The 144,179-nt window shown below is 35.0% G+C and overlaps 1 long non-coding RNA gene and 1 other non-coding gene across 2 annotated transcripts; one reads left to right on the top strand and one right to left on the bottom strand.

The window, feature by feature from the left end:
- Positions 1-40,984: 40,984 nt before the first annotated feature.
- LOC122222742 lies at positions 40,985-113,596 on the bottom strand. The gene is made up of 4 exons (XR_006203840.1): positions 113,550-113,596; positions 93,539-93,697; positions 53,896-53,973; positions 40,985-41,092 (listed from the first exon to the last, which is right to left on the bottom strand). It is a non-coding gene; the product is annotated as an uncharacterized LOC122222742 (long non-coding RNA).
- Positions 69,080-69,243, top strand: LOC122203053. Its single transcript, XR_006195059.1, has one exon. It is a non-coding gene; the product is annotated as a U1 spliceosomal RNA (small nuclear RNA).
- Positions 113,597-144,179: the final 30,583 nt, after the last annotated feature.

Here is a 144,179-nt window from a genome sequence, read left to right as displayed (position 1 = left end):
AAACTGGACACCTAAATGTTGAAATAAGTGACTATTATTTACAGATAAAATTTAACAACATCTACCAGTGTTGGAGCTAAGTAAGGGTGTTAGGAGCTAAGTAAGTGTTAGGAGCTAAGTAAGGGTCTAATAAGTAATTACACATGTATCTTCATTGACTCTGAATTGTGATTCTTTTAAGTTTTTCATATATTTGTAGTAAAATTTCATAAACGGAGTATGTAACATTATCACAAAATACACCAGCCCAGTTTACAAGAACAAAAGTCTTTAAAACTTTTGTCATAAGGAAATCTCAACACATCACTCTTTAAATGAACAATATATGATACTGTTTTTGCTATTTTTGTTATGAAAAAAATGAGACACAAAAAAATTAAGTTAGCTACTCAAGATCTTAATGTCAATGAGTGGCAAAACAGAATCTGAATTTAGGTCACTCTCGCTTTTCATTACTGCACCAGGAAAGTACACTTGATTTCTTAAAATTTGGTAATATTCTTCCACCTGACTGTCAAGTACAGAAACTCTTTCCCTGACTTTCTAGTACATTTTCCTTCCAAGTCATGCAAACAAGAAAGAATAGGAAAGTGAGTAGAACACCAGAGTATTTTGAAAGTTTGGGGGATTAATATACATATAAATTCATATGAGAATCCACATGGGCCAAGTCCTCTTTGACCTTTGTTATAAATGAATGTATAAAAGGTATTCCTTGTTAGAAGTCTAGTTCAGTGTCATCATTAGAAAGCCTCCTGAGCCAGCCACAGAGCTACCCCACTCAGATTTCCTTCCCAGGGAGTGTCTGCCACAGGGGCGCTGTCAGACAACAACCTCTGCTGCAGTCCACCTTGGCATTTAATATGACACACTTTCTGTAGGCAGTTCTAGCCAATGATGGCAAAGCTGAGAAGTTCCAGGATCTAGCTGGTTTTGCCCATCAAAGGACTCTCTCTCTCTCTCTCTCTCTCTCTCTCTCTCTCTAATCATATTTATTTTAAGAGACAGAATGATAGAGCACAAGTAGGAGAGGGACACAAAGAAGGAGAGACAGAATCCCAAGCTCGCTCTGTGTCATCAGTGCAGAGCCCGATGCAGGGCTCAAACTCACGAACCATAAGATCATCACATAAGCCAAGATCAAGAGTCAGACGGACACCTAACCTGCTGAGCCACCCAGGCACCTCCATCATAGGACTCCTTTAATGGATACTCTCTGCTCTAGAGATCCTCCTTAGGATCTCAACTTTTCTAGGGGAGCGCTGGTCTCAGAGACTCTCTCCGTCCAATTTTCCTCTCTGCCTCCTTCCTTTCACAGATGTCAGACCTGCATCATAGTCTGAAGTATTTCCCTTCTCTTTAACCCTTTTATCATTATGTTCAATGCATATTACCTCCCATACATCTTCTGTGCTTGTAGCCCAGTCTTGGCACCTGAACTGTACAGGTACACCTGAACTGATACTTAAGATTACAAGAATTTTACGAGTCGATTTCCCTACCAGAATAGTAACTAAGACACTCTTTTAAATAACAAGGCTAGTATGGCTGTATGCAAACCAATTGCTGGTGACCAGGATTCTTTCTGCTCAACAGGTGGCCACCTGGGATACACAGTCAATGTTGTTCTACCATAGTATCACACAGGAGAGCAATGCTGGTGGCAACAAGGCTGAAAACTATAAATACTTCCAGTCTCCTTGCCAGGAAAGCTAGTATGTTCTGTAGTGCCATCCATACCTGTAAAGAACAACCTGTCCTTTTATTTCCATCTGCTGCGTGTGACAAAATCAAACCTGTTTCCTCACTCAGCACATTTCCAGCCTTTGCTTATATTAACACAGCTTGTCCCCCTTTCAATTTATTAGCTCATTAATGAATTATGAGCCACCAGAGGAAGTATCATACCTCATGCAACATTTGAGATCATTTCAAGATTAGGATTTCTCCTCCAAAAGATTTCTAATGCTGTTTAGAAAAATAATCATGCAAATAAGCATGTGGTTATGTTTTACCTGAACCATTTCCTAGATCTATTATAAACCTTTGTTTTTCCTTTGCTTTTCAACATGGCATATGTGCTTTTTTTTTATACTCTAGTAAAGCAACTTGACAGTTGGTAGCTGTCTGGCTGTTTATTCAACATATGTACCACTTAATGCACAGGTCTCAGTGATGTAGTCCCCAAAGTCAGTCCAACTGGGATAAAAGTCAACAAATAGAGCTTTGCAGGGAGAACATTTACTTGGGGAGAGTTAAATATTTGAAAGGTGTTTAGCAGTTAAGATTTAAGCCTAATGTCATAAGAATTTACAGGGTCAGCAATTCCCCCAGCACCTCACATTCTCTTGATTTCACATAGGAGCTCCATATGTTAGGAAATCACCTTTTTAATTAGATCTCTGTAGCCTCATTCTAAGTTACCACTGTCACAAGTCTTGGATAAAATCCTATTCTCAGGAAACCTTTCAGTAAACAGTTAGCTGTAGGTTCTTACAAAAAGATATGGAGACAGATTCCCCCAGATTGCAAGTGATTTTAAATTAGCTGCTCTGGAAAGTGGTGGGTGTGGTGTTATTTCAACATCCTTATATGTTACCTGAGCCTCTTCCCCAGGGAAAATAAAATGTGCTCAGTCATTTGCGTTTCTGCAAGTCAAATTGGTTAGGGACTTCTGTGGTCTATTCTGTCCTGTCCAGACTAGCAGACAGGATAAAACATAAAACCCAGTTTGGCCATTAGTACTGCTGAAGTGTGAATCCACCTGACAAGTAAGGCTTCCCGAAAATATAGAAATGGTCTTCAGGAAGGGAGAAGAAAGTTAATGGAAAAAGGTATATATGAGGAGGTATTTTGTACGAGATACCAAACTCCCAAAAACCCTACAGGGAAAGCAATATTAATATTTTCACTTTTTTAGGTAAAAAAATAATTGAGACTGAGTGGTAAAGTGACTTTCCCAAGGTGACAAAGATAAGCAACAGCACAGCCCAGATTCAAGTCCCATCATGGATGAAACCAATGTCTTGTTATTGTCCAGAATCATACACCCTCTGTAAACAGTCTAATTTATAATGATGCCTTAAAACTTACAGAAATTGCAGGGCAACTCAATCTGACATGAGGCTCTTTTGGCTCTGGAGTTAGCCTATGCTCCAGAAGTAAATTAAGTGCTAAAGTCACCACTTCTCAAATTTAGTATATCAGACAAAAATGTTATGTCTATTTCAAGTTCCCATGCCCATCTCTCTCCTCACCCAGAATGCTGCCACCAGGGCCCAGGCAATCATTCACTCTGTAAGTGTCAAGCTCAATCTCTTTGTCAGCTGCCACGCAGTAAGGCAGATGAGCTGCATGCCTAGAGTTTTGAATCCTTTCCCTCTACTGTTATTTTTTATATTATTTATGTATTTATTTATTTTTAATTAATTTATTTATTTTTAGAGAAAAAGAGAGCAAGTGTGAGTGGGGGAAGGGCAGAGGGAATGGGAGAGAGAATCTTAATCAGGCGCCACACGGTCAGTACAGAGCCCTATGCAGGGCCCAATCTCACAACCCTGAGATCATGACCTGAGCCAAAATCGAGAGTCAGCCACTTAACAAACTGAGCCACCTAAATGCCCCAACTTTCCTCTACTTTCAGATTTGAATGGGATAGCTCATCTCAGAACATGTAATCTGGATTGTTCTGCATCCAGATTTGTTGGCATGCAAAGGAACTGGATGACACTTGGAAGTGACATAGAGTTAATGGCCTATGGTGAAAATATTGACCAATGGGAAAGAGAAGACAGGAGGGAGCCAAGCAGATAAATGTCATCATCTTTCCCACACCACGTAACATGGATCATTCTCTACAGCACATCTGAGAATATACTGTGTGTCAAGAAAATATACCTGCCTATGAACATCATGGCTCATTGTAAATCTGCTGTCAGACATATAAATACAGAATTTCATTTATTTTTCACATCTTTTCCTTGTCTCATTGCCCTTATTTCTAACTCTCCTAAGTTTGCACATATGAAATAAAACACTGGCACTTAATCCTCATCTCAGCCTCCATATTCTGAGGAATTACTAAATGGAATTGTCAAAAATGTAGACTTCCTATTGCTGACTCTCTCTACCTTAAACATGAAAGTTTTTTGGGTAATAATTTAATTTCAGATGCTATCCTTGTTTCATATTATTTTTATATTTAAAAGAGATTCTGTGTAATAACCCAAGTTGCCCAAGTAGTAAGTTTTTGTTTTCCTCTTCCACCCTAAGAAAACTACAATTGTGTTACGGTCAGTAATATGTTTACAGCCAGGTAATGAACTAACATTGGTCTAAAACAGTCATGACAACAATGTTCCCAAATTTCCAAGCCTCCATTGAGGCAAGAGGTGCCACCTGTTCCAGCTCTGGATAAGATGATTCTGGAAAGCTTTGTTTTAATAATAAAGAAGGATAGAGAGGCCTGGCTTGATGTCTGATTCTTCCCCAACCTGCTTTCTAGAATGTGGAAATGATGGTTGGAGATGCAATACCATCTATCCACTAGCTTCAGTTTATTCACCATAAAGTGACAGGTAAGAAGAAGAAGAGTCAATGTGTCCAAGACAATGGAGTAGACAGAAAATAGTGTTAATCTGGACTTTTTGCAATGTGGAAAAACAAAAAAAAACTCTGTTTAAGCCATTATAGTTAGATTTTAGGAGACCTGTAGCCAAATGCATTATCAACTGATACAGATTCTTAATTTTGTGTATCATGTTGATATGAACTTATCTAACAGGAACAATGACTTCAATCTTATCAAAGTAGAGAAAGAAAGAAAGAAAGAAAGAAAGAAAGAAAGAAAGAAAGAAAGAAAAAGAAAGAAAGAAAAAGAAAGAAAGAAAGAAAGGAAGGAAGGAAGAAGAGAAAAGGAAAAGAAGGGAAAGAAAGCAAAAGAGAAGGAGAGAGAAGAGAAGAGGAGAAAAGAAAGAAAAAAAAGAAAAAAGAAAAGAACTAAAACACAGCAGAAGCAAAATGTGCAGTAAGTTGATATACTATATAACCCGTATATTCGAAACACAATAAGCATAGGATAAAGAGTATATTTCCTATTGAGCAAATAAAGTTTCACATCTTAAAAAAAGCTAAATATTTTTCCCAGCCATACAGTTAAATGGTTAAGTGTTACAAGGTTTTAAAATGTGTAATTTTGGCAGTGTACAGTTTTCTTTTCCAACTATATATTTTGAAAACTGATGACATTTTTAATAAAAGTTTATATGAATCATTATAATGGTATCAAATTGTTTTTGGAAGCCCTGGCTTTATTTCTGTACACTTCCTCAGTCCTTAATTTCCAACTTATATTATAAATTTCCAATAATGAAAAACAAATTTACATTTGTTTCACTAGAGAGCCTTTTTTCCCGAAGAATACCTAGTAATGTCTTAGGAGATGCTCATAATCCAGGGAGCAAAGTTTGAGAAAGCTGTGTCAATACAAGTATATGTATTTACTCAACACTCTTGTGACATACCAAAGTATATTACTTACTACAATAATTTATACACACACACACACACACACATAAACACCCCTAACTATGTATCTAAATATATTTTATATTCATCCAAAAATCTTAAGGTTTGATTCTAAGAAGGGGTCAAATGTCTTCTCTTTTAATGTTCTACATACTCAAGTTTATCCTACATATACAACTTTCGTTTCTTATGTTCCTTATTAGAAGTTTCCAAGAAGAAAGCAAACATAGGAAGAATCTTCTAACATGTTCAAGTTTACATAATGGCTTTCTAGTTGAACTGAGACTGCAATTTCTGCTTTCAGTTTATTCTTACAGTCATTGGACAACCCTTCGGTAGAAAATTCAAGCTAGTTTCTGGGGTCTGGGAGGTGAGGAGGGAGGAAAGAAAGTAGATAATATTTAATTTCAAAGTATAATTCCTTCTAATTTTTTTCAGTTCAGAGGAAACAAAAATATTGTAATGTGAAACTATTGCTTGGAAGAAATCCTCTGTATTTAAGATTAACTAAAAGTTAATGTAATTAGACTGATTAAAAATTAAAATCAGCATTTTAATTAACATAGATTTATTTTATTTATTTTCAGTTTTGCAAGTTTAGAACAACTGTCATATGGGCATAGTGGTGATGGAGTCCTTATTTTAATTATGAGTTTTGCTCCTGCAGAAAGAAAAAAGTAGACTTATCATGCTTTAATAGATAATAAAAGGAGAAGAGTTCAAACCCTAGATAGTACAATGACTTTCCCAAAAACAGATCTTTTCCTTTTAAGCACCAGATCAATAAATGACCTTTTGATCACAGAACAAACTAAAACCTCCTCTATATTTTGCTTGTTACTTTCATTTTTCTCCCCCAAGAAAAGATGAAGCCACTTAAGTAGCAGACCACAAAAGCACTGTGGCACTTTCATCCTAGTTAAGAGTTCAAAAAGTAAATAAAACTTTGTGAAACTTATACTTAAGAACAAAGCTAGCACCCATAGCTCAATATACCTTTGGGGTTAGGAGTTTATTCAGAGCATCAAGAATCAGTATTTCCATCTAGACATACAAGTGATCTAAATAGCATTCATAGGACTTTAAAAGCCTTTTTGAAATAAAAAGTAGAGCAAACTACAAAAGTATAAATTCTAAGTTTTCTACATCATTCCTACTTTGTAGAGCATTTGGTCAGGACGGGGGTTGTCAGCACATCACATATCAATCGGATATGAAAGAATACGCTTGTCCACATGGCCAAGGCACAGGAATAGACTAATGAGAACCAAGCTGCATGTGTTTCCTCTTCAGTTCACTTTCCATCAATTTTCACAGGAATCCATTGGGTGAGGGTGCTTTGTAGGGGTATTTGCTCACACTGCCAGATCCTTATCTTCCCTTTAGTATATGGAAATATGGACTAGTATAAAGTGCTAAGTGCTGGAAAGTACAGAGGAACGAGACAAGAATACATAGGAAGGACTGATGAACATGTTGGTGGCCCAAGTGGATATTTGGTGAAAACTGAACATTAGAGGAGAAAAGAATAATTCTCTGCAAGGTTGACATTTCTATTTCTTTAACAGGTTGATTTGGAGCATGGACAGTGCATAGTAGGATTAAGGAGTTTCAATTGCGACTTTTGCAATATCAAAAAATAATACTTTTGAACCTATTTTAAATATGAGTGAAAAGTACAAAATCTCCCAAAATAAAGAATCATCCACTCAACTGTTTATTTGGTTCATGTCTGTATTTTGAATAAGAGAGGCTACTGAGAATAAGTCAAGAGTTCCATATTTTGATCACCTGTTATTGATTTCCTCTTGGCCCTGAGAAGATTCAATACCTGTTTTGTTCTCACCATCACAGTTAAACTCACCCACACAATTGAGTACTGAAATCTAGTTGGAAAGAAAAAAAAATGCTTAGATATTTATATGGAAAATGTGCCCTGAGGAAAAAGCCACTATAATGTCAGAACTAAAAAATGGCAATTTTGTATTTGAGAATTTCTTACTGAAAATGTTAATTGCAAAATGTGCCAACTAAGATTTGCTCTGTCATTTACCAGCACAAGAGCTCATTTGCTCCTTTGTCTAGTTTAACGCCCCTACTGCAGTCTGAATGAGTGATGTTCTTGAATTACTGCTCTTTCCAAATTCTTTTTCCTCTGCTTTCCTTACTTTACTAGTTCTCAGGTTTCTGTCTCTATTGTTCCCGTTGTCTGGTACTCCTTCTGGAATTGTAGCTTTATAAAATGCGGTAGTGATGGGTTGCATGATTTTTTTCCCCTCCACTTGTATACTGCCAAGGGACTCTTTGAAGACCTTACTTTTACCATCAAGAACTAGGGAGGCAGACCTGGTGGCCTTAAGGGATTTAATTAGAGTTCACCAAGTCAGAATCTCCAAGCTCTCAAAGAACTAATTTAAATACAAGTTCACTCACTTTTTCAACTATTTCTTAGGCCCTTATTAAAATTTCAGGTTATTAAAGGGAACATCCTGTGTTTCGCAATACCCAGAAAATAAACCTGGGTTATGCAGAATCTCAAACCTCCTCCAGGTGCAAATGCAAAATTCTGCCTATTGCTAGGGAAATAATAATGAATTAGCATATAAATTATTGAAACAACCATTGTGGAGTTTTGTTGATCATGATCAATTACATCTATATGGACAGGATCTGTTTTACAGGCAAAAGTCAAATACTGATAGATTAGTGAGAGAAAATATGTAATTAAATGCATTTGTAGTCAGTTGTCTCATTATTGCCTTCTATAAAAATGATAATTATTATGACTCCTCTTTAGGTAATGTTATATTCCTTTTGTTAAGCTGTTAGCCAGACCCTTGTTAAAAGATGATGACAAATTATATCAATTTTCAAAAACTTTCTGGTCAAACCTCTGTCACACATGGACATGATAGAAGAGCCACATGTAACATGATTTCTAATTGATGACACTGAGATTTTATGAGGAAAAAAAGTGCTAGTCTTTTCTTGCCCCTTCCTTTCTGCATTAAGAACTGTGTCTGGGACACCTGGGTGGCTCAGTTGGTTAAGCCTCTGACTTGGGCTCAGGTCATGATCTTGCGGCCCACGGGTTCGAGCCCCACATCGGGCTCAGTGCTGACAGTTCAGAGCCTGGAGCCTGCTTTGGATTCTGTGTCTCCCTCTCTCTTTGCCCCTTCCCGCACTTGTGCTCCATCTATCTGGCTCTCAAAAATAAACATTAAAAAAAAACTGTGTCTTAATTAGATCTTCTAACCAGAAATTGACTTAAAACATGAATTGACCACACAAGGGTGTCAAAATTAAACAACTAACAACATTAAAATCTACAGAGCTTTAACATGAAGAAAGACAGCTACAATGCAAAGGGCCACTAAGCCAGCTGTCACATAAATGGGAGAAATGGGCAAAAAGAAAGCAAACAGGTTGCTTTGACATCATTTAATTGTCAAAGTCCTCATGCAAAGATCAAACAAAAGAGAAAAAATTCCTAGGAGGCAGAGAGATGGAAAGAAAATAAAAGCTTTGTCACTTCACTTTGATTTGGGGTGCAATTTACAAAACACATCAACATTGTTTTGTTGCATTTTAAAAAATTTTTCCACTAGAAAGAATCCTTCTTAGTGAAATAATTGTGAGAATTCTATCATAGCCATTGTTTTCAAGTATTTCTCAGCTCACATCCCTGTAGTATTTTCATATAATTAGTGTAGTAGTTTTCTCAAAGTTAACCTTCACTATGGCTTTAATAAGTGGATTGAAGATCTGGGTCTTTTCACAGAGTTAACTGGTGAGATATAGAAAGAATTTAGGTCACCTGCACACTTTGGATTTTTAATTATTTATATGCTTTTAGTAGGCATAAAATCTTAGGTACTTTTACATCTATTCATTCATACAAATATGAAGTATTTTTTGCCATGTACACTCTAAGTCAAGTTATATTTTAATCCTGATTATTCTCTGGTATCACTGTACAGAAAAAATAGTAAAGTTATCATCTTATGAAAGCACACTAATTCTCAGTTACAACATTATGAGACTAGTTTATTGGTTTAAATTCACATGAACTTCCCAAGATGAGATATTTTTCATAATTTAAAATTTTTAAGTTATGGTTTATAATGATCACCCTGGAGCAGAAAAGGAAAATCTGTTACTTCAGTAGATGTGTTAAAAATTCTTTCCATTTGCTTTCCACCAAAAGATCATGCTTAAGTACTTTCATTTAATATAAAATATTTTTCAGGTTTGCCTTGTTATTTAACGAAATTCAAAATCAGTTTGCAAAGGCAATCACCCCATTCTCCCAACCCTCTAAAAAAACTTGTCATTTCATGACAAACATAGATTTCCTGAGAGATGGAAAACATTCACTGTGAAAATTGCTATATTTATCCTTGAGACATATTTGGTAAAATTCACTAATTTGCCCAGTGCATAATTTCAGTATGTTCATGGAAAAACAAACTGTCTTACCAATGACTTTAAAACAGAATCCCTCTGCTCTCAGAATTCAATGGAAGCAAGTGCTATGTAAATACTAATGATTGAGTGTGATCTTCTCAGGCAGTGGGAAGGAAAATGCTCATTTTGATCACATACACTTATGCGTGCACGCACATACTTGTGTGCATGATTTTTTTGGGAAAGGCCTTTATAAGATTTTCATAAAAAATAATCAAAACAACAATTTATAGGTAAGTAATTAAGACAGAGAGCAAGAAGAAGACAAGATGGGGACTGTTCTTAATCACATAGGTCAAATTCTTTTTGTCTCCCAAATGGTCTCTGAAGATTTTACTTGTACTTAATTTGTATTAATATGATGTTGTAAAATTTACTTCAGTAATGTGCTAAAAGTCAACAGAAGTCTGTCTTTGGTTCGTTCTCATATCATTTTTAGTTGTATACAAGCTAGCTGATGAAGAGGAAACGAATTTCCTAAATTTGAAGGTGAATATAGAGTTTCAGCTGGGAATTTATAATTTAATTATAAATTAAAAGTAATTAGACATTCTATTTGATTTAAAATAAACATACAATCAGATTTTTCTGTTTGATTTTGACTGTTCGTATATGAATGGGTACTGTCTATGTCTCTAAATTTCACAAAGAATTACCAACAAAATCAAACACATAAAATATTCATAATAACCATTTCTTCTACTTACAATTCTAATATCTAAAAAGGCAGGAAAAGGTAGCCAAACTGAGGGATATCATGGCCATAATAGACTAAATAAGCTATTCAATGGCTAAAATATGTTCTATAACTACTTGCACACCAAAATGTTACTAAGCACACTAAGAGTAACTGGCAGAGTCTGAATGTTTATATACCCCCCAAATTCATATGTTGAAATCCTAATCCCCGGTGTGATGATATTGGGAGGTGGACCTTTGGGAGCAGTTAGGTCATGAGGGAAAGCCTCATGGAATTAGTCCTTTGATTAAAGAGATGCCAGAGAGTTCCCTCACCCTTTCTGCCAGAATATAGCGGTCTGTAAGCCAGAAAGTGGCTGTAATCAGACAGTGGATCTTAAGGTAACTGGATCTCGGACTTCCCAGTCTATAGAACTGTGAGAAATAAATGTTTTTGTTTATAAGCCAACGAGTCTATAGCATATTGTTATAGCAGCCAAGCAAACTAAGACAAAAGCCATAACTTAATTTATGTATATTTTGGGGAAATACTTGTCTTTATAAAGAAAATCCCATCCTATATGTGTGCCTCTTTTGACTAGAGTATTTGAATTTACACTATTCATACTAACCTTGATCAACTGAAAATATAATTCTAAAAAATTAGTATGCAAAGTAGAAGACATGAACTTAAAAAAATTTTAAACTCATAATAACGAGTATGAGTGTCACTGGGCAGAGAATCTCTCCCTAGTTTTTTAAGACTCTATTATGATACTCTTTTAAACTGAAAGAGATTCAGGGAAACCCCAGGAAAAGTCCAGAGTCCAAGATTAAAATTACAGAAAGTTTTCAAATAGAGATTGACTAACTGGAAGGTGAAAAATTAAACTAGTACATTCACAGTCCAAGCCACTGCTAGTTACAGTTGACGAAACATTTTGAGCTTTATCATTAAGGAATCATACTCAAAATAGACCTCAGATGTACCTGTTTTCCATGCCTATTCTGTTACTCTCTTCATTTTAATTCTGGGTTATAACATCACCTACTTACACAAATGCACTTGATTTTAGGGGGGAAAAACCCTGGAATTCACAAAAATAGCCAGAAATAAACACTCAGCTAGCCCTCAGGCCTCTTTGCATCCTCTTGCATCCATATGATTTTATACACTCATTTTTTTAAAGTCTTGCTTTAGTGCTTAATGATAGATTCAAATTGATTACACCAAGACCATCACTGTTTTCACCTGATAATATGACAGACAAACTTGAACTAAAGGTAAAAGAATGCCAACTCAGCAATTTCCTTACTGTTTACTTATGCTAGCACTATTAGTATTGCCTTCAATATGAACTTTCTCTATAGGATTCTTTTTAATTCTCCAGTAATCTTTGAAGAGTTGAATTAGGTAAAACCAGAAAAAAATAATACATCAGTCGTCATAACTGGATATCCACGAACTGCAATATGTAGTAAACCTTGGAGCAAATAAACGATGGCTTGTACCGTAAGATAACGTGGAGCATCCTCCCTGCCCTCGCAATACCTCCCATGCAATATGTAATTTGCGACCTTCTTATGTTTTGTCCAAGAATGGGCACCAGAGTTGATCTTGACATCAAATAGGAATAAAGTTTAAGGTTTTTATGCAAACTAGATAGTATTAAAGGTAAATCTTCTAGCATTCCAACATATTGCACTGGTACTCTGTGGTTTATGCATGCCCCCCCAGGAAAAAAAACGTAGGATGGAGCCAGTGACTGTGTAATACTACCAGACCAATATTCGTAAAATTCTACTAACGATGTGTCAGTTCTCTCTAGCATTTGGTTTGGATTATCAGTTCTCTCAAGTATTTGGATTTCCTGTATAACTCTATTTTATTCTAACATTCAGAGTTTTAATATCTCTTCCCTAAGTCCTCACTACTCCTGTATCTCTGGCCCTTTACTGTACCACACAAAGGAGTTTTTTTTTCTTTTTTTATGTTTCTTTTTCAGAGGGACAGAGACAGAGTGCAAGCAGAGACGGGGCAGAGAGAGAGGGAGATACAGAATCTGAAGCAGGCTCCAGGCTCTGAGCTGTCAGCACAGAGCCTGACCCAGGGCCCGTACCCATGAATTACGAGATCACAACCTGAGCCAAAGTCCAACACTTAACCTACTGAGCCACCCAGGCATCCCCAAAGGAGTTTTTTCTAAAACTGTCTTCTTGTCTTACATACCTGACCAAGTTCCCCTTTTTGAAACTTTCTCCAACTATGTAAGTCCAATATAAGTAGACCCATGCTCTGTTATACAAGGACTACAGTGATCTCTGCCACTATTAACCCCATGCTTGTCTCCCTAGTACTTTCATTCTTTTTACTCCCTCTACTGTAGAAATAATATTTTTTAGCTCCTCATTCTCCTCCTTTTTCCTGAATCACACTATCGTTATGGCTTCAGGTGGCTAACATCTATTTATTCTCACCCCTCACCTTAAGATCACCTCCTCAGAGAGTCCTACATCAAACTGAGTCTTATAACAAAGTTCAGCAGCACTCTGACTCCTTTGATACATTCATTGTACTTCTGTTTGCATGTTTAATGCCTTCTCTTTTTTACTGAGCAATCTAATTCATAAAAACAGGTCAGTGTGACAGGAGTTCAAAGGACCTTAAGAAAAGATTTATCATAGAAAGTGAGAAAAGACTTCAATTTGAAAGTTCATTTTAGAGGCTGAATTTTTATCTGTGTAGGCAGCGATAATGGGAAAAGATCTACAAAGAATACAACTCATTCACTGGATGAGCTGGATGTCATTGAAAGAACCAAGTTTATTTTTTCTTACTATTGGTTTTGCAAACTTACTATATGGATCTATTTATCACTGTCCCTGGGATAAAATCTCAGTCAGGGCCCTATATTTTTCAGTCACTCATACATAATTAAAATGTCCAGTTCATTCTAATAATCCCATAACTTCTGGCTAGTCCAATATCCTTTGATAACTTTAAACTATTTTCCAATTTAAACTATTTCCATGGCCTTGGAAACCCAGATTAGAGAAGTTAGGAATAAAGAACTTAGTTTTATATAGATGACGGCATTATAATGTGGCACTGGTACCCCCTGGATGGTGCTGAGTCATTGTTATTTTCTCTCTCAAGGAGGAATTTTGTAGATTCCATAGAAATGCTTCTGCCTGAACTCTCCAACCACAACTCCCTAAGTGCTTACATTGACTGGCCTCTACAACTCCTTCATTTTTGCCTGTATTGAGATAGTTGTACACTTCTATGCTGTCCCATGGAGTGGAATTTCTTATTAGACAACATAAGACTGGATACCTTTTTTGCATTTCATATCTGGTCCCCAAGAAATACTCAACCTTGCTCCCTTCAGACTTTTAAACTGAAGTTCGTGTGAACATAATAACTTGTCTCTGTTAACTCAGGAGGAAGAGAAAGCTTTAACAAATCCTCTTTCTTTTTAGGTATGATAATTTAGTCCCAAGATCCTTAAAATTCCAAAGAAAGTGTGTTAAAGCCTCTGAGTTGTCCTTGTGAAGATATTTTCACTTGACCTGAGGTGGAGGAGTAGGGATAACTGTCCTTCTACCATCCACAAAGGGGATTAGGAAACCAAAGCACAGAAATCCTAAAATTTATTTTCAAAGAAACCTCTCCTCGTCTCAATTTTCTTCTGGTATAGCTTCGATGTGGCTGTTGGGAGAGACCTAGAACTAGCATTACTGTTTCTTAGCATGAGCTTCAGAGATAAAGAAAGACCTCACTTTAGAATGAAAGACTATCTGATTCTCCTTGTAGGTATAGCCTTTGTGGCCTCAAATAAAAATAAAAGAGAGGCACTTATTTAACATCATATTTTGGGGGGGGAAACAAGGTTTATCTGGGAATATCTGGTCACCCTCTATTTGGAGATAACCCAATAACTACCTTGACAGATTCTTAAGATCCATTCATACAAACAAACAAACAACAAACAAAAAAGTGAGGGATAAAGCTGAAAAGGGAGTCTTGGAGATCATTTTAAGAGCTGAAATTTGGACTTCTAAGCCACAGAATTTTACTGAGAGTATTTTTAAAAACACATTATATTCCCCATCACACTTTTGTAATCACTTCCAACATTGAGAATGATAAAATCTGCTGTAGGGACATTTCTATTAGTGACTCTATTATAATGTGATAGAATTGGATGGTCCCACTGGATTTACATAACTCTGCATTTGGTTCAAAAATTATAGAATTTCAGAGTAAAGAAATCATAATGTACAATCTTTGTTATTAATACAATGAAATTAATTTTACATGAAATTCCTATGCCACATAAAAATAAGAATACTGCCAATAAGGACAGCATAGTATCATCTACTATGATTTTTCAGCTGAAGTCAGGTAATCTAGCTAAAGAAAAGTGCAAAGTAAAAAAGAAATCCAAAAAATAATTTAGATAGGTCTATACGGACTATGAAGGAATATGAAGGAAATATCCTTATCACTCGATCTAAGTCTTTATAAAGCATAAGGAGTTGGGAAGTCATATGACTTGATTCTACAAGAACCAGTTAGTAAATCTGAATAGTACTGGCAGAGATATGATAATCAAATCCAGATCTATTAATGACACTGCCATGAGAAGCATATAAATATAAAAATAAAAGGACAAGAATAGAGCCCTGAGGGACCACACATTTTCCAGTAACTGTTTCTGATGAGCTGCTACCCAATATAGTACGCTGTGTCTGCTGACAAAGATAATTACATTTCAAACCAATTTAATGCTGTCTCAGAATTCCAACTCACGTTTCTGAAAGTTCTAACAATATATCACTGTCTACTGTGTCAAAGGTGAGTGATAGATCTAACTTTGAGTGTAGGCATCCATTTTTTCTCAGAAACTCCCACATATCACTGAAGATAAACAGGTGGTTCCTGGTAATTTAATAGGCACCCCAAAATCCACATTGGAATTTTATCAAATATTAATCATAAATAATTGTGTCTTCAGGCAAAATATCAAACATGTTTCTATTCTGTTGTATTTTTTTCTAAAAGAGACAAGAATGAGAAAATCTATATCAGAATCTAGTAGGCACATAGTTGATAATCCTCAAATGTTTATTGGATGAATATATGAACTTATGCATACATATTCATTTACTAGTCAATAAACTAGAGAAGCAAAATGCATGTGAAATATAGTATGCTAATAGGTTATGGTATTCTCATTTCTACCAAAAATTATATTCTGTGTGTAATTCATTAATTATATATATGAGCAGGGCCTTGTGAGCAGCACCAAATAAGTACTTAAAATAAAACAAAAAGCAATAAAATAAAACCAAGTATAACGAAGATTTCTAAAACAGAAAATTTCTGTTTCTCCAAGACTTGTTTTGAATTAACACTTCTAAGGGGGCGCCCACTGGCTCAATCCATAAAGCATGTGACTCTTTACCTTGAGGTTGTGAATTCGGGCTCCATGTTGGGTATAGAGATTATTTAAAAATAAAATCTTTAAAAGAATGCTTTTAAGAATTAAAAAGAAGAAGAAGATTTTATACCTACAGTGGGGGTAAACTGAAGGCCATAAGTTCAGGTGTGTGAATAAAAACTGCTTTCGTTATTTGCTGTCCCAAGGACTTATATTCTCCCAACCCACTGACATGTGGGAAAGTCAGCTTGTTTCATTCCATTTGCTTCCCTCCAAGATGGTCGGAATGCCCACACTCATCAGTCAACACCAAACAGCACAACAACATTCTCAGTCTCAGTCCTCATAGCCCCTTCCGTTTTGCCATTTCTACTATTTTAAGTGCCTTTCTCAGAACCTGGTATCCAATCTGCAGGGAGCTGCCACAAAAATCTGCTCATTTTACACAGTTTATATACCAATTCTTTCTCTCCAAACATCCCTGGGCGTATCTCTAGTTTGAAAGGCATCTCCCTCTTTTTCTCTCTGCAAACCCTCCAGGACACCTAATTTATTCTCAATGAAACTGGGTTTTAGGCAAGATATGCCAGGAAGAAAAATACATTCGTTAAGAACAAGTTGAGCTGCTATCACAAAGTAGTCAATAATACAGAGCCTGAAAAAATTCAGTTTATTACTCTTTCATACAATATCCACAGATAAAAGATCCTAATAGAAGAGTTTCTACTATCTTCAACCCAGGAAGCCCGGCTGTGGGTTTGGGATCAACGTGTAATCAAGTATGTTGTTCAAGTACTCCTCATCAGTGGAAAGACAAAAGGGACTTAGGAGAACATGTGTACATTTCTTTGTAAGGGCCTACTTTGCAATAAGGACTGATTTCACAGGTGTGTGACCAGTGAAGTCACACAGGCCTTGCACTCAGAAGAGAGCCCCATGCTAGGCTCTAATGCTCTGCAGTCACCATATTATTATTTCTTTAATTATTTTATCTTTCAATTTCTTTCGTAAGAAAAGTTCACTGTGACAATGGAGCATATGCGAAGGGCATGGAGCCTTGGCTCGCTATTGATTCTACTTTCCCGTGATGTCCCCACCTCCTTGATTAAGACTTGAACACTCTCTGCCACACCCCACTTAGCAAATGCTGTCCCTCACCCCTAGCAGGTGTTGACTATTACAAAGAAAGTCTGTATCAACATTCATGTACATGTTTGTGTGAATGTAAGTGTTCTTTCTCTAGAGAAAATATCTCAAAGTGGTATTTCTGGCTCATATAGTAGATGTGTGTTTAACTTTCATCAAAACAGCCATTGGTTTTTCAAAGTGGCTGTGCCTTCCTGCATTGCCACCAGCAACATATGGGAGGTACAGTTGCTCTGCATTATCACCATACTTGATATTGCCATTATTTTTTATTTTAACCACTTTAATAGGTACCTAGTAGTATTTAGTTGGGGTTGTAATTTGAAATTTCCTAATGGATAATAATGTTGAATGTATTTATGCACTTATTTTCCACATTTACATCCTCCCTGGTGAAATATTTGTTCAAAATGAAGTCCAATTTTTCAGTTGTTTTCTTTTATGGGTTATGTTTTTAGAATAATTTCTAAAATCTCTTGGCCTAACCTCAAGCGATAAAGACTGCCTCCTATACTTTTTATTAAGAGTTTATAGATTTATGTTTTATATTTAGATATAGGATTCATTTTGCAGTCAAATGCTCTACCCTGAGCTATACCCCTTTCTTATTTTGTATTAATTTTTATATAATGAATGAGGCTTAGGTCTGGGTTTATGTGTTTGCAAATGGGTGACCAGTTGTTCCAACACTGTTCATTAACAAGACCAATCTTCTCTGTTTATTGCTTTGCCCTTTGTCAATAATCAAATGGCCATATTCATGTAGGTCTATTTCTTTACTCTCTATGTGGTTCCATTGATCCTTGTGTCTATTTTTTCACCAATACTACACTGTCTTCATTAGTGTGCATAATGTCTATTGATCAGTTATTTTTTTCTTCAAATAAGTTTGCTTAGTAGCATGTTTTCTGTGGGCCACTGGTGTTAATCAGCGCCATTTGAGAAAAGAGGTTTGATTCTGTTGGGATGGAAAAATGGCGAGAGAAGACAATGCTTATCAGCAAGTACAGGGTGTACCTACGGAACTGACCTCCAAGATTAGGATACAGAGTGTATCTAGAAGTGGGATAGTAAAGACTTTATATCTTTGTCAAAAGTCAACTAATTCTACTTGTGTAGGTTTATTTCTAGATTCTATATTATGTTCCATTGATCTACACATCTATAATTTTATCAGTATTACATTGATTAGATTGTAGTTTCTTGATAAGTCTTAAAAAAGTAGTATAAGTTCTAAACTTAATTTTTGTTTTTGTTTATGCTTTTCTAGTTACTGTGTATCCCCAAGTACATTTTAAAATCAATTTGACAATGTTTACAAAATCTTAATGGGATTTTTTGGAATTGCTTTAATCTATGTATTATTTTGGAGAGAGGTGACATCTTAACAATATTGAGTTTTCCAACCTATAAACACATATTTCTTTCATTTGTGTTTTATGGCTCTCAATATCAAGCCTTACATAAATTTTATGGTTTACATAAGCATAATATTTTGTGGACAATTACAAGTAATGTATTTTAATTTAAATTTCCAATTGTTTATTATTAGTACATAGATTAATACAATTAGTATATAAATTGGTACAATTGATGTTTGTATATTGATCTAGTATCCTACAACTTTGTTAAACTCAGTTAGTATTTTTAATAATTTTTCTGTAGGTTCTTTTAAGTTTTCTAGGTAGGCAATATATTGTCTATAAACAGAAACAGTTTTAGTATTGTTTCTTTTTTTCAACTTGTATGTTTTTGATATATTATTTTTTGTCCTACTGTACTGCCTAGAACTTTCCCTAGTATTTTGAATAGGGGTGGTGGGAACATTTCTGCTTTAATCCAAATTTTAGGTGGAAAGAATTTAGTCTTTAATGATTAAGTATAATTTTACCTGAAAGATTTTGTGAGAATGTCCTTTATCAGGATGAGGATGCCCCTTGTACTCCTGGTTTGCTAAGAGTTTTCAATCATGAATCAATATTGAATTTAGTCAAATGTTTTTCCTACATTTATAAGATCAGGGATATGGTTCATATGCTAACATTACTTATATATATATAGTGCTCCTATTTATATACATATAGTGCTCCTATGAACATTCATGTAGGAGTATTTGTTTATATATCTGTCTTCAATTCATTACAGTTTTCTTTTGAATAGTTAGTATGATATGGCTTTTTCATGCTTTTATATTTAACTATCTGTATTTTTGTAGACAGCATATTGTTGAGTTTTGCCTTGTTTAACCCATAAAAAAACACTTGCTTTAATTTTAATTGAGGTGCTTAAGCCATTTGTACTTAATGTATTATTGATATTCTTTAGATACATCAAATAGATTTATATTCCATGATATCATCTTTTCTTGCACCCTTTTTCCCTTCTGCCTTGCCTTCTTTTGGGTAACTATATATTTCTTAAGATTCCATCTTGTTGGCTTATTAGTCACTTTTTTTAGGGGTTCATTTAGGGTTGATGAAATATATCTCTATCAAATGTTCCTTCAAGTAGTATTACAGCACTTCAAATAATTGAACAGTATAGTTCAATTATCTCCTTCTTGGTCTTTGTGTTACTGTCATATATTTGTTTCTATGTTATAAGCTCTATAATATATTATTATTTTTGCTTTAAGCTGTCAATTATCTTCTCACATGATTAATTTAAATAAAAATAAATTATTTTACATTTAACCTACCTTATTATATTACCATAAATAGTTATATTTAATTATTATATAATTCTAATGCCTTCTAATGCTACTCATCTCAGTATAGACCCATAGTTCCAAACGGACCTTTCTTCTTTCTGCCATATGGATCTTTTTTAAAATTATTTCATTCAAAATTGAAGGCAAAATAAAGATTATTTAAGACATATACAACCTCAAAGAATTCACCATCATATACTGCTATCCATTAAAAATATAACACTGAGGGGCACCTGGGTGGCTCAGTCAGTTGAGCATCTGACTTGGGCTCAGGTCATGATGTCACAGTTTGTGAGTTTGAGCCCCACATCGGGCTCTGGGCAGACAGCTTAGAGCCTGGAGCCTGCTTCGGATTCTGTGTCTCCCTTTCTCTCTGCTCCTCCCCCACTCATGCTCTGTCTCTCTCTCCTTCAAAAATAAATAAAAACATTTTAAAAATATATATAACACTGAAAGTCGGTAAGAGACTATTGAAGAAGCATGAATATAATACATGTGAGAGGCACCTCCTCTACTTATATTTTACTTACTGAAGATTTTTTGCTTTTCCATGTCTAATATCTTGCCAAATGCTGTGATTCATGGTTTGCTTTTGTTCAAAATAGTTTGCACTTTTTGTTAATAAAATGAACTTGAGAAAATATTAAAATATCTATATATGTATATACATATATATGTGTGTATATATATATATATATACACATATATATGGTGCAAGGTACATGTATAAATTTTAATTGTGTAATACTTACAAAGGAAAAAAAGATTGAGATATATTTTAATAATATATTTTATTTAACCCAATATAACCAAAATATCATTTCAAAATATTACCATTAAAAAATAACAAAATATTTCACATTGTTTTGCAGTAAATCTTCAAAATCTAATGTGAATTGCATAATTATAGCTATCTTAATTTGGCCTACTCACATTTCCAGCACTCAGAAGCCACACATGTCTACTGGCTATTGTTTTGGACATCATAGATCTAAACTACCATGATTGGCTTAAAATAACTATGGTCACTTCCCTAAGGGAGGAAATAGGAACCTAGGCAAGATAGAAAATTCTTGATATATATTTTGTAGGCAACTATTAATGTGTATGACACCATACTCATATGTCCTCTTCCTATGACTTCTAAGTTATCATAATAATTATACCATTTTGAATGTATCTTAGATTTACGTTGCCTAAGATTTTTGGTAAGTTAGGGCTATATCTAAGGGGCCAATGAACAAGCTGACCAAGCGTTACATGGTGCAAGTTGCTACCTCTTTCCTTAGTTCTATAATATGAAAAGGCTGAACAAATTAGCCATATACTGCATGTACTGAGTAACTGACCCAAACCTCTCAGCAAAAAGTGCTGACCTAGATCTTCTGCTTATGACCGAATTCTTTATGGCATCCAATTCTCTAAGAAATCTTTCTCCAAGGTCTTTCAAGAAAATAAGTATAAATTACTCAAAACACAAATTCCTCAAGTTCTATGGTTACCCCGTTGCACTACTTGTGTTCAGGTGGTAGAATGGAGAGGAACAATTTATCTGGTTGATGAATCTTCTGTTAACCCAAACAGTATTCTACTCTGTAACCTACTTTTGTGGAAGGAATGAAGGTGTAAAATTTAAAGCAATGTTCCCAGTGGTTTAGCAGATTTTCCAATAAAAGATTTTCCTTTAAAAAAAAATTCCTTCAGGGGCGCCTGGGTGGCGCAGTCGGTTAAGCGTCCGACTTCAGCCAGGTCACGATCTCGCGGTCCGTGAGTTCGAGCCCCGCGTCAGGCTCTGGGCTGATGGCTCGGAGCCTGGAGCCTGTTTCCGATTCTGTGTCTCCCTCTCTCTCTGCCCCTCCCCCATTCATGCTCTGTCTCTCTCTGTCCCAAAAATAAATAAAAAACATTGAAAAAAAATTAAAAAAAAATTCCTTCACAGAATTATCAAGGCTGTGTATTAAAATATGCAAATATTTAAAACAAGGTTGTTCAATATGATAACCCATGTATATAAAATCTCCTTACATTAAGCAGATATTTAGGTAATAAAATTTGAGGTCTGGTATGGAAATAGATGAGATGGCACATAGAGAGTTGTTCTCTAAGACTCTTCATCTTCTAACTTTATTTTTAGAAAAAATAACAGTCCTTTATCCCTTTCAAAATACATACAAAAGATCTACTAGATACATTTCTGTGTGCAATGACTTCCTCTTATATTGCCGTATTTGGAAGACTCTACAGCATAGTGGTTATGTTTTAGACTCTAAAATCAGCCTGAAATGTATCTAAATCCTGGTTCCAACAAATACTAGTTCTATTAAATGGGAATATTTCTTTCTTTACATCAGTTTTCTCATATGTATAATGGATGACATATAGTACAAAGAATGTTGATATTCTATAGAAATAATAGAATTAAATGATATCATACCCATGAAGTATACATCATAGTGTTTGACCCAGAAAAAGATCAACAAATATAATCTCTGCATCTGTTTGCTTGACTGCTTGATATCTTGGCAATGGGTCTTTTTTTTATTGCTTATTTTGTGTGTCTTATATTTCTATTTAAATGTTAAACATTACACATAGAAGAGCAGTAGAGACTGAATTCAATAGAATTTATGGGCAAAAAAAAAAAGTGTGCTTCTTTTCTTATTTTCTTTTGGCTAGACCATTCGTAAGAATAATTGAGTTAATCTAGTCAGTAGTTAAATTGGGTTTGGGATTTGTTATTTTATAGTTTTCTTTGTTACTGGTATACCAGCAACTTCAAATCCTTCCATCAGTGAACTGCTGCTTCCCTGTACTTGGAGGTAGCTTCAAGTGCCAGAAGTTTTTCTCAGTATTCTTGTTCCACCTTAAACTTTCAGAAGACTATGCATTCCTGCATCACAGAGGGAGAGTTCTGTCACTTTCTTTCTCCTCCCTAAGATCCACACCACTACTGTTTGATAGTGGGGTAAGGAGCAAGCACTTTCTCAGTTCTCCTGCTGAAGCCTCAGTTTTAGGCAAATCCTGGGTGTTGGGGCTGCTTTTGCTTTTATTTCTCTTTGGACAGTCTTGTCACCCTTTAAAATTCAGTTCATTTGGTTACATTGTAACTTCAGCTTTCTAACACACTCCCCAAGTCATGACTTTAAGTATCATCTGGGTTTTGTTGTTGTTGCTCTTGTTCTTAGAATGTGAGTGACATTCTCTTATGAATTACTACATCCTAACAGAAACATCTAAACTGAAACATTTTAAGAAGTCATTCTTGATCTTTGACAAGAATGATTAAGTTATTTGTAAAGAGTAATTTGTAAAAGTAATTTGTAACTGATTTGTAAACAGTCACATGGCACTTTATACATGCAGAGGGCTTAGTAAATATTTGAAATCAAGCTCACTTGTGGAGGGTATTTAAATTCAGAAGTTGAGCTTCTGTATTCTCAATTAAACACTTAATTCTATAATTCAATAAAGTAAATTAAACTATCCATAGCAGCCTTACATATTAAAAGTTTATTAAATATACAAATATATATAAGATCTGATATCAAATATGTTTTCAGTGACAGCGTTATATCTTCCTTATCAGTATTTTCACTCAATTACAGCACTGAAAAGAAATTTCAAAGTCTTTATTTGGAAAAAGTTAATGTTTCGGGAAAGTCAATTAAAAATTGTAATAAATTACATAACAGTTAACTTCCAGCATCTTATACTTTTATTAAATAAAGTTAAAAGTCATAATCTAGCCTACATGATTAAAAATAATTAATTGAAACATTTTAGAATCTTTTGCCAACTGGTTATTCATATTCAGAGACCAAGTGAAACTGAGATTGCTTTTACAGTATTCATCACTGGGGTATGTTGGAGTAATTTTTTAAAATGGAAAAATATAAAATAATATTCACATGAGAAATATTTTTATTAACATAAAAAATAATGAATTGTTATGTATTAATCATAATAATTGGATTAAAATATTCTTCATAAGCCTCTCTTAGATTACATTTCAATGTGATGCCTAAAAGATATTTTTAGAAAATGTATATTTGAGGGAAATGCTCAACAAGGAATGCTAAGCATCAAAATCTCAAATTTGTAGCCTTACATGTCGGCTGCTCTGAAAGCATAGAGAAGAATGGTGGTAAGACCACCTCAAAAATCTTTATCAAGGGTTTCTCAACCTCGTCACTATTGACTGGATAATTGATGTGGGAGCTGTCCTGTGCGTTGTAGGTTATTTAGTAGCATTCCTGACCTTTACACACTAGGTGCCAGTAGTACCCATCCAATAGTAAAAAACATTACCAAATGTCCCCTGGGTGTGGGGTGGCAAATACACTCCTAACTGTGAACCATAACTAGTCCCCACCATAACTGATCCCCAGCACCAGTTAAACCTAAACAATATATCCAAAAGTAAATAGAGAACGGAGGCTCTCAGAGTGCTTAAGAGTTCTATATTCAAATGCATATACATGCTGAATGTATGTATTAATATTTTTTAAAAGTCTACAGGATAGTCACTGCGAGGAAATTAACATGAAGTGGCCAGAGGGAGGCTGGGATGATGGCAGAGTAGGAGCACCTTAAGCTCACCTCCTCCAATGAATACTAATAAATAACACTCACATCAGCATAAGTCACCCAGATAATGACCCAAAGATGGCAGAACAAACCACAACCAAAGGTGGAGAAGGGCCACATAGACAAAGGTAGGAAGGCTAGAGAGTCCTGAGAGAGGACTGTGGCCATCTGCAGTTGGGAGTGAGCCAGAGGCATGGTGAAGGGTGAGAAATAGACCATCACACAGGGGACACACACAGGGAAGATGAATCCCCATAACATTTGGCTTTGAAAGTGGGAGGAGCCAAATTTCATGAGTTCTTACAATCAGCAGGACTTAAAGCCTGGAATTTTAAAAATCAGCAGGTTCAGCTCTTGGAGAGTCCAGAGGGTGTTGGAAAGCTGAGTCCATGTCCTTACAGAGAGAGCAGGACAAACAACCAGCAGAGATACAGATAGAAGTAGCAGCATGAAAAATGCCTGAGGCACAGGAGACATGTGCCTCCTAACAGACAGTTATTTATTAATCTCAGAGCTTGACAGAGAGGCAGAGATCTCAGGGAGACCCCTCCAGGAACAAAAGAGGTAATGGTGCCATTTCCCTTCCCAGCCCTCAGTATATTCCTTCAGTGTGGGAACCAGTGGGGGAACTACACTCACTACCTAACTTACTTACACCGAGCTCAACCCTACCCCTTACCACCCCCATGCTTCAGTGGATCTTTCCTTTCCAATCACTCTAGTCATGCTTGCCTCAGTTCAGGTGCTATAAGTCCCCTTCCCCAGAAAACCAGTATATACCCCAACAACACCATGTCTCCCATCCCAGGGCATCAATTCCATCAATGGTGATGAGAGGGGTCATTTTGCAAACAGACCAGCACAACCTTGTTAAAATGCACCCTACCCAGCCAGGGACAAAACACAGCCCACAATTGGCAAAGGGAGTCTCCATAGACAAGTGGTCTGAAGGAAAAAGCAGCTAGGACACAATGGCAGGGTACATACAATACATAGGAAACCCTCACTGAAGTACCAGATCCTGGGGAACACAGGACACATAATGGCAGGGCACTACAGAACCTCTTGTTCATAAGGCCATTATCCTCAAGAGCAAGAGACATAACTGATTTTTCTAACACAGAGAAACAGACACAGAATTAGACAAAATGAGGAGGCAGAAGTATGTTCCAAATGAAAGAATAGAACAAAACCACAGCAAAGATCTAAGCAAAGTGGATGTAAGTAATATTCCTGATAGAGAATTTAAAGTAATGATTAGAAAGCTAATGGACTTGAGAAAAGAGTGGAGGACATCAGTGAGACTCTTAACAAAGAGATAAAAAAAAAAACAACCATAGATGAAGAACATAGTAAGTGAGATTAAAAATATAGTTGATAGAATAATTACCAGGCTAGAGGAAACAGAGGAATAAATTAATGATGTGGAAGGCAGAGTAACTGAAAGTAATCAAGCTGAGCAGGTGAGAGGAAAAAAAGCATGCAAAATCAGAATAGACTTAGGGAACTCAGTGACTCCATAAAGTTAACAGCACAGATAACATAGGGATCCCAGAAGAAGAAAAGAGACATAAGGGGCAGAAATTTTATTTGAAGAAAGAATAGATGAAAATTTCCCTATGGAGAAGGAAACAGATATCCAGATGCAGGAGGCAGAGAGTCCCCCAAAAAAATCATCCCAGGGAGGTCAACACCAAAACACATAGTAATTTTAAAAGGCAAAAAAAAAAAGTAGTAATAAACAAAATGTTTTTAAAGCAGCAAGAGAAAGTAAGACAGTTACTTACAAGGGGAACCCCATAAGGCCATCAGATTTTTCAGCAGAAACTTTGCAGGCCAGAAGGGAGAGTCACGATATATTTAAAGTGCTAAAAGGGAAAAAATCTGCAGCCAAGAATACTCTATCCAGCAAGGCTATCATTCAGAATAGAAAGAGATGAGAGAGAGAGAGAGAGAGAGAGAGTTTCTCTGACAAACAAAAAATACAGGAGTTCAGGACGACTAAACCAAGAAAAATTAAAGAAGACTCATTGAGTGGAAAGGAAAGACCATAAATGACAATACAAAGGTAGGAAACACAGAAGCAATAAAAATAAGTATATCTGTAAAAATCAGTCAAGGGATTCAAAAAATAAAAGAATGTAAAATATGTTACCATATATCTTAAATGTTGGGGGAGAGGAGTAAAGAATGGGTTCAAACTTAAGTGACCATCAACTCCGGCATGGCTATATGCCAAAAATGTTATATACAAATGTAATGGTAATCACAAATCAAAACCAGTGATAGATATGTAAAGAATAAAGAGAAATAAATCCAAGTACATCAAGAAAGAGGACCAACAAACCATGAAAGAGAGGAAGAGAAGAAAGGATTGGAGAAAAGCTACAAAAACAACCACAAAAGAAGTAACAAAATGGCAATAAATACATATCTATCAATAATTACTTTGAATGTAAGTGAACAAAATGCTCCTATCAAAAGACAATGGGTGACAGAGTAGATAAAAAAACATGACCCATCTATATGTTGCCCTCAAGAAACTTATTTCAGATAGACATCTGCAGATTGAAAGAGAGGGGATGGAGAAATATTTATTATGCAAACAAATGACAAAAGATAGCTAGGGTAGCAATCCTTATATTGGACAATAAGACTTTAAAGCAAACACTATAACAAGAGACAAAGAAGGCCACTATATAATAATAAAAGGGGCAATCCAACAAGAAGGCATAACAATTGTAAATATTTGTACATCCAACATGAAAGCACCCAAATACATAAAACAGTTAATAAATATAAAGGTACTAATTGAGAGTAATGTAATAATGCCAGGGGACTTTATACCCCACTTACATCAATAGACAGATGATCCAAAATGATAATCAACAAGGAAACAGACTTTGAAAGATACACTGGGCTAGATGGATTTAACGGGCATATTCAGAACATTCCACCCCAAAACAGGAGAATACATATTCTTCTCAAGTGCACATGAAATATTCTCCAGAATAGATCACATATTAGGCCACAAAACAAGTCTCAACAAGTTCAAAAAGAATGAAGTCATACCATGCGTCTTTCTAAGAACAATGCTATGAAACTAGTAATCAACCATAAGAAAAAATCTGAAAGAGCACAAATACATGGAGGTTAAATAACAAGTTACTAAACAATAAATGGGTCAACCATATCAAAGATGAAATCAAAAAATTACACGGAAATGAATGAAAATGAAAACACAACAGTGCAAAATCTTTGGGATGCAGCAAAATGGGTTTAAGAGGGGATTTTGTAGCAATACAGGGCTACCTTAAGAAGAAGAAAAAATCTCAAATAAACAACCTAACTTTACACCCAAAAAAGCTAGAAAAATGAGAACAAACAAAACCCCAAAACAGCAGAAGGAAGGAAATAATAAAGATTAGAGCAGAAATAAATGACACAAATACTAAAAACACAATAGTACAGATCAATGAAACTAGAGGCTGTTTCTTTGAAGAGACCAACACAATTGGGAAACCTCTAGACAGACTAATCAAGAGAGAAACAGAGAGAGACAGAGAGAGACAGAGAGAGAGAGAAAGCACTGAAGTAAACAAAATCACAAAAGAGGAGAAATAGAAATAACAATCAACACAACAGAAATACAAACAATTAAAAGGGAATATTATGAAAAATTATATGTCAATAAATGGGACAACCAAGAAGAAATGGGTAAATTCCTAGAAACATATAATCTCCCAAAACTGAAACAGGAAAAATTAGAAAATTTGAACACACTGATAACCAGTTATGAAATTGGATTAGTAATCAAAAAACTCCCAAAAAACAAAAGTTCATAACCAGATAGCTTCACAGGTGAAATCTATCAAACATTTACAGAAGAGTTAATACCAATTCTTCTCAAACTATTCCAAAAAATAGAAGAGGAAGAAAAGTTCCAAATTCATCCTATGAACCCAGCATTACCCTGATACCAAAACCAGATTAAGACAGTACAAAAAAAAGAGAACTACAGGCCAAAACATAGATGCAAAATTCCTCAACAAAATACCAGCAAACTGAATCCAACAGTACATTAATCAGTCACCATGATCAAGTGGCATTCATTCCCAGGTTACAAGAGTGGTTCAATATTTGCAATTCAATCAACATGATAATCACATCAATAAGAGAAAGGATAAAAACCATATGATCATTTCAATAGATGTAGTAAAAGCATTTGACAAAGAACAATATTCATTCATGATAAAAAGCCTCAACAAAGTGGGTCTAGATGGAACATATCTCAACATAATAAAATCCTTATATGAAAAACCCCCAGCAAACATCACACTCAATGGGGAAAACCTGAGAGAATTTCCCCTAGGGTCAGGAACAAGACAAGGATGTCTACTCTCACCACTTTTATTCAACATAGTACTGAAAGTCAAAGCCAGAGCAACCAGAAAACAAAAAGAAATAAAAGGTATCCAAATTGGTAAGGAAGAAGTAAAACTTTTACCATATGCAGATGACATGATATATAGAAAATCCAAGACTCCACCAAAAAACTACTAGAACTGATAAATTAAGTTAGTAAAGTTGCAGGGTAAAAAAAAAAACTCAGTGTGCAGAAGTCTGTTGCATTTCTATATATAATAATGAAGAAGCAGAAAGAGAAATTAAGAAAACAATCCCATTTACAATTACACCTAAAATAATAAAATACCCAAAAATGAACTTGATTGAAGAGGTAAAAGACCTTCTGAAAACTATAAGACATTAATGAAAGAAATTAGACACAACACAAAGAAATTGAAAGACATTCCATGTTCATGCAGTGAAAGAACAAATATTATTAAAATGTCTATACTACCAAATCAAGCTACAGATTTAATGCAATCCCTATCAAAATACCAATAGAATTTTTCACAGAATGAGAACAACTCTAAAATTTGTATGGAACCACAAAAGACCCTGAATAGCCAAAGTAATCCTGAAAAAGAAAAGCAAAACTGAAGGCATTACAAGTCTAGTCTTAAAGTTATATTAAAAAGCTGTAGTAATTAGAACAGTATGGTACTGGCACTAAAATATAGACCCATAGATCAATAGAACATAATAGAAAACCCACAACTAAATAGTCAATTAATCTTCAACAAAGAAGGAAAGAATATACAGTGGGAAAAGAACAGTCTCTTCAACAAATGGTGTCAGGAAAACTGGACAGTAATATACATAAAAATGAAACTGGACTACTTTCTTTCACCATAAACCAAACCTAGCTCTAAATGGATTAAAGACCTAACTGTGAGACCTAAAACCATAAAAATCCTAGAAGAGAACACAGGCAGTAATTTCTCTGACATTGGCCATAGAAACATTTTTCTAGATATATTTCCTAAGTCATGTGAAATAAAAGCAAAAATAAACTATGGAGACTAAATCAAAATAAAAAATTTCTGCACAGCAAAGGAAACAATCAATAAAATTAAAAGACAACCTACTAAGGGGTGCCTGAGTCATTCAGTTGGTTAGGCATTTGACTTTGCCTCAGGTCATGATCTCATGGTTCGTGGGTTCAAACCCCACATCCAGCTCTGTGCTGACAGCACAGAGCCTGCAGCCTGCTTCAGATTCTGTGTTTCCCTCTCTCTCTATCCCTCCCTCACTTGCTCTCTGTCTCTTAAAAATGATAGATGTTAAAAAATTTCAAAAAAGACAACCTACTGAATGGGAGAAGACATTTGCCAATGCCATATCCAATAAAGGATTAGTATCCAAAATATATAAAGCACTTATAAAACTCAACATTCAAAAACAAATAACCCAGTTAAAAATGGGCAGAAAACATAACAAGACACTTATTCAAAGAAGATATCAGATGGCCAACAGACATATGAAAAGATGTTCAACATCACTCATCATCAGGGAAATGTAAATCAAAACTACAGTGAGATACAGGGTGCCCGGGGGGTTCAGTCAGTTAAGTGTCAGAGTATTGATCTTGGCTCAGGTCATGATCTCACAGCCCATGAGATAGAGCCCCACATGGGTCTCTGCACTGACAGTGCAAAGACAGCTTGAGATTCTCTCTCTCCCTCTCTCTCTGCCCCTCCACTGTTTACATGCTCTCTCAAAATAAATAAATTAATTTAAAAAAAAACTATAATGAGATATTACCCCACACCTGTCAGAATGGCTGAAACCAAAAACACAAGGAACAACAATTGTTGGCAAGGATGGAGGGAAAAAGGAACCCTCATGCACTTTTGGTGGAAACGCAAACTGGTGCAGCCACTATGGAAAACAGTATGGAGTTTCCTCAAAAAGTTAAAAATAGAACTACCCTATGAGCTAGTAATCACATTAGTGCCTATTTACCCAAAATATACAAAAACACTAATTCAAATAAATACATGAACCTGTTTATTGCAGCATTATTTACAACAGCCAAATTATGGAAGCAGCTCAAGTGTCCATAAACACTTTTTATCAAAAGATAAATAGATAAAGAAGACATGGGATACACACACACACACACACACACACACACACACACACTCTTCACCTCAGTTCAGGTCATGATCTCATGGTTTGTGAGACAGAGGTCCGCACATAGGGCTCTGTGCTGACAGCATGGAGCCTGCTTGGGATTCTCTCTCTCCCTCTCACTTTTCCCCTCCCCTACTCACTCACACATGCTCCTCTCTTCTCTCTCTCTCTCAAATATGTAAACATTTAAAAACTATCAGAGATCTTTGGTTTCCAAGTAATGTCATTTTACTGTTCAGACTTCAGGGAGTGGAAGATAAAAGCAAATGGAAAATAAAAGCTGTAATTTATAAAAAGGATGAAACGGAAAATAAAGGTTGCAATTTATAAAACAACACTGAAAATAGAACATCAAAATGGCCTATAAAATGGTAAGTGAAAAATATTTAAAGAATCAAAAAAAATCAATACATCTTTACCCTGTTTTGCTGTTTGAAATCATCACATATGTTTGGGGAGCAATGGGGTAAAAGTATTATTATTATTATTATTATTATTATTATTATTATTATTATCCACATTTATCTCAGCCTTCTCTTCCCTGCTTCCACTTCCATTCCACACCAGTCTTCACCCTATTCAGTCAAGTTTCCCTCCCCGTCCTCCACCTTCTGAGAAGGGAATGTCTCAGCCAAACAAGTTTCTGAAGCCTTCAGAGGTAGAAATGGACAACTAGGAAGAAGGGAGATAAAGTCTATACACGGGTGAAGTTGATAAAATAATATGAGCATGAGAGAGGGAGAAGGTAGGACAGAAGAGAGAAGAAAACAGTTTTTCAAGTCTGAGTTGGAGAGGATTTGGGTGGGACTTGGAAATGAGGAGTATGAGAACTTTAGGAGAGGAGACAAGACATAAACAAGAATCATTGTAGAGTGTTTTGAATTGGGTCTACTTTAAAGTCTGTTGAAAGAGATAAAGTCAAAACTTCTTTTTTTTTTTAATTACTTCCAGTCACATGTGCTTTATTTCTCTGAGTGTGAAACAATTAAACCTGGGACTTATTAATAAAGGTAAATTTATATTGATAAAATTCCTACATTGAGGCAAATGGAACAGTATCAATTAAAAATGTGAACGTTAAGTCACTGACAAATGGGATCATTACTTGAGAAAAGAATTCCATAAATATGGATAATAGAACAGTTTCCTTGGCACTCCTTCCTTTCCTATGGCTGCATTGACTTAACACAGGTGCTTGTGGAGAATCACCATCTGGGAACAAGTCCAAGTGTGTTCTGTTATAGAGTAGCTATGAGATTAATCGGAAATCACTTCACTATTCTTACAACTGGAAACAGGACATTTAACCAATATACCTCTGATGCCACACTGCCTAGTTCTTTATGGCATTCTGATGGATTGATTCCCTGCTGCGTGGCAGATAAAACTTTGTTAATCTAAATTATTAGCCAGTGTAATGCAAATCTAGTCCTTGACCTGTGGGTCAGAGGAGGATATTAATTACATTTAACCTCTGATATTTGTCGAGTACTTTCTGTATTTATTTGAACCTCAAATCTGCTGAAGAGATGAAATGCTTAAACTTATAATGAATTATGAGTACATTTTCACTGGGCCCCTTAATATGATAATTTTTTAAATAAGGTATCATTTGCACCTGTGCTTTAGGCTAGACTTTTAAAGTATGGGGGTTAATATACTGAATGGGAAATCATTATCATCCAGGACCAAAAATATATATAGAAATAAACAAGAAATAATGATAGGGTAGAAATTGCAATACTGCAGTGTCTTTTAAATACATCATTTTTCCTACATAAGTAACAGAATCACCCATTAATGACAAAACTATCTCAGTCCATGGAGGTGTTCAGATAGTTAATTATCTGTTAACGTCTTCAAGTAAAGTCCTATGCCATGTGATGTTATAATTACAGGGAGCAGATAGAGCATCAAAAGTTCTGTCTGATAGCATTGTCAAATGGCAATGCATATTTGCTAACTCAATTTGTGTTCAGCATGTTTAGATGGTCTCAAAAAATAAAATCCATATATAAAGCACTCTTTCCCAGGGCTTTTATGAACTGAGGTGCATGCACACTCTTGTGTTTAGTTCAAGATGTGGTTCGCAATTATTTGCCCCCAAATGAATTTTTCTCTAACACTGTTCACACCTCCAAAACAACCACCTTTCTTAAGCAGAAAATTTTTAAAGAAATGTAAGCCGTCTTCACACTTTGTCACATTCCTTATTATATTTATTTCATACACTTGTTCAGTTTGGGCTTTTAACCATGTGGGATATGGCTAGTGAATTCTTTTTTCTCCTTTTTTTTTAGGTGTATATGTCAGGGGGTGGGGGTACTTGTTTACTTTCATTGCTGTTTTGTTGTTGTTTTTTTTACTTTTGTGTATTAAAAGGTTTTATTATTTTCCCCAAACATAAGACTCTGCATTATAGAGGGTGCCTGGGTGGCTCAGTCAGTTAAGCATCCAACTCTTGATTTCGACTCAGGTCATGGTCTCATGGTTTGTGAGATGCAGCCCCGCATCAGGCTCCTCACTAACAGTGCAGAGCCTGCTTGGGTTCTCTCTCTCCCTCTCTCTCTGTGCTTCTCCCACTCGTGCTCTGTCTCAAAATAAATAAATAAACTTTTAAAAAGAAAATTTAAGACTCTGAATTATCGAGATCAAAACTACCAGGAAAACTAGTGCTTTCATTTAGAAAAAATTGTTAAAAAAAATCATCTCTCATTATGTTCAATATATTTTTCATAAAACATATGCTCTAAACATGTTTCTGAACTTTCAAAAAATATTTTATACTTATGTTTTTATATATATTTAACATTTACTTGTAACTGAGATTGTTTTTATAAATATGTAATATATATAATATATAACCTCAATCTCCAGCTTCCTCAATGTGTTCTTAAAATGCATTTTTGTAATGCTCAGGATTTTCTGGCCACAAAAGCTGAGATTGAACCCAACATTCCTTTGACTACCCCCCCTCCAGATTTCTGCCTCAGAACTCAATGAATTAATAATTATTTGTGTGACCTTTAAAACAATGAAAAAGTATCTTAATCCAGAGGTTCTCAACAGGGGTAGAATTTGCCAAAATTACCTGAGGAGATTTTTTTTAACTTCATATATCTGTCTCCCTCTGCCCTATCTCCAACTTGAAATTTCTAACAAAACTGATATCTATAAAAAATATTATTTTCCTTTATAGAAAATGCATCCAGACATGATTTTAATGTCGCAATAGATGTCACCTCTGAGGCATTTAACCAAAGAAGACATTACTGATAGTATATTGGTTTCCTCAGAGAATTATTGGACAGTCTGATTAGCAGATTCAGAATTAGGCAAACCCAAAAACAGCTAGGCAAGATACAGGGCAGTGACAAAAACCACACCTCAAAACCAACCTACGAGAATACTGGCGACCAAATACCAAATGCTGCCCTCGCACTCCACTGTGACCAGCTCCGGGCACTCCACAGGAGCACAGCCCTGCTTCTGTTGCTGCTCCTTTAACTTGAATGTTCTTGGCCCGAGGCCATCTACCATGAAAATGGATTCTCACCCTAGCTCTTCGGTTTACTAGTTCTTAATTCAGAATCTGCAGTGATGTATCTACTTGGCCCAGACAAACCAGAAGAGGTTTCTGGGGAAATTGAGTATCTGGCAATTTCATCTTTTGGGGGTTTTTCAAAATACAGTTTAGATGACGGGCTTTGAGCAAAGAAGTATAAGGATTTGACTTTGAGTTCCTGCTAATATAATACTACTTTGGGAATCCCTCTCTTTATTGGCAAAATATATACATTTAAATATGCATAATTATTAATTTGAGTTTCCTAGCAGTTTTTTCTTAAGCTAAAAACTACTATTCTAAAGCACTGTCTCATCATACGCAAACAGATATAAGCTTCATTAAAACAAGGAAGAGAAAACAAACCCAGTAATAGTGAATGAGAAAAACACATATCACTCCAGAATAGTGAGATTCTTCATTTTCCATTTGTTTTACCAATCCATATACACTATTAATCTTAATTTGTCCTTTATTTTTCATATAGAAATATGGTGTTGGCCTAACAATAAGGAAGCCTGGAATTAGTCAGCTATGTGACAACGTACTATGCTCCCTTGGGTGTTCATTTATTCCATGTGTCACTGTCCTATTTTATAAAATAGATACATTAATGCAGGGTCAAAATACCTCTCAGAATTCTTAAAAAACTAATAATAACCTTCCCTTGACTGGCTGCTACTCACTCTAGAGTCCCCTCAGTGCAGTGGCCCTCCAGTACTACTTTACCTAATTGAGCCCTACTAGAAACTCATCCTCTTACCAATCTCATTTTAGTTTGTTTATCACTCTCCAAAAACATCTTGTTTATTTGTTTACTGTTTGTTTTTCTACCAGGAGAATATAAGCTTCCAGGGACAGGGGTAAAATCTGTCTAACTAACCAACGTATCACCGGCATCTAGAACTGAGCCCAGCATACAGCAGACACTAACAAATATCTGTAAACAAACAGATAAATGAGATAAAGGACATGCAAGCATTTTGGAAAAGTTAAAATATCTACTGAAATTAAAATATTTATTAGAACTATTTATCTTTCAAAAGTTACAACAAAAATAGTCTTTTTCACCTACATCAGTTATATCTGTTGTCAATTCCGGTGTCAGCAAATATTTAAAGATTTTACCAAATAATATGGTTCCTCTTCTGATTCTATCAACAGAGATATATTTTTACATATGCATAAAGAATTGCACACAAAAGATTCCATGTGTCTCTTTCAAAATATTTCTCTCCCTGCAAGACGAAACTTTCTGTTATATGGGAAGTTCCCTGTGATGAATAATACAAGATCAGGGGAGGACAGTGGACACCTACTTCTCTCTCCTTGGCGCTACGGTTCACCTAATACACTCTCGTTCTTTCTTCTTTACAGTGATATACCATTGTCACTGGCCTTCTAAATGCTCCTTTAATTTCTTCCTCCTGCTGCACTACATGGTTTTTATGAGGATGAGCAAAGAATTACTAGTCCATTTCGATCGGCAGTAAATCTCCCTTTTGCCCTTGTTGCTTTTTAACTGTACTTTTAGTCTTATTTTCTGAAAATGATTAATTCAAGTGGAAAGGTAGTATATTGCCACATCCTTGGATTTTACTTCTTCTTTCTGACTAACTGCTGCATGCATGCAACTCATGTGCATTGAATTTGGCCAAGGCTTTGATGCTTTCCTTGTAGCGTTAGACCAAACCTGGAGTATAGAGTCCAAGAAACAATCAGGACATATGGGATCTACCCAAATTCTATTATTGCTCTTCTCTGTTAACTTGAATAATTATTTCCCTCTTCGACCAGTTTCATTGCTTTTGGTATGAGAATGGAAGTTAAGAAGAGTTTATATTCCCCTCTGAAATTCATACTGTAAAGTTTGATAAATAATATACCCTGGAAAATTTCCTTAAGACTCAGATTATCTTACCTTCAAAGTGGAGATAAAAATAATTTATGGTATTCCTCACAGACATAAAAGCAGAACTAAAAAATTATTTCCTCATTTTAATACATGGAAAAATGGGTATTTGTAAGAGAGCTTAATTAAGTAAGAGATAGTTTGGTCACCTGAGGTTGAAAAAGCAGTGTGATACACTGACCGCTAGAGTACCAATCTAAGAATCAAATATTTCAAGTGTCATTTCTAGAATTGACAAATGATTGCTTTATGACCTATGAGCAATAACTTGAGGTTTTGGGGTCTCGTTTTGTTATACGTAATTTGAGAGGCTTTCTGGATTTAATAGTCCTGTAGTCACTAGTAAAATCTCCAGTCAGATAGGTTATCACTTTCACACAAGACGTGGGTTTAGAGCCTTCTCTAGGCGATTAACGTGGAAATTATAGCAACTGATCTATCCATAAATGTCTGGTTCCAAAAGAAAAGGAAAAACCTAATTATTTGTAAGGCATTCACAAAGTACAGATGGCATCACATAGATGAGGTCATTCTAGTGTTTCTTTGGGTTGAATACAAAATCGAAACTCAGTTACTCTGAGAGGTATAAAGGTAGATGCAGAAATATGCAGAATGTAAACTACACTCCTGATATGGTAATGCTTGTAATATGGAAAGAGGTAAGGTCTTTTTCTCTTTGATGTAATATTGAGGGAATGCACAAGGCTAGTTGTAGAACAAAATTTTGAAGAACATATCTTTTTAAGCTCTTTACTTTTTGTAATTGACCATATTTTATTCCCCGAATCCTCTACTCTCAAGAAGGTAATAGCTCTTCTGATTTGTCCCAAACAATGACAATACAGTCATGGATCCCTATATGCCAAATGCCTCAGATATCATCAATGTCCCTGTTTATCACTTAAGACAATTATTCTTTTCTTTCCTTTTTTTTTTAAGTTTACATACAAGTTACTTAGCATATAGTGCAATAATGATTTCAGGAGTAGAACCCAGTAATTCTTGCCCTAAATATAACACACAATGCTCATCCCAACAAGTGTCCTCCTTAATGCCCTTGCCAATTTAGCCCATCCTTCCACCCTCAACCTCTCCAGCAATGCTCAGCCTGTTCTCTATATTTAAGAGTCTCTTATGTTTTGCCCCCCTCCCTGTTTTTATATTATTTTTGCTTTCCTTCCCTATGTTTACCTGTTTTGTATATTAAATTTCACATATAAGTGAAGCCATATGATATTTGTCTTTCTTGGACTAATTTTGCTTAGCATAATACATTCTAGATTCATCCACATTGTGGCAAATGTTAAGATTTCATTCTTTTTGATGTCTGAGTAATACTCCATTGTATATATACAACATCTTCTTTATCCATTCATCTGTCGATGCACATTTGGGCTCTTTCCATACTTTGGCTATAAGACAATTCTTCTAATGGATTAATGAATTAGAATCAAGGGGGTTTGGGTGAGAAGGGTGCTTCTCAAAACATCCTATAAGGGTAAATGATACTGTAATGGATGGAAGGCACACCAGGACATTCTTTGAAAAGTGGTGAGAATTGACTGTTGTCCTTGCCTGTGGCATTTTGATTCTTGGATCACTCTTAAGCAAATAGCCAGGAATTCTCCAGGAATAGCCAGGAGTTTTTTCTTGTGCCCTGTCCTAAGAAAAAGTAACTTTAATTCAGCCTGGCTTATACTGCACTGTCATAAATATGCTACACTTCACTCTATCTGGCTAGTGATGATTTACAACTTTTTTGTATCTCTCAGGCCAAAGTCAGCCAGAAAGTTTCACAAGATAATTTCTCCCATATTCTGAATTCTTTAGTCTACTATAGAGCTATCTCAGCACAGCTTTTCAAATAGAAAAATCTTTCCTTTGTTGCTTCAAAAACAGGGACATTAGTAATGTTAACTCTAGGATAAGAGAAATACTAACAGACAGTAACGATAAGCAAAGTAGTAGTTCCCAACATGGAAATAGACAGAAGAACAAGAAAAGTAACAATAACAGTAGAAATGACTAAAGACAAACCTTGCACAATAGAAGATATAAGCAGAGTGGTTTTTTGCACTACAGTTCCTAGGATTCCTTCATGGTGTGGCCTGAAAATAATGGGCTCAGAATGAGCCCATCTTTCCTAGGTTACAGAAGTTCCCTGAGTAGTTCAAGTTTACTTCTGTAGATCATGTTGTGTAAACTATGAGAATTGTGGACAGAATGAAATGAGAAGTAAGTAAAGCAATGATATTATAGGTTCAGGAATGTCTCTTTCACAATCCCTGCTATTTAGAGGATTTGGGAATCAATTTATGTAGTATTTCTTTCTGTTCATATCTCCGAATGTGTAAATTAAAACCAAATGGTGATCTCTGATGCATTTCTAGTGCAGATAAGTTTGGACCATGGTTTACACAAAAAGAACAGCAAAGGAATGCATATCCGGTGCTTAGATGTACTAAGCTTTCACAACACAGAATAGACAAGGTGCTATAATGAATGGGCCATATAGCAAAAGAGTACAATAGCCTTAATCCAGTATGCTGGGAGAAAAATCAGCAGTACTGATTAGCATTTGGACTGCTGGAGGAGAGCTGTAAAATGCAAAACAGGTGAGACCATCTCAACTTGGGAGAAGAGAATTTTAAAAGTCCATTGGCAGAGTTACAGAACCAAGAAGCACAGTATATTTTAGAGATAAGATACAGTTAGCATTTCCAAATAAGTTTCTATTGAGGCTTTATTAAAAAAAAAGAGAGAGAGAAAATAGTATAGTATATAGTATATAAAGGATGGATGCTCAAAATTTATTTTTCTCTTTCTAGATGGAGAAGTAAACTATTAACATTGAAATTTTAATTCTACATGAGGGCTTATATTTTTCCATTGGGTACAGTTAAAAAAAAGTCCCATTAAAAAAGAGGCAAAAAGAAAGAAAAACTGTACAGAAAGAAGAGTAAAAAAGAATATCTTGCTCTTCATTAAAACTTGTCCTTACTGATAAAATCCCAACAGCTATATTCCATTTAGTGGAGTACAGGGAGGGGGCAGAGTCTTTCCAATTCATATAAACTAGAAGGAGAAGTCTAACAAACAAAATATTGACTATCCTTTCAAATAGCTCAATTGGGAAATAATTATTTGTGTCAGACATAATATCACAAGGTCAGTAACCTTTCATCCCACAGTGCAATATTTTACTGTGTTTGCCCAAGAAATCAGTTACAATAGACTCTACCATTTGTCATGTACATCATTTGGATTTTCTGAATGTAGGAATAGTTGACCTTAACCATTCTACAACTACTAGAAGTTGAAGGTCAGGCCATATGTCATTGAAAAGAAAATTTTCTCTGAATTGGCAATAAGCTTTTGACTTTGACCTGTGACATTAATGCCATGAAGTAAAATGTTTTCCATCTTTGCGATTTACATAGAAAACACATGTACTTTGTTCTGTTATACTGTTCTTTTACATCTGCACCAGTCTTGTGCATTTAAAATGAAGTATTCAAGCAGAGAGATTTACTTACTGTTAAAATTAACTTGCTTTTGGAGAATATAGTTCTAGAGCAATTTCTCTTATTTTCTCTATTGCATGTCTGATAGCTAGAGAAACAAATAAAGGTAGCTATCAATGATGAATAATGTCAGAAGCCATAAACATGATGTAGTTGAAAACTGAAAATACTGCTTTTTAAAAAGTCTGCAAATACTTAAGACCCACCCTTCAAAATCTCTTTATATATAAATTATTATCTTTGCTCTGCTTGTGATTTGTTGAAGTGAAAAAAGAGGAAGGATTCTGGTTAAATACCTTACTACATCTAATATATTTAATATCTCATATAATATTGTCACAATTTACAATCTAGATATTATCTGACAATTGTTCTGTAAGAAAAACATAATACACTTACATATCATAAGTCAATCAATTTAAGTTTATATTTTGTTTAGTTCCAAACTATTTTTTAGACCTGTCATTTCATGTCATTTCATTTCATTTCATTTTCTATCATACCATGTGGGTGTGATAGTATGTGTTTCTTAGTGGCAAAAAACAACAGAATATTTCTAAAGGCTGAGCACTTTGAGTAATCAAGGTTCTATTTTTCACCAACCTAGACTTGGAAGTCTCCCATGGAAGAGGATGAACAGAAAGGTAAGAAGAGCATACCTTCTTCCTTATATGTATATATGAATACTTTAAGTACTTCTCCTTTACAAACAGAGATCTGTTTATCACACATGGTTAATGTATATTTCTTGATAGATAGATAGATAGATAGATAGATAGATAGATAGATATGGATAGATACATACATACATAGAGAAAGCCATACCCATATATTTCATATATTTAATGATGACAATAACTTTATCCATTCACTTACTTTTCATTTATTCTCTCCTCTCCAACATGATTATGATCTTCCTCTGGGCAAGAAACATACTGTACTCATCTATGTGTGTTAATGACTAGCACATACTGGGCATCAGGTAAATGCCTATTGGATATTAGTATGGAAGAAAAAATAAAATTTTATGGTTAGTATCCATTAATTAAGTAGTGCTTCCTAAAATTTCAGTTTTCATAAAATTTCCTCCTTCCAGTTGCAAGGAACTTACTATATTTCAGTGTGCCATATTTGGCGACAAGCTTGGCTCCTATACTTATTATGAAATTAATTGTGAGGTGCCTGGGTGACTCAGTCAGTTAGGTGCCCCACTTTTGGTTCTGGCTCAGGACATGATCTCATGGTTCATGGGCCCGAGCCCTACATCAGGCTCTGTGCTAAGCCTGCCTCAGATTCTCTCTCTCTCTCTGACCCTCCCCGACTTATGCACACTCTCTGCCTCTCTCTCTCAAAATAGACATTTAAAGAAACTAATTATGAAAGTTTAGGTAAGATATCTAACCACTTGTGTCTCATTTTCCCACATGTAAAATGGACATACTAATTGTACCTACACCATAGGGTTAGGAGGACTATTTAGGTTAATTTAAGTCACTAAAAGAGTGCCTGGTACATAGGAAGGGCCATGTAAGGATTTGCTCTGATGATAACTAATATTCCCTAGTCTTCTTATCTGAAAATACAAACAAAACCTTTACTTCATGGATTTATTATCACTAAATGAGAGAATACATGTAAAGCAAGTAACAGAATTTCCTGGTAGACTGGGTGTGGAATATAAGATAAAGTAGAGTCAAGAATGATCCTAAGGCTTTTTTCCTAAGCAAAAAGAATGAAGGAGTTGTCATACAGTGAGGTGGGGAAACTTGAAGGAGCACTTGCCGTGGGAGCAATTCAAAAGATTACTATTAAGAATTTTAGGTTGTAAATCCTATTAAATATTTTAATGTATGTTTTAGGCCAGCAGCTTGATATAAAACAGAAAAGAAAGAATACATATCAATAAACCCAAAATGAAATTACGAATTAATCTATGGGGCCTATATTGAGTTAACTGAACCAACTGTATATATCAGTGGTTTCTAATTTATTAGCTATTTGGGACCTTTTCAGAAACTGATGATAGACACATGTACACATATACACAAAATATGCCTATATTTAATTTTTATGCTTCGAAATTTGATTTTATCCACATAGGCCATAAAGACATTGTTGACAAAATTATAATCCTCTCATTCTAATTTTTCATGCAAAATAACACTCACTTGCTGAAAAACAATTTTTGCAAATTGCACAGATAAAATCAAATATAAACTTTATTTCTGCATAAAAGTTAATTTCAATAAACATCTGCGTGTTTTTTTTTTTTTTTTGGTTTATGTGAACAGCTGAAAATGTGTATGGTACATTCAACTTTTTTAAATATTAAATGATTTCAGGGGGTTTTTTTTGTTGTTTTTCTGGTAGCAGGGTTTTAAAACCAAAGTTCACATAAATATACTTTGGCAAATGATATCAGAGTTCTCATACTACATTTTGCAACATCATTTCAGAATTGTGTCAAGAAGTAACTGCTTTTTCAAAGAATCTGGGTTGAATTTTCACAAATATCTTTGCCCTCAAACCCATGAGGTCATCTGTATCAACTTTCATAAAAATGTATTCCAAGCACTGAAACATTGACATAATTATCTATCTCATACTTCCTCTTCCAAAATGGTGAGTTGACCAAAGTATTTCTAATTTTAACATCATTAATCATGACAAATATAAGAACATGACCCAATCTTTTTTCCCATTAGTAAAGTTAAACTTAATGTCCAAGGTACCTAAGCAAAGAATGAATGTGTTACTACGAACCTGTTACAAGTTATAGCAGTGAACAATGGAAAAGGAAATTAAGAATACAAGTAATTTACACTAACATAAAAAGAGCAAAATACCTTGGAAAAATGTAACAAACTCTGGAAAACTACAAGATAATGTTGAGAGGAATTAAAGAAGACCTAAATAAATGGGCAGATATCTCATGTTGCTAGATCAGAAACTTTATGTTTAAGGTGGGAAAAATTTCTCAAAGTGATGTACAGATTTAAAGCAATTTGTACCAAAATCCCACTTAGTTTTTCTACAAAATTGGCAAACTAATGATAAAATTCATAGGGAAATGCCAGGGACTCAGAATATCCAAAATAATCAACACGGTTTTAAAATTATTGCTTTACTGGGTGGCTCAGTTGGTTAAGTGTCTGACTTTGGCTCATGATCTTATGGTTTGTGAGTTCGAGCCCCGCATCAGGCTGTCTACTGTCAGAACAGGGCCTGCTTCAGATCCTCTGTCCCTCTCTCTCTCTGCCCCTCCCCAGCTCTCTCTCTCTCTCTCTCTCTCTCTCTCACTCTCTCAAAAATAAATAAGCATTAAAAACATTTTTTTTAAATATTGTTATATGAAGTTGATTTTTAAATCATATACAAGAAGAAAAGAATTACAAATTTGGTACTTCTGTTATCAACTTTTATATTTATCTACCTACTTAGCATCACTGGTGCCGTGTGTGTGTGTGTGTGTGTGTGTGTGTGTGTGTGTGTGTGTGTGCGCGCGCGCGCGCATTCAGGTTAAGTGCCTAGTTTTCTTTTATTTCAGTTTAAAGGACTCCCTTAGTATTTCTCACAGGACAGGTCTTCTAATGACAAGTATTCTTAGTTTTTGTTTAATCTGAAAATGTTTTAATTTATCTTTCATTTTCTGAAAAATTGTTTTGCTATAGAATTATTTGTTCATAGTCTTTTTCTTTCAATAATGTAAATAGGTCATTCTACTGCCTTCTGGCTTCCATAGTATCTGATAAAAACAAACAAACACTGGGGCACCTGGGTGGCTCAGTTGGTTGAGCGTCCGACTTCGGCTCAGGTCATGATCTCGCGGTCCGTGAGTTCGAGCCCCGCATAGGGCTCTGTGCTGACTGCTCAGAGCCTGGAGCCTGCTTCAGATTCTGTGTCTCCCTCTCTCTCTGACCCTCCCCTGTTCATGCTCTGTCTCTCTCTGTCTCAAAAATAAATAAACGTTAAAAAATTTTTAAAAAAAAAACACAAAAAACAGATGTTACTTTACTGGTATCTTCAAGTGATGAATAATTTTTCTGTTGCTTCTTTCAAGATTGTCTCTTTGTTTTTAGTTTCACCAGTTTATGGTGTCCTTAGCTGTGAATCTATGAGTTTATCCTACTTGGAGCTCTTTGAATTTCTTTTATATATTGGATAAAGTTTTTAATCAAATTTGGGCAATTGTTAGTTCTTATCTCTTCAAGTATTTTTTTTTTTTTTCTGTTCTTTTCACACTTTCCTTTGCTTCTGGAATTTCCATTATGTACATGTTGGTCTTTCTGATGGTGTCCTACATGTTTCTGAGTTTCTGGTCATTTTCCTTCATTATTTTTTTCTTTCTGTTTTAGACTGGTTAATTTATCTCAGTTTACCTACTTTTAAGTTCACTGATTTTTTCTTCTGACAACTCAAATCATATTAGACATTGTACTTTTCAACTTCAGAATTTCTATTCAGTTCCTTTTATAGTTTCTATCCACTTACAGATATTCTCTATCTATTGATACATAATTCTCATATTTTCCTTTCATTTTTAGACATTGTTTCCTGTATTTCTGTTAACATAATTATAGTAAGTGATTTAACAACTTTCTAAAACCTGAGAGCGGGTTTGCTCAGAAACACTTTCTAATGATTACGTTTTTGCTTTCCTATACACAGGTCATATTTTTCAGTTTCTTTGCATATCTTGAACATTTTTTGTTGACAACTAGACATTTTACATAATACACTGTAACAACTCTGGATATTAGATGCCTACCTCCCAGGGTGTTAGTGACTACTCTTGACAAATTCTGAAAATTCTGTATGCTTTGTCATGTGTGGCCATTGAAGCCCCTGCTTTGTTGGCTCAGCAGTTAGCTAATTATTGAACAGAGATTTACTTAAATCTTTCAAACCAATAAATCTCCCAATATTTGTCAAGGAGTTCTTTCTGTGTTTGGGGTATATACTTCAACCCTCTGGCAGGAAAATTAGAACTCTACCTTAGCCTTCAGTTCCTGCTGTGATAGATCCTCTAGATCAACCAAAGATGAGAGATGAGCACTCTCTCAGGTCTTCCCTGGGCTTATGCACAGCCCTGTATACAGTACTGACCTTTGAGACTCCCAAGGATATGGGTAAAGCTCTTTAAGGACATCTCATTCTCCCACATTCTATGTAGGTTTTTTTGATGAGTTATTTGTTAGCCCTACCTGGAATTGCTGCCTCAAATAACTTGATATTAAACAAAAGCTAATGACATATATATATATATATATATATATATATATATATATATATATATATATAACAAAGGCCTAGGGCATAGGGTTGTACACTCAAAGGGAACCCTGACTCAGATCAAATCAACACAAGCCCTGAGGACGAAGTTTGCATGGAACAGCTACACAGGTCAGATAGTGAAAATTCTTTGGGGATAGGATTTTTAGGGAGCTCCAAACCCTTCTTTCACTTTACGTGACTGCTGTTTTCACAGACACTGTAATCGAGAAAGTTTTCAAGGCTACTATGTAGAACTGGGGAAAAAGATATAGAAAGGGGTATCCATAAAACTGTGTTCTTTATGTGATTCATTTGGTTGTCTCATTATTTTATTTTGTTTTAATAAACACTTCTCAAAATGTTGCAAACACTTAGCTATTTTACAGCATAATGAAAAGGTACAATTTTTGCCAGAGTTTTCCTTGCTTTTAAGGAGGAGTGGATTTTCATAGGTCCTTATCTCACCATTCCAGAAGAGGTGCCCATCCCATTCCAAGGGCAAACTATCAGTATGGCTTATTCAAAGATCATACAGAATATCAACCATGTTCCCCTAAGTCATTAGCAACTTGAAAGGAAAACATTTCACTGTTATTCTATCTCAATTTTAGCATATTAATTCTTATTTTACCTTTTTTTTTTTTTTGCTTTCACTTTTTGAAAATTTTTGAAATGGTCTTAACCCCTTTGGGAAATGATGTGGGGAACAAAGACAAGTGAAAAATAAAACTTGCTTCCAACATAAAGACCAGTGACAAGTCCTTGAGACAGGCAGAGTAACCTTCCTCTGGGAGCTCAGCTGCCTCAAGGATGACACTTTTCTAAAGTAAGAGGCAATCTTAGCTTAACATTACCCCCACCCTGTAAATCTACTTTAACGTATAAAAATTCCTTTGGAAACATCCTTTATGTCTACTTCCTCTCCAAGATATTTGTTGGCAGTCATACTCCAAGCTTATGGCCCCCTGATATACATTTGAAGGGCCTCATGACTGAGCTTTTACTAAACGGTAATAAATGGACTTTTCCTAACAGCAGCTAGCTCCTCAACGTCCTAGAAACCTTGTTTCCAAAATACCGTAGAGACTTACGGTATCCCTAACTCCCTTCCAACCTGAAGGTATATAATTAGTCTCTCTTCACAACCCCACTGCAGCTCTTTCCGTCCACAGCTCCTGTCCCAGGACTCTAATAAAACCACCTTTTTGCACCAAAGACGTCTCAAGAATTCTTTCTTAGCGGTAGGCTCTAAACCCCAACACTTCAAACCACATCAAGAAACATGGATGGAAAAATAAGAACAGACAATGATAAAATCCAAAATATAAAACAATTATAGAATTCAAATGTTAAAATATGATAAAGTAGTTTTCAAAGTTTGCAAATTTCTTATAAAGGTTGTATTAGCTGAATTATCCCAGGGTCTATTAATTTAATAATTAAGTATTCTTTTGGCTAATATATGGAAAAGGCAACTATTAACTTGTGGTCTATGGGGGAAAGTTTCAGTATTTTTTAAATAAAGGGTTAAATTGAACTGCAGGTAATAATTCACATTTAGGAACTTTTTAAAAATTCTACCATCATGATTTTATGATTATTTATGTTAAAAATTTTTAAATAGGTGTTAGATGTTCACTTCTTTATTTTCCTTGCTTTTTTTCATTTAAATTATTTTATCATCCTCAGGGCACCTGGGTGGCTCTGTTGGTTAAGCGTCCAACTTCGGCTCAGGTCATGATCTCACAGTCCATGTGCCCCACCGTAAGGCTCTGTGCTGACAGCTCAGAGCCTGGAACCTGCTTCAGATTCTGGGTCTCCCTCTCTCTATGCCCCTCCCCCATGCATGCTCCACCTCTCTCTCTCTTTCTCAAAAATAAATAAACATTGAAAAAATTTTTTAATTATTTATCATCCTCATTGAGGATCTTCATCCTCTTCCTTTTTTGGCAATATTAAATACAAATCAGAAGAATGATTTACATTATATATTCATTTTCTCACAAAGAATAGTTTTTAAATGGTTAAAGGACATTTATTAAATTTTCTAGAAATAAAAATGCTTATCTTCTTTAATCATATTACTATTGTATCATCAGATCATGAAACGGTTTTTATTTTAAAATATAAACACCCTTTGTTTTTTCTAAATTTTATTATCCACTATAAAACGGCAAATAGTTTCCAGAAAAAAAGAAAGTAACAAAGCAAGGGGGGGCTAGTTTAATAATTATGTCTGAGGTTATGAAAACAAGGTACTATAAATATACCATACTAATTAATGCAAGATGTTAATAACAGGGGGAACTAAGCAAGGAGCACATAGTGTAAGGGTTTATGGACACTCTGTACTTACCACTCAATTTTTCTGTAAGCCTCAAATGGCTCAAAAAGTAATCTTTTAATTTTGTAAATGTATTAGTAGATATTTCTGACATAGTTATTACAAAAACAAAAAATCTGTAGCAAGGAAATAATAAATAGTTGACATCTTCAAACACTGGCAAGTTTTTTTGGAGGAAAATAAAACTTTTGCACGCTAAATAGATTATTTTCCAAACTCTAAAAATGCCATCGTACAGAAATGCACTTCAGAAACGTTCTTTTGAGTTCCAGCTAAAAGTGAGTCTTAAATATACTCTTACTGCTGCCTCATACATGTGAGCAATGCATAGTAAAGAACTTAATCAGAGTTATATTTATTTTGTATACTTGTAATTTTACTTTCGTGCTACATGTCAATTTCAAGATGCTGCATGTCAATCACATGACATTACAATAAGGTTTCTACTATATAAACTATATGATTATTTTAAAAATGTAAGCCCCAGGGCGCCTGGGTGGCTCAGCCGGTTAAGCGTCCGACTTCAGCTCAGGTCATGATCTCGCAGTCCGTGAGTTCAAGCCCCGCATTGGGCTCTGTGCTAACCGCACAGAGCCTGGAGCCTGTTTCAGATTCTGTGTCTCCCTCTCTCTCTGACCCTCCCCCGTTCATGCTCTGTCTCTCCCTGTCTCAAAAATAAATAAACATTAAAAAACATTTAAAAAAAAATGGAAGCCCCCTAAAACATTCTATCAGAGTATCATAGTCATTTTGAAACCTTATGAAGGAAGAACCAAGGAAGACAAAAATCGACCTTACAGTTGAATATGGATACAAAATTCCTAAGTAAAACATTAGCACACAGGTAGTTTATCTTAGCAATGAAAACATGGTTTCAACTAATGCAATATACCGCATTATCAGATCAAAAGAAGAAAAACATTATAATTTGGTAATGATACAAAACAGATGACGAAATCCAAAACAACATAGGATGATTGCTACCACTGCTATTATACAGCATTGTTATGATTGTGCCAGCCAATGCACTAAAAGAAGAAAAATAAGATATGTCAACACTTAAAAGGCATAATTTAAACCATTATTATTCACACACAAAATAATGCTAACAGAATGTTCAAAAGGTAAAGTTAAAAAATTAAAATTTATAAATGTCTTACACACACGCATGCACACACACACAGACTTGTAACAGCAAAACCAACCGCAATTGGAACTTTGTAAAATTCTATTCTCAGTAACAAAATAATTAAAGCATTAAAAAAAAAATAACCAGTTGAGGAAAGCTACCATATTCTTCTATGAGAAGATTCAATATTATAAAGCTGGCACCAGTTACTCTATGCCCTTGTATAATGTCCTCCCTTTGACTGTGGACTGGACCTCATTATTCATTCTAATGATCATGATGGGCTGCCACTTCTGAGATTAGATTAGAAAAGACTGGCTTCTATTTTGCTCATTCTCACTCTCAGCATGGCTGGTTCTGAGGGAACTCAGCAGTCACGTTGTAAACTAACTTACAGAGAAGCCCATGTGGCAAGAAACCAAGGTTAGCTTTTGGCCAAGAGCAAAGAGAAAATAAGGTCCTCAGTCCAACAGTCCATGAGGAACTGAATCCTGACACCAGCCCAGAAGCTGATCTGACCCCAGTCTAACCTTGAGAAGACTGCAGCCACAGCTGACACCTTAAATGCAAGTTTGTAAAACACCTTGAGGCAGAGACATCCAGAAAAGCCACACCAGCACTCCTGACCCACAGAAACTCTGAGAAAATATTTCTTTTGATTTAATAGTTAGTATAGTTGTTTTAAGTTGCTAAATTTTGAAGTAATTTATTATATAGCACCAGATAACTAATATAGATTTCAATATAAATAGAGTAAAACTGTTGATGGGATTTAGAAAAACTAATGAGAAATTACCTCTAGAAAATGTTAAAGAATTATCATGATAACTCTGATAAGAAGGGCAGTGGGGAAAGATTGCTTTCCTACCATATATTTTAAAAGTACAACTTTAAAAACAAGATACCTCTTGGTTGAGGAAAAGACAAGAATGGAATGAAAAAAACAAAAGCTATATATGTGTGGACAATGGAAGCATTTAAAATCAGGAGAAATGATAGATAATTCAAACAATATCTGCAGGACAAATGAATTTCCTCTAAGAAAAAAAAAAGGTGACTAAAAAAACCAACATCATTATGTATACCAAAAAGTAATTCAAGGGAGACTGAAGTGCTAAAACATATAAAAGAAAATCATATAACTTTTTAAATGGTGAAGTTCTTTCTGAATAAGACCAAGAGCTAAAAGACATAAAGGAAAAATTGACATATTTAATGACATAGAAATTTAAACCTCCTTTGAGATTAAAGTTACTATTAACAAGCTTAAAACAGGAGGATCAAACTGAGACAAAATATTTGAAAAATATTAGACAGACTATAAATTTATTCCACAAAAGAATAAGAAAGATAACTCCAGAGAATATTGTAAAAAGCAGTACATATGCAGATCTTCCTCGACTTACAATGGGGTTACCTCCAGATAAAGCCATCCTAAATTGAAAATATCCTAAATTGAAAATTCATTTAATTCACCTATTCTACCTAACATCATAGCTTAGTCTCATCTACCCTAAGTGTGCTCAGAACACATCTTAGCCTAGAGCTGGACAAAATCATCTAACACAAAGCCTATTTTATAATAAAGTGTTGCATATCTCAAGTAATTTATTGGATACTATACTGAAAGTGAAAAATGGACTGGCTGTATGGGTACCGAAGGGGTGTAAGTGTATGGGTTTTTCACACTCCTGCTCCAGGGGCTGATTGGGTGCTGCAGCTGGCTGCCACCACCCAGCACCATGGGACAGTATCACAGCATCATGCTGCTTATCACTAGTCTGGGAAAAGATCAAATTTCAAAAAGTAAAGACGGTCTCTAATGAATGTATTGCTTTTGCACCATCACAAAGCTGAAAAATAGTCAGTTGAAACATCATAAACTCAGGGGCCATCTGTACATATTATATGTATGTATGTACATAGGTACATATACGTAGATTGTGTATTTGTATAAACAGTTGACCCTTGCTGTTCACAATTCCCTATTTGAGAATCTCCTGCTCCCTGAAGTTTATTTGGAACCTCAATATCAAACTTCAGTAGGCTTTTACAGTCATTAGTGGACACACATATAGCCGTGAAAAAATTTGAGTCTCCCTGTATGCACGTTCCCAACTCAGGTCAAACAAGGCAATGTTCTGCTTTCTTTTTGCACTCTCGGACAACAATGACCAGAGGATGGAGATAGCAGCGGGCAATGCAGTGGAATCCAAGAAGCTCTGGCTCTGGGACCAGTTGACCAGGATTTGAAACCCAGCTCTGGTACCTGTTAGTGCAGCAGCCCCTGGCGAGTCACATAACACTTTCGAACCTCATTTTCTCTTTCATAAAAATAAAGAGAAAAGAACCTACCATGGTAACTGAGTTGTTTCTTTGAATTTAAGATTAAGATTATAATCTATGAGATTATATAAGTATCTCTGTGTGTGTGTGTGTGTGTGTGTGTGTATTTCCACTAAGAACAATGGCTCAGTATTCACTAATTCAGTGTTTGCAGGGACTTTATAGAACATAACTACCAGGAATAACAAGAATCAGTTGTGCATGTATGTGTGTATATACAATAAACATATAAAAATATTCAACCTCACCAGTAATAACAGAACTGCATGCTAAAATTATACAGAGTTTTACTAGCAGATTAACAAAAAATAATGGTCAGTAATATAATGTTTTGATGAGGATCTGGAATAAGTAGTACTTTTACTAACTCTTGCAGAGAGGGATACAAACTAACACAAATTTCTCAGAGATAATTTGAAAAATATCTTGCAATTAGGAAAACCCATCAATTACTTCAAAATCTATCTCACAGACATAAGGATTAATTTAGGCTATAAATAAAAATTAAGATCATCCACATGACTATCAGCAGGAAAATGTTTTAAAATACTTAGTCCCAGCAGCATCTGGGAGGCTCGGTCAGTTAAGCAAAAGACTCAGGTCATGATCTCAGGGTTGATTTTATCTCAGGTCATGTTTGCAGAGTTCCATGAGATCTAGCCTCACTGTTAGCATGGAGCCTGCTTGACATTCTCTCTCCCTCTTCCTCTGTCACTCCCCCACTTGCACATGCACACACAAACACGCACGCTCTCTCTCAAAATAAGCAAATTAATTTAAAAAACAATAATAAAATAAAATAAGATACTTAGTCCCATCCACATTCAAAAATAGTATGAAAAAGTAGGGGGGGAAATACAAATAAACTGATGTACTGATGTCCATTTTATTTCAAGTGAAAAAACTTGTTTTCAATTTTACATAGATTATATATATGCACACACATATGTAATGTGTACTTCTTTCATGTACATGTGTACACACATACATTTAACATGCAAATATATTTAAAAATATATTTATATAAATATATACAGAAAGACGTGAAAGGATGCCCTCCAAAATGTTTCCAGTAATTACAGACAGGAGGATAATGGAATCTTACTGCATGAGGGTAGGCAATGATGTCAAGGTTTTATTGTTGCTTCTGTGGCTGTTTTTCACTTAATACTATTATTCTTGGATATTTTTATTTCTTTAAAAAGAGCATGCATCCTTGTATTATTTTTAGAATTTAAATTTTATTTGTTACCATTCAAAAATTTCATCCAATTAAACATATCACAAATTTTAGTTTTACTTATAATTCTTAGCCTAGATTTGTAAAAAACTTTTTCTATCAATATCCCCACTGCTTACGTTGTATAAAATTGCCTGGCTACATTTCAGTGGAAGTGAATTAGTTTCCTTGTCTCTATAAGGAAAACACTATAAAGACAGTACAAAATCAACTATGTACTAACTTGTCCAAAATTTTCTAAACAGTCATAATATAATTTATTTCTCTCATAAATACTAAAGAATCTTCTTTGATTTGTTCAGAAATTTTTAGGCATTTGGCAACTCTGTTCAAATTTAAGCAAAGCTTACGAAACTGATATGGTTTACTCAGAGGGTATAAATTATATCATTAGAAACAGCACTGGCTTTATTTTTCCCTATGAAACATCATATCATACATGGCAACAGAAAATATGTTATTTTCCAACCCCCAAAGTAACTATTATGTGTGTCTACAAGATCATTTAATTTATTTTTAATGATTCGAATCTTTTCTTAGGGTCAAAGTCATCTTTTATATCAACTTGCTTTTACAAATTAATGTTTTGAAGGAAACAGTAAAAGTCAAGTTGCTTGGGAGTACATTAAATTATATGCTAGTTAATAGTGTTAGAGAGATGGCTTAAAAATAAATTGCCCATAATACCTTTTAATAAAAGCACTAAATGCACTTTTTTTATTCTATGTTAAAAGCAGATACCTATTTGGCACTGTTTGGAATCCCATTTGCCATGTATATTTTGATTAATATTATGCTGGGTAATCTGCTCTATGTGGTCTAGGTTCAGTAACCTCACTGTAAAATAATGAGCCTTCAAGAATAAAAAATATGCTCACTATAAAGTTGCATATTCTGAGAAGCAGTGAACGTATTCAAATGAAATGAAAAAATGAGGTTTTCACCCAGTAAATTTGCTCGAAGTGAAACTTACATTTCTCAATTTGTATTTAGCTGTCAGTCTGTGCACTAAAAACTGGACGAGCTATCAACCTTTTGCATATGTTTTCTATAAATACCTTTTCTTCTCTGATTCGACTGCCATAGGACTCTGCAGAAGCAGTGGTCTTAAGGGAGCTTACAGCAACTGGGATGCAGCCAATGGCAGTGAGTTCCCACACTAAGTGGCATCTTCAGAAAAGGACCAGCACTCATATTTTATGCAATATGTAACATGATTTACCCAGGGTTGTCAGAAGAGATGAATTTCAGCCAATGCAAGGTAATGAATAGTAATATATGCTGCATATATTTGACTTATAACCCTTGGCATTTCGAAACAAAATTCTTTTGAAGAATTCATTTTATACGTCATAAACTTTTCTACTGTTTTTCCTGTTTGGGCTGTCTTTGTCATCAGACTTCTCAGGAAAGTATTATTCAAAATTGTAAATGAAGCAATATTTTTTGAGAATACTCACCTAAGATTTCCTTTCCAGGCAACACTTGAAATAGGAAAGTTAGAGTGTAAAAAATGGTGGGTTTCATTAAGTCAGAACCTAGAGAAGAGAAAAAATCCAATGGGTTGTTGTTTGTCCATGATAATAAGAAATTTGTTAATAAAGTTTAATGCTCTTTTCTCTCATGAAACAGGATCTTTTAGAAACATAGAAAAATAATTTTGCTACGTTTAATTTTACATATCTGGAATGAAATTAAAAGGCTCAGCTAGCATAGAGATATATTTTTTTTGTTCAAGGCATAACACTATCCATTAAATATAAACATAGCTACTTCCCAGGTTACCTTCTTTTGATCTAATAAACACTATGTTTTAATGGTCATTGTTAAAGAACCTAAGGAACTTTGCTGTTGTCCCTCAGATGATTGTTATGAGATAATTTGGGTAATCCCATATAGCTTTGCATTTTAGTTTACATTTCCTTCCTTGTTTTTCTCCCAACACATAAACACACAAATGTTTTTTAGAGATTCTCACATAATATGTTGATGACAAGTAACTAATTAATGTTTAACATCATATTATAATCATACATAAAACACCTGTTTTCAAATCTTCCATCCACATTTTCGTGTGTATATTTTCAAATAATATCCATAGAGAGATTTCAACATTTGGTTATGTTCACAAAACACAACAGAAGTGAAGGAATGCCCCATCCACGCACATACATACATTATTTTGCTAAATACACATACACTTTCCATGCAATATGGACACTGCCCCTGAAACTGTGCCTGCTTTCTCCCCAGTGATTCCATTCTGAAGTTTCTCCTGGCATATCCTTTGGAGTTCACAAACGAAACTTGAAGCTGGCCCCTGTAACAAGGCCCCAGAGACTTTGCATTTGCAGTAGCTCCTTACATCTCAATAATAGAAAACAAGACTTGGGAATAGATATATCTTCTCAATCTTATGAGGAGTGTGAAGGCTACTACTTGAATTATTCATTGAAGAGGGAATAGGAAGATTATGTGACCACAGCCCACCTTTGCAACTGAACGTTTTAACATCATTATAAAAAAACATGTATTACACATTTGTTATGGTGCTGAGCCAGGCACTGTGTACACGGAATTTATGAGAATTACCCTCCATAAATATTCAGTTAAGACATAACCGAATATCTGTAAGACAGATAATGAACATCTACTTATGTAAATTATATAAATATCTCCATAAATATGCTAACCAGAGGTGAAAATGTATACACTGTATTCAATTAAACAAGGGATTTGGTTTTTGTTTATTTTTTTTAAATCGCCTTTTCTAGACCTGAAAATAACAGAAGGAAGATTTTAATAGAGGAGTCAGAGCAAATAATAAACTTCCATATTCTCCAATCTTAATCAGTGTCCAGGCCCACAAGTTTTATACATGATGAGTATAAATCATTTCTAATTCCACCATTGTTAACATGAAAATGTTTTGACATAGGTCACCAAGCCGACTTTGTAAGCTTCCCTGCCAGAAGATAAATTCAAAAGGAAAATGATGAAGACTGTCCCTGTGTTGACACTCAGGTTGGCTAATGGTTTTGTTCTTCCTATTTAGCTAAGTCATGAAATGCTATTCTTAGAAGGACAGTACAATCCCTCCAGCATATATATTCAAAGATCATTTTCATAATTTAATAAGGCATTTATTTAAACCCTGGTTATTAAGCCAGACTGGTTTTTTTTTTTTTTTATTCACTTACTTTATGTTGGTCACTGCTCTGGGCACCAGAGAAACTGAGATGATCAAGACACAGCCTCAGCTTTCAATGGGCTTCTAATCTACTAATCAGAGCACAGTAATCAGCCACATAAGTGGATAATTATAATAAAATACTCTGCATGCTGTGTTGAGAGAATTCAGAGAACCATCCAACCCAGACTAAAGATTTCCAGATTGTATCCCACAGGACAATCACAAGCTACAGAGATAGAAAAAAAAAAAAGGCAGACTAAAAGGGAATGGTGGGGAGTTGTGGGGATAAGAGGAGCATCAGACAATGATAACCTTGTGAAAAGTCTAAGGCACAAGGGAATTGGGTCTCTTCTAAGAACTGCATGTAGGGGAGGTTAAGGGAATGGGAAAATATGGTTGACAAGACACCGGTCATGACAAGCCTTGTATCTAAAGCAAAGGTTTAAACTTGATCCCAATAATAAGGGAAATTATTAAAGACTTTTAGGTAGGAGAGGTGATCATAAGGCTCTTTTAAAGAAATAACTCTGCTAGCAGTGTCAGAGGACAAACTGGAAAGGACAAAGGATCAGCTAGGAAAACTGGGATGGTAGGATGGGCTTGTGTCAGGAAAAGACTGAGGTTTTCATTTTCCTGTGAAGCTTGGTCTTGTTAAGAGTTATTTCTACAGTGTGGCAGTCAGATTTTGCACAGTAATCTACAAAGCATGTAAATACCCAACATAAGCATTAGCATTTGTCATTTTGACTAGCACAACTGGCAGAGCCTGGGAAAGAGTAAGCTTTTATAACCAAGAAGACTACCCTGTTTCTCAATCCAAATAAAAATATTAACAAAATCTTACGGCCAAAGATAATGAATATGAATGTATTGTCATCCAAAATTCATTTATTTAGATGAATCAATTATCTCAACTCCTGAATATTTCCCTAATCTGTCCCCAGTGGAAAGAGGCAAATTTGCAAGAATGATAGCAGTCAACTTTAGACATACACTATTACCTGAATGACATCACTTATTCTTTGTTTATTAATAATTAGAAATACTAAAATAATTAGAAGTAATCACCTGCACATACTGAATGATGAGTTAGTGTGTAGGGGCTACCTCAGTGGGAGCATTTGAATTTTGGCAAAATGATAAAAAAGAACAAGATCCAAAAGGTATTTGGGGTATTCCCAGGGTCAGATTGTGGGTGGACACTAGTACCCAATTACGCTTCTTGACTGCTTTCTTGAGTCTAGAAGCTACCCGGAGATGGCTGTACCAGAACAATAGTTTAAAATGGCACTAGTAAGGAACTCAGATGGGACATTATCTTTGGCCCATCTGTACAGTATCCTAGTTAGATTATTTGTACTTTGGGTAATAAAACTTCTCTTGTTTATATGAAAGGTTATTGGGAGTATAATCTTTATTTTCAGAAAACCCATAAAACGGGGGAAAAAACAAACACTCAGGATAGGAATAGTTAAACAAAAAGACTAAAACCTAATGTTTTAGCAGAAAACAGCTGAAAAAGAAAATCTTCTGTGGGTAGGTAGGTATATTACTATACTACCCTTGGATTAGAACTTTGTTCACCCCAAGTCAAGTTGAGTAGTCAGACCACTCCCCTCTACTTACTGTATTTTCATCCCTTCTTTGCAATGTCTCATTAGAGAGATGATAATAGATGATGATGATAGATAGATAATAGATCGATCGATTGATGAATAGATAAAGTATTAAAGCCCATCAAATTCAGGTCAATGGGAAATTAGTCAATTGTGAGATAGATCTGAAGAAATTACAGAGATTGTTATAGGATAAAGAAAATTTAGTTAATAGGAAGTTTATGAGACATGGGTAAAAAGAAAGAGAAGGTTCAAAATTCATCAATGAATTCTAGGAAGAGAGGAATTCAAGAAAAAGAAAATATATATAAAATGTTGGACAGGCAATAAGAATTTTTCAGAAAGACATAAACTACAGATACATTAAGGACAATAATCCTCAAGTGGGGTAAATAAAAATAAGCCAATACCTAGACTCACCATAGTCAAATGTATAACACAAAAAAGAAAGATACTATTTTAAAACCTAGTAAAAAAAAAAAAAATTCCCAATCGCAAGTAAATTGAAATCTGGTTAACAACAACAGGGAAAGCCAGAGTCAGTGGAACAGTATATTTAAGTGATAAAACAAAATAAATGAGAATATAATTCTATGATTTCAGAAATTATCTTTCAATAATAAGTGCAAAGAAGAGCATTTTTAGATAAGCAAAACTGGAGGGAGTTTACTACAACCAAACCCTCACTAAAGGAAATATGAAAGAAAGAAAATCAACCTAGAAAAAATAATGAACATATGGGTAAATCTAAAATAATGTTTATGGTATATGTAATAATAATGTCTAATTTAAGAGGCTAAAATTGAAAAAATATCAATATAGTACAAAAATCCTGGATGATAGAATTATATAAGAAGAGAGGGAGGATGATTGAAGTTAAAGCATTCTGAACCTTCATTTAAGAGCTAGACTGCATATAAACGAAATCCCACTGTATGGTATCTACAAGAAATCCTTATAACCATGGCATTGAAAGGTAGAAAGTAAAAGCATGGGGGAAATAATACTCCAGGAAAAACTGATATGACTATTTAATTGCTGACAACACAAACTTTAGGGCAAAATAATTAGCAGAGATAAAGAGAAACTGTATATATAGATAATATGCTATAATTTACCAACAGGATATGAATCCAAATTGGTATGCACCTAAAAACCACTCAAAAAATATGTAATGCAAAAATGAATGAATACAAGGATGACAAATCCTTAATGAGAGATTTTAACCCAACTCTGTCTATATGGCTGAAGTTAAAAAGCATGCAATCTGCAGAATTGGCAAAAGAATGACATAATAAACCCAAGGAAAACAGAAATAAGGAATTAATAAAGATATCACGAAGACAAGAAATTGGGTAATTTATAGCATATTCATATGATATAGTGGTATATATGATAAACTCCTAAGAGAAAAAGGAAGGACTATATTAAATTTGTACTAATCACAACAGGAAAGGAACACATGATCAGGGAGGAGAACACAACAAACCTCAAAGGTGGTAGGTACATAGTTATGTGCTTTAGGTATGCTATTTGGAAAATATTAAATACTATATATGAAAGGTTAAACTAGGGTGTCTCATTCTCTGACTGCCCATGCTAAAAACAAAGTACATTATCTGTAACAATATTATGCACTTATATTTTAACATTGTATTCATTAATTTTATCAGGTCTCATTTCCTCAACTAGAGTATAAGCCTGCTTTACTCTACATTGCCTTGTTCAATTATTGACTCTCGGGCATGAAGGTCCTCAATGAGTAAATGTCATTTGATTTACTTGCCAGATGGTGATATGTGATAATATTAAGGATACAGTTGTCTCAGCTATCTCTATAGCATTTAACTCAACTTTACATTCTGAAATTCTTAATTGTTAATTAACTGTGCTTAGCATTCCTGTTTTGTATATTACTCACTACCTTCTTTCCAAGGTTCTAACTTTAATATGCCTTTTCATATAAACAACTCCATCTCCAGAATGATTGTGTCCTGCATAAAACCACCTAAGCCCTAAGTAATTAATTTACTGTGGGGCTAAGCACATCAGGTTAGTCTATTATCTTCAAAGAGCCATGGATACAAGAGCCCTCAGTTTCACAATTTGTTGAGCTGTAACAGAACTTTTCACTGAGGAAGGAAGGAAGGAAGGAAGGAAGGAAGGAAGGAAGGAAGGAAGGGAAGGAGGAAACTTTACTAAAATAAATGCATATTTAACACCTTCCACAGTTTCCACTTACAATGGCATTTAAACCATTATTTAGAGCAAATATTTTCCTTCCCCTATTAACTCTTTTAAATGTTTCCAAAATGCTTTCTATTATAACTGTGGAAATATTTTTAATAACAGTGATATGAATTTTATCTACTGTTAATTCCAAATAAAAGACAATGTTTATAAATACTTTTTTAATTTTGCCATGTAATAAACAATTATTTCCTCTGGTATTCTTAGAGAATTCAAAACTCTAAGTGATTATCAGTGAAAGATTATTATATAACTGGACTGACAAAACTATTAATACAGTTTTCCCAAGAGACTTTGACAAACATCATCTCTGGATGATTAATTTATTGTCCTATAAATTAATTTATTGTCCTATAATTTGGGGAATGTTTAACTTATTTTCTCAAACATTATAGATTATACTGTTTAAAGTAATTTCTGAATAAGAGAACCTAGTAAATTTATGATTCTTACAATGGCTGTAGTGCCCCTGTGATATCATCAGTAAATCTTTTGATACTTCTAGGTCTATTTCATTATGAACACAAAGAGGATTTTTAAATAAATTTGGCTTGTAATAGATAAATCATATTGTACACCCCAAATAGGATTTTTTTTAAATTTTTTTTTCAACATTTATTTATTTTTGGGACAGAGAGAGACAGAGCATGAACGGGGGAGGGGCAGAGAGAGAGGGAAACACAGAATCGGAAACAGGCTCCAGGCTCTGAGCCATCAGCCCAGAGCCTGACGCGGGGCTCGAACTCACGGACTGAGAGATCGTGACCTGGCTGAAGTCGGACGCCCAACCGACTGCGCCACCCAGGCGCCCCCCAAATAGGATTATTTTGAATGTAACCATGCTAGACTTCTTTGCTAAATTTACCTTGTCTTCTAAACACTGCAATAGAAGAATCATTAGCATTTATTATTACTTGCCTTTATCAATAATATTTTAATGTGTTTGGGACATAATAATAACCATTTAAAAACTGTGTATATATAAGTGTGCCTTCTGGTGTCTGGTGCATCATAGGCAATTAAAAGCAGTAGGCTTATTTTACCTTCTTATTTGATTTCATCAAAAGTGCCATGCCGATGGCTTTATCTTTAAAGTTATACTCTTTCTCTTTCCCAAGATCTCAGGGCTTAGTGCATCTTAAACTTACTATCTGTGCTTTATTTTTTAAAGATTATTTGTTTATTTTTTAGAGAAAGAGAGAGAGCAGGGGAGGGGGAGAGAGACAGGGAGACAGAGAGAATCCCAAGCAGGTTATGCACTGACAGCACGGAGCCTGATGCAGGGCTCCAGCTCATGAACCATGAGATCATGACCTGAGCTGAAATCAAGAGTCAGACAGTCAACTGACTCAGCCACCCAGGGCCCCCATCCATGTTTTAAGTAGGATAAATCTGATATACATGAGAATCAATAGTCTATCTATTTCACAGTATGGGTTTTAACTGTAAATTTTGGTTTTTTAAAATGTTATTTCTATGCTATTAGGCAGAAGGATAACTCTACAGGCTATTAACAGAGTTGTGCTAAGCATAGTATCATTTTGGTCACTACCAAAATTCTACTGGCCAGTTTTCATTACCAAAATGAGTATGTTAATGATGAAACACACACATGTGGATAATTATATGTATATATGAATATATGCATGCATGTTGAAGGAAGTGCTCAGTCCTACAGTTTCATGGATGCTTCCTAATATATGGAGATAGATATTGTGCCCTAGTAACTTTTCACTCTATGTGCTGGTTTCACTCTTCATCAGGGACCAGTGTTAATAGTCTGAAGCTAATGAACAAAAGGGTTCAGTCATAATATGGACTGATTATTTCCATGACGGTCATGATCAAAGACTATAGTCCTCAACCACAGCCAGTCATTTCACAAATGCACGCCACACTATTTTAAAGGAAAAAAGATACAAGATATACGGTCTCAATTTAAATGTTCCTTCCTCAAGGAAAATAACTCTTACTCTCACCCCAAGATTTCTATGCTGTATATCCACAGCTTTCTATTATTCACCTTTCATAGCACCCATAACACATGAAAGGAATTACATGTTTAATCATTAACTTAGTTTGGATTCTTCATAAGCAGTCTGAGATTGGATTCATGGATTATTAGGAGTAAGCTGTCAGATGAAACCTGTATGGGAATGAGGGAGCAGGACAAGGAAGAGGAGCAAGTTAAGCAAAGTTTGAAGTTTAGCTTCAGCCTAATCCCACAGGGGAGTTCTGGAACATGAATTGTCCCACAGAATATATCCAGCCTTGAAGAAACGTTATTACACTTTTAGACACAGTGTCAGTCAGTCATTGCCTACAGGCTGCCTAAAGACAGTAGAAATGCAAAGGCTTAATTCCTAGGCATCTCCAAGCAAGATGGCTCCAGTATCCTAAGAGCAAAACTCTGGAAAAAGTTACAGATATGAGACATTACAGCAAAATTCTACCGTGGCAGTTGGAAGGAAGGCACACCAAAGGAACAAAATGGTTCCCAGGCACTCTAGGCAGGGCACCAATGAGTCTGTGGTAATTGCCTTTCTTCTCTAAAAGTATAAGCTCACTAATGACAGAGGAAGTTTCAGTTTTGTTTAAGGGCTGAATGATACCAAGCGCATACCATACACTTCAGAAATATTTGTAGTAAGAATGCATAAGTAAATGAATCATTGGAATTATTTGGCAGTTAGCAAATCATATTTCCACCTACTTTAAATTCACTACCATCTTAATGAGAAATGGCACCATAGGTGGATTGAAGGCATTGATAATCAGGTATATATGTGACTGTAGAGGAAAGCTCACCAGAATAAAATACACATGATACCTATTACGGTGTCCACACTTGTTACTATGTTTTTCTATACAATCGTTATTTTTTTTTAATCTATCCATTCAGTGTTTAGGTTAGTATATTACTTTTGTACATAAGTCAGAACATAATATGGTAGTTATCTAGCAAAAAGTTAAACAGAAAGGCAAGAAATCTAAGAGTCAAGGAATTTTATTAGCTTGTTATTTTAACACGTTAGCAAGCCAATGAGTTAATGCTGATTAGCTTATGTGATTAACCTATTACTACCACTATCGGTGATGTATGGCACATGTGTTTATATATTTGCAAGATTAATGTAAAATATTTTACACTGTTTTTGCCTAGCTTATGTCATAAACATTTTGGTTTTCTATATGTCCTTCATATTTACAGTAACAAATATACATACACACATACATTCACATATGAATGCATGCATATTCTACAGATTGTATGTTGCCAAAATATTTTATTATGGCATTCTTCTCTTTTGTTCATATTTTTCTGTCATCGTTAAAGCTACAATGAACATATTTGTGTCTATTTGTGCTTCTGTTTGATTGCTTAATTGGGATAAAATTAGGAATGAAAATATTTAAGTCTAAGCAATTTATTTTTTTTAACTTTATTTATTTATTTTGAGAGAGAGCAGGGGAGGGGCAGAGAGAGAGGGAGAGAGACAATCCCAAGCAGTCTCCATGCTGGCAGCTCAGAGTCTGACAAGGGCCTTGATCACACAAGCCGTGAGATCATGACCTGAGCCAAAAATCAAGAGTCAGACGTTCAACCAACTGAGTCACCCAGGTACCCCTAAGTCTAAGCACTTTAATTTCTCTGCCATATTGCTTTTCAGAAAGGCTATACTAAATTGCTAAATTAGCAGTAATGAATTAATATGGTCATTTCTTTTCAGTATAGCCAGTATTGGATGTTTTGGGTTTTGTTCCCTTGTTTTTTAATTTTACTATGTAAAACACTACCCTATGAATGCTTTATTTTGCCTTATTTTGGTAACTAGAGAAGCTAATGCCTTATTTGTCAGTTTTATTGCCTCTTTTACAAACTATCATATTGTTTGCCCATTAATTTATTTAGAATGTCAAATCTTTCTTACAAATTTGAATATAGATTACCATTATCATGTTGAGGAAAATATCTACAACTTATATAAAAATAATATTATTATTTTATTTAGGTTTTATCTTTTTCCCAGAAAATTAATATGCATACATAGTTTTATAACTTCTATTAATTCAAAGAAAAAATGTTATTTTACCACAGAGCTATTATTCTATTCCATTAGATGCTACTTTTTCTTTTGTTTCATGCTCATTTTTAACTATTTAATGAACTTGCCATTTATTTTAAATTAAGAGGGTAAGGTGGAAATAACATTTTTCCACAATTGTTCCAAACACACTTATATAACTGTTTTAATGTGGTTTTTTTTAGAAAATTTATGTTATCACACAATAAGAATTGGTATATAATTATTGATATTTCAGATCTCTACCTTCTATTCCACTTAATGTCTACAACGTTGCACAATTGTAATATTTTATGTATTGATACTAAACAATATGTTTTAATGTTTGATGGGGCAGGTCACTTTTTTATTATTTAATAATCCTACATATTTTCTCCTAACAAACAGTTTCCCAATTTACTTTTATGAAGAATTATGTTACAAATTTTGGTGCAATTATTTAAATTTTATTTTATATTTTATATAATTAAAAATTGCATTTTTGGAAATATGTAGTAGCCCCTTGCAAGAATTGGCTCACTATGTCCAATTATTCAAATTTTCAAATGATAAGATTATGCAGTTTTCATATAAAGTCTCACCATACATTAAAATACAACTTTATCCCTAAATATTTCCTATATTTGTTATCCTGAGGAATCTCTCCCTCTTTAAAATTATATTTCCTAGTTTATTAATTACTGGATTATAGAAATACAAGAAAAATTATATATTTACATTATGTTTAGATATGTATTAGTTTACGATGGATTTACATGGATGTTCTAAGTGTATAATTTCATATATATGTATACATATGTATGTGCATATATATAAATACACTCCTGGTCCATACTTATTTCTCATTTACTTTTCTTTATATTTCCATTCTCAAGGAATTTAAATGTTTTATTAACAACAGAGAAGCATTACTCCTGATTTTAAAGTTAATCTATTCCCTTTAAGACTCTCTAAAAACAGCTATTTCCCCTTTTCTGTTAAAAATATAGACACATGACTCTGAAAACTCTAAAACATTGGTGAAAGACATTGAAGATTACACAAACAAATGGAAATTATATTCCATTTTCACGGAATAAAAAAATTAATCTTATTAAAATGTCCCTACTACCAAAAGTGATCCTCAGATTCAATGCAATCCCTATCAAAATACCAATGACATTTTTACAGAACTGGAAAAGATAATACTAACATTTTTATGGAACCAAATAGCCCAACCAATCTTGAGAAAGAAGAATGAACCTGGAGTTATAACAATCCCAGATATCAAGATAAACTATAAAGCTATAGTAATCAAAACAGTATGGTACTGGACAAAATAGATACATAGATCAAGGGAACAAAATAGAGTCCAGAGATAAACCCACACTTACATCGTCAATTACTCTACAATAAAGGAGGCAAGAATATGCACCTTCTTCAATAAATGGTGGTGGGAAAACTGGATAGCTACATGCAAAAGAAGGAAGCGGAATCATTTTATTATATCATACAAAAAAAAAAACACCTCAAAATGGATTAAAGGCCTAAATGAAACCTAAAGCCATAAAACTCCTAGAAGAAAACATAGGCAATAAATTCTCTGGAGGATTACCATTCATCCATGTCTCCTCAGGCAAGGGAAACAAAACCAAAAATAGTCTTGGGACTACAGCCAAATAAAATGCTCTTGCACAGTGAATAAAACCATCAACAAAACAAAAAGGCAGAATATATAAAGAACTTATATAACTCAACACCAAAAAAAAAAAATCTGATTAAAAATAGGCAGAGGACACGAATAGACATTTTTCCAAAGAAGACATAACAATGGCAAACAAGCACATGAAAAGATGCTCAACATTGCTCATTATCAGGGAAATACAACTCAAAACCACAATAAGATACATGGCAAACAAAAAGAATGAAATCTTGCCATCTGCAACTACATGGATGGTACTTGAGGGTATTATGCTAAGTGAAATTAGTCAGAGAAAGACATATATCATATGACTTCACTCATATGAGGACTTCAAGAGACAAAACAGATGAACATAAGGAAAGGGAAACAAAAATAATATAAAAACAGGGAGGGGGACAAAAGAGAAGAGAGTCATAAATATGGAGAACAAACAGAGGGTTACTGGAGGGGGTGTGGGAGGAGAGATGGGCTAAATGGGTAAGGGGTATTAAGGAATCTACTCCTGAAATCATTGTTGCACTATATGTTAAGTTGGATGTAAATTTAAAAAAATAAAATTAAAAAAAAAAATGACCTTACACCTGTCAGAATGGCTAAAATAAAAAGACAAGAAGCAAAAAGTGTTGGTGAGAATGTAGAGAAAAGAGAAGTCTCACGCACTGTTGATGGGAAGCAAATTGATGCAGCCATGGTGGAAAAGAGTATGGAAGTTTCTCACAAAATTTTAAATGGAAATATCATATGATCCAATAATTGGACTACTGGGTATTTACCCAAAGAAAACAAACACTAATCCAAAAAGATAGATGCACCGCTGTTTGCTGTCGCATTATTTACAACAGCCAAGATATGGAAACTACCCAAGTATGTATCAACAAATGAAGCAAGATGTGGTAGATATATAGATACCCACACAAACACAAACATACACACACACACACACACACACACACACACACACGAATATTACTCAGCTATAAAAAAGAATAATATCTTTCCATTTGCAACAACATGAATGGACCCAGAGTGTATTACGCTAAGTGAAATACGTTGGAGAAAGACAAATACCATACGATTTAACTTATGTGTGGAAACTGAAAAACAAAACAAATGAATATAAAAAAAGCAGAAACAGACCTATACAGAAACAAACAGATGAATGCCAGAGGAGAGGAGGATGTGGGGATGGGCAAAATGGGTGAAGGAGAGTAGAAGATACAGGCTTCCTATTATGTAATAGATAAGTCATAGGGATGAAAAGTACAGCATAGGGAATTTAGTCGATGATATTGTAACAGCATCACACGGTGACAGATTGTAGCTATACTTGCGTTCAGTCTGGCATAAATTTGTCCAATAGATTTGTCCAATCACTCCCTTGCACCCCTGCAACTAATGTAACATTATGTGAACTGCACTTCAATTTAAAAAATGCAAACACCGGTACACTCAGACATACACATACCCACAGTCATGCATAAATGTTGCTATTGATTATAATACTGTTTTTCCATTTAGCAAAGAAGAACTTTTATGTTGTAGAAGGCATTTATTAGGATTTGGTTTCAAATTTTAGTAATTACTGTTTAGACATCTATTAAATTGTTACATATTATTTTCTTATTTACTTGTTGATGTGGTATAATGTTAAATTGGTTTCTGATACTGATATGGATCTCTGGATATCTAAGAGGAAAAAATTTCCTAGTTCTTAATGGAGTAGTATTCTTTAGTACAGCAATAGAATTCAAATTCCTAGCACTTTATATCAGTGTCAATCTATCATTATCAGGGAGATGAGTAAGTTGTTGGTTTTTGTCATAAATGGGATAAGGAAGTATTGATGAAGGGTGAGAAACTAGACACTTTAATAAGTTATTTTAAAGAAAGATAGATGAGAAATGATCACAAGGGTGCCTGGGTGGCTCAGTCAGTTAAGCATCTGACTTCAGCTCAGCTCATGAGCTAACGGTTTGTGAGTTCAAGCCCCGCATCCAGCTCTGTGCTGACAGCTCAGAGCCTGGAGCCTGCTTCGGATTCTGTGTCTCTCTCTCTGCCCCTCCCCCCTCAATTTCTCTCTCTCTCTCTCTCTCTCTCTCTCTCTCTCTCTCTCTCAAAAATAAATAAAACATTAAAAATAGTTTTAAAAAAAGAAAATAAATGATCCCAAAAGGCAAATATCATAGATAAGCATTTTTCCTAGGGCAAGTCCAGTGAAAAACAGCCACATTATAGTTGTGTTAAATTTTAATAGAGGATGAATAAAATCATCAGGGATATGTTCAACTAACCATCTCTGTAACTGCCGACAATGAGCAAGAGACAGTGAGTCCTTTATTTTTATTTTTTTTTGACAGTGAGTCCTTTAAAAGCAGAGTGCTATTTCATTTATTGTTGAAAATAAAGAAAAGGATGCTTTGGGAAGCTGGTATTTTATGATTTTATTTTAATTCTTTTCCTACTTGGGGAACTACTTGAAGTAGCTCATAGTTTCCATAGTAAATTACTTGGTTCTTATCTGCATAAAAATTTAATTACTGATTTATTCTCTAATTATCCTAAAACAGAAAAAACATTCTGGATTGCCCTAAAATGTGTGACATGACTCTGAACCTTCGCGCGTAAAGTGCTCATCATTTTGTTGATGACTTAAATTCCTATCTCACCTTTGAAACGCGTTTTTAACATATGATCTTTCTTGACTCTACCTGCAGGCTTGTTGGCAACGTTCCCCCCCACACACACACTCAGCTGTATCCTTGTTTCTGATCAGTGTAATGGAAGTACACAGAGATGAAGGAAAAAACACAATAGAAATTCGAATCCTAAATCTGTTCCTTACTAACTGTGTGAGACGGAATGACTCACTGAAGGATTTCATTTTCTCATTTGCTAACTGGGTACTACTGCTTGCCTCGCAGGGCTGGTGTGAGTCTTTTATGAAAGAATGTGTGTTAAATCTCAACAAAATTAGTTCATCTTCACTGTATTCTAACACGTTTAATGTTTGTATTTATATTCATCATAAAATTCTTCTCCTGTTAGAATGTTTCGTCCATCTACTTGAGGTCAAGGACTATGTTTTATTCATCCTTGTACCTCATGTTTGACTCAATGAGTCGGGGAAATCAATTACTGTGCTCCAACCTCTGGGAATCAGAAAGACCAGAAAGTGCTTGCCCAGTTAATTCTTAAAGCTCGTTTAGATATTTGTTGAGAATACCTCCTGCAGTGCTTGTACCTTCTGTGTATTACTCCAAATACACAGGCATTAGTCCCTCACTAAGTGCTCATTGAAAATGTTTGCAAGAAAATAAATTGGTTTTGCTGCCTCATTCCAGTTTGCAAAGGATATAAGGGATACTTTCTATGACCTAATTATGAAACGTTTTTATTCCTGTGTGTCTGATGTCTGTTTAGTGTCAACATCAGTCTGGACAGTGGCTCTCAACCCTGTGACTTTGAGAAAGCTCCAGAAGCCTCCATTATGGGCAAATCCATGTGGAGCTGTGATACACAGGTGTAAAGCTATAAACTGACTCATTTCCACTAAAGAAAATGGGCCACTTGAAAGTACACTCCAGGGGCATAAATCCACTCCAGAGAGACCACCCTTGCACAGTCCAGGCTGCAGCTGCTCTGGAAGGTTTCCATTCTAGGCCAGTCCTGTCCTGAGATTTCTAGGAAACATTTATGTCTTGGTCCCTATGCCTATGCCACTTCCAGTCTTCTGTCATTTATCACAGCCTCAAACGAAAAGGCTCTAAGACTTTGAAATCTCTTATAAGAGCTATGCCAGGTTAAAAAGCATTTCACTGAATATTTACATGGCAGGAGGGTTACCATGATCACAAAGGTGGTTTTCCCAGGGTGAGGCTCATCCATTGCACTCTGGATGTGCTGACCTCTGTGATTTCCTCAAACCTGGGAAACTTGCCCGCAGGATTTGTGATAGTAGGGGACTGTAATCACACTGCCCTTTAAAAAAGGGGGGAAAAGGCATTTTCTTGAGGCAAATACAAACATTTCTTGGCCTACATTTCAAAGTTGGGAAGACTGGGTTGAAAGAAAACTAATACTTGGGTATCGTAGGTAATGATTCATGCCAAATCATTAGGAGAAATAAACAATTTCCACACAGTACCAAACAATCGTTCTTTGGATTAAGAGGGGAATACTATGAAGAAGAGGAAAGGTAATAGTGACTCAGGTAATGCTAATATTATCTTGACTTGATACAGCTGTTACTACTATTGTTTCTAATAGATAATTAGAGCATCAAGACATTAAGACACATTCATAATTGTATACCAAATGGAGCTCTGCCTCTGTAATTTTCTGCCTACCTTAGAGTCAATCGGTTATTATTATCAGAAGCATTAAAACTAGTTCTCTGTTTGTTTTGCCCATCACTTGTAGCAACCATACCATATTCTTCTCCCACAAATAACAGTCCTTCTAAATGCCCAGAAGATTTATGGCACTAAGGCCATACAAGTGCTCTTGTACATAAAAGGGCCAGTATATTCTCATATTCTCTGTCTCTATGTCTGTCACACACACACACACACACACACACACACACACACACACACACACACTTTCCTTCACATATACTCATGCTTTTCCTTTTTTTTTCCTTAGGAAAAATAATAGGTATTAACAAGGATTAACTTACATTTTTTTTAAAAAAGGACAATGGAAATCTATTTGCAAGTTTGAAATGCATTTTGATTATACTTAGAATTGTTTACACTATTTCCAAGGGATATCATCCCCAAAGCATATTTCACAAGAGCATGGAATTTTTATCATTCTTTTAAAAATATTCTACCAAATAATTTTCTGTCAAATTATTTTAAATGTTTTATTTATAAATTTTACCTTGTACCATAATTGATTAGTAAGTGCAACATTTAGTGTTCCACCATGTAAAGGAAATAATGATTTTACTTACCAAAATTAATGCTAACCAAATTAATTATGTAGTCCCTAACTGTGCTTTAAAATATTGGTATCAATCCCTGATAGAAAACACAAACACATTTTCTGCTTTTCATAAATTAATCAATTTATGTTAAATAATTGTCAGTAATAGATTTCTTTGTATTTCAAATAAGCATCTAACTACTCAGTACACTAGCTGGGGAAAAGTCAGTTAAAAGATAGTCCTGTGAGGCTAACGTAGAAAACTGAATGAATCAATATATATCATCTTGAAATGGAAAATATGAATTAAATGTTACAAAGTAGGAACTCACAAATTGGCTAGAATGTCTATCACAAGAAGTAATCTATTACAAACTAATCTGGGCCAACCAGATGTTATCTCTATTAGAACTGAATAATCAGAAGAATTTAATCATTTTCCAATGAACAATTATTCAATTAATTGCCTCTCTTGACCTTTCAGTTAAGGTTAGACTCTCATTGATGAAATCTTCATAAAACAATGCCAATAAAAACCATATTTATACAGGGAGCTCTGAAAGAGATCCCAATAGTCAGCGCTGAAACCATTTGAGTAAAAATAAATAAATAACAATAATATTGGGTTTTAACAAAGAATAAGATAATTATCCTTGAGTCTGTATTGATTTTATTTTTTTTATTTTCGTACTTAGAATTTTCATGCAATAGTATTGACTTTTTTCTCTTGATAAACAGTTCAATAAATTTTAACATATGTTATGGATCTGTGTAATAACCACCACAACCAGGACACAGAACAGTTCTATCACACCACAGAATTCTCTTGTGCCATCCTTTTATACTTACTTCCTCCCCTGACCTTATAGCCACAATCACTCATCTGTTCTCTACGGTTGTTTTTCTTTTCAAAATTTCATACAAATGGAATCATACAGTATATATAACCTCCTACAACTGGCTTTTTTTCCCATTCTGCCTAATACCTTGCATGTATCAGCGGTTTGTTCGTTTTTTGTTGTTGCTGATTAGTATCCCATTGTATAGATACGCACAGTTTATTTACCCATGCAACCACTGAAGGACATTTGGGTTCATTCCAGCTGTGTATTTTTTTTTTGTTTTGTTGTGTTTTACAAATATGAATAGAGCTGCTATCAATATTTTTGTACAGATATTTGTGTAAACAGTGGTTTTCTCTTCTCCAGGCTTAAATACCGAGGAGTGGGATTGCTGGGTCATATGGTAAGTGTATGTTTCACTGTATAAAAAATTGCCACAATGTTTTCAGAGTGGCTGGCTATACCATTCTGCATTCCCACTGCTTTGCATGCTTGTCAGCCCTTAGTAAAGTCAGTATTTTTTATTTTTTTTAACTTAGTCATTCTCATAGATGTGTATAGTGGCATTGCATCATGATTTTAACTGGCGTTCCCCTAAAGACTAACAAGGTTGCACATACTCTCTTGTACATTTTGCCAGTTGTATCTCTTTCTGTTTGTTCAAATCCTGTGACCAACTTTTAAAGATTGTTTTCTGACTGTTGAATTTTGAAAGTTCTTCATATATTCTGAATACGTTTCACTTGTGGGTTGTTTAACCTACAAATATTTTTTACTCAATCTATAGTTGGTTTTCATTTCCTTAAAGTGTCTTTCACAGAGTCAGGATTTTTTTAATTCTGATAAAGTGTAATTTATCTTTTCCTTAAAACTTCATCTACCCCCAGCCACCTAAATTTTCTCTTATATCTTCCTCTAAAAGTTTTATAGTTTTGTGTTTTACATTTAGAGCTATGATTCATTTTGAGTGAATTTCTGTGTGTAAAATGTAAGGTTAGGCTGAGTTTCATTTATTTTTCTGTTCCTTTCATCCAGTGTCACATTGTGTTGTAGCTTTATACTAAGTCTTAAAATTGTAGCTTTATATTATGACTTAAAATCAAGTAATGTAATTACTCCAAATCGACTTTTCTTTTACCAGGCTGATATAATAAATATTTGAATAAATAAATGCAGAAGGAGTCCATTTTCCTTACAGTAGTACTGGAAAAAATATAGAAGAAATGAGAAAAATATAAAATCACCAGTAGACCACCACAGTAGTTATCACTGTAAGCAATAGCCACAGATGAATACTAAAATTTTCAGTCAGCAAAAACTTAAGGAGAAACAGGGTAGTTGCATGGCCTCTAGGCATCTTCCCAAAATATTTATGTTACTATAATAGTTTGAACATATATTTTCAAATTCTTTGATACTCCTCCTTGAAGTAGGTGGAGCTTAATTTTCCTCCTCTGGAGTATTAGCTAACTTTAGTAACTCACTTATAACCAGTAGAATACGCAAAGGTAAAAATCATAATTTTACACTGGAGGAACCTGGAAGATAGCACTTCAACCAAGTGACCATGGTTAGCATCACCGTAATAAATCACACTGATATAAGGTACTCTGATACGATGCAATGGAAAGGGCACATCACGTTGTGGTGTACTTTCCAATAATGCATAACCTCAATCTAATCATGAGAAAACATCAGACAATCCCAAATAGCTAAAAAATACTGACCAGTACACTTCAAAAGTGTCAAGGTCATGAAAGGCAAGAAAAGGCTGAGACACTGTCACAGATTGGACAGGACTATAGAGACATCAAAGACTAAATGCAACAATGATATTCTGCACTAAATGCAGGGACAGTAAAAAGAGTAAAAAACACATAAAGTCTATAGTTTGGTTAATATTATTGCCTCAATGTTAATTTCTTAGTTTTGCTAAATACACCATGGTTATGTAATCTGTTAAGATTTGAGAATGATTTGTGAAGGGCATAGTGAATTCTCAGTGCTTCTTTGCAAATCTTCTATAAATGTAAATTATTTCAAAACAGAGTCGAAAAATGTTTCCCTTTTTCACTTATAAATCCCAAAGCATTAACAACCAAAATATTGACATTATTTGTGTATATATCTTCTATTAAAGTAATAATCATAATCATACCGAATTTTTTCACTCACAGAAAACTTACATATTTTTTTTTAATTTTTTCATTAAGTTAGTAACATTGAGTAGTGAATAAGTCCATACTGAGTATATGTTCTGCTGTTAGAGACTGTACTGTATACTTTTGGAAGGTATACCTATTGCGTTTCCAATATTTTCTCAGTGTTGCTTTCCTTTGATAAAAATGCCTTCAGGGGATGTCTCCTCCCTGCTCTCAGTTCACTTGGCTTTGTATGGCACTGTTTTAGGGTAGGCTTTGTATGGCGCTGTTCAAGGCTGGACCTTCAAAGTATTCCATATGCCTGGTGCTAATGGCATCGCATCAGATTTTAACTCGCATTCCCCTAAATGTTAACAAGGTTGCTCATATTCTCATGTATCTTTTTGCCAGTTGTATCTCTTTTTGCTTGTTCAAATCCTCTGACCCATTTTTAAAGATCGTTTTCTGATCATTGAATTTTGAAAGTTCTTCAAAGGATTCTAGGATGAATACTTTGCTTTTGGAGGTGCAATCAGAGATAATCCTGGGACAGTTTTTAAGTGCCTGGAAAATAACTATCTCTCATTGCACTTAACTGTTAGAGTTGATATAATCTTAATCGTGGAACTATTGGAACCCACGAGATGGAGATGAAATCAACACAAAGGAAAGCAGAACCAAGAGATGTGGAGAAAGAGAAAGAGAAATACCTGATCTTAATAACATTATTTAAGCTACTTTATTCAGCTATGACTAATGAATGTGATGGAAAACTGAACTCAGATTTTTCATTTTTATGAGATAATAAATTCCTTAATTCACATTTTATAATTTGGGAGGGGGTGTTAGAATTAGGTTTGCTTCAGAAAAGTCCCTCAAAATTATTGATGTAAATGTTAGATAGATAAACCTGAGGTACTTATTTGTAGTCTGAGATAAAGTAATAATGATTTATTTTGAACTCTATTGATCAATCCCATACCCATTCCATTTAAAGACGAAGTAGAAAATGACAACCCATCTATTCTTTCAGTTGCACACAACTGCAATTCAGTTGCAGATATTCGAAGAGAGCCCAAGACACATATCCTGATAAAGAATAAAGCAATCAAACAATGTGATAAAATTATTAGATAACTGTATGTGTAATATGTGATAACTAGAGAGAATATATTGGATAGCATCCAGAACGAAATAAGCCCCAAAAAGACTTAGGGAGTTCAAAGTCAAGAATCTTAACACTCTCTATGGGATATAAATAAACTTTGCTTATATTTCTAGACCCAAATTAAAGAAGAAGCTATAAAAATAGAGGATTGTATAGAAGACTTTAAGCAAATAAGCCCATGCCTCTGCACTTGTACCTCTACCTATATACTCAGTAGAAATGTCATGGATTAGGAAGAGCGTGTATATCCCACCTGCCTTCTTGTGCAATCTACAACTTTGGTTGCATACAACTTCCCCAATTAATCTAAAACATACTGAGCATATCACTCACAATTGAAAGTGTAAAAGGAACGGGCTGCTTCCATTCTTATTCCATTTTATGACCTAATTAACAGGAAAGCCACCCTTTTGAGAAAAGATCTCCATATTGAGGATATAGCTTTAGCAGGCCTTTAAAAACCCTGTGAAGATTATAGCCATCACATGCAGGTGACATGATTTTAAAACCAAGAACCATTAGATTTTGTTCGCTAAACCATTTTAGCACACCTAAAATTTCCTACTCTTGACCAACTCCTTACCCCCCCCACCCTTATTTATCCAAAAGGTTCATAAATTAAGTTGCATAAAACTCTACATGGAAGATTTACAAGGGCACAATAAGAAAACTGGCAGATGTTCTTCCATTCGCTCTTTGAGCAGGAAGGGCATGTGGAAAAGGCACTGGTTTGAATGACATTTGAAGTAATGGCCTGCCATTCTGCTGGCACTTTTAGTGTTAAGCAAGTGATCTGCAAAGTAAAGTGGATTCACAGTTAGAGTCAGCACCAGTGCACAGGTCGCCCGTAAAAATAGAAGATTCCATTATTCTTCAGGCTCCCTAGAGGGAGCAAGGTCTCCAGCATCATTACCAGGACTAAATCTGACTTTTCTACCTCCCCTAATTTCCTCCTAGTAATTATAGGTCAAGCACTCTTTTGTAAATTATAAAACCTTTGTTCTTATCAAAAATGAATAGCTGAGGAAAAAATTATAAAAAGAGTCCAAGGAAAAAAATTTCAATTAGAAAACCAAGCTAATTTGGTATGACCAAAGACTGTCAGGCATACTGACAGTGCTCTATTATGCAGTCATTTGGGCTCTTTCAAATTAGTTATGTTAATGTCCTGTGAGTGAATGTAACACTTGGATGGGACAAGATTTCTGCAATTAATTTCTGCAGTCAGTGGAGAGACAAGCAAATTTATTTTCCCCCTCTCTGGGAATTGGTAGTGGAGGGTGCGAGGTAGCAAAAGTGCATTTAGGAACAGAGTACAAGCTAAACACAAGCCCTAAATAAAGCAGAAACAATGGGAGCCAATGCCTCCTCATTCATTCAATTGACAATGTTTTGCAGCTTAAACCTGTTTTATTAATTATGTTTGACATTTCCTTAATTAGTTTCATTTACACCAAATCAATCCCTACTGCTGTATGGCATCATTTATCATTTTGAAAAATTTGCATACTGAGTGCTGACTTTTCCTACTTAATTATACATTAAAAGTGTCAAGCGCACTTGCTGCCTGGCATTATCTGCAGCAGAAAGGTTTGTGGCTGGACGGTGATGGTATTAATCATTAAGAGCCCCCAAGTGCTGCTGGGTAATATCTGGGGAGTAGAGTGACTCTCATTTTAACGCTAGAGAGCAGAAGTGCTTTTGGAAAATGACCCAGAGCAAAAACAAAATAAATGACCTAAAACATCCGGTGTACTGTAATGTTTTGCTCTTTCAATAAAAATATGCTTTGGTGGGAAGGTTTATTGTTAACTATTCATTTTCTGTAAATTTAAATACTCTGAGTCCAACAGTCAGTAAATATGTGACCTCTGCTATGACTTGAAAACCAGATATTTTGGTTGAATATATATGGTGGCTTGGTAGGATACATTCCAATATATACCCACTCAAATTGTGCTCCTTTACAAATGAAAGCTAGAAAAATATAGTATATCATTAATACAGTGATTGATGTTGCTCATTTCTTTTCTACTTATAACTTTCAATGAATAAGCAACAATTTTTCATTGAACAAGGAGCACAGTTGAATGTAGAATATGCCTAAAAATCTAATACTCTAAAAGAACTTCATTTGTACAGTCTAACAGATTTCAATATTATGGAATTTTCGGTGACGAAAAAATTATAAGATTACAAATGTTAAGCACAAAGCATGACTGTGAGCCACAGCAACAAAAGAGTTAACAAGAACCTGTTTGTAAATTGTGTATCAACTATGCCTTCCTTCATGTCAGAACCCAAACTTAGTGCATTTAATATTCAAATTCATTTTCAAATGCTTGCCCATTAACATAATATATGCCACTTTGCAAGCCTGGTCAGAGAAATCTGTAACTAAATAATTTTCAAGTTTCCTTCATATCAGATGCATTATATGCAGTGTGAAATTATTTCCCCACTCTATCCCTTTGCTGAACAGCAGAAAACCAACACACAATATAGTAGATATTACTGCAAGTGCATTACATTCTTTAGGAGCTACTATATATGCAGGAAAATTTATAATTGCTAATTTTAAGTGAGCATTTAATTGCATAGCTTGTGTATAATTGTAAGGTTAATATGCAATTGCAATACAGCATTACTTAAAACTCAAAAAAGAAGAATGTATATGGCACAAATGTATTTATGCAAATACTATAAATAACTCATTTATGTTTTCTATTAAATATGCTGTGTTTTTAATGATGCCATCATTACATGTACTTGCTTTGTCTCATACGAAAATAACTCAAGAACGGAAAATATACATCTAATTTGAATATTTAACACCAAAATGATCCATATACGTAGTGACAATTCAGTTAAATTTTTCAAATAATGTTGAAACCAAGAGTACAGATTTTATATATCTAGCATCTCCCAAATTTTAGATCTTTAAATCTATACTTATATTCTTTCTTGCCCTTTCAGGCCATGGTCCTTCATTCCAGTTACAAATTATAAAAGGGCAAATAGCTTTCCTCATCATGAAAGAATAATAAAATATCATAAATAGTAATGATGATAATGATAATAAGAGAGAGCATATTTTAATGCTTATTATGTCCCAGGCACTGTGCTAAATGCTTTATATTTATTATCTTTATCCTCACAATAATCTGATTAGGCAGATATATGATTACCCCACTAAGGCTAACAATTTCAAGTAACCAGTCTAAGGCCACAGATCTAAGTGGCAGAGCTCAGAAAAGATTGCCCCTCCTAAGACCATGTTCCCAGGGACTTTGCTTATGTATGTTCATAATACTCCACAAACTTCTAGAGCCGTGTGTGCTGTGGTGAAAAGGAAATCAGCTTTTTAATGTTTATTTATTTTTGAGAGAGAGAGAGAGAGAGAGAGAGAGAGAAACAGAACATGAGTGGGGGAGGTACAGAGAGAAGGGGAGACACAGAATCCAAAGCAAGCTCAAGTCTCTGAGATGTCAGCACAGAGCCCGACACAGGGCTCAAACTCACAAACTGCAAGACCATGACCAGAGCCGAAGTCAGACGCTTAACCAACTGAGCCACCTAGGCACCCCAGGACATCAGTTTTTTTATTCAGACTGATATGCTTAAATCCCAGTCTCTCACTTAGTAAGTATATGACTTTGGACAATTTACTTACATTTTCCGGGCTCTTTTTTCATCTATAAATTGGGATCAATGTACCTTTTTCATATGGCAGTTGGAAAGACTTTTGTCACACCAAAGAACTTAAGTGTTAAAGGTGATCTTCCTTGTTCCTTTTAGATGTGAACACCTGTTCACACCTGACCCTTCACTAGATTTAAGTTCTTCTTAGTCAGTGTTGTTAACCATGCTTCCCCAAACAACCAGAACAAAGTTGGACACATTGTGAAAACTCATAATGGTCCATAAATGATTCTGTGTGAGAGAACTGTTTTATAATGTTGAGTCCTGCAACTGATCCTCTCTCACTGTCAAATCATCTTCCTCCCCTTTAGCCCTCACTATGTACCTAGAATCTGTTTGTTTGGGGAAAATATTCTCTGCTTTATTTCCTCCACTGACTCTCCACTGCATTCCTAATTCCATAGTCAGGGCCAGGGCACTTCCAAGGCTCATTCACCTGTCAACTTGCTTAGTGGAAACTAGGGTGATGGCAGAGGCTAATACATGTCTATAATCTGGTCAGAGCTAACTGAAAGAGTTAAACTCAGAGGAAAAAATCAAGACTTGACGGTGATTGTTTACAAACAGCATGCTCTATATTATAAAGCTATGCAGTGGTTTTAACCTAACAGCTGATAGCCTGATCCAAAGTCAAAGACAAAATCTACCCAGAGTATTTAATATTTTCCAACATCTGGGGAGATATTTGGTATTGTAAATCTTAAGAAAATAAAAGCTAGAGCACCTGGGTGGCTCAGTCAGCTGGGTGGCTCTTGATTTCGGTTCAGGTCATGATCTGAGGGTTCACTGAGTTCGAGCCCTTCATCAGGCTCTGTGCTGACAGCGCAGAGACTGCTTGGGATTCTCTCTCTCTCTCTGCCCCGCTGGTGTGCTCTCTCTCTCTCAAAATAAATAAATAAACTTAAAACAAAATGTAGATGCAGATTTTTCTTGGCACTGGATCTTATTACATATTTTTAAAAGAAAAAAAAACTTCAATATGTGAATTGAAATTCAAGTAATCACAGTTTGAAATAAACCTATGCACGTATGAGTCACATAAGCATAGAATTAGATTAAAGATACACCCCACACTGCTTACTTGCTTCATTATGTGGAGTAGCTCCAGACACATGTGGCCTTTCAAGAATACACACACACACACACACACACACACACACACACACACACACACACACTATATATATATATATATATATATATATATATATATATATATATATTCTACAGTTCTGAAACTCTCTACTTGTTAAAAAATTAGCAAAACTCATTTACTTGGCTCTTACAGGATTCATTAACCTTTGTCTTCTTTTAAGAAACCAGGAACTATTCTAAAACTGACATTGTCATTAAAAACCAATAGGAAGTTACCATTTTTAAATTAAAGTCATTAGATAAGTTTTCAAGAGTTAAAAAAAGATTAGAAAAAAATTCAAATGAGAAAAATAATTTTGCTTTGGGTGTAAAAAGGCCCCAAGAGGAATTCCTCAAGTTTTGTTGGAAAGTACTCTTTTGTGATCAGAATATCTATGAAATTTCAACCCAGAGTGTTTTTAAGGATTTAACTCTTTCATGCTTCAAAATGAAACAACTCTTTCACAACAATTGTATGATTATCATGTCACACAATAAATAAAAAATACCACACAAGAGGCCAAGGAAAGAGTTCGAAGAACTATATTAATATTTCATGATACATTAAAATTTCATTAATTTGTAATTATATATTGATATAATAATTATACTTCCACTATCATCAAGGAAACAGTAATATTCCTCTAACCTGTTTTTTTCAGAATATAATTCTTTATAAAGTGAAATAAACAACTTACATATTTTCCTATTGTCCAAATGCTTTCATGTTTATTCTAGCACTTTAATCTAGATCCATCTATACCATAGCTTCCCATGGAGAAAAATGGCATGTGTAGATGAGGAACACCTAAAACCTCAGAGTATAGATGGTATTATGGAAATTTTAAAGAACATGAAGTTAATGCTAACCATAGCTTCATAACCACCATTCTCTAACACAGTAAGCTTGGAGATATTGTATGTGACTTTGGAAAATAATTTCTACTATTTCTCTTTTGGATTTAGTTAACCAGAAAAATCACATAAACTCTAGCACCATAATAATAAGTCTAACATTAATTCCCTGTATTCCTTTTACAATACCCTGCCCTACTTCCTAATATCTTCCTTTAATATTCCTATAATAATTCCTTCAAAGAAAACATCCTCTCTCTAGGCAATTCCTGCCTACTCCTATTTATATATCTATCACCAGATTAATTTTCTGGCAATACTACTCATTCCACAACTTCCATCTCAGAAACACTCTAACTTTACACTTTAGCTGCCAATCATTATACATACCCCTCAAGTAAAACTAATCTCCCTTAAATATCTTCTGTTTCCCATATCTCTGAGGTTTTTAATAAACCTTTGCTCTAACTTGGAGTACTCTGCCACTTGCTAACTGCATATCCAAATTTTACTAATTGTATTCTCCTCAAATGAAAGTTCCCTCTACTTCTTCCGGTTACCTACAGAATTGCCAACACTATAGAACAGTATTTTTTTTTTAATTTTTTTTAATGTTTATTTATTTTTGAGACAGAGAGAGACAGAGCATGAATGGGGGAGGGGCAGAGAGAGAGGGAGACATAGGATCAGAAGCAGGCTCCGGGCTCTGAGCCATCAGCCCAGAGCCCGACGAGGGGCTCGAACTCACGAACCGTGAGATCATGACCTGAGCTGAAGTTGGACGCTCAACCGACTGAGCCACCCAGGCACCCCTAGAACAGTATTTCTAATTTACCCAGATATGGCTTGTATCATTTATTGTTTGTATGTGTTCTTTTCCAAACTACATTTTAAGTTTCTTGGAAGTGGATACTATTTTTTTTTCATTGTATACACAGAAAGGTCATGGCCACCAACACTGATATTCACTGTATTCTCATCTATACTATGAGTTCCTTAAGAGATACTAGAATGCTTAGAAAATTTCCTGGTTCACATTCAAGATTTAAGAAATTCTGTTTGAATATTAAATAAAACAAAACTTCTCTTTTGATCTATTATTTTTCACAAGAACAGACAAAATTATTATGCATATACAGAGAAAAATAAATAAAGCAGACTAGTACTATAAAATATTTAATCCTTCAAAGAACTTGCCATTTCAGTAAATCCTTAAGGAATTTCACTTAGAATTCAAGCAACACATTATAAATTAATTTTTATGTAATTAAATATGTAATTTTAATATTCTAAAAGTGGAATGCACCTGCATTCAACCTTTCAAAAATTAAATATCTATAATCACAAGAGAAAACATGGAATGACTTTTTTCAGGGGGGCTGACTTGGAATGTTTATAACTATTGACTGTTTCAATAGTGATACACAAAATCAGACACTTCTGAATAAAATACTTTCAATGGATACAACAGAAATCAAGAGCACAGCATCACAATTGGGAAGCTCTCAAGACACTTAAATGTCAAATTGTGGACGCGAATAGTTTAAATGTTAATAATGGCAGGTTATTCGATTCAGTTCAGTCTATTTCTAAATTGCTGAATCTGCAAAAAGTAGATGCAAGTAGTTGGCAGTGAACCTTGTCCCAAGGGGTAAGACTAACAGGAGACTTGCTGCTATCATTACAGGGATTCGGCAAATAATGTTTTGTTGCACAAATCAGCAGTAGTCCCACATTACCAAAAAAATTAAAATTAAAAATGAGAGTAATGAAACTGTTTTGACAGAGGGTTTTTTTTTCTTTTTGACTGAGTATATAGCATGTTAAAAATCTAACATTATAAAAATGAAAGGATAACCTTTTTTTATTCAAGGGACTTGACATTCTTTCTTCTCTAAATCTGATGTATCAAAAGTGGAAGAATGAGAAGAGAGAGAGAAGAAAAAAGAAAAAGAAGAGTATCGATGAATGTTTACTTACATTTAATTAAAAAGTTATTGGCCTGTGGGACACCTGGGTGGATCAGTCGGTTGAGCATCCGACTTCGGCTCAGGTCGTGATCTTGTGGTTCATGAGTTTGAGCCCCGCTTCAGGCTCTGTGCTGACAGCTCAGAGCTTGGAGCCTGCTCTGGATTGTGTGTCTCCCTCTCTCTACCCCTCCACCACTCACACTCTGTCTCTGTCCCTCTCTCAAAAATAAATAAACATTAAAAATTTTTTTCAAAAAGTTATTGGCATAAGAAATATTAAGGCAAAAGTTACATATTAAAAAATTAAGGTGAAACATTAAAGTTACTTTTCAATTGGGAATTCAAGCTTGTGTTTAAGTGTGCATCATTAGTTTATTTAAAATTCCAAAACCATTACTCCCTCTTAGGCATCTTTTTTTTTAACATTTATTTATTTTTTGAGAGACAGAGAAAGACAGAACATGAGCAGGGGAGGGGCAAAGAGAAGGAGAGACACAGAATCTGAAGCAGACTCCAGTGTCTGGGCTTACACAGGCCTTACACAGCTTGAACTCAGAACCTGGAGATCATGACCTGAGCCTTGAAGCTTAACTGACTGAGCCACCCAGGTGGTCCAGGGATCTTTGCAGACAAAAGAATATCCAACTCAATGGGCTTGAACAAAAAAGGGAAGGTATCAATTTACATAACTTAAAAGTCCCATAACTAAGAGTCAGTGTCCTCAAGACTCACTCTTCTCTATCCCTGGTTAGCTTTGTTCTCTTCGACTTCAAGCAGGTTCTTCTTATGTAGTGACAAAGATGGTCAACAGTGACACTATTGGACTTAACAGTACTCTAAATATCTCAGGCAAAAGTCCTAGAGTTTTGAATGTTACAGTTTGGGTCACATACCTAGTCCTGAACCAATCAAAATGGTGGCAGAAAAATGTAGTGTTCATTACAAGCAGGTCTGAGCAGTGGGCCAGTCTGAAGCCAGGGGCAGGGTCAGCCCATCTGAACCTTACAGAATCACTTCAATCCACCAAGAGAAAGAGATGAGCCCCTTCTGCCAGAAGAAGGGCTACTGAAAACAAAAACCTACTGTACATTCTACTTTCAGGAAGAAAAGTTTATACCAATAATATGAAAATATAAGCTAAAAGATAACTTTATGCCATAAGAGAGAAAAACTAAAAATAAATTACAGAAGATTTGCTACAATGTGTGTTTTAAACAATTAGGTGCATGTATGTAATCAACAATATACATATACATATGTATAAACATATCATAAAATCTCTAAGACTATTACCACTTTTCCAAGTATATTAAATATAGCAATAATAAATATCTATGCTTCCACATTATAGTTTGGCTTGTGTGTCAGTATCATAAATTTACTAAGTTCCGAATCTACTTTAGGAGTATTGATCAAAACAAAGTATAATCTAGTCTGTTATTTGGCATGGTCAAGAAATAAAGCATTAAAAAAAAACATTACCATGAATTCCTTGTATGTGTGGGAAACGGAGTTCTCAACTCGAGTCATTGTCTTCCACCTGTCCCCCTTAAAACAGAAAATAAAGCTCCCATGTGAAAGGCACCCTCCCTGTACCAAGATGTAGAGACATCCCTATGACCAGAGACAGGGATTTAGAGCAAGATGGCTGTATAAACAACCTTTGTTACTTTTTACTCATTTACCGCTACCATGTCCCAAATTCTGTTTAGAATTCCTTATTAATTGAAGCTCCCAAAGTTGAGTTTTCTTTGTCCTGCCAAATCCTCACAGATTCTTTCCCTTTGTCTAAAAAATATAGAAACTACCTGCCTTAGTCATTTATTTAGGTTTCGATTTTAGTATTGGGCCTCCGTGTGCAAGTAATAACACTTCAGTTTTTTTTTCTCCTGTTGATCAGTCTTATATGAATTTAATGTTTAGTTTAGCTGGAAAACCTTGTCGAGTAGAGGAGGAATTTTTCCTTCCCTGCAGTCTCCACAACTAATAAGTGACAGAAGCAGGATTCGAATGCCACTCGTGACTGAAAAGTAAACAGCCTGAAACACCGTACATCACCTCTCAGTGTTTGGGATATTGTAGGTGCTCTGTAAGTAGCAACTGTTCTTATCATCTGAGTTCTCACAAATATTGATTATTGTTATCCTAGAGACATGCAGAAATACTGATGAGTAAGGTATTGTGCATGATAAAACAACTTACTTCATATATATTTAGAGTCATGTTAATAATTGACAATTTAAAAATATTTGAGGGGCACCTGGGTGGCTCAGTCGGTTCAGCGCCGGACTTCATCTCAGGTCAGGATCTCACGACTCATGGGTTTGAGTCCCATGTCGGGCTCTATGCTGACAACTCATCAACTCATTTTATTTTTAATAAAAATATTTGATAACATGGCACAAGCGTTTTTCTTTATTTTTTTAATTAAAACTGGACTTCAGCAATACAGTTTAAGACCACATTTTTTCATGTTTAGTCAGTTTTTTATAGTTTTTCTTTTTTGTTAAGTTTATTTATTTATTTTTGAGAGAGAGTGTGAGCAGTTAGGGGCAGGGAGAGGAGACAGAGCATCCAAAGCAGGCCCTGTGCTGTCAACCCAGAGGCCCATGTTCCAACCCACAAAGATGGGATCATATTCTGAGCAGAAGTCAGATGTTCAAGTGACTGAGCCACTCAGGTGCCCCTAGAGTTTTTCTTTAAGAGACTTTCAGATTTGGTAAAAAAAATTCATTGAGACCTAACTAATTCAGAGACCAAAAAGCACTTACCCTCCCTCTAATGGTTCATTTACTTTAAATGGATGAAATTTGTCGGTAGTACTCCTTGTAATGGAAAAAAAAAAAAAAAAAAGAAAAAGAAAGAGAAAAGTCCTTCTCCTTTTACACTTCTAGAAACTGTCCTTTTAAATCTTTATGAAGAGATCAGTTTCACACAATAGCAGTAGTTCTCTGAGATACTCGTTTCAGACTCTTTTTACCCAGTCATGGCTCTGGGGGCTTGTTGGGGGGGGGGGGAGGTTTGTGTGAGTCAAATTCTGTTACTAGGTTTTCATTTTATTTATATTTCCATTCCACAGTTATGTTTTACTTTTTTCCAGCTTTGTTGCAGTACATTTGACAAATACAATTGTAAGATATTTAAAGTGTACGTATACTGGTGATTTGATATACATATACCGTGGGAAAGGATCCCCCCATCTGCTTGATGATCACATCCACTACCTCACATACTTATTTGTAGGTGTGTGCGAGACCACTTACGTTCTCCTAACAAATTTCAACTATATAATAGTTACCAATGATAGCTGCCATGTTTAATATCAGATTCTCAGAACTTAGTCACTTTCTGGCTAAAAGTTTGTGCCTTTTTACTAAGTTTTAATAAAGGAAAAAAATACCGTTTCTCCCCGGCCTGCATTTTGGTCTAAAATCACCATGGTTCTACGTGACTTAGATCTCATAGAATCGGTGACTGCTTCAAAGCCATCAGTTGATACAGTTGGTCTTGGATGTTTAATTAAAGATCCTAATCAATTATTGCTTTATAACCATATATTATTATGAGTTGTTTTTCTTTTAGAAGTCATAAAAAATGTGCTAGAGTCATCCAAGGTTTTGTAGTTTTAGAATTGAACATTATAGACACAACTGCAATAATAACTCGAGACTTCTGAGCTTTAAATTGATTTTAATAATTGTACATTTTATAAGGTTTCATTTTAGCTGATCAGTTAACCCTTTAGAAAATGATGTATGGGGGCGCCTGGGTGGCGCAGTCGGTTAAGCGTCCGACTTCAGCCAGGTCACGATCTCGCGGCCCGTGAGTTCGAGCCCCGCGTCAGGCTCTGGGCTGATGGCTCGGAGCCTGGAGCCTGTTTCCGATTCTGTGTCTCCATCTCTCTCTGCCCCTCCCCCGTTCATGCTCTGTCTCTCTCTGTCCCAAAAATAAATAAAAAACGTTGAAAAAAAATTTAAAAAAAAAAAAAAAAGAAAATGATGTATGAACCGGAGTATTATTAGACTATTATTTTTTCATACATATATTATTCACTAAGATATTAAATTTAGATTTTAGATGTTAAATTATTTTGATAATGTAAGCTTCAGGTAAAAATTTCAGTTGAACAAATATCCCCTGAATGGAAAATACTCTTGGAAACCCAATCCAGTATATTAAATTTTATATTACTCATATTCTTAGAGTTCAGAATCTACCTAAGATAATCATATGTTGGTCTAAAATAGTCCCTAAAATACTCTTAACCTTCATGAACCCTAAGTTTTCCTTTGCTTATTTTGAGCAACATTTATTTCAACAAGATTCTCTTAAAAGAAAGGAGGCAACAAACTTCTTAATATTTATTCTAATCCAAATAGAACTCCCTCCCTCCCTCTCTCTCTCTCTCTCTCTCTCTCACTCTCTGTGCACATACTGGCAAACACATAAGACTCTCTTCCTACCTTACTTTTTGTCCAGGAGAATCAGTTCTTATTAATACTTTAAGCCTAAAAGAGATAACACATTAAACTTTGTATTTATAAGCTTTTTTTGTTGTTGTTAACTGCTTTTTGGCACTAAAGTTAAAGAAGCTAATGCCAAATTCTCCATTTTACAGCAGCTTGTGCAGATTGCCATTTTTCCTATTTGAATTTAATTTTTATACTGAGAGGAATATGTTGTTAAAAATCAAAACTGATTATTATTAAAAGCTTTTAGTAAAATTATGACTTGGGGAGCGCCCCCTCTCCTGGCACCACCCTGAGGTGACTCACACAGCCCGCTGTGGAAGGCATTAGCGGGCTCCCGCACACAGGCATTCTGTGGCAATCATTCTTTTCAGAGCACAATTTGTGGGTCTCTGTGAAATGCAGCTATTGGTGGTTCTGCCTGTACTCAAATGAAGTGATATTGAATTTCTATTATGCATGTGCCTTGGAAACCTCACAGCTCTCCATAAAGATTTTATTCACACAGCAGATTTGTTGTGACTTAGATAGTTTCAGACAATTTTAGATTTGAATGGACATGGCAGGATCTGACAGTATAAAAGAAATATCAGGAGAAAGAAACATGTAGAACCAAATGATATATTAAGCAACCTACAGAACAAAGCACAGAGAATGCCTGTGATTGTAGTAAACAAAACCAGAAAGTGCGTCTTTGAAGGACCTCTCATGGGGGCTCAGCTTTTTATATTGCAGATATGAGTTGGTGATAGAACTTGTCAACTCCTTTCATCCTACAAATTAAGTTTTGATAAAGCCTTGTTCCTTATATAACCTTCATATTTTTGAAATAAATTGCTCATAATAAGACACATTCTGGTTTTCATATATACTTCCAATGATCTAGGTCACAAATACAAAATGGAAAATAAACACAATTGCAAACAAACATTTGTTCTTCAACTAGAATTTAGAAGAGTTAATTAGAAAAAGAAAAAGAGTAATTTTTTAGTGAAAATATAAAATATGGAATTCAAATAATGGCAAAACAGGGGAGAGAGGAGTTAATATATTTAGGGCAAAAAATGATTTTAATATGAAGTTTCCTTCATTATTGAGAGTGCACTATGCATCAGGCATAATTTAGACACTGCAGAAATAACACTGAATGATGCAGATAATATCCCTTATTTGATGGAGCTTGTTTACTAATGGGAAAATGGTTAGTAAAGAAGTAAATAAATTAAAGAAAGAATAATTCTAGGTAGTAGTAAAGGCAATGAAGAATTTAAATAGACTGGTAGGACAAAATCTTTCTGGAACAGTTGGCAGGGTGTGAGGAGGCGGCTACTTTATCTTTGGTGACTAGGGAAGGCCTCACAAAAGAGGTGACGGGAGTTGAGACATGAATGACAAGAAGAAGTTAGCCATATGAAGGCCTGCGGGCAGAGCATTCTAGATTGACATACAGCAAATGCAAAATCCCTTCTTAGGTTAATGTTCTTATCAGATGGTATTTCTTCAGATTCCACATATTTACATTACTCTAAAAATAATTCACTTCTGGACAGTATGGAAATTCCTCAAGAAATTAAAAATAGAACTACCATATGATCCCTCCATCCTACTTCTGGGTATATATCCAAAGGAAAGGAAATGATTATCTCAAAGAGATGTCTGCACTCCCATGTTCACTGTAACATTATTTCACAATAGCCAAGATATGGAAAAACAACACAAGCATCCATCAATGGATGAATGGATAAAGAAAATGTGATATAGATGGATGGATGGATGAATGGATGGATAGACAGATAGATCTACACACACACACACACACACACACACACACAATGTGATACAAAATGTGGAACACTTGTGTATCACAATGTGATACAACAAATGGAACACAAACACACACAGTGGAATATTATTTAGCCTTACAAAAGAGGGAAATACTGCCATTTGTGGTGACATGGATAAATGTGGCTAAATAAGTCCAAAAAAGACAAATACTTCATGGTATCACTTATATACAGAAATAGATAAATAAATGAAGTTGAACTCACAGAAACAGAGAGAATAGTGGGTGGCAAGTCCTGAGGGATAGGTAAAATGGGGAGAGGCTGATAAAAAGGTACAAGCATTCAGTTATAACATGAGTTAATTCCGAAGGTCTAATGTATAACAAAAATACTACCATTTATAAAATAAATTGCTAAGAGACTAGAACTTAGCGTCCTCGTCAAAAGAAAAAAAAAAGGTAACTATGTGAGGTGATGGATGTGTTAATTTAGTAGATTACGGGAATCTTTTCACAATGTGTGCATAGATCAAATCATCGTGTTGTTGCCTTGAAATACACTTTTATTTGTCAATGATACCTCGGTAAAGTTGGAAAAAACATATGAGCGCACATACAAAGCTTCATTTTGGAATAAAAGTTGGATAGAGCTCATGGGAGAAAGAGATGAGGATGTTGGTTCACAACCTTGTCCAGAGCTTCCCTGGTGAAATCTGAAGCTGGCTCTTGTACTCACAGGGTAGGAGAGACCGAAGAAAGAAACAGGCCACTCCAGACTGGGAGGTGGCAGTTTTAAATTGCAGCACAGGGAACTTCAATACAAGGTTTGTCTTGGGTGGCAGCAAGACAAATGTATACCTACGCCCACCTGCCAAATTTTAAAAGTTTATAAAGAGGCCTTAACTGGGTTCAGTCATGCAAGGACATGTCCTTGGAGCAGCCCCTGAGAGCAAAAAAGGTGAGTAGAACCCACATTTCTAGGAGAGGGAGTGGGGGTGAGGCGCCTCAGAGTACCCAGGTCCTGCTCATGAATCAATCAGTGGTCTTTTCTTTTCGACAAGGTTCCCCAGCAGAAGAACAGAAAGAAAAATACCTAGTAGGCTACATTAGAAAGAGCCAAAACACAACCGTCCCCATAGACATTAAGAACTGGATATACCTAAGTAAAAAATCAAGATAAGCAGCACATTTAATCATATACTTTTGAAACTTTAGTTCTGACCCCAAATCAGTTACCTTTTTTTTTTTTACCATAGTCATTCTCTATTTTTACAAATGACATTAATGCATTTAATTTCTATGAGCACCGTTTTATTTGAATTTTTTACAACCTCAAAAGCACCTTAATGTTTCTATAGAAATCTTCCCAGAACCAGTCTCAGAAATCACTTCCCTCTACTCCCGGGAGCTCTAGCCCAACTTCCCAATGTTCCCTGTATATCCAGGGTCTCTCATGTTCTTTTCTTTTTTTAATGTTTATTTATTTACTTTGGGAGAGAGACAGAGAGAGAACAGGGGAGGGGCAGAGAGAGAGAGTGTGAGAGAGAATCCCAAGCAGGCTCTCTGCCATCAGCACAGAACCCCACACAGGGCTCAAACTCACCAACCGAGAGATCATGACTTGAGCTGAAATTAAGAGTCAGACAATTAATTGACTGAGCCACCCAGACACCCTAGTCTCTCATGTTCTAAGGGAGAACTATATTATGTATCATTCCATACTAAGATGTTAGCAGTTTAGTTATCATATTTGAAAAGAAAATGAGAGGAAAGTATAATACAGACAATACAGAGTAGCATATCTACATATGGTAATTCAATAATCCAGTAACCCTGGTGAAGTTATTTCTAAGTGAAATACCATTTTATTACCCTTCCATCAACACCACTTTTCTGCCTCCATGTAAACCTGCCTTGATATGTAAACTTGGGATGGGCTTTGTTCCAGAAACTTTCAGATAAGCATCATCATTCCATAGGACCTGTGGAATATTCAAGTTTGCACATAAACTCAAATGTGAATTAAATGGATCTACAATATGTACTTGAAGTTTCCCTTGAAAGAGCCTTTACAGCAAGGTATTGTTATAACTTCAATAGTCTGTAAGCTCTTTGAGGGCAAGAACATCTATTCCAATCATGCCTTACATTTCCCACTAACATAGGATTTGGAATTATCAAAGAAAAATTGCACTGGATAAGTTAAATAGGGAAGGCAGATCTTAAAAACAAAAAAACACAACAAGTATTGCAATAGGGGAGAGAGACTGAACTCAATTGTGCTGAAACAAAAGGTGGGAGAGATTCTCAGTAATGCAGTAGCTGGTGGAAAAGTACTGGAAGGTGTTACGGGGGGTGGGGGGTGGTTAATGCAATTAGGCATTGTATCTGTAAATTAGCAATGATCAGTGTTAGGTTCCTACCCTCCTACAGAGACTGGAAGATAGGAATACTATCTTTCTAAATGATTATATGTCAAAGAGATGGCTGCCAGGTCCTTGAGAAAGACATTCCTGAGATGTAAAACTGGCAAGAGGCTGAGAGAAGATTTAAATATCAAAGGGGCAGAAAAAGAATTTATAATTGAAAGTTTTCTAAAGTAAATGGTCCAAAGAAGGGTAAGCCAGGGACTATAGTCCAGAAGAAACCTATATGACATTTATTCAAGCTGAGGGGAAATTTTAAGGCCATCTGTCAAAATGTAGTTTTTGTTCAAGAAAAATTAGCTGAACAAATGAATGAATGAAGCTTCTAAATATTTTAGGAGTCTAGTGGATTTTGAAATCTTTCAACCACAACATACCTGAATATATATGTATAAAAGAAACTCCCCCTTAGATTATTAATTCCAGAAAATCTAAATCTAAAACTTTTACATAATTTTATTTCTGCACATTATAATACTCAACATATAATTTATACTGATGGTAACTAATAATATAAATGCAAACACAGTATCGGAAGCTCGAACTTTTTAGTTTTCTACTAAATGCTTGTATGTATTTAGGCTTCATCTTTTTCTTTGTCTTGCTGTATTAATTTCTTTTTTTGGTTGGGTGTTCAATTATGAGATGTTTTAGGACCAGGATGATTTCAACTCTCATTTGAAATGAATTATTTTCAATGAAAGTTAATGGAAAGGAAGAAACTCACTTTATTAAAGCGATCACTCAAGCCAAGAGTATTTTATTTGCCCTTCTCCACTGAGAACTATGCCCAATTACTTAATTAAATCTGAAATTATCAAATAGAGTACACTCTCCAGGGTTCAGATAGTCAAAAAAAAGGAAATAATTTGCATTTTCTGTTCAAAATTGAAAGATGTTTATTCTGGAATGTTAAGTCCTCCTTACAGTGTCAATTCATTGTTTCTTAGCCTGAGAGTTAACCTGATGGCAGGACAAGGAAAAAGCCCTAAGAACAATTTCCAATCACCTTCCTACCTGATTTCCAAGGAACAGAACACTGTGGGCCTGGACCTTCAAGCTCTACCCTCCCAGTGGTGCATCTGAGAAAAAATTATGGTAATCTCAAAATCCTATTGAGGCTTAAAGACATTTCATCAAGTGAAAAAAAAATTGAGTAAAATGCAGAAGGTTTTTTTTTCTATTTAGGGGAACTCAGGTTTATGTGAATAGATCTCATGTGGGGAGTCTTTTGAAGCTAGGGACTTCAAAGCAGATCACGGACTTCCAGAGGGTTAATCACTTAATGCAAGAGAGGGGAGATGGAATTACCACCATTCAGTCAAACTAAACTTATCTTTTCTTTTGAGAGAGAGCAAACAAATATCCATCTTTTAGTTCCCAACAGTACTCCAGTTGAACACGTGTTTGTGAGCAGGCTTTCCTTGCAAGCTATTTTATATAAATCACAATGAAAAGAGATTCCAAATGTCTGCTAGTGGCATTTGATGCACCACTTCATTCAGAGGACATCATCTTTCCCCAAGCTGCAAATCTTAGGTTTTGAATGTTAAAACATGCTTATTCAATGCAGAACAGACTACCCAAAAAAGAGCAGCAAGATTATATCAAGTTAGGGCAGGAAAAGCTGGACTTTCTGACTATAAAAACAAGAAGCGCCTTCTATGCTGATTAAAGCTCTTTAAAGTTAGTAGAAATCATCTGGAATGTCCGGAAACTAGTAGGAGATAGAAAGGGTGGGTATTATTTCTACCAAACTTGCATATTATGGTCAATAATGTTTGTAACAAAAAAATCAGTGGCACCTGGGTGGCTCAGTCAGTTAAGGGTCCAACTCTTGATTTGGGCTCTTGATAGGTCGTGATCTCAGGGTCATGGGATAGACCCCGTTGTTGAGCTCCACACTGAGTATGGTGCCTGCTTAAGACTCTCTCTCTGCCATTGGTCTTCTCCCCAACTCATTCTCTCTGTCTCTCTCTCTCAAATGAAAAAAAAAAAAAAAATCACATGGCATGATTAGAAATGAACATGTAGAAAATCAAGAAGACGGGGCACCTGGGTAGCCCAGTCATTTAAGCATCTGACTTCGGCTCAGGTCATGATCTCACAGTCTGTGAGTTCGAGCCCTGTGTCAGGCTCTGTGCTGACAGCTCAGAGCCTAGAGTCTGCTTTGGATTCTATGTCTCCCTCTTTCTCTGCCCCTCCCCTGCTCATGTTCTGCCTCTCTCTCTCTCAAAAATAAATAAACATTAAAAACATGTTTTTTTAAAGAAGCCTATAAAAAATAAGGCTACATCTTCCAGCTTCACAGTTCAGTGAAATAATAATGGCAATAGTAATATTAATAATAGGACTTAATCAGAACAACCTCAAACAAGTGCTTGGATAGGAGCTGAGGTAGGCTGTGGGTGGACACCATCTTTATGATTTACAGTGATGACTGTGATGTCTCTGGTCCCTCAGATGATCTTCCTGAAGAATGTACTTAAGTTTAATTATAGTTCATAAAGACTGCCTGATGATGACCAAGAAAAGAAAAGAAAGACAAGTGTACTTAAGATATTTTACTGCTGGAACTGTAATAGAAAGGAAATTGTAATGAAAATAGTAGTTTGTGATAATGTAACATACAATTAATACATATGGATATTATTTTATGTTTATAATTTACTATACGTAACTGTATTATGTATTGCATATAGAATATAAATGAAAATTAAAGAGGAAATGGAGTAGAAATCCTGTATCTGATACTGACTCCATATATGTATTACTAGTTAGGGTAAAGGACAAACTATAGTAATGAAGACCCAGATAATTCAGTGGCTTAAACAGGATAAAAGTTTACTTATCTCTTACCGAATAGACCAGATATGAACATTCCTGGCTGGCTGGCTGGTTCTTCTCCACAAGGTCATTTGAGGGCCAGTTCCTTCTATCTTGTTGTTTCATCATGCCCTAGGTGTTGACCTTATTTGAACACACAAAAAAGAATCACCTACACATCCGAGTTTTAGCCTGTGAAAAGAGAAAAGAGACAATCCAGCATATTCCACCTTGTCTTTTAGGGAAATGACCTAGAAACTGCAAATATGGCCTCTGCTTATACCCCAGTAATCCAAACTCAATCCCATGGCCACTCTTACTGTGTTAGTTTGCTGGAACTGCTATAACCAAGTACCAAAGACTGAGTGCTTAAACAATAGGAATGTATTTCCTCACAAATTTGGAGTTTAGAAGTCAGAGATGCAGGTATCAGCAGTGTTTGTTTCTTCTGAAGCCCCTCTCCATGGCCTGCAGATGGTCACCATTTTCAGTGCCTTCATTTGGTCTTTCCTCTGTGCATTTCTCTATCCTAGTCTCCTTTTCTCATAAGGATACCAGTCATATTGGATTAGGACCCACACTAATGATTTCACGTAAGCTTAATTACTTCTATAACAAACCCAATCTCCATATACAGCCACATTGTGAAATAGTGGGGGTTAGAACTTCAACATACAAATTTTGAGAGGATATGACTCATTCCACAATACATAGCTTCAAGGGAGACAAAGAAATAGAATTTGTTGTTGGTGGCTATTTAGCTAGGTAAAATTTCAGTCCTACTACCAAAAAGAAAGAACACAAAATAGATATTAAGGAAAAGTTATCAGCATTTGTGACATTATTGTAGAATCAATCAGGCCAAAGAGATATAAATTAAAAACTCACCAAGAAAAAAAATGGGAAGGATATGTAACTGATAATGCAACTCAAAAGCAGTTGAACCCCACGAGAGAAATGTCTGAATACAAAGGCCTGGTTAAAATTAACTCAATTTTAAGAATAGTGATTCCATTTCAAGTGGGGAGAGTATAATTTAGGATGAATGTAATATCTGAATAGGATTCGTAAGCATTAAAAGAAACTGATTTCTCAGGATGTCTGACCAGTCTCCTTTGACCACCACAAAAAGAGGACATGACTGGGCAACCCACAAATAGAATTGTATCAATACTATGGCTCTCCTTTTTTTAAAAATTTTAATGTTTATTTATTTTTGAGAGAGACAGAGACAGAATGCCAGTGGGTTAGGGGCAGAGAGAGAGGGAGATACAGAAGCAGAAGCAGGCTCCAGGGTCTGAGCTGTCAGCACTGAGCCCGACACGGGGCTCGAACTCACAAGCTGTGAGATCATGACCCGAGCTGAAGTTGGAAGCTCAACTGACTGAGCCATCCAGGCGCCCCTAAGGCTCTCTTTTTTTATCTTTAAATGTTACATCATACACACAGAAGATTCTCTCTTAATCTAGGAAAAAAGAAAAAGGTTTACTAAATGAAATTAAAGCCCTATAGATGTCAACTTGCTATGTGAGCAAAATATAGGGATTTTTTCCTCACAAGAATTATTGGATGTACACAAGAAGATAGAAGATGATAAATAAGACTCTTGCTAATTTCATATTTCTGGCTAAATTTTGGTGTTTTGTTTTTGTTTCTCACTAAACGCTCAAATGTGCTCAATGATTTCTTTTTTTAAAAAGTCCCTATGAGGGTAAGTCTCAAGTATAATTCAGAAACATACATATAACCTTCCTTTCTTGTTCTCAATTCCCATGGCAGTTCTATACTGTGAAACCATAAACATGTGAGCACAGTTACAAATTGTTAATTTACGAAATTTATTTGAGTGGATATTTGCCAGTTTCTTTCTGCTGTGACTCATGTTTGGGTACATGCCAGGAGCACCCCTTGCCTTTTACTTTACACATACAAGAAGAAAATGGGAGCATAAGGCACTTTTACTAAGAAATATTGTGATTAAAAAATAGTTATACAGCAAAAAACAGTTGCAAACACATAGTATCATTCATTGCTAATGAGTTAAAAGGATACCACAGTGCACATATAAATCACTATACAGTATCTTGCAGTTTATTTAAATTCATTGTGCCTCATTATAACTGAGCTATGCACCTTTAGGTCTGAGTTGATTAGGAATGCGATAGCTCAGAATAGCTTTTAATTCAGAGAAACATGGCCTGACCTTTACCATAATCCTGTGTGAAACACACTATAGTTTAGACATTAATAATGATGCTACCTCTTTTTCATACTGGTGAGATGCTACTTAAAATTTGGTATTATTAGTTAACAGGCTCAGGCCAATACATCAAAACCAAATTACCCTTCTGTGTATAACTACAGTACTTAATTCTGAGTTCTTCATCTCTCATAACTATTACTTCCTCTTTAAAAATGCTAAAAACCAAAATGTAATAGTGTCAAGTCATAGCAATAAGTCACAGAAACAAACTAAAGGCACTCCTCTTCACTCCCCATGGACTGCCACTGTATGCGGTTCAGGCTTTGTGCCTCATGATATACGTTTTAACAGCTAAGGCATTGCTTGTCTTTGACCTTTGTCTCTCAATTTAAGAATGCCATTCCTTTAAATCACCTTCTGGTAAGTCAACTAGTACAAACAATAGAACTTTCTTACCATTCTCATTCAGATACAGTAGAAAATGCAAATCACGTGTTTCAGTATCCATTTTCTTTAAAAAAATCATTTATAGTGTTTATCACTAAAAATACAGTAAATAATAAAGTAATATTTACAGAGTTGAATTGATCTAATAGCTCACCACACATTGTACTGAAAAATAACATTCCTCTGTGCCACTTGTTTTTACCTTGTGCATATTTGCTTCCCACTCCCCAGAGGCAACTTGTGACTCTTACATGTTTCCTCTAGTATTTTTAACTCCTATCCCCCAAATAACATGTTTATATTGCAAAATCTCAATATTTCCATTTTACGTATTACATGTTGACTTGCTATAATAAAGAATAAGATATAGCCCATTTAGAACATCATCCCCCCAAAACTAAGATTTCTCTTTATTGTCAGTCCTGAGGATTTCTTCTGTCACTCCTATGCCCAATCCCCTTACAAAGAATCCTTTTTTTTTTTTTTTTTTTTTGAGTTAGGATCTTCCTTGTATCTGAGAAACAGAAACTCAAAACAAAATATCAAATGTAATGAGATTCTACTTAGCACAGGCGAAAGAACATTCCAGGGTATAGAATGACCCTCAGAGCTCATTGTTTTTCCATGCTTGAATTTCCCAGGACACATGGGAAGAATCAAAGATGGCTACTGGAGCTTTGATTATTATGCATATACTACAGAAAAGAAAGAGGTAGGAGAAGCCTTTCAAACACTTGAAAACACTTCTGCAAGCTGTGCATACCACCTCTACTTCAATCCCATAAACAGAACTTAATCACATGGCCACACCTATCTGCAAAAAAACCCCAGGAACTTAAATCTTTATTTTAGCAGTTCTGTTCCGAAGAAATACAGAGGAACAGCATTATGGGCTACTCAACCATACTAGGTCATCTTTCTAGATTATTTTTTGTTTGTTTGTTTTTCTTTCTAGATTATTTTAATGAAACATATTGAAGGAACTTTCTGAGAAAAGATAGACTAGAGATATATTTTTGAGACCTTGCCTCTTTTAAAATATTTTTATTTTTGTACTCTCATACTAGGCTGAAAGACTGGCTGGGATATAAAACTAAATTATAATTTGTTGTAGAATTTCGAAGGTGTTTCATTGTTTTCTAGATTTCAGAGTTGATATTGAGAAGTCCAAGCCCATTCTGATTCCTAATTCTTGGTCCATGATCCTTTTGCATTCCACTCTGGGAGCTTTTCGGATGGTCTCTTTACTCTAGTATTCTAAAATGTCAAATAGCATGCATTATGTGAGTATCATTCATTAGTTTTACTCAACACTAAGACAGGCTTTCTTTCTTTTTTAATTTTTTTTAACACTTATTTATTTTTGACAGAGAGACAGAGCATGAGCAGGGGAAGGGCATAGAGAGAGGGAGACACAGAATCCGAAGAGACTCCAAGCTGTTAGCACAGAGCCTGATGCGGGGCTCAAACTCACAAACGGTGAGTTCATGACCTGAGCTGAAGTCGGACGCTTAACCGACTGAGCCACCCAGGCTCCCCAAGACAGGCTTTCAACCTGAAAATTAAAGTCAACTCATTCTGGGAAATGCTTTGCCTTATTTCTATGAAAATTTTATCACTTCTTCTTTTTCATTTCTCCTCTGAAACTTGTACCCTGACATCAATCAAAATGATCTATGTTGTGTTGCAGTTAGAAAGCAAACCCAAACATCAGTGGTTTAACACAGCAGTTTATTTCTCCCTGAAATAAACTGGCTTGTTGAGGGCTTAGCTCCATGTTGTCTTTAAAGAGGCTGGGCTGATAGAGTCCCCAACCTCCCAAAGATCTGAGGACGGCAGTAGGGGAGAGGTAACATGGCAAGTTACACACTGATTGTTAAAAAAACAAACAAAAAACACACCCAGAAGTAATTTGCAACATTTCTATTCACATTTTATCAGTCACAGAAAGTCACATGTCCACGCCTAAAAATTATGTATTATGTACTCTTCAGTACCTGTATTCTTTCACTCAGCCATATGTTGGTGAGATTCATCAATAATACTGCATGTAATAAAGTGATTTTCATTATTTCAGGGTTGTACTTGATTATAATGACTATACCACCCTTTATTTACCCATTCAACTATTGTCGGACATTTAAGTTATTTCTAGTCTTGGACTATTAAGAAGAAAGCTAGTATAAACTTCACTGTGCCTGTCTTTTAGTGAAAAACATTGAAAACGTAACAAAAGTTATTAATTTTAATACATTTCAATTTTTAACTTCTTAATAGTTTAATGGTTGGTGCTCTTTGTGCCTACTTAAAAAAATCTTGGATTATCCAAGTTATGAAAGTATTCTCCTAAGTTTTTTCCCCTAAACTTTTATATTTTACTGCTCACATTCAGGTCCATGATCCATCTCAAATCAATTTGGGTATACAGTGTACAGTAGAGGTCAAGATTTTTTTCCATTTGGATAACCGACTGAGAAGTATCATTTATGAAGGCCATTTTTTTAGAAGTGGATTTGCACTGATGCCCTTTTTTGTAAACCAAATAACTACGTATACTCCAGTTTTCTATCTCTTTGACCTTTATTTTCTTTCCAGAATGATTTATTCAACTTTATATTCTCAACCTTATATACCTATATTTTAAATTTCTATTATCCCATTTTATTCCCAAAAGCTCTTTCCTTTTTTCTGATACTCCTTTTACATTGTATACTGTTTTTAAATCAGAGATAACATTATAGTCTCTTATCTATGGATCTTACATTTGTGAGTATTGGTTATATTTTTTTCAACTTCCTGAACTGACTCAGCCTCCTCTGAGTCCGTGTTTTGGTGTCTTTCATGTAGAAGATTTTCTCAAACATCTGGTGGTCACAGGCTACCCTATCCAGTATATATAAAGTCAACTAGAATCTCATGCTAGGTGAGGGGAGCTTACTAGCTGAAGGGTCTCAGTGTATATGGGATTGCTAAATAGAGACTAATATTTTAATAGCTTTTCTCTCCATTCTGCCAGTTTCCACAGAGAAATCTTCTGCTAGGAAATGTAAAACTGGGACTTGACTACAGTACCACCATGCTCAACAGTATCTGCTGTCCCTAAATTCAGAGTTCCTCTGGTTAGTTCTCTAAAAAGAATAAATACTCAGACCCCTACTAAAGTGGAGGAAGAAGTATGCTATCAGTTATTTAGAGTGGGAAATAGAACAAGTCACCTGATTGCTTTGTATTACCAACTTTCAACATTCTTTGTTTCTATCCTACCACCATTGTATTCCATATTCTAATATGCCCACTGTTGTCAAACCCTAGAGTCTTTGGGATAAATAGGATCATTTCTTGATTGATATCCACCACAGAATGTGAACTAAGCTTTCAGATTTTTCTGTTTTGCTTAGTAAGTTGCCACTTGTCCATTTACCTACGTTTAAAAATATCACATTGATCTCCATTATCTGCTATTTTCTGTCCCCCTCTCCTCCACCCATTCTCTTCTGCCTTATAGGTTTATGATTTTTTTTCTGTATTCTTGCCACCATTTTAGTGGTATTTAGGTAGAAAACCACGTTTTCTACATTCTTTGTCTGATTTGGATTCACTGTTGGCTCTCTTTGGTGCAAGATAAATTACATTCTGGAAGCAAAACAAAACAACAAATCAGGTGTTTCTATTAAATTGAAAGTGAAAAATAATTAATCTCCCTGCCTAAAGTTCAACAAACTTGAGTTTATCTATTTTTTTCTTTCACATTTAAAAAGTATCTAAATAGCTTTGTGAACACTAGCTCCCAAATGCCCACACTGACTGTATTCAAAACATATGACTTTATTTTTAAATAAAAAGTTATAAAATGTTAAACAAATTATATTGAAAAAATCATCATTTTTTTAACCTTCCAACAGAACCTCTTTTTAAAGTTTTCTTGAATATGACAGTGCCCTCTACAATTTCTTCTTAAAAAATAGATTGTTTTTATTGCCATTAGAATTGCATAAGCCAGTCTAGCTGCCTAGGCAATTTTCTCCTTTCATCACTACTCCTTGTCTTATCCCTCCTGGGAATGTGCCCCGGAATGCAAATCTGCCTCCACAAATAGACAAGAAAATGTCTTAAGACTGATGTCAAAGAATAGCTGACTTCTCTAACTAGCACTACCATTTCAGATCCATTTTTATTAAGATACAAATATCAAACAGTAAAATAACATAAAGACAGTAGATACGCTATTTATTAAGTACTGGTTTTCAAATGGGGTAAGAGGGAGGCTGGTAGAGGAATCTTGGCTACTTGTAAGAAACAATAGCAACACAACTTTGTTGTTTCAGAAGTGTACCCCACTCCTTTCTCTCCTAATCACCTTGTTATATAAATAAGACATTAGCTCTGAAAAAAAAAGGAACTTTGCCTTGATTGCACACCACTTGAACCAGAACAAAACTCATCTTAGAGTCCCAGTCCAGTGTGCCAGTTTATTTCCATTTGTGAACTACAGACATTTAATATTTTTTTCTCTTTTCCAATTATTCTGACTAGGACTCCCAGCATAATGTTAAAAATAATAACAGTAATTTGAATAACTATGTGGTTCTTGCATCCAATAGAAATGTTCCTTATGCGACCATATTAGTTATGATTCTGGCTTAGAGGTTGAGATGCATATGATTTACATGTTAAAACATTGTCCATTTATGCATTTTGTTAAGAATTATTTTAAACAACAAATGATGAAAATTTTTCAGCACCTTTGGAAAAGAAGAATATAATTCTTCTTTCATATGTTAAATTATAACACAATTTTTTTCAACCATCTTTGCATTCCTGCTAGAGATCTCAGTTGATTGTGTTTTATTATATGTTTAGAAATGTTTAGCTAAATTCCATTTGCTGATATTTAAGGATATTTTATTGACATTTACTAGTCTGTTACATTCCTTTTCAGTTATTTTTGCCAGTTTGTATTATCAGTGTTTTGCTGGCTTTATTAAAGAACATTAAAGGTTCATTTACTTACATCTGGAAGATTTTAAATAGCAAAAGAATTGTATGTTACTTTGAGTTTTGGTAGAAATCATCTGTAAATCATCTTGGAGTGGTATTTAGGTAGGTGGGGGTAGCTCTATGAGAGTGTTCTCTCTGTTCTTATATGATTTGTCTCTATAGGTTTTAAGTCTCGAGATCTGAGTTTTGAAAATTTCAATTTTCTCATAAAATCATCCTGGTAGAGAAATATATTACCATAGACTATAACAAAATAGTTTCTTAAGATTCTCTTAATTTCCTTTATAGCTCTGATTATTTTCTTATCATTATTTTCTTTTCTGATGTTTCTCTTATCATATATTCAATTCATGTGTATATTCATTTACATAAAAAATATTTAATCTAGCTTGTATCATTGCTATTTTAAGTAGCTACGATACAGTGATGAATTTAAAAAAAAAGGAGGAAGAGAGAAAAAGACCCTATTTTCTTGTGTGTCTGTGTGTGTGTGTGTGTGTGTGTGTGTGTGTGTGTGTAATTTGAGTTGGATAAATAACATATGTTCATACTATTTTATATATGGCTTCCAAATTTTCTAAATTGAATTTAAACTTTTTGAAAAGCTATTATACTGCCTGGCAAGAAGGTGTAGAAGAGAGGAGAGGTATAAAGTTAAGACATTTTATTCCTGGCTAAAAAAAAAAAAAAAAAAAAAAAAAAGCCTCTTTCAGTATTAAACAGTTGTTTTTGAGAAAATGTCTAATCTTTTCTGGATTACTTCACTAACCTATCTCTAGTATTTTTCCTAGAATATACCTAACAGGTGGATCCTTTTTCAAAAAAGACATTAAAGTTGTCTCCTAATCCAGATCCTGACTTCTGATCCTTTTTTGGTTTTCCAGAGTTTTGCCAGTTGATCTAGTCCTTAAGTACGGATACTGGCATCTATGAAAACATTCCTGTTTCTGCTTACTGTTGAGGATCCATGCTGTCACCCTGTACTGAAGTCTGCTGACCAAATTGGAAAAGTTCTGCTTTCTCAGCATAATAAATATGTAGGCTTTCTGTAGAAGTTTGGCAGGGGGGTGAGGGGGGCTGGTGAGGTGAAATGTCAGCGATCTATCTGCCTGCTAGGTCGATTCTATGTCATTTCTCTGTTGTGCTCACAGCCCCAATGAGTCTTATCCATGCCACCCATCAGACAGGCCCTTAGTTTGTACCCTCTACTCAATGCTTTTACAACACAGTTCACCTTTATCTTTCAAAAACCTATAGATCCTTTGAAGCATCTGTGATAAGTGTATAACACTCAAAATCTCATTGTTCCCTAAGTTCCCCAATTTACTGAAGACTTCACTACTTGGTAAACTATCTGGATCCTTAGCCCTAGTTCCATCATGAGTCATGGCAAACTCAACATCTGCAGAGGCAATCCATCCATTATTGTAAGTCCACTATGTCACAAATCCTGATCTGCAAAATGTTACTTTCCCCATTCTGATAAACATATCACTGAAAGCTCAAATTACTTAACTCCATAGATTTTTTTTCCTGCTAGAATGTAGCACTCCTTATTCTATTATCTCTCTCACCATCTGTTCCCTCATCTGACAGAACCCCAGAGTTAGTGAAACCCAATATCAGGCACTCTGTAAACAGCTGAATATGGATGGAGAAAAATCACACGAATATGCCACTCAGTGCTACCTGTCAACTCTCCAATTTCATAGAAATGTACCTTCCACTGCCCAAGACAGACATAAGACAACTCCCTTGTTCTCATACTCCCCAAACCCTTACAATTCACTTTATTTGATAAATTTTTCTCATTTACTCTTGAGGAAATAAAGCCATCAAATAAGAATTTCCTAAGCCCACCACAAAATTTACAACTCACCAGCCATATGATGCACTGTTTCTGTCTTCCTGATTCTGCTTTGTATATTTTGCCTAAACAAAGATTTATTTCTGAAAGTATCATTATTATAATCCATATTCATATAGATATTCTCCATTCATTTTTACTATTTTACACAGTTTCATCATACATATATACAACATTGTACTTGTTTCTGTGATAATACAAGTAAGAGGACTGAAAACAAATCAATTTCAAACTTTTCAGATTTCTATATTAATCAGATGCTTTCTTTGATTATATATGTAAGTAAGTGTCATGTAGTTTTCTCTTGTTTTCTATTTCTTTTCTTTGAGTAATAAAATGCTTACATTTTTTAAGTCTTTATGCATTTTAAATTTATAGGAATTTTCTCTTGCTATGCATTCATGCTCATCAAAAAACAATGTTATCATTTTGTTTAACATGTATCTGCCTTCAAGGAGAAAATTCACTTAGGGGTTATAAAATCATCCAATATATTTTTCTCACTAGAAATTCAAGTGACATTCTGGAGTCTTCTATTTCTGGTAAAGATGGTATAATGGGGACTGGATTTACTCTCTCATGTGAAACAACTAAAAATACAGACAAAATATGTGAAGTAATGGTACTTAAAACACTGGAATGCGGGTCAAAAAGGAGAGTGAATGTTAAAAGATGGCAGAAAAGGGAGATGATCTGTACTATTGCCCTTACTGCTTGGAGAAAATTTCTAGGCTGAAACTTCAAGCAGATAAATGACATGTAAGTGGAATCCCTGAAAGGTGTGAGGTGTTGGGGCTGAAAAGATACAATTAATACAGTAATAACAACTGAATTTTTTCCAAATGTGATGAAAATTATAGCATGAATCTAAGATGTTCAGCTAATCCCGAACACATTAAAGACAAAGAAAACTATACAAGACTCATCATAATCAAATTGCTTAAAACCGGTGATAAAGAGTAAATTGTGTAAGCAGCCAGAGCGAAATAACATCTAATATACAGAGTAACAAAGATAAGAATGGCAACCTAAGTCTTGTCAGAAACAAAGAAAGCAAAAAGACAATGGAGCCACATCTTTAAATAGTTTGGGGTGAAGAAGGGGGAAGGGAAGTTTTGGGCTATAATTTTTTAACCAAAACATCGTCCAAATATGAAAGTGAAATAATGACTTTTTCAGATATATAACATTTGAAAGAGCTTTTCATCACCGATCAGCACGGTAAGAAACATTCAAGGTGGGTGTTCAAGCAGAAGCAAAATAATACCAGACTGAAAACTAGGTAACACACACCCTAAAATATAAGGCCGTGACAAACAGTAACTATGTAGATAAATGTAAATAATTTTTATCATTTAAATCTCTTTCAATGATAGTTGACTGAATCAAAAATAAGAATGATACATGTGGGGACTTAACAGCATATGCAGATATAAAATCCATGACAACAGCAACACAAAGGCCAAGGAAGTGTAAATAAAATATATTATTTTAAAATCCTTTTACTATACATGAAATAGTATAATACTACTTGGAGGTAGAATGTGATCAGTTAAAGATATGTACTATTAATATTACCGCAATCACTCAAATATCACAAGCAGTGTTATAATTGTTCTGTTACTTGAGTGACTTTTCAGTACACACAAACACTAAAATATTGGTTCACTAAAATGAACCAAAAGGAGATCAAATAAATCACAAAAGACAATTAATGCGAAAGAAGACAGTAAACAAGGGAATAACAAAGAACAGATGGGACAAAAAGAAAAGAAATAACAAGATAGATTAAAATCTAACCATATCACTAATCCCATTAAATATAAACAACATTAAAAGCCCATTGAAAAGGCAGACATTGTAAGACTGGTGAAAAGACAAAATCTGAGTACATGATACCTACAAGAAATGCACATCAATGTCTTTTCTGTCTTTGCTAACAGTATTTTTTCCTTGTCTTTGCCTTTAAGTGTGTTTTACTATGCTGTGCTTAAGAATTGTTTTCTGTGTGTGTGCATGTGTGTGTTTATGTGTATTTGTCCAGCTTGGTATTTATAGAGATTTTGTATCTTGGGTTTAAATGTTTTAGTCAGCCTTTTGTGTGTGTCTGTATATGTATACGTATATCTACATACATTTGTGTTTATAAAATATAGAATTTTATAAACTATAGAGAACTTATAAAACTATATATTTAACATTTATGAAAAAGATTAAGAAAAGTAAGCTAAAATTAACTATTTTATTTCTAAAAAAAAGATTAACTAAAAATTATTTTTATTTTTAAATAAGATGAAAAACTATTCTTATGCATACCATAAACCACATACCTTATCTTATTAGGTTTGGCATACCTTGTATAGACCTTCTTGGAAAAGTTAAAAATTATTTTTTTAACAAAGTGAAAACTAAAGTTATTTCTAACTACATCATTGATTTGTATTCAGTTTGCATCCTTTATGAGACAGAAATAACACAAAAAGAGAAGATAATAGCCTAAAAAACACAGAAAAATATTCTCCATTAAAATGCTCACTGAAAATTAATATTGAATCATTAATCTACAGCTTACTGATCATACTAATGTATGTTATTTTAAGGTTTCCACTAGGACAAAAATACTGAAAAAGTCTGTTCTGGAGATTGCAATATTCATATTTAACTCATTATCTTCTCATGTAAGCAATGTCTTTTACCATTTCCCAGAAATTTCTAGGACTCTGGAACACTTTTACTCCATGTACCTATGTCACATTTTGTGACACTGTAGTATTGTGTTTTTAATATAATTTAGACTTCAGAACAAGTTTTTGCAATTTTTTGTATAGTGAATTATTCATTCATATAGAATCACATGTTTGCCCTTTCAGGGGCTCTCCATTTCTTCATGCATATTTGTATTTCTATCTTCCAGCATCTTCCTTAACCTAAAAAATGCCCCTTAGTATTTTTCAATGTCTAAAAATTAATTTGCATTTTAAATTTCTCCCTTTTTTATGGGAAAATATCACTTTTGAAGGATAGTTTCACTAGTTTATAAAATTTCAAGTACACAGTTGTCTTCTCTCAACACTTTAAAGATGCCACTCCACTGTTTTCTTGTTTCTTTCATTTCTGTTGAAAAGGCAATCCTAAATTTTATTTTACTGCTGTGACATTTATGCCATTTATTCTCTCTTTTAATATTTTTTTTCTTGTTTTTCTCTTACTTAGGGTTAGGTTCCAGGTTTTGTAAGGTTGATTTTCTTCCTCTAATTTATAACTGTGACCAGAACATAGTCCTTCAGGTCCAAGAACCTAGGTCATTCTGCAATGCCCTTCCTCCTTGGCAATTCCTGATTTTTATTTTTTGTCTCCTTGGAAATTTGAAATTTCCAAAAACTCTTCTCTGCTTGTTAGAAGCTCTCTGCTTACTTCTGATCTTGTGGAACTTACAAATTCCACAAATTCCTGAAGACAGAAGGCTGATGAACATTGGGCACTTGGCTGTATCTGCCATTTACCCAGGACCTTGCTCCCTCAAGTCCTGATTGCTTTGGCAGCCCTGAATCCCAGTGTATTCTCTGTGCACATCTATGAGAGTGTCCAAAACTTTTTTGGATTCTCTTCTTAAAATGGTACTCTTCTTCTTTCACCTGACTCTCATCCATCTCCGGAAAGCTTCTTCACAAGCAATATAATAAACATTATCATTAATCAGTCCTCTCAATCTTTCTTCTCCTCTGGTTTAACTTAACCATCTAGCAATGCATTTTTCATTAGCCATAGTCGAATATATACAATTTTTCTTTATTATTTGTTCATAGACTAAATGCTTTTTTTAAACTTATAGGACTTGCCACTATACTCTCTCTAGAGACCCCAGCTGTTTCAATTCTTCTTAAGTGTTACAAATACATACATATACATTCTCATGTATATACAAATACCCAGGTGCATGCGCATGCTCACACACACACGCGCGCGCGCACACACACACACACACACACATCTGAATCATAATTTTAGTTTCAGTTTTTATGTATCAACTTCATCCATTTATATTAGAGCCAAGTGAATGTAAACTATGGTTGCTCTCTCCATTTCTCTCCATGATATTCTCCCAATTGACTTAGGGCCTTACTGACCTCCTGAAATTGCCCTCACAAAAATAATGAATGACCCTTTCATCACTAGATAAATGATAATCTACTTTTTTTCATATTTTTAGTATCTTTTCAATGCCCACATGGTAAATCTATTCCCTTATGAATTTCCTAACATTCCTGGGTTTCTGAGGCTCTATTGGATCCTGGTTATTTTCAAAACAGTCAAAACCTGGTGCAGTTTTTCTTTTGATAATTCCTACTTCACCTCTTACGATACATAGTTATATAAAGTTAAAGTAAATGTTATATAGATTTAAAATCTATTGAAGATCATTATGTTGTCCTATTTACTTCTACATCTCAATAATTTTGCATATTACAGATATTTAGTAAGTAAATTTCATTAAATTAAAACTATGAATCATTAAAAATTTGAATGTCTTCTATGAACAAAATAGTGACAGAATAAAAATTTCTTTTCACCAACAATTTCCCTTGAATGTAAATCATATTGAAATGGTGAGTAGCATCATCAGAAATGTGTTTTAGAAAAATCAATCAAGGGGTGGTATGCACTTAGACTAAACTTAGAAAGTTAAAACACGTTTAATGTATTCTTACCAGGGCTGAGCTTTTTCTTAAAGATAAGAAATTGCTACTAGAGGGGCTCCTGGGTGGCTCAGTTGGTTAAGCATCCACCTCCGGCTCAGGTCATGATCTCACTGTTTATGAGTTTGAGCCCCGCATCAGGCTCTCTGCTGACAGCTCAGAGCCTGAAGCCTGCTTCAGATTCTGTGTCTATGGATCTCTCTCTGCCCTGCCCCCACTCATGCTTGCTCTCTTATTCTCTCTCTGTCTCTCTGTCTCTCTCTCTCTGAAAATTAAATAAACATTAAAATAATTTTTTTTAAATTGCTACTAGATGTTGGTAGCCAACACTACTTTGCCAAGCATTAACAATACACCTACTTTGATGCCTTTCAGTTCTTGAAACTTGACATATTCAGTACTGAAACTATTGTTTTCCTCTTCCCACAAGTCTGCTTTTCTCTTTCCTGTGTTCCTATATTGGTGAATGGTACAATTCAGATGGTTGCTTTAAATCAATATCCAGTCATATTGGACTGTTTCATTTCTTTACTGCCTACAACCAGCAAAATCTATAGATTTTACTCTTAAAATATTTCTTGACTCCAACTACCTCTCTTTATCCCCATTGCCAACTTCCTTTATAAGCTCTAATCACATTGTACATTGCAGAATTATTACAATACTCTCAAAACTCAAGTCTTGCTTTCTTCTAATTTTTGCTACACTGTACAGAACTAATGCTCTTTATAAAAGGTAAATCTAAACATTTCATGCCTCTGATTAAAATGCTGTAAGTTCTCGGCATTGTTCTTTATATAAACACTAGCATATCTTATATGCTCTTCTTCATCTGCTTCTCTCTCTCCCTCTCCAGCCATATCCCTTGCTACTTCAGGCTTAACTTGTTCAAGTTCCATAAACAAGTCATGGTCTCTCTAATCTCGGAGACTTTACACATGCAATTCTTTTCCCCACTTCCTCGTCTGATTAATTCCCACTCATCCTTCAAGTCTCAGCTTACATGCACTCTTTCAGAAAGCTTTCTCAGATTCCCAAAATGGATATGGTCACTTCTCATGAGCTTCCATAATCAAACTGCCCTTTCACATAACTTATTATAATGTGTTGTAATTTTCCATCCACTTATCAGTTTCCTTTAATAGTATTATTTGGAGAAACACCTATAGTACTATCTTTTAGTATCATTTTCTTAAAATCTAACACAGAAAAGAATATGTGGTAGACAATATATATACATATGTATGTGTATATATATACACATGTATATACACATACATACATACACACACACACACACACACACACACAGATTTCATTATAGAATTGAATGAATCATCTTGAGGCTTTCCAAGCCATATTTATTACTTTTAAAATAATAAATAATCTGAAAGACGCATTTCATAGAGTAAAAGCAAGGAAAAAGTGAAGGAAGTAAGGTCCTTATTTCATAGGGTTTATTAAAATCTAGTTGAAGAACCAAAAATAAATACTACACAGAAAATTATAATTTTGAACCAGAACTATCATAAAACTTTCATGATATAAAATAAATGTGTTGTATTTTTCAGAGTTACCCAATATTTGAGGCATAGCAGAGGTAAAGAATATGTTTGAACTTTGTAGCATTAAGACTCATGAGTTCAAAATAGAATTATGACATATAAGTAACTATCACTTATTTTTGAAGCAGTTGTGCTTTCTTTTCAGATTAACTAATTCTATAATTTGAATGTTTTCTGTGAGTGAAATCTCAAAAAAGAGAATATAGAGTAAGGAAAACATTAACATTATAGACAATATTCTTTTTTTCTAGACAGACAACCTCTGTCCAAGGAGTGTAATCAGAGAATTTGTGAAGTAGATGAGATATGGGTTATGTTTGTCTAAAATTATTTATACAGGCAAGATATGTGAAGACCAAAATTCACATATAAGAAAGCTCTGGACACCTGGATGGCTCAGTCAGTTAAGTGTTAGACTCTGGATTTCGATTCAGGTAATGGTTCGTGAGATCGAGCCCCGGTGTCAGGTTCTGTGCTGACAGCGGGGAACCTACTTGGGATTCTCTCTCCCTCTCTCTCTGTCCCCTAGTCTCTCTCTCAAAATAAATAAATAAATTTTTTTTTTTTTTTAAAAAAGGAAAGTTCAAATACTTCCATGTCTAGAGGGTGCTTCCTTCGGACTGAATCTTAAGATTTATCAATTATTTAGTGTCAGATGGTGGAGAACTGTGGAAGCTAAATTCAAGAGTTTATTATACAATAAGAAAACCCTAAAATCTGCAAATCAGGGAAGGATGGCATGTGATAAAATAAAAATTGGAGACAACAGTCAACAAATGATATAAACAGAATAAATTAAAATTATAAAATAATCCTATTGGAAATCTTTTTGAGCCATGTATTACGTCTTTAGGAATTATGCTTCTTTCCTAGCCTAAATTTCCACTCAATAGCAGTGAGCCAGCACAAGGCACTTCCTTGTTAAGCTTTCCCTAGCTAGTTCTACCTCCAAGCTGGAAGAGCTTCAGTGCCCCTACCATGTGCTCTGATCACTTTGCACTTCCTCTGCCATATGTCAATTCACTGTGAGATAGTAAGACTTACTTCATTGCTTGCCTTTCCCACAAAACCAAAAGCTCTATGAAGACCCTCATGTTTCTTATTCCATTCCCAACATGACTCACACTTACCAGGTGTGTATTACTTCTTTTAAGTTAGTGATTTTGTCTTTGGGCAAGGACAAAAAGCTCTGAGGGTAATCTGGTGTGTGCCTACGGATGGGCTCATAATACTTCATGGAGGAGTTGATAAAGAAAGCTACTCAACCTCACCACAGCTAGAGTATCTGCCTAGAGCTCTAAGAGAGTGGCACTTTGCCTGGTTTCCCTCCTGGAATTTTTCCTCCCCTAGCATACTTGATTTATATTTTAAAACGAGCTGTTCTGTTAATTATTGAGCATTTGCAGAATATTATGCACTTACAAAGTACTTATGCTGTAAATTATTTTCATTCACACAAAGAAAGGTGATATTCATGTTATATCCATTTTTTAAGCAGAAAAACCAAGTAAAAAGATTGCCATCCTATTACACAGCTAGACAGAAAATCAGCCATTTATTTGTATCTTCTTCTGAAACAGAATATTACCATGGAAATCATAGTTATTAATTCTATTCTATTGCTTCTCTATAGCCTCAGAAAGGCGTTTCTGAGGCCATAAAAGTAGGCAAGATATAAAGGTGTCTCTTTCCCGAAAAATAGGCTAAATTGAAAGACCGAAACTTCCCCATTCAGGTAGGCAAGCTAAGGCTTAAATTGATCATAAACATTGAAACAATGATTACACAATACAAACACTAGAGAGAAATATGTGCTATGATACTATAACCTTTCACTTAAATATTTTAAAAAGATTTTTATTCACATTATAAAGTTTATTTTTTTTTTTGAAAGAGAGAGAGAGAGAGAGAGAGAAAATGAACCACCAGGGGAGGGGAAGAGAGAGGAAGAGAGAGAGAATCTCAAGCAAGCTCCATGCTCAGCACAGAGCCTGACTCAGGGCCTGATCTCACAAACTGTGAGATCATGACCGGAGCTGAAATCAAGAATCAGATGCCTAATGGACTGTGCCATCCAGTCACCCTGTTTTGTTCACATTTTATATTTACCATGACACTTTTAGGTAGATTGCTTTATAAAACAAACCCACCACAAAACCTTAAGCAGTCCTGAACCTTGAGTTTATATCCACTTGATCAAAAAAGTTATTTCTAAGTTATTACATAATGTGTTCAGAAAAATAACTACTGTCCTTCTACCATTATTTATTTATTTATATGTATATATTACATGTATATATGCATATATATTATATGTATATTATTTACATTTACTATCAACATAAATTATACAATACTATTATATATTTATACTATAATATACTTATAGTATATGTTAATATATAAAAAATTATAAAACTTTAGTATATATTTTTTATATTATATATATTTTATATATACACACATATACATATAAAACATTGGAGCTTCAAAAATAAAAATTTTTATTGACCCATAAAGTCAGATCTCCAGAACTGTTTTTCATGCATAAATTATTGTTTTTAATCTATATATTTTTAAATGTGTTCAAAAATTTAAGGATGCATATATCTGTCAATATAAGTATTGTTTGTCTCATATTTCAAGCTACTTTTTAACTTCCATTATACAGATTTCCCCTTTCAGATGATTTGAATAATGAGGTTAACGCTCAACAAAAGCAACTTAGATATGTATTTAAGAAATAAACCAATCATCAATAATAATAATTATAATAAATAGGCCACTTATTTTAAAACAAACAAGCAAAATAGAAAAATTTCTTCTTGGTGACTACCAAATCTGTTTTACTTCTAAAGCGTACTGCACTTTTCTGAATTCAGTTCTTTTGAAAGGTGAAATTAAGGTCTACTAACGATATTCCATTGGCAAATTCTTATTACATTGAAGACTTCAATGGATCTACCCTTATTCAAAGAAAATGCAAAAATGAAGTTCAAAAGCTATTGATACATTATCAAAACTATTTTTCTCCCAGTAAATAGTTTAGTATGTGGATTATCCATAACCACTTTCTAACCAAAAACTAAAGCTTTCTTCCAGTTATATCCTTTTCCCTTTGGCCCACTTCACATTAAACATTAGAAAGACTAACAGAAAAACCATACCTAAATAATTGCAAAGTTGGAATTTTTAAAAATTGAGATTTTTTTCAGAATTATCTATTTTCACAAATTTCTAATCCCAGACTATAGCCCACTCTTGCTTATTTCTGAAGTGGCACTATTTCAATTCAAAAATGGAAATCATTATTTAGTGTTTCACTTGAGGTCATGAAAATTATTTTAGGAGTTTTGATAATGCTCCATGTTTTAGCAGAAAAATATCCAATGTACATGGCATATTCTTTACCTACAAAATATTCTGCTATTAGCAAAACAGCTTTTGGTACTTCAACTGAAATGTAGATACTTAAAATTAAGTAACTCCTCCTGTAGTAAATAATGCCAAATACTTTTTTTTTAATTTTTTTTAACGTTTATTTATTTTTGAGACAGAGAGAGACAGAGCATGAACACGGGAGGGGCAGAGAGAGAGGAAGACACAGAATCTGAAACAGGCTCCAGGCTCTGAGCTGTCAGCACAGAGCCCGACGCAGGGCTCGAACTCACGGACCCTGAGATCATGACCTGAGCCGAAGTCGGACGCTTAACCGACCAAGCCACCCAGGCGCCCCAATAATGCCAAATACTTTTAAAAGCCTTTCATGTAAAAAGCACTCACTATGGGAAATTTCTTCCTTATATAAATATAGCTAGAATTTGTCTCAATAACTTCCAATTCTTATTTGTATGACTATCCTCTGAATAAATCAAATGTCCATCCTTCAAGTAAATGATGACAGAAATTATGTCATCTAATCATTGAGCAAATAATTATTCTGTACCTACTTTATACTAAGAACCACTTGTGAACAAAACAGAAATGGTCCCTACTCTTTTGAAGCTTGCTCTTTAATAAAACATTTCTCAATTCCTTCAAGATAATTTTTCTTAGAGCTTGGTTTTCACAATCTTAGCATACTTCTTCAGCTTATCTTTCATGAATTTTAACTTTGTAATATCCTTATTAAAACATATATATGGGGAAAAATGTATGATTTAACCTCTAACTTTATTACATCATAGGGCATTATTTTTTTATATAGTTATGTATTCTAAGATACTATTTTATATTGTATTATACTTTTACACTCAGGTATACATACATTCAACACAGAAGACCAAATCAGTCTTTTCTTCCTCTGGACAGGACTGATTCATCCAGAAAAATGCTTCTGCAAAGACACATGTGTGTGCTTGTTATGACTAGAACTAAGATTAAAATAAATCACTTTGCTTCTCCAAGTTTATCTTAATACCCTCAAAGTAAAACAATTGCTACCTTACCTACCTTAGAAAATTGTAAGGAGCCAATTAAAGTTAAAATTAAAGAACAATTATAATAATAAACTATAGTCTATTATGTAATATAAACCATAGTTTGCTAAACAAGTATAAGTTATATATTTTTGCTATTATTAATCTTATTTCTTTAAGAGTTCCACCTACTCCTGAGATTATTTTATTTTATATAACACTTACTTACAATTGTACTTACAAATTTTTAAAAGAGTATTGAATTTTTAAAAATTAGGTCCTCTAAACTAATCAATGCAATTATTATCTGTGTGGCCTCCCATGCCTAACTTTACATTCATATAAATATATATAATTCATAAATATATTTACATAAGTAACATTTTTTAGATAGGATGTTTTATTTTAATAAGATTATATAGGGTAAAATTACATTAACTTTTTATTTTTTATTTTTTATGTTAAAGAGAAAGCATGGGGGAGGGTAGCAGAGAGAAGGGAGAGAGAGAGAGAGAGAGAGAGAGAGAGAGAGAGAGAGAGAATCTTAAGTAGGCTCCATGCTCAGCAAGGACCCTGATGTGGGGTTCGATCCCACGACCATGGATTCAAGACTTGAGCCAAAATCGAGTCGGATACACAACTGACTGAGGCACCCAGGTGCCCCACATTAACTTTTTAAAAAAACAAACCATAGGGGTGCCTGGGTGGCTCAGTTGGTTGAGCTTCCGACCCTGGCTCAGGTCATGAATCGTGGTTCATGAGTTCAGGCGCCGCATTGGACTCTATGTTGACAGCTCAGAGCCTGGGGCCTGCTTCAGATTCTCTCCCTCTCTCTGACCCTCCCTTGCTCACTTTCTCTCTCTCTCTCTCTCTCTGTCTCTCTCACAAATAAATATCAAAAAACTTTTTAATAAAAAATTCAAAAAATAGAAAAAAAAATTAACTGGCCTAAATGAACTGGCCCTGTTCCTTGTTTTTCTTTGGTATTAGTTAGGATTGAATAATATCTGCTATCAAGTCAGGTGTTATCCTAACTTGTATTTATACAATTGGCTTTTTGAACTCAAGTTCTGTATTTATATATATCCTAATATTTTCCGTTGATTATTTAGTCATCATTAATTTTGAAATCCTAGTTCTGTCCTCAAATATTTGTTATCTTTCTAAGCTTGATCATCCGTTTTTAATAAGCCTGCATTTCCACATCTTCAACCAAGTCATTGGCAGAACTGTAAAATAAGACATCAGCTTTAAGAGAGACTTTCATATGCTTCAAAATTCCTTTATCTAGATTAATACCATCTTACTAATTGTGTGGTAAGCCCATTCTCCCTGTTCAAAAAATATTTTTGTTAATAAAACTACAAGGATGACCAAACAATAACAGTAACAATGTACACATCCTACCCTGGTGTTCCTCTTTAAGAGAAAAGTCTCAGATGGGGTGCCTTGATGACTTGGTCAGTTAAGTGTCTGACTCTTGGTTTCAGCTCAGGTCATGATCTCGCAATTCGTGAGTTCAGGTCCCTCAGTGGGCTCTGCACTGACAATGAAGTACCTGCTTCAGACTCTCTCTCTCTCTCTCTCTCTCTCTATCTTCCCCTCCCCGCCTCTCTCTCTCTCTGTGTGTGTCTCTCTCAAGGTAAAAAAAAATAAATTTAAAATATAAATTTAAAAAAATCAAAAAATAAAGATGTCTAAGAAAAATTTGTGTAAGTAAGTGCTTTCCTGATGGATTGTGATTAAAGAGTCATGATTTTTACATGGCAAAGATATCAGCTATGGGCAGAGAACAAAGGGAGACTAAGAACATCAAGAATCAACTTTCTTTAAAGGAAGTTGCATGTTAAGATTCTGAAGGAAGAGTTGATGATTAGTGCAGGTCATAGACCTGTACAGGAAACCTGTTTAGACAGGATACAAATACATTCTTTTAAAGTACAAATGACTTGGGGCACCCGGGTGACTTAGTCGGGTAAGCATCCGACTTCACTTCAGGTCATGATCTCATGTCTGGTGAGTTCGAGTCCTGCTTCGGACTTGTACTGACAGCTCAGAGCCAGGACCCTGCTTTGAATTCTGTGTCTCTGTCTCTTTCTGCCCCTCCCCAACTCTGCTCTGTCTCTCTCTCTCTCTCAAAAGTAAATAAACATTTAAAAAATTTAAATAAAGTACAAATGAGTTAAAAAGTTATGATGAACTTTCTGTGGTCAGAGGCCTGGGGTAGGCTTCCACTTTCAAGTTCAGTGAACTACTTCATCATTAGGTTCATGCAGAACTCAGTACCCTTATTGCCACTGATGCTGCTGTATTAAAACTATTTGCATCTGTATCTCTCTGCAGAACACATGCATGAATTCAAATATTTAAAGGTGAATACTTCTTGGCATAAAACAATGGAGAACAAAGAGAAAGCATTATCCGTTTACAGGACAAAATGATGTTGTAAAAATACCTTTGGTTTTTGATTAGATAGAATGACAAGTACCACTGTAGTATCAAGAAAATTTAGAATGACCCAAAGTCCATAGCTAGTCAAGTTGTGGTTGTAAAGGGAAGGACAATTAAGAGACAATTCAGCTTTAAGCTGAATAAAGCTGACTGAATATGAAAATGCCTATTTCTATCTCTATGTTTTCTACCATAAAATGTCATATTCCCAGGAAAATGACTACAAACTCTAATTTCCTAAAAGGATTAAAACACCAAACTGGATATGATTCAGGAAAGAGTACTCTAGAAGAGGGAGAAGAAATCTTTTCACTGTAGGATCATGGGATTGCTGTGAGTGAGGTCTTCCCCCTTCACTTTGTTCCACAACTTCTTTATTCCAGATTCCCTTTTTGACTAGATGGGTATCTCCCCAGGCAGCTGGGGGCATAGAGGGAATCATTCCACTCCCTCATGTGAGCAAAGAAAGCAACTTCAGCTTCAACAGTCCCAAAAAGGTATTGGTGTAGTCTGCAATCACCTGGCCAGATAATGGGATTTAGAGGTAATGGGCCCTGGCAATTTTAGGATGACTTAAGTGCAAGGCACCCATATAATTACCAATTGAGAGAAGACTACTGCTAAACTCTTATTATTTTATTTAATATGACAAAGTATATACTATTTAAAGGAATTTGATAGAAAATATTGCTTTGTTTTATATTGCTCATATCTAGATATAAATATATATAGATATAATACTCTGTGGCTTATTAATAAAAAATACTTGAAATCCTATTTGTTGACTTACACATTCTCCAGGTTCCTGGAATCCTAATAAACATAAAAGCATAACCTTAGACCTAAACCCTTGATGTCTGAAAGAATTATAAATATACTCCATAATCAAAGAGTTCTAAAATTTTAAGATCAAATGCAGAAATAGAACACAGAGAATAACGCCAAACTATTTTTTATGTTTCTTCATCAGTAGACAATTCAAAACACATTCATCAAAGACATTAGGATATTTATTCTTTCTTCCTCCCTCTTTTTTTTTCTTCCCCTTCTTCTTACTCCTCTGACCTCCACACTTGGGTATATCCCTATCTCCACTCAGCTTCTGATTCAGGTTTTTGAAGATTATGTTACTTTCTGTTTTTCATTCCTTGCAGTTGCAATGAGGCATTGGTCTTCAAATCCAGCCTTCAGAAGAAAAGGATGAAGGAAGTACTTCTCCTAAGCATATCCTCCTGATGACACATTTATGGGACAAATAAAGCTTTCTACTGCTACAATGGACAACTTCTTATAACTGAGCTCCATGTGCTATTTTACTGATGAACTACACTATTTTTTTTTCCTTCCTAAAGATTGCCAAGTTCTGGAACTTCACTCTGCTTACCGTGTTTTGTTATTTTCTCCATCCTTTTAAAAAGTAATTTCTATTATCCCAGGAATCAAGCAGGAAAGCTGGGAAGGAGGACAGCAGAACCGTCCACAACTGTTAGACTTGCATAAAAGTTATAAACATTATTTGTGTCAATATGATTCATGAATTCTTGATTCAGTTCTTAATCACATTCCTCAGTGCAGTGTAAAGTATATATACTTTACAGACAGAAACAAAGAATAAGTTATATAGTTGTACCTTGAATTGACAATTAACTGATAAATAATGTCAACAAATCCAAGTTCAATTCTATACAAAATAACGTATTTTCTCCCATTAGCAAACAAATGACAATTTCCCAACAATAATCAAGTGTGATAAATAAGGGAACGTTTTTTTTTCTCTGTCACAGGATCACATGGCCATTTTACGCCCTATTTTATGTCTTCTCTATCCCAAATTACACCTAACTCTTAACAGTAAGAGCCAGATGTTGGGAAAGGAAGTCTACTAGATAGAATCTTTTTATGTTGACTAATCCACTGAGCACTGGCAACAGATTTTCATTTGATTTTTAGTAAAAGTATTTTCCAAATGTAGTATCCCCACTTTCCTGCCTTCAGAATATTTATTCAATGAGGAGTGTGATATTTTTGTATTACTGCATAACAGTAATAAAATTTAGCAACTTAAAACAACACCCATTTATTATCTCACAGATTCTGTAGTTCAGAGGTCCCAATTCTGCACAGCTTGGTCCTCTGCTAAGTATGTGACAAGGGAACAAACAAGGTACCAGACAAGCCAATGGCTTCATCTGAGCCTTGGAATTCTCTTCTAAGCTCATGTGACCATTAGCAAAAGTCACTTAGTTTTAGCTGAAAAACTCATGGTGATTTGTGTCTCCAAAGCCGGTATCACAGAGCATTTCTGACTTCATGAACTTTTTTTTTTTTTTTTTTTTTTTTGAGAGAGAGAGAGAGTGCAAGCAGGGAAGGGACAGAGAGAGAGGGGGAAACATAGAATATGAAGCAGGCTCCAGGCTCTGAGCTGTCAGCACAGAGCCCGACTCAAGGCTCGAACCCAGGAGCTGTGAGATCATGACCTGAGCCAAAGTCAGACGCTCAACCTAAGGAGCCACCCAGGCACCCCTTTAAGACCCTTTCTTAAAGGGCTCATCTGATTAGTTCAGGCTTACCCAGAATAACCTCCCTTCTGATTGACTCATAGTCAACTGATTGAAGGAATTAAAATCACATCTGCCAAAATCCCTTCACTTTTGCCATATAATTTAATTTATTCATGGGAGAAACATCATCCTATTCCCAGCTTCCATCCAACACTCAAAGAGACAGGATTATACATGGCATGTGTTTCAGGGGGTAGGAATCTTAGGGGACATCCTAGAATCCTGGCTACCACGTGGAGAAAAGTTAAATCACTTTAATAATTCAGCAGCAGAATGTTAGAGCAATCATTTAGCACTTAAGTATGCCATACAGACAATTCCTGACTGATGATGGTTCAACTTTCAATTTTTTCAACTTTCCAATAATGTAAAAGTGATACACACTCAGTAGAAACCATACTTCAAATTCTGAATTTTAATCTTTTCCTGGGCTAACAATATGCAGTAGGCACTCTCTTACAATGCTGGGCAGCAGCAGTGAGCGACAGCTCCCAGCCAGCCACATGATCACAACCCTTCTGTACTCACACAACTGTTCTTTCACTTCCAGTACAGTATCCAATAAATTACATGAGACAATCAACACTGTTATCAAATTGGGTTTGTGTTATATGATTTTACCCAACCTAGGCTAGTGTAAATGTCCTGAACACATTTAAGGTAAGCTAAGCTAAGCTAAGCTATGATGTCCACTAAGTTAGGTGTATTAAATGCATTTTTTATTTATGATATTTTTATCTTATGATGGGTCTATTGTTATGTAAACTTGTCCTAAGTTGAGGAATGTATATACTAAAACTATTATACAAATGAGTTTTAATTTTATACCTATTTATTCCATACTTTAATTTCAACAAAATTTTTCTTTCTTACCTTTCTCTATCACCCTCCACTGTCACCCAATTCCTTGGTGTCACTTATTTTCTCTTTCTGTGATCTTGAGCTGCTGAGAAGTCTCCTGAGAGGGCAGAACACTGGTGCTTTCACAGTCTGGCACCATGCCTCTACCCTTATTAGTGAGTACAGTTGTGCGTATTAAAGAAATAACTCATTCTAGGGACTACTCTATGTCAGAAGTACCTTCATTTAATGAAATCAGAACATTAATTTGGGATTCCTGGGGGGAAAACAAAGCTTTATTCCTCTTATATTTCTTCATACTAGCCTACAAAAATAATTTGGTATTTTTCCTTTTCTTTTTCTTTTAAGACATATCCTTTTCAGAAATGAATAAAACAAAATTGGGAAGTCTAACACTTGGGGGTCTATTGGCCAAGTCTTGTCCACTCATTTCTTTTATACATCACCTTCAAATTATTACTCTTAAATCCTAGCCCAGAACTCCTCTGACTACAAGTATCAAATAATCCACCTAGTCTACCCCATTCCTGATGTCTATCACATCTGCAAAATCTACAAAGTGAACTTCCTGAGGAGTTAAACCACATTGCTCTGGGTTCTTTGTTTGTTTGTTTGTTTTCCCCATATACACAGATTAAACACAACACAAACAGTAGAGAACTTGATATATATTCACGGACTAGAATTGAAGGATTCTACTCTTTAACCTGGTATTCAGGGCTGTCCATACACAAGCTCACACATATCTTCCAGAACTTTTTAGCTCGTCTTCTTCTTCAATTACTCCATGCCTCAGTCAGGCAGAATATTCACTATATCCTTTATTCCTACAGGGTGGCATCTCTACATTTGTCTTATATCATCCCTAAAGGGTCCACCTCCGTGTAATGTCTCCTGATCTATGGAAACTTTGGTGATTCAACCTACTCCCTATACCACCAGTTGGGAGAAATACTCCCACCATTCAATATTTATACTACTTTTTTTGTATGTTAGTTTTGGGCCTTTTATGTTCTACTGACTTTTGCAGTTACTTATGTTGACATTTTTAATTCTTCAACTAGACTTTAAGATTCTTGGGAGAGGTATTTTTATCTCCCATAAAGTTTGACAGCCACAGTAGACATTAATAAGCACTTTTTTAAAGAATCAAAAATTCTTATAAGCATTACCAAAGTTATTGTAATGCTTAAGAATTAGTAATTTTCTATGTTGATAGTTTCTGTAACTTTAGATAATTACTAAGAAAAATAAGTTATGGATCCATTCAACCTGTGTTGCTGCACCAGAGGATGGGGTTTGGGGCAGTATCATGTCTCTGCCTCTCCCACCCTCTTCATGTGATCTTTTTATCCTTTGTTGTGGTGAAACAGTTCACCTAGTTTTCAGATCTTTTTCAGAAGGAAATTATCCATTTTGACCTGTAGATATAGCATATCTATGGGATGAGGGTGAATTCAGAATCTTCTTACACTGCTGCCTTGCAAATGTCTCCCCAGTGCCCTTGTTACTATTAATACTGCATGCCAAAGGAATCCCAAATGTCCTAACTTCTACAAATTACAATTTCCATTTAGAATTAAAATGCAGGGGCACCTGGGTGGCTCAGTCTGTTAAGCGTCCGACTTCGGCTCAGGTCACGATCTCGCGGTCCGTGAGTTCGAGCCCCGCGTCAGACTCTGGGCTGACGGCTCAGAGCCTGGAGCCTGCTTCCAATTCTGTGTCTCCCTCTCTGTCTGACCCTCCCCCATTCATGCTCTGTCTCTCTCTATCTCAAAAATAAATAAACTTAAAAAAAAAAAAAGAATTAAAATGCATATTGGGGCCCCTGGGTGGCTCAGTCGGTTAAGCATCTGACTCTTGGTTTCAGCTCAGGTCATGATCTCACAGTTCATGAGTTCAAGCCCCGCATCAGGCTCCATGCTGTCAGTGTGGAGCTTGCTTGGGATTCTCTCTCTCTCCCTCTCTCTCTCACCCTCCCACACTTGTACTCTCTATCTCTCTCAAAATAAATAAATAAACTTTAAAAATTATGCCACGGCTCAGAATGGTTTTTAAGAACTGAATTAAAATACATATTTTAAAAGGAAATATTTTAGAAAATTTCATTAATTCACTTATATTTGACGAAGAGGAGGAAAAATAAAGTAGAAAATTAATGGAAACTTCTATTCAGACTAATGATGACTTTCCTTGTTTTGACCTTCCTATGGCAGATATTTAAATTTTGTTTGCTTTCTTTACAGGGAACACTTAGACATTTAGCTTATCTAAGGTGCAATGACCTGAATAATAGAAGCAGAGAAACTGCTAATTTAGAGATTTTAAATGGATAAACCTTGTAAATGGATTATGGAAATTTAAACATAACAAATCAGCTTTAATCATGTAGTTAATGAACTTCCACAATTTAACTGTGAACTTTTCAAATGTTGGGTTATGTTTATAGTCAAAGTCAAGTACGCATAAGCCAAGGGTACATAGGAAACAATTTAAAGGTCTTTATAACTTTTAGAGACTTCTGATGCTTCCTCCGAGTTTATAATGTTTTCTGTACATAAGTCTAGTAACTAAGTTAGTCATAACCTATTTCATTTAAATTCTGATTAGAACGTGACATCTTACTACAGACTAAGTTTATTAGAGGCAGAGATTTGTACTTTGATATTCATTTCTCTTTCTACTCTCATGAGTTACACATAGTCAATAAATGTCCAGTGAATCAAATTCTGTAGTGCTTCAGAACCAAACTACTATTTTTCAACATGATTACTACAGAGAACATATGGAGCATGAACCCTGGCCTAAAAATTCTCATCATCTCTCTCATCATTACCTGTTAAAGCATTTCATCATAGTTTGAATCCTTTATGTTAGAGGTTGGCTGAGGCCTGGAGTAAAGAGTGAAAATGTGACAAATGGCCACTTATTGGTCATTAACTATCATGATTAGAGCAGTCTGCCTCTCAGAGTGAGGGTCAGCATTAAGAAATGAAACCATCCTTTAGAATATCCTCTTGATAGAAATGAAGCTGTTCATTATCTGATCATTAGGGTCCATGCCAAATAAAACACATTTCTCACACAACCCAAGTCCTAATTGTTCATTTAGTTATTGGCTTAAATGGGAAGCAATGAAAAAAGCAAGTAACTAAGCAACTGTACAATCTTCAGATCCTTATCTAAGTACAGGCTGATGTTTAATGCTAACAAAATAGCTCAGGGCAAATAACTATTGAGGGCAACTCTGAGTGATTATAGTTGGCACCTAGCCCACATATGGAACTACAGTTATTGGTTCAACTTAAAATTGTAGTAATGGCTATCTTGCCTCACTATTGAAGTAACAAGCCTCAAAAAATGAAACTTTAATACTTAAAAAACATTTTTTAAGTTACAGAGATAAAAATTAAAGACTTATCATGTTTAAGAATGACAAATAGGGAAAGGAGAAGAACATAACAAATGAAGTTAGAGAGCCACAGATGATAATACATCTAGAAATAACATAGAAATGTACATAAATAGTGACAACAGTGAAAAAACATCTTGATGCTTAGCAGCAATATAAGGCAATATTCTTTGTTGAGCATTTGAGAATTCTCAGTTCTTTTCAAATACTTATGAATTAATATTGTAATCCTTGGAAGTATCAGCTAAGTCACATGAGCCTCAGTTCCCACATTAATAAGTGATTTCTACCTAACTTAATATACTAGGTTGCGGGAAGGAATTAAGAAGCTGCTTTAGAAATGCAGAAGTATTGATAAATAAAGACTAGGAGGAAATATGAGTGACCTGATTTCTCCCTTTGGCTCAGAGCCTTGAACTACTGTCAAGGAGAGAAGAATATTCCGAATATTCTGTTAGGAACAATAATATTGAAAAGGATGTTGTATTCTTTGGTTCTTTAGCTTTACTTGTTTTGGGCTGAATACTTAAAGAGCTGAACTAACTTTATCTCAAGATTCCCTTTAGTTTCAAGAGTACTCTTTTAAAGTGTATTTTTCCCTCTTTCTTCTGTTGAGCTATCCTCCTCCTCCTTGAAAATGATCTTTTAATCTACAAAGCTAAAAACAATCTGGTTAGGGCTCAGAAAAGAGAAAAAATGAAGGCAAAGTCTTAGGTTTTCTTAAGAGTTTCTAATGATGATGAAAGGGAACTTTAGTATCCTTCTAAGCTATTGTCTACTCCAGTTCACACAGGTAGAAGAAATGAGGTCATACATTCAGAGCAAAATAGCTGTGGATCCAGCAACAAAAATGGGTATTTGGTTCTTAGATCTCTCCAAAATCTGAGAGTAGGGAAAGAGGAACCATGAGGGTAATGGCATCTTGGTGCCGCTATCTAGTCCTGCTCTTTGGTCTTAGGACATATGATCCATCCCACATTTAACAATCCTGGGGCAATGAGAGTATTCCGTTAAGACAAAGAGCAGATGTTGGAACCAGATCACACAAGCCAGGGTAGGAGGAAAGCTTCTTTCAAAAGGAATAAGGAAAATCAAAGAGGTGGTTAAATTGAAAGATGTTCTAGAATTAGTTGTCAAAAACAATACTGCTGGGCAGTTTAGAGGCAGCACATGAAACAAAAATTGTTAGAAAGGCAAAAATAAGAATTCCAACTAAAAGTAGAAAGAAAAAAAAACAGCTACTCAAAGTCCACAACAAATGAGGGAACAGATGTTCCTCAGGGACTTGAAGAACAGGGGAAGAGATTAAGAGTCTCCCAAGACAAGGAGCCCAAGACCAACTTCACGGGCACCAACCTATGCAGTCACAAAAGGCTCCCAATTGGTTTGATGCTCTGCTGTCACCATCTTGAAATTTTTAGTAATATTCCAACAAAAAATTCTGCATTTTAATTTTGCAATGTCTCCACAAATTATGCAACCAATCTTTCAAAGAGCCTTTGAAAGTATCCTTCTACCCCACATGTAAAACCCTATCTAAGATTCATTTTGGCTATGTTATAATTACCAACTCACCACATGCAGACTCTAGAGTGAATCAATTCCCCAAAGCTGGCATACTCTTAATGGAGAGAAGATACAGAAATTGGTAGCAAGGATGGAGAAATAATATCAGGAAGAAAATTGTAAAAGTATCTTCATATTTTAAATAAAATTCTCCTTATCAAGTAACAATGTGCTTACTTTCACAAATACCCCAGGGTACCATCAACAGATAAGAGTATTTTCCAAATACCTTTCCCTAACAAAAATAAAAAACTTCCCAGACACAATAAGCATGCCACACTTACATTGACTAAGCATTTAAGTGGCTTTTATTTTATCAATAAAATGACTTAAAGAATATGAAGAGGTATAATTTGTTATGACTTATAAATTATTGTCAGGGAATAGAATCTTATGGATTTATTTTTACTCTCCTTTTATACTATTTATGCCAATTGTAAAAATTAAATGATTATGAAAAGCAAATGTACTTCTTTTAAAGATGGCAGACTAGAACATAAGACTCAGAGAAAAGTCTGTTTTGTCCAGAAATATAACACAAATACATTTTTTTATAAATAGTGTGAGTAAAGAAGTTTTTTTCTAGCTAACTGAATTTCTCCAGTGATCAACAATCTACTTCTGATGGCATGAAGATCAAGTCCTTTTCCATCACATTAATACTTAAGAGTCAAATTGCTTATTTCTTTTAAAATGAATGACAAGCAATATTCATTCCCATCCAAACAGTTTATTTCAGGAATCTACATAATTTAAATAACCTACCAAAACTTCAGCATAGTCTATAAAAACACCAATTCAGTAAAAAGCCCAAATTTCAGTGTGGTTTGTTGAGTTGAAAGACTTGTTGGACTATTCTGCAAGCTTCAAGAAGCAGAGCTCATGTAGAGTTGACTGGTGTCAGTGTCATGCTTCTAGTAGAGCATGACTTTCAATCAAGGGTGCAGCAAAATCTCAATGATGAAACATGCATGGAAAAAGACCTACTGACTTGCAATAATTTTCTTGGACATTATCTAGCCTCATGTATTGGTGTAAAGGATCAAACGCTGAATGAAATTTTAATAAGTGCTGCTTTTAGAAGAAGAATAGAAAACAGATTATTTCCTGATTTATCTATATTTTTAAAACCTATAATAAAGACAAATAACTAGACACATTTTCCCAGGCCATAGGAATAAAATAAGGATGGCTATAAAATGAAATCTCTATTTGCACATTTCTTGAACATTCTTGAAAATAAAAACATATTAACTTTAAGAAGATAGTTTTTCTCTTTCTCTCTATACATACATGCCATCCTTCTGACTGCTAATAGGAGTCACTAGACTCTTAAGAAAAAAAATACACAATGCACCCAATTGGGGAACTTTCCTGACATCTATTTTTTAAGTATAGTTGACATGCAATATCATATTAGTTTACAGTGGGAAACATGGTGATTCAACTTTTGTATACATTACAAAATGATCATCATAGTGAGACTAGTTACCATCTATCACCATACAAAGTAATTACAATATTACTGACTATATTCCCTATGTTGTACCTACATTCCTGTGACTTATTTTATAACCATAAATTTGTACCTATTAATCCCCTTCACCTAGGTCACTGATCCCCCTAGCTCCCTCCAACAACCACCAGACTATTCTTTGAATCTGAGTCCGCTTCTGTTTTGTCTCATGTGTTCATTTGCTTTGTTTTTTTTAGATTCCATATATAAGTGAAATCATACAATATTGCTATATCTCTGATTGACTTATTTTACCTAGTATAAGTAAAATCTAGGACCATCCATGTTGTTGCAAATGGCAAGAATCCATTCTTTTTTACGGCTAATATTCTATCGTATATATATATGTGTGTATGTGTGTGCCTGTGTGTGTGTGTGTTCCATTATATATACACACACACATATATATTGCATCTTCTTTATCCATTCAAATCTTGTTGGACACTCAGATTGCTTCCATATCTTGGCTATTGTAAATAATGTTGCAGTGACCCTAAGGGTGCATAGACCTTTATGAATTAATGTTTTGATTTTCTTTGGATAAGTACCCAATAGTAAAATTGGTAGTTTGCATGATAGATCTAGTTTTAATTTTTTGAGGAACCTCCATACTGTTTTCTCTAGTGGTTGAACCAATTTATATCCCCACAAATAGTGCATGAGTGTTCCCTTTTCTCCAACACTTTCCCTTATTTGTCATCTTCTCCAACATTTGTTATTTCTTACCTTTTGGTAATAGACATTTTGTCAGGTGTAAAGTGATATCTCATCATGGTTTTGATTTCTATTTCCCTGATGATTACTAATGTTGAGTGTATTTTCTTGTGTTTGTTGGCTGTATGTTTTCTTTTCAAAAATGTCTATTTAGGAGTTCTACCCATTTTTTTATCAAAATTTTTCTTGCTGTTGAGTTTGATGAGTTTTTTATATTAACCCCTTATTGGATTTATCATAAATTTAGGATGTAATGCAATAATCTTTAGGTTTTCACCCTAAGTAGAGCTTCAAATTATATATCATAGAAAAATTAAGATTCTCAGAATATCTCACATGTCATTTATTTTCTTCTCATGACAATGTGACAACATATAAACACATGGGATCCTATGAATAACAGAAGTGTTATGCCTGGGGCAAAAACAGAAGAGTTCTTACATTTGTGGAGCAAGCTCAGTGATGGGTCCAGACAGGATTACTGGTGGTACCGTCTGCTGCTTGGGAAAAAAATACATTAAAAAAGAGGCACTATTTGAAAATGTCTTCTAGTGTTTCATCATTACAACGCTTCTTTTCATAATACGTTAAGAACCATAAGCTCAACATCTCCACCTGAAGAAAAGGTTAAACAAGTCCCACTTTGAGAGAGATTCCTCAGAAAACAAATTGCTCTTTCAGTTTCTCTGATATCTTTACTTCTGCCTCAGTTTTGAAAGGTCCACAATGTAGTTAGAACAATGAACATAAATCAAAAAACATTCCAAAACATCACTTAAGCAAGTGCTTGATAATGTGACAAAACTCATCCCAAAGCATGAGGTAATACAAGAAGTATTTCATTATGATTGAGGTCAGTCACAATTAAGGTTTTGAAACAAACAGGACTTATAAGATCAACAATGATGTTGACGAAGAAAAAGTAGAGAGTTTATTACTGGTAGTAAGGTGATTTGAAATGGTGTGAGAAGATTTAAGGATACAATTTACACATAGCAATACTTGACTTCATAGAGTTTGGGTTTAATTTAATTAGTCCATAGAGATGAGAAACCTAAAGGGCATCTAATTTAGATCATGATCTGCCTAAAATATAGGGAAACTTAATTCCTCATTAGTTTGTTCCAGAACTCTACAGTCAATCTCTCTCCTTTTATTTGTATAGCAACTAACAGAAGCCTAGGAATTACTATTGACAAAAGGTCCTAATAAGACTTAACTTATGCTAAATGGTAAAAACTTAACATGTCAAAGTTCCCTGGTAGTGATGAAATGTGAGATCTTCTTCCTTTCTCAAATTATCACCAAAACCAACTAATTATTTATAAGACACTAAAGACATATCAGTATAGAAAGCATTTTATGAACATAATCAGTGCTCAAAGGAAGAAGAACCAAAGTAATCCATGACTCTTGGTTGCTTTACAGGATTTAAACAAAAAGGAATTATTTCATTTAGAGACAGGGAAAAAGTCATGGAAGGACATGTGAAAGAACAGGTAGGAGCAACAGATACTGTATTACTTGGTTCAATCAACTCCATGCTTAATTTGCATTTTTCATATGTCTACTTTCTAATGCCTGGAATAAGCATGTTTTTAATGTTTTATTTTTGAGAGAGAAAGACAGAGCGCGAGCAGGGGATGGACAGAGAAAGAGGGAGACACAGAATCTGAAGCAGACTCCAGGGTCTGAGCTATCAGCACAGGGCGTGACGCGGGGCTTGAACTCATGAATTGTGAGATCAGGATCTGAGTTGAAGTCGGACGCTTAACCGACTAAACCACCCAGGCACCCCAATAAGCATTTTTTTAAAAAAGAGTCTGCGTATGTCTAATTCACTTAAATTTTCTCGGCACTCTACTAATGAGGCTGATTTTCGACAATGGAAGTGTAATATTTATTCGTAACCAATATTTATTGATCATCTATTTTCAAGTCAAAAGAAGATCATAGTGAACAAAATATACATTCTCTACTCTCAAGAATTTATAGTTTCAATACAAAGACAATTCAACATGTATCTTTGTTGATATTTATTTCTGTGAACATAATTCACATCTTGAAATAAAACAGACATTCCTTACCTCATAATCTTAGAAATTAAATGAATATTTGTTTTGAAATGTTAAAAAAGTATAAAAATCATTTTAACTGAAACAAGCTAATAAGCGTGTATGTTATTAGATATAAACATTCAGAAGAACGAAATTGAGAAATAATAAAGACAACTCCATTAGCAAGGGTTGGGCTAGGACTGAAGAGGCATTTCAAACAATTCCAACATTAGTGGGTCACATGTGTCAAGGAGTTTATGTTCAGTGTTCTTGTGGCCATGACAGATTTTTGAAGATTTATTCAAATGTTTATGTCAATCAATGCTAGCCAAATGTTGTATCAAGTATGCCTTTCATACCCATATATCCATGAATTAAAGTCTAACGGTTATTATCAAGATCAATGGCCAGCAAAAAATAATCTTCTAGAAAAACAATTAATGAAAATTTAATTATCTCAGGTCTTCTCTCGCAAGTTTCTTTCTTTTAAAATGATTCTTAAATGAATGGTATTGCTTTTATATTATAAGAGCTATACCTTTTCCCTACCATTGTATTTGTTATAACACTATATTCTAAAAATATTAAATGAACTTTATAAAATATATTTTAAAATTTAAAAATTAGTTTAAAAATATATTTAAAAAATATATTTAAAAATAAAGACTTAACATTGTGGCCTCAGAAGTATATAATCTTCTATTCATTATATACCATCCCAAGAAATAACTGGCTTTTTTAAGATTTGATTATTAAAAAATTACGACCATAAATGAAGCAAGGTTAATTATACAAATTTTGAAAAATTCAGATCAGTAAGCTGTGGCAAAGACAGAATCTTTGGGAGCCCACCCATCCCCAAGAAAGGAGAAATACTTAAGCCAGGGAGTCAATCCTAACTTTTTTCTGTTAAAATAATTATATCACATAACAGCTATATATTTAAAATATTTTAATAGCTGTATAATATCCCGTTAAACAGGTATAACACAGTGCAATAAACTTCATAGTATTGAATATTCATTTTATAATTATAAAAATACTATGATGAATATCTTTATACATTAATACCAATTCATATCTCTAACACTTTCTTGGAAAGTGGAATAGTTTAATGAACTTCCTATTTCAGAAATTGTAATGTAGTACTCCCTCTGAAAATGTATCAATATTTATTCCCACATGCAAAAATAATACGGCCAACTACACCAATCTCACAGTGGATGTCATATCTTTAATACGTTCCAGTAAGACAGACAAAAGTGGTATTTATTGTTGTTTAATTTGCATTCATTTCATGAATATTAAGGGCAAGTCTTTTTCCCAGTTAGCCGTTCAGTGATTGCAGACTGTCAGCTGGAAAAAAATGGACTGGTAAAAAAAACATGATCACTAATGAAAAAAGTTTTGGAAAAGCAACCTCTGTGAATATAAAGAGACATATGGATAATTTGGGATGACTGAGGATGTTCTATATCTTGAATGTGGTAGTGATCATACAGCATATGTCACAACTTGTCAAAATGTACAGTTAAAAAAACAGTGAATTTTTACTATACATATATTATAAATCAATAAACTTGACTTAAAAAAAGACCAAGTATATTCATACTATGCATATTGATAACCTCGAACACTGAAAATAAAATAATGTACCAAAAATCTAAATGTATAATAAATAAATAAATAAATAAATAAACACTTCAAAATGAAAGCACACTTGGATGTACAGATTGAAATGGTACATGTACCCCAGGAAAAATGGACACAGAATAATACAAACACCTGCTTTATCTAAGTGACTAAGCTTTAAGATAAATAAATAAGACTTAGGTAAAAATTAAGTCACCTATGTGGCAGGAAAATTAAGTTATTAAATAAACAAGAAAGAAAATTACTGATTCCACTGCAGTTAATTCAATTAGCTAATGTATAGCAGCTAACTTATTCAATAAATATTAGTTCCACGTCATTTCTTGGCAAGACAATGATTTAAGGCTAATATTTTCCCATATAAAACATCTAAAGGAACGTTGCATGCCATGGGTAATATCTATTTTTTTCAGAATATGTAAATTTGTTAGAAGAATAGCTAATTAAGAAATTAAACCTGAAAGGTCCAACAAAATGAAAGGATTCTAACATATACTTTATTTGGAGGCCTTTTACTGGCATAAGTAGAATTCAAGTAGGTAGGATTGTGATAAACTAGGAAATAAAAATGAGAGTTGGAAAGCATGTAGTGCTAATGCTGCTCAGGCTGGTCAGTGTGGGAAAGGCTGAGTGACATACAGATGTAGGTATCATATCAACACCTGGGCTTCTGTCTGGGGTCCTCCCTACCAGAAGGAGCTTCCCTCTAGAGGCGTGGATCTTTATCTTGTGAAAAGACCAGTAGCTCATTCCTTAATAGGAAGTCACATTCTTGTGCCTCAAGTAAGCTTCCTTGAAAAACATGTGATTTTCTGTGATTCTCTGAAGAAGATTTCAAACTCCAGTAGATTTTGCCAATGACTAATCTGATTAACAGACAATAACTAATGGGGCTTATTTAAAATATATAAAGAACTTACATAAGTCAACACCCAAAAAACAAATAATACAGTTAGAAAATGGGCAGGAGACATGAACAGACATTTCTCTAAAGAAGATATCCACATGGCCAACAGGCACCTGAAAAAGATGCTCAACATCACTCATCATCAGGAAAATGCAAATCAAAACTACCTCATACCTGTCAGAATGGCTAAAATCAAAACACACAAAACAAATGTTGCCTAAGATATAGAGAAAAAGGAACATTTGTGCACCAATGGTGGGAATGCAAACTGGGGCAGCCACTGTGGAAAACAGTAGGGAGGTTCCTCAAAAAGTTGAATGGAACTACCCTATAATCTAGTGGTACTGTATATTTACCCCCAAAATACAAAAACACTAATTCAAAAGGATACATGCACCCCTATGTTTATAGCAGCATTATTTACAATAGCCAAGGTATGGAAGCAAAACAAGTGCCCATTGATAGATGAATGGATAAAGAGGTGGTATATATATGTGTGTGTGTGTATATATATATATATATATATACACACACACACATACATACATACATATATATATATACACACACATACGTATATATGCACACACTCATATATATACATATGTGTATACATATATACACACAGGAATATGCAGCCAGAAAAAAGAATGAAATCTTGTCATTTGCAACAATATGGATGGAGCTAGAGAGTAAAATGCTAAGCAAAGTCAGAGAAAGACAAGTACTCTATGATTTCATTCATATGTGAAATTTAAGAAACAAAACAAATGAGCAAAGGAAATAAAAAGAGAGTGAGAGAGACAGAGAATCCAAGAAACAAACCCTTAACTATTGAGAACAAATGGATGGTTAGCAGAGGGAGGTGGGTAGGAGAATGGGTGAAATAGATGATGGGGATTAAGGAGTGCACTTGTTGTGATGAATACTGAGTAATGTGTGAAATTGCTGAATAACTATATTGTACACTTGAAACTAATGTAACACTGTATGTTAACTATGTTGGAATTAAAATAAAAATTTTTAAACGTCATTAATGAAGCTGACCCTTACTTTTCAGTTGCTCCATTCCGCTCCAAAGACATGCACCCTATTATTGCATTATAGAGCTGTCACTGCATTCCAACTTGCTCCTTTGTTTCTTCAAGCAGCTAGAATTATCTCTTGCTGTACTTAAAAAAAAAGGTATATGTATATTGTTAAACATTGTCTTGATATAAAATTTGACAACCCCACATTTTCTCCATTTCTTTCTTTGATACGTTGGGTTGGCACATTACTGTTCTGCTTGCCTTTATTCAGGGCATTTTCAATTTCTCTTCTGCATAGGTAAGTGATATGATGTTCCAGGTGACTGGGTAGTTTGCCATCCTTAGACACATAATTTCCTACTTGGCTTCCTTATGCCAAGTAGACTTGAACACATTCAATACATTGAAGTGCAAAGGATTTCCTCCATTTGCATTTTAAATATTTCATTATCACATATACCTTCCATAAATCTAGATAATTCCCTCTGCCCATCTAACATAAGGTTGTGCTCTCAGCAAGCCTGGAGAGTAAAACTCCAGTTAACCAAAGAGGTCAAATATGAGGCATTCTGGGTGAACTAGATATAACCTTTAAATAAAACAAATCTTTGAATTTCACCCCATATTGTTTATGAAAATCCACTTCACTGCCTCAGATACCATAGAACAAATTTGATATTGCTTTGATTCAACACTTCATGCTGTAATGGGGTCATCATTATGAATATCAGTTATTTTTGTAATGGAGATGTAGGCAATAGTAAAAATTTAAGTATATCTGCAAAAAAAAAAAACCTTAAAAACATTTATTGAAATAAAAATGAAATCTAGTTTAATATGTATTAGGATATGCCAGCTATTGTGGAGAGAACAGATTCAGAAGGGCCTGGTACAGCTCAGCCTTTCAGTAGCCACAAGAACTCCTGAGTCAAAAATTTCTGTTAGGTCTTAAGGAAGAGGGATATTTATCTAACCTGGCCCACCACTGAGCCACACAGAATTCTGACACTATCAGGACTCCTGCCTGTTTAGCTGAGAGGATTCTGATCACGTTTCTGTTATTGAAAACTCTGGCATCCAAAAGCATAAGAGACTCTTAAAAACTGAGAACAGACTGAGGGTTGATGGGGGGTGGGAGGGAGGGGAGGGTGGGTGATGGGTATTGAGGAGGGCACCTTTTGGGATGAGCACTGGGTGTTGTATGGAAACCAATTTGACAATAAATTTCATTAAAAAAAAAAAGAAAGAAAGAAAACTCTGGCATCCAAACATGGATAGCAAGTATGCTGAGGTTTTTGGCATAATGGCGTGTTTCCTCTTTAAAAGCACTATTTAACAAAATACGTTCACAATGAAAATGGATTTTTACTGCATCAATAAATAGCCGCCTCAAAAGATTTAGTATTTCACTTCTCAGTTGCTAAGATCCACATGATGTTCAAAGAGACAATTTCTCTGGTCAATACACAGGTTACAAGTGGGAAATTAGGGCAAGGGATTAAAGTTAAGATTAATAACCAAATAACAGAAGTAGGACTGGTAATTTATGTTCCCCACTTGATCGACAAGAAGAAAAGCTCTCCATAAATGGAATAGGACCAGCATAACCACGCACATAGTCTCAAGTAGCCAACGTCAATAAGAAGAAAAGTTATGGAACAAAGTCCCAATCAGAAAAGTGCCATGAGAAGAAATGACAAATGAAGCTAGATCGGCAAAATTTCTATTATTTTTCTAAAGAATTTGATTACATGGGAAGTTACAGTAAGAACTTGACCGTTTAGTTCGTTACTGACCAAATCTCTGAACAAAGAAAAGAATCATTAATATGGCTCCTAAGAAACTGGAGCCTATTAGTCATTTTCATTCACACAACATTTACTGAAAGCCACTGCAAACTTTCTTATCCTAGCTTGTCCTTAGTTCAAAACTTCTGCCACCCTAAATCTCATCCGTGTGCAAATACAGGAACTCACAAGAGAGAAAGTTCTAAAACTGAAACTCGGCCCTTTGTATGTCCTTCAGGAGCTTTGTGATACTTCCTCTTCAGCATTTAAAGTTAGAGCTGGGTTGCTCCTCAACCCAACTTTACCTCACTGATTGTATAATACTCTTACTCAAAACTAAAAGTAAAAAAGTCTTTTCTTCTCTTGCTCAACTTGTCTCAAATGGAAGTAATTACCTTCTCACTAAAATTGGTTTCCCTCTGCCCCAACAATCCTGATTCTGTTCCTGGCAGTCATTGAGTACTGCCTTTGAAGTCCTGACATGTTTCTCAGCTGCCTCACTGCCCTAGACCAAGCACCTCCCCTCCCCCAGAGGCAGAATTGCTGGAATTTGAGCTCTCATGCAAACCTGGCTGGCCCCAAATCCATCTTTGAGAAGCCCATCAGAGAGATCTTCATCATATGTGAAACCAGTCACACTACTCCCCTGGTTACCATTCACCAGTGATTCCCACATCTAAATTCTTAATGCCTTCCTTAGCCTGCATACAAGTTTCCCAAGCTCGGGGTCCAGGCATGTGTCCAGCTTTAACTGTAACATGCCTGGCCTCCAGGCCTCCAGTTCAGACTCCAGCCACCTTAAACAGCCTGTAGCACCAAACATGCACTGCAGTTTCATGCCCCTGCCTCTTCTAGAATGCCAGTCAGCTCACCTCCCCCACCCCCACCCTCACTGCTGTTCCACCTTGTCCAGAAAGATATCACTGACCATTATTAGCTATGATAATGTTGTCCCAACTTCCTTACACCCAAGTCTAACCCGTGATCCCATTAACTACTCTAAGTCAGCTCTTATCATACAGAATTTCAACTATTAATGGTTGTGTGCCGTACACATATTAAAGGTGAGAAGAGACTTGTCTCTCACTTGACGCCAGCATCTACTGCATAATTTAGCCTTCAATAAAACTTTCTTTAATTAGACTAAACTTTCAGAGTTTCTAAGACCTATGACTCAGTGGAGTCCAGACACTCCAATGACTTTCCAGAGGCAAAACCACTGTTACTTTAATTTTATACAGCAGAGATTTAGTTGGATATTAATCCACAGCATTCAGAAAGTGTTCAAAAAGTTCCAGAATAGTTGGCCCTTTCCTCGATAATCTATCTACACATGAGGTCTTCTGTGTTTCCAGACTACAGAATTAAAAGCTAGTGTTGCATGTTTTTAATGCTGGAAACCTACTCTACTGTGATAATTGTGAGATTTAGAATGACCCTCTTCATTCATTACCAGAGTAATATAACCTAAAAAAATGTTTCCAACACATTTTTGCTACCCTAAATATGCCATTTATTCACGAAGCATTCAACTCCCTCACTAGCTTTCTGCCCTGCCATATCACACATCTTTTATTGCCCTCTGTGGCAGGTGTGATAGCAGCTTTTTATTCTTCCTTTTCTTTCTGTCATATTCCTGGAAGTGCCAACCCACTCGCCTCTCCCTCACTGATAAGTAGTTCTGTAGATGTGTCACATCTCATGCAAGTCTTTGCTTTGTTGAAAGAACTTGGGACTCTGTCCACGGTGCTCCAGCAAAAGCAATGTCAACTGCAAAAAGAAGCAGAACTGTCTGGCCTCTGGGAGTCTTTCCCCTCCTGAGGCCGAGTAGGGGTTGTCGGCCAGAGGCTAGACCAGCCAAGAGAAGTCCATGCCCAACCTGAGCTAAAATTTCCAGTGTGACTCTCAGCCCTAAGGAAGCACTTTTAGATTAGGAATGCCAACTGGAAACAAGAAACCAGGCTAATAGGAAAGGTTTGTGAACTTCCAGCCAAATTTGTCCAATAAAAATAATGTGGTTAAAACCTAATTATGCTCTTTGAAAATGCTTTGTTTGGAAAGCACAGATGCATTGAGGATTTTTTCAACTAAATTTTTTTCATTTCTTAGATCGCCTTTTCCAGCGATTCTAGACCATTAACTGCTGTTAGAGTACTATTTCTAAAATATAAATAAGACAATGTAATTCTGTTTAAATACAGAAGTGACCCACACATCCCTTTAGGATAAAGTGATTTTCCTTACTTAATATAGCATATAAGGCCCTTTAATGTCTCATCTTTTCAGCCTCATCTCTCCCTCTACCTTCCTAGACACACTTTAATATAGAATGCAGACCAGAAAGACTCCCTGGTAATTTCCCTTATTATGCCGCACTCTGAATTTGCCATGCTGTTGCAAAAGTTATTCTCTACCTGTAATGTAGTATCACCCTCCATCCACCTTCATTTACTCCTTTCTCAAGAAGCAGTTCATGGGCCACCCTCTCTGGGATGCCTGTTTTATGTCTCTCCTCCTACTCCTGTCCCTTGATTGTTCTTCGGTTCTCTTTGCTGGCAAAGTACCTGGAGTATACTGCTATTATGACATTTACTCCTCTATACTCCAGTGCTTCTTAGTCTACGTCTGCCACGGTAGCATGAATTATTTGAGAGGAGAAAAAGTCTCATATAGTCTATTACCCTAATACTCGATAGCATCTCAATAAATGCTGGTTGAATGTATAATGATGAGAAACTATTCACCAAAGCTAACTTTGTTTGACTTGAATACTGCATCTGAAGAAAATATTTCGGATAGTTATTTTTGCAAAATAGATAAAAGTAACTTTTGCTCGAGCAAAGCAATTTTCAGTTTAAATAATGATTCACCTCAGGGGTCCTTCAAATCACAAGTACTTCCAGCGGATTTATAGGTTTAAAATGAGTAACTGCTTGACAGAAAAACTAGAAGGAAGAGAGATAGAATTTCAACAGGAGAATCCAACACCAATTGAAAATAAACCAAATGAAAAAAACATGCAAATAGCAATAAAAGTGTTTCTGAAGCATTAATCAAGGCAAATATGATTCAATTTACATGTTTGATTTGTACACATTTCAAAAAAATGTCCATTGTGTAGAACAAAGATGAATTGGTATCTAACTTCCCAGAAGAATTTTCATATGTAAACTCCGAGAAGATTTATAGTATGTTACTTTTCCTCTCTGCATATCAATTATACTGAAATAATGTTTGTGTCTGTTTTCCAAGGAAGGGTATAAGGTTTTTAAGATCCCGGAGCATGTCTTATTCATGTTTATACCAATAGGACTTAACATTGTACTTGGTACCTAGCAGATACTCTATTAAATTGACGCCGTATTAGAATCTTACTGATCTATTGAATATGTCACATCTAAAAGACAATAAATTTCTTCTTTCAAAGGCATGTTTTTAAACATAATGCATACTTTATCTCAAAATCCAGAAATTGTGGAATATATCTGAAAATACCCAGAATTTTGGAGTATACATATTGGTTGTTCAACTTTTCAAGCTTCTAGAAAAAAACTTCATTGCATATTGACAATTTCATTGCATATAGCCATGTCCTTAGGTTCTGATGACTATAAAAAATTGAAATTAAGTCTTAAAAAAATCAAATTCCACATCCATTAAGGATTAAAACCCTCAGAAAAGTAGGTTTAGAGGAAACATACTTCAACATAATAAAGGCCATACGTGAAAACCCACAGCTAACATCATCCACAATAGGGAAAAACTGAGAAATTTTCTCCTAAGATCAGAACAAGACAAGAATGTCCACTCTTACCCCTTCTATTCAACATAGTGCTGGAAGCCCTCATCACAGCAATCCGACACCAAAAGCAATAAAAGGTAATCAAATTGGTAAGGAAGAAGTAGAACTTTCACTATTTGCAAATGACATGATACTATACATAAACAACCCGAAAGGCTCCACCAAAAAATACTACTAGAATTGATAAACAAATTCAATAAAGTCACAGGATACAAAATCAATCTACACCAATCTGTTGTATTTCTATATACCAATAATGAAGCAGCAGAAAGAGAAATTAAGAAAACAATCCCATTTATAACTGCACCAAAAGTAACAAGATACCTAGGAATAAACCTAACCAAAAAGATGAAAGACATGTCCTCTGAAAACTATATAAAACACTGATGAAACTAAAGATGACACAAAGAAATGGAAAGACATTCCATATTCATAGATCAGAAGAACAAATATTGTTAATATGTCTGTATCATCCAAAGCAGTCTACATTAATGCCATCTCTAGCAAAATACCATCAGCATTTTTCACAGAACTAGAAGAAACAATTCTAAAATTTGTATGGAACCATAACGAAAGCAATCTTGAAAAAGAAAAGCCAAGGGGAGGCCTCACAATTCCTGACTTCACATTATATTACAAAGGTACACTAATCAAAACAGTATGGTACTGGCACAGAAACAGACACGTAGATCAATAGAACAAAATAGGAAGTCTAGAAATAAACCCACAATTATATGGTCAATTAATTTTCAACAAAGCAGGAAAGAATATCCAATGGAAAAAGGATGGTGTCTCAACAATTGGTGTTGCAAAAACTGGACAGCAACATGCAAAAGAATGAAACTGGACCACTCTCTTACAACCTACACAAAACTAAATTCGAAATGAATAAAAGACCTAAATGTGAGACCTGAAGTCTAGAAGAGAACATAGGCAGTAACCTCTTTGGTTTGCTATTGGCTATAGCAACTTTTTTCTAGATATGCCCCCTGAGGCAAAAACAAAACCAAAAATAAACTATTGGGACTACATCAAAATAAAAAGTTGCTGCACAAAAAAAAAAAAAAAAAATCTACAAAACTAAAAGGCAACCTAGGGAATGAGAAGAGATATTTGCAAATTATATACCTGATAAAGGGTTAGTATCCAAAATATATAAATAACATATGATATAACCCAACATCCAGAAAACAAATAACCCAATTAAAAAATGGGCAGAAGACACAAAGAGACATTCCTCCACAGAAGACATCTGGATGTCCAATAGACACAGGAAAAGATGTTTATCATCACTGATCACCAGGGAAATACAAATCAAAATTATAATTAGATATCACCATATACCTGTCAAAATGGCTAAAATCAACAACACAAGAACAACAGGTGCTGGCGAGGTTGTGGAGAAAGGGGAACCCTCTTGTAGTGTTGGGTGGGAATGCAAACTGGTATAGCCACTGTGGAAAACAGTATGGAGGTTCCTCAAGAAGTTAAAAATAGAATTACCTTATGATCCAGCCATTGCACTACCGGTAATTATCCAAAGAACAAAAAAAAAAACTAATTCAAAATTGCACCCCTATGTTTATAGTGGCATAATTCACAATAGCCAAGATATGGAAGCAACCCAAGTATCCATTGACTGATGGGTAAAGAAGACATGGTGTGTGTACATACACACACACACACACACACACACACACACACCATGGAATATTACTCAACCATAAAACAGAATGAAATCTTGCCATTTGCAACATCGTGGATGGAGCTAAAGAGTATAATGCTAAGCAAAATAAGTCAAAGACAAATACCATATGATTTTACTCATATGTGGAATTTAAGAAACAAAACAAATAGCAAAGAGAAAAAAAAAGTAAGAAACAAAGATAAACCAAATAACAAACTATGTTTTTAAGTTTATTTATTTATTTTGAGAGAGAGAACGTGGAGCCCAAAGGGGGTCTCAGACTCACTAACCCAAACATGAGATCATGACCTGAGCCAAACCAAGAGCCAAACATTTAACTGACTGAGCCACTCAGGTGCCCTCAGACTCTTAATTATAAGAGGGAAAAAGTGATGTTTCCAGCGGGGAGAGGAGTGGAAGTTTGGGTTAAGTAGGTGATGGCATGATAAATACTAGGTGATGATTGGAATTGTTGGATCACTATGTTTTACATGTGAAGCTGATATAACACTTTTTAAAAAGTTGTGCTTACACCAAAAAAATAAATAAATAAATTCAAATTCTTAATGTATAATGTACAATTTAAATCTAAAAAACTAGATGTCAAAAAATGCAATGTTAAATTTATGACTTTATTTTTTAAAACTTCCTACTTTGAAAACCAAATGTGAAACATCACCTATTGAATGCATTAGCCGAGCACAGAGAAAAAGCACTCCATTGTGGCCGCCTCAGGGTATCAAACCATCTCTAACCCGTTTCAAATTTCTACTTATAAAACTGTGGGTGGTAACAATCTGGATACATTTTTTGCTTAAATCTTTCATAGATACAACATCTGTCAAACAGCCAACATGCCTGACCCAGTTGTATTGAGTAAGCCCTACAGATTATTTGTCAAACAAATTCAGTAACCCAATATTTGTTTCTTTATTTTAAAATTTAATTGGTATGCAAATAGGGCAACAAGAAAGCATTTGTGCTGGATACAGTTGTCACTTCAGATTCTGAGAATGCTCATTATCATGCTTACAGATGTTTTTTCCCCACCTAACATCTGCCAATACTACCTAAACCCCAGGAAGTCCACAAACCTGTGCAAACTTCCTCTCACTGTGGATCTCTTTCTCTGTTATCTGTTCCATGCACACTAATTTTGTGCATCTGAGGCCTCTGTATGCCAGAATTATGCCTGCTTCCTAACACTTCTGCCTCCAGAGCTTTTGATTTGAAATTGAACAGACACAGAGCCAATTTATCATAGGATGACATGTGTCATGTTTATGGTATTACCAAAGGAACCCTGGTTGCACTGTATTTATCCTTTTGCTGTCAGCATGGACCAAGACAACACAGGAGAGGGAAGCTATAATGTTTTTAATAATATGATATATACTTTAATATAGAACATTAAATACCATCGCCTTCAAAATGTGGTATTAGATCATTCTGTTTAAAATCAAAATTTCTTTGTCAAATAATCATCTGTCACTCAAGAATACATCTTGCTGAAATGAGAATAACAAACAAAAGCATTGGAATCTGTTCCCTCAAAGAAAAAGATAACACTTTGTTCAAACCAACAATTTATTTCTTCTATCTGTCTCATTTTCACATAAATTCTAATCATGCTTAATGATGGCTTCATCTTGAATACAATATAAATTCACATCATGTGGCTTTTGTCAACAAATATAAATATCCAAGAACATCCTCATTCCATCTTTTACTCACTAATAAATGTACTCTTAACACCCTAATGATGCATCTCTCACTGTGTTTCTAGATCAAATATAAAGCAAACATATACAGAGATAGTAATATTTCAAGCATAAACCTAAAAGCTGAAAGGAAAAAGCTTTTCATTTGAACCAAGTTTAGTAAAAAGCCAAAACTTGAGGCAAAACTTTAAACTGTGAAAATGGGTGATCACAGAGTGACATCTTCTTAACACCTCTACAGAAATCTACTTTTTATCTGGAACAAACATTTGTTCATGCCAAACCTGGCATCTAGCTGCTCATTTCAATGTGTAATTAAATTTGATTTCCAGCATCCCTCCAATTACTTTTAACATTTTCAAATATGCTCCTCTAAGTAAAGAGTAAATAAAATCTAAATGCTACCTCTTTTAAGATTGTATTAATATGTAATAAGCAGGTATTAAGAAAAATATGCAAAACTCAATATTGCATATATACAAGTAGAGCTAAGCTTCCCTCTCAAATCTGATGATGGGTCTGCCAGGTTGAGGGCAACCTGTTACCAAACAGTACTACTCAAGGAATACTGTACTAATATTATTTAGTAGTGTTATTGATACTAATTAAGTATAGGTATTGGTCAGAATCCAAACTTTGGACTCAGAAAATAGTTAACTATTCAAAATGATAATGAAAGAACAATTGACAAAGATTTGAACAGGGTTAAGGAAACTAATACAGAGGATGAAGGACCCAAGTCCCCATAAAAGCAGTAAGCCATTCTACACGTGAGCTTGAAAGGGCAAGGAGAGAAAGGGGTTACCAGAACTCGGGTGGAGGGTTTGCCGAACAGGAGCCATGGCCTTAGTATAGGGGGAAAAACAAACAGTTCTCAGCCTCTTGGGGTAAAACAGATGGAATAAATACCACATCTATTTTCTCCTCCACCTGTCAACACTCCACACTGTATTCCATTGGAAAACCCAACTGAAAGCCAGAGGTCAAGGAAGCCCAGGTGAGGTCATGGTACAGAGTAGAGACAGGTAGAACATAAATCTGCAGGGGCACATGGAAAACATCCAGCATGTTGACTTTCTCTGCAGTGCACATTTCATCCAGTGTCAAATGATATAGCCACAATGATCTGATAATTATAGAGTATCTTAAAGCCATGCCTGTGAGTTTCACATGAACTCCATGAGTGAAGTCCAGGAGTTACCATATGTTCCAGAGGTTGAAGAGAAAACCGTTATTCTTTCAACCATGTGTGTCTTCAGGGAGGACCCCCAGAGCCCCATACCCAAACTGCCAAACTCCAGGTGGCTGATAGAACTCTAGATATCAAGGAAAAGTGCAGTCTCATGGTAAATCAAGGCTGGGGAAACAAAATCATAATGATGTCCGGAAGAACACCAGGAGCCCACTTCTTATAAGACATAAAGATTTTTTTCTAATGGTGCTAACACATTGTTGGAGGGGCCCCCAGCAGAGCTGTAGATCAATTTTTAAGTACCATAAAACTATCCTAGAACCAAATACCACATAGGTTCAATATCCTTTCTCCACTTTCATATTGCATTATTTTTTTTTTATTAAGAACTTTCCAGAGCCAAACCATAAGAGACTCTTAAAAACTAAGAATAAACTGAGGGTTGATGGGGGGGTGGGAGGGAAGGGAGGATGGGTGATGGGCACTGAGGAGGGCTCCTGTTGGGATGAGGTGTTGTATGGAAACCAATTTGACAATAAGTTTCATATTTAAAAAAAGAAGAAGAAGAACTACCCATACTGAGGTGCATGGATGGCTCGGTCAGTTATGTGTTCAGACTCTTGATTTTGGCTCAAGTCATAATCTCCCAGTTCATGAGTTTAAGCCCTGTGTTGGGCCCGGTGCTGACAGTGTAGAGCCTGCTTAGGATTCTCTCTCTCCCTCTTTCTCTGCCTCTTTCTCTCTCAAAATAAATAAATGAAACATTAAAAAAAAAAACTTTCCATACTAGGCACCTAATTAGGCATTGTGACAACCTGTCTTATTTCAGGCTGCTATGAAAAATACCACAGACTACATAGCTTAAACAGCAAACATTTATTTCTCAAATTTCTAAAGACTGAAAGTCCAAGATCAAGGTGCTGGCAGAGAGAGAAAGAAAGAGAGAGAGAGAGACATAAACACAGAGACTGAGAAAGAGACAGAACTCTCTCCTGTCTCTTCTTATAAGGGCACTAATTTCATTTATGATTCCTAATAACTAATAGCGTCCAAAAGCACCACATCCTAATACCATTTTATGATTACATGATATAAAGTTTGCAAAGGACACACAAACATGCAGCCCGTAACATATATAGTACCTTAATTCTCAAAACACACTTGGTGTTAGACATACTATTTCTCATTTTATGGATTAACATTTGAGACTCGGAGAGGTGAAGGAGTTTCCCTGAGTTTACAGAGCTACAATTTGCTGTCATGACTAGAATCTGCATTCTCCATCTGTGGACTGTTCTTCAAGCCACAATTGCCTCATGCTATAGCTAGATGGCATAATAGCTCTTCCTTGCCTAAATAGACCATGCAATTTCTAACTCTGTATACCTTATGCTCTGACCTATAAAATACATCCTGCCATCTTCATCTAACTGGCTTTCAGCAGACATTCATGAAATACCTACTTTTTACCAGTGTGGTAGGCAATAGGAATACATACACAAATAATCATAAAATTCCTGTGCTTAAGCAACATGGAGCTAATGGTAGGTACAAACTATTC

Source organism: Panthera leo, chromosome A1 (genome assembly GCF_018350215.1).
Source record: "Panthera leo isolate Ple1 chromosome A1, P.leo_Ple1_pat1.1, whole genome shotgun sequence".
Taxonomy (NCBI): domain Eukaryota; kingdom Metazoa; phylum Chordata; class Mammalia; order Carnivora; family Felidae; genus Panthera; species Panthera leo.
This window is presented reverse-complemented; position numbering and strand designations above follow the sequence as displayed.